This window comes from Hypanus sabinus, chromosome 9 (genome assembly GCF_030144855.1).
Source record: "Hypanus sabinus isolate sHypSab1 chromosome 9, sHypSab1.hap1, whole genome shotgun sequence".
Lineage (NCBI taxonomy): Eukaryota > Metazoa > Chordata > Chondrichthyes > Myliobatiformes > Dasyatidae > Hypanus > Hypanus sabinus.
Genome location: NC_082714.1, coordinates 70,857,347 through 71,001,525, shown reverse-complemented (window position 1 = coordinate 71,001,525; position 144,179 = coordinate 70,857,347). Strand labels below are relative to the sequence as shown.

Below are 144,179 nucleotides of genomic sequence, written 5' to 3'. Positions count from 1 at the left end.
TTTAGATGTTTCAGAAAGGACAGGGAGGGAGGCAAAAGAGGTGGGGGCGTGGCACTGTTGATCAGAGATAGTGTCACGGCTGCAGAAAAGGAGGAAGTCTACGGAGTCTCTGTAGATTAAAGTTATGAATAGGAAGGGGTCAATAACTCTAGTGGGTATTTTTTTACAGACCACCCAATAGTAACAGGGACATCAAGGAGCAGATAGGGAGACAGATTCTGGATAGGAGTAATAATAACAGGGTTGATATGGTGGGAGTTTAAAATTCCCAAATATTGATTGGCATCTTCCTAGAGCGAGCGGTTTAGATGGGGTAGAGTTTCTTAGGTGTGTTCAGGAAGGTTTCTTGACACAATATGGAGATAAGCCTATAAGAGGAGAGGCTGTACTTGATCTGGCATTGGGAAATGAACCTGGTCAGGTGTCAGGTATCTCAGTGGTCGAGCATTTTGGAGATAGTGATCACAATTCTATCTCAATTCTATCATTGGAGAAGGATAGGAACAGACAAGTTAGGGAAGCGTTTAATTGGAGTAAGGGGAAATATGAGTCTATCAGGCAGGAACTTGGAAGCGTAGATTAGGAACAGATGTTCTCTGGGAAACATACAGAAGAAATCTGGTGAATGTTCAGGGGATATTTGCATGGGGTTCTGAGTAGGTACATTCCAATGAGACATGGAAAGGATGGTAGGGTACAAGATCCATTGTGTACAAAGGCTGTTGTAAATCTAGTCAAGAAGAAAAGAAGAGCTTACGAAAGGTTCAAATAACTAGATAATGATAGGAATCTAGAAGATTATAAGGCTAACAGGATGGAGCTTGAGAAGGAAACTAGGAGAGCCAGAAGGGGCCATGAGAAGGTATTGGCGGACAGGATTTAGAAAACACCAAGGCATTCTACAAGTATGTGAAGAGCAAGGGGATAAGACGTAAGAGAGTAGGACCAATCAAGTGTGGCAGTGGAAGAGTGTGTATGGAACCGGAGGAAATAGCAGAGGTACTTAATGAATATTTTGCTTCAGTATTCATTATGGACAAGGATATGGCAATTGTAGGAATAAATTACAGAGGGCTGAGAAGTTTGAGAATGTGGATATTAAATAAGAGGATGTGCTGGAGCTTTTGGAAAGCTTCAAGCTGGAGAAGTCACCGGGACCGGATGAGAAGTACCCCAGGCTACAGTGGGAAGTGAGGGAGGAGATTGCTGAGCCTCTGGCAATGACCTTTGCATCATCAGTGAGGATGGGAGAGGTTCCAGAAGATTGGAGGGTTGCAGATGTTGTTCCTTTATTCAAGAGTGGGAACAGGGATAGCCTAGGAAGTTATAGACCAGTGAATTTTACTTCAGTGCTTGTTAAGTTGATGGAGAAGATCCTGAGAGGCAGGATTTATGAACATTTGGAGAAATATAATATGATTAGGAATAGTCAGCATGGCTTTGTCAAAGGAGGGTCATGCCTTACGAGCCAGAATGAATTTTTTGAGAATGTAACTAAACACATTGATGAAGGTAGAGCCATAGATGTAATGTATATGGATTTTAGCAAGGCTGTTGATAAGGTACTCCAGGCAAGGCTTATTGAGAAAGTAAAGAGACACGAGATCCAAGGGGACATTGCTTTGTGGATCCAGAACTGGCTTGCCAGTAGAAGGCAAAGAGTGGTTGTAGATAGGTCATATTCTGCTTGGAGGTCGGTCACCAGTGGGGTGCCTCAAGGATCTGTTCTGGGACCTCTACCCTTTTTGATTTTTATAAATGACCTGGATGAGGAAGTGGAGGGATGGGTTAGTAAATTTGCTGATGACACAAAGGTTGGGGGTGTTGTGTGGAGGGCTGTCAGAGGTTACAACAGGACATTGGTAAGATGCAAAACTGGGCTGAGAAGTGGCAGATGGCGTTCAACCCAGGTAAGTGTGTGATGGTTCAAATATGATGGCAGAATATAGCATTAATGGTAAGACTCTTGGCAGTGTGGAGGACCAGAAGGATCTTAGGGTCCGAGTCCATAGGACACTTAAAGGTGCTATACAGGTTGACTCTGTGGTTAAGAAGGCATACAGTGTATTGGCCTTCATCAATTGTGGATTTGAGTTTAAGAGCCGAGAGGTAATATAGGACCCTGGTCAGACCCCACTTGGATTACTGTGCTCAATTCTGGCCGCCTCACTACAGGAAGGATGTGGAAACCATAGAAAGGGTGCAGAGGAGATTTACAAGGATGTTCCCTGGATTGGGAAGCATGCCTTATGAGAATAGATTGACTGAACTCGGCCTTTTCTCCTTGGAATGACGGAGGATGAGAGGTGACCTGCCTTATGTGTGATTAAAAAACCATGGGGAGATGGGGTCCAGAGTTCACCCCCCCCCCATGAACTATGCTGCTAATGAGAGAGAGAGATAAAGAGGGGGAGAGGCACCATGATGCACATGCTGATAATGAGAGAGACACAAGGATTTAAGATTATGGCTTCTTCGCTGATTGTTGACTTTACTCTTAAGGACTTTTGCCACTTTGCCTGCTTGTGTGAATCCCTGATGACACAGCATAGTGGGTGCCAGGTGCCTGCTGAGACAGGAGGGAGTGGCCCAGTTTGATGGACATGGACAGTTGATGGATGGCTGGTACCCCGGCAGGGGAGATAAAAGACGAGTCTGCTGAGACACAGGCAGACACGCCACTGGACACTGAAAGAGTGTTGTGCACCCACAGGAAGGTGGGGGCTTGGAGGATTGATTCGGGGAATCGGTCAGAGGCTCACAGTGTGGGAAACTAGGCTGGTGGGGGCTTGTGTGTGTGTCCACCCTCGCCTAAGTGACGAGCCCACTACTTAAGAACGGTCTGGCTTGGAATGGAGGTGTCATAATCGGTGACCACAACAGTACAATGGAACAAGAAGACAACGGAAGGTTTGCCTGCTGCAGCTGCTCATCTCTCGCTCTCTCTCTCTCCAATGTCACAACAGCAACTACCTCAACCCAAACTGAACTGAACTCAGCATTATCTTAAGACTATTCATTTACCTCTAGACTATGATAGAGCTTGGTTTTGATTCTTATTCCTACACTTCTGTATTTATCATTGCTAACCTGTTTTATATGTATATTTGTATTTTTGATACTGTATTACTTAGTTTACTAATAAACACCTTTAGTTGGAGCCACCAGACTCCAACGTATCATTCCATTTCTGCTGGTTTGGAAACCCGGTCAAGGGGTACATGACACCTGATAGAGGTGTACAAGATAATGAGAGGCATTGATCGTATGGATAGTCAGAAGATTTTCCCCAGGGCTGAAATGGCTAACACGAGAGGGCACAGTTTTAAGGTGCTTGGAAGTAGGTACAGAGGACATGTCAGGGATAAGTTCTTTTTTCACAGAGAGTGGTGAGTGCATGGAATAGGCTGCCGGCAGCTGTGGTGGAGACGGAAATGATAGGGTCTTTTAAGAGACTCCTGGATGGCTACATGGAGCTCAGAAAAATAGAGGGCTATGGTTAAAGCCTCGGTAGTTCTAAGGCAGGGACAAGTTAAGCACAATTTTTATGAATTGTCTCGGCCCGAAATGTCAACTGTACTTTTTCCTATAGATGCTGCCTGGCCTGCTGCGTTCCACCAGCATTTTGTGTGTGTTGCTGTATTGTGCCTTTCTGTTTCTATGTATGGCTGGAAATTCGAGATAGCAGGTATACGGATGGAGCTAGGGAGACTGGCCACATGGAGGCTCTTCTGATTTAAAGAAAATTTGTTACTGGAAAGGTGAGACTAAAGAGGGGACGGGGACTCAGACCCGGACTGGGCATTAGAATCATGATGTGGTGTTTTAATAAACTGGAGGAAGTGGTCAAAAGGCAGCCTCCACCAAAACCTAAACCTGAGGTGGAGGAGGAAAAATAATAAAAATGGAAGTAGATCGTTCCCCCCTCCCCCTCTTCTCTTATGTCCTAGGTCATGTGCTGCCGGGAAACCCTGATAAGGAAATAGCAATATTCGCCACGGTTGCTTATTTGGCCTACATTCTGTAGCAACGCACTTGCAGACTTGGTCATGAACGTGTGTCCCCATTTGCACAATCTCCTAGAGCAGAATTTTTTTTTAAAATCTTGCATTCCTTGGAATGACAAATACTGTCCACATTGGTTTCCTGAATACAGGGTGCACCATCTCAAATCCATTGGAGCCCTGAAATGGAACAGGCATATGAGGCCCTAAAGAAGAAAATGCTCCATGCACCAGCCTTGGGCATTCCTGACTACACTGAATCCTTCCAGTTATATGCTACCAAAAAGGAGGGATTTGTTAGCGCCTTGTTGACTCAGGAACATGGTGAATTGAAAAGACTGATGGCATATTCCTCCACAGCAGGGGTGTCAAACTTCACAGCAGGATGATTTGGGAGGGGGGTGGAAGTATATTTATGACGATTTATTATGTATCTGTATGGCAGCCGTACAATAGGTGGCAGTTAACCACCCGCTGTGCATAAGAACCTACCACCCTGCACTGAAGACCAGCAGGGCCCCACTTACATCATCAGACACAGTATAAACACAGAGTACTCAGGTAAGTAACACCTGTAGCAAGGCTAAGACCGTTTGCTGCTGTGGTTCAAAATGCTTTCCAAGAAAAAAAAAGTTGACATATTGACAAAGTCGGATATTCAACGATAATTGGAAAGGTCGTTTTTTCTTCTGTGAGGTCAACAGCAAACCTGTGTGTCTGATATGCTTGCAACAAATGGTTGTGGCAAAAGAGTACAATATCAAACAACACTGATGTCACACAGAGAAAAATATGACAAGTACACAGGACAACTCAGAACACAAAAGGTAAACAAGCTTGAAGCAGCTCTGAAAAAACAGCATTCAGTGTTCACCAGAAGTTGAGAGACTCATTATAGAGCTGTCAATGTCAGCTATATTATTGCCAACAAAACAGCTGCTACGTTGAAGCTACTATACTCAGAGGGGGAATTCATCAACGCAGGCATGCTGACGGTGGCTGAGCTGGTGTGCTTTTGGTAATACCAGCTTGTCAAGAAGTACTGTGGCAGAGAGAATCGGGGACCTTGCAGGAGATTTGAACAGACAAAGTGAAGTCATTTATTGCCTTCTCTATTGCAATTGACGAGAGCACCGACGTGATTGATGTAGCTCAATTGAGAATATTTATTCGTGGTGTTGGTGTATCTTTGACCGTCATCGAGGAGTTTGTGGAGATGGTGCCCATGACAAACACCACAATGGCGAATGACGTTTTTTCCAGCCTTGTCGAGGCCTTGGACAGACTGGGGGTTGACTGGAGTCACGCTGTCAGCATGGCAACAGATGGCACACCGTCCATGGTCGGGAAAAAGGCAGGTGTTCTTGCGAAACTCAGAGAGAAAGTACAGAGAATCCACAGCAGGAATTCTGGAATTTTCATTGTATTATACTCCAAGAGGCTTTATGTAGCAGGACCCTGAAAATGGACAATGTCATGGATGTAGTAATCAAAATGGTTAATTTTATTAGAGCCAAGAGAATCAACCATCGGCAATTTGACACTCTTTTTCTCCTACCCTACCACACTGAAGTCCGCTGGTTGAGCAGAGGGATTGTGCTCAAACTTTCTTTTCAATTACGTGCGGAAATTGGACTATTCATGAACGAGAAAGGGAAGCCAGTGGCAGAGTTGGATGACCCAGACTGGCTTCATGATCTTGCATTTTTGGTGGATATAACAGAGCACTTAAATGTGCTTAATGTTAACATACAAGGCCGCAACAAACTTGTTACGGAATACGACGACAGCATTTGAGCCTTTCAAATTAAATTAGGCCTGTGGGAGATGCAACTATCCCGGAGCAACCCGGCTCATTTCCCCTCTTTGCGGTCTGTGCGTGTCGCTTATGGGAATAATGACAACATGGACAGGTACAAGGACAAAATATCACAGCTGAAAAGTGAGTTTCAGAATCGTTTCCAAGTCTTCACTCAGCTCGAGAAGGAATTCTCACTATTTTGCTCGCCATTTGCCATCAGATGTGCCAGAAGTACTCCAAATGGAACTAATTGAAATTCGGCTTTGAAATATACATTTGAGACTGTGGGTCTGGACTCATTCTATCAATACCTGGGACCGATGTACCCCAAGATGACAGACATCGCCTCAAAAATCCTTTGCATGTTCAGGACAACATACCTCTGTGAACAGGCGTTCTCCATAATGAACATTAACAAATCCAAACTGTGCTTGCAGCTGACACACAGACATCTAAATGACATTATGAAAATCACAACTGCCCAGAAACTGGTCCCTGATGTTGATAGGCTGGTTAAAACCAAGAGTTGCCAGGTGTCTGGAAGCAGCAAGTGAAAAATGAGTGACACTGTTTAATGCACTGTGATATGTAAGCAAAATGCATTATGAAATATTGAGTGTCATAATATTGTGATGCATTCATTTTCTGACTCTTCTATTATTGTAAATGTGATCACTTCAATAAAAATTAGAGGCTAACTGTGTTCATTGTCTGAGTTTGATTGCTGGAAGCAGGCTAATAAAAATTAGATGCAGCTGTTTAGCCTACATTTACAATTTGTTTCGTTAGGTCTACATTTGTGTCTGCTAATATTTGATTTCAAATGGTTTATTAATGGAAATGGTGTGGCTCCCAAAACAATCTTAACCAAAATAGCATTGTTTCTTTTCTCTCACCACAACTTCCTTGTAGCCTATGACTGTAAGTTAATACCAATCATAAAAATAATGCTTGTTAGGCAATCTTCTTCATAAGAAACGAAATTCGTAAAGTGAAACACTTTGTAGTTATAGCAGAGACTGAGACACGAGAGCAGGTTGAAAAAAAATGAAGGCAATGAAAAATGTGGGAGTACGCGTGTGTGCACAACTGATCCGGCCCGCATGAAGTCACATTTTGCCCAATCCGGCCCGTGACCTAAAATGAGTTTGACACCCCTGCTCCACAATGACTACCCATGGTGCAAGGCCTGTCTGGCTGCCTACGAGCTGTAGTGGTGACAGCAGTGACAGTCAAAAAAGGCAACGCCTATAATATTGAAACACTCCTGCACAGTACTGTCTCCCCGCGCAATATTGCTACCCCACTATCCAGCGGCTACACAAAACTTCACAGCAGAAAGGCAAGCAGAGTTTGCTATTTTCAAAGTCAAATTAAATTTTTAAAAGAGCACCAACCGTTAATGCAGTCACCCTTGTTCCCATTCATGGTGATGCCGAATGACATGATTGTGTGATAACTGTAGAAGCCACTACCTCTGAGTTCTAACCTTTACGTAACCCAGATTTAACTAATTTTACTGATGGCTGATCGTGTAAACTTGGTGATTTTGAGTAACTGGTTTGGTGTCTGCTCATGAGGTACTTACTGGAACATCACACAAACCGCTGAGCTACATGCAATCACGAGGGCTTGCATTTTAGCTAAGGGTGTGAACTATATTGATTCATGGTATGCTCTTGGGGTAGTACGAGATTTTGGTAGCCTGTGGTAGCATGGAGAATTTATTACTTCCTCTGATAAATCTATACAGCATGCTCAACTTATTGAGAATTTGCTACAGACTGTTCTACTGTCCCAGCAGATCGCTGTAATAAAATGTGAAGCTCATATGCGTAGCTCCTGTGGCACAAGGTAATATTGCGACAGAGCAACCGCTAAATCTGCCATCCTTTCCGTTTCAATGAATTTACAACAGTCTCTTACGCCAGTGCAGAGGAACGACAGCTTTAGAAAAATAAACGCTGCACGCATGATGGCGGTGGATTATGGTCGCACCCCGATGGCTGCGCCGCATGTCCCCATAATCTCCTCTTTGTCTTTGATAGAGTGGCACATGGCCAGGGACATGTAGTGACACACCAAATATGACACCAGGACTAACAGTAAATTACTGATGAAGATTATTCCCCAATTTGGGATTCTGGCCAAGCTTAACAGTGACAGGGGAATGCACTTTGTGGGGAAATTTACTAAAGCATTGGGCAAGCTCTGGGATCCTCCTGGGACTCGATGGGACAGGTTCTGAGATTCTCCTGGGACTAGCAGGTGCCCTACCAATGATAATCACGAAAAAGAGTAGAGAGTAGAAAGGATGAAAATATTGGAAGGATGAAAGACACTCTGGCCAAAGTATGCAAAGAGGTGGGATTGAAAGGACTGAGGTATTACCCATTGCTCTATACACCTTGAGAAATCATGTCAACAGGACCACCAAACTGGTCCCTTTTGAAGTATTGATGTGAAGACCTATGCCTGTGGATTTTAGTCAACATGGATTTGTGCGTGGAAGGTCATGTTTGACAAATCTTATTGAATTTTTTGAAGCAGTTACGAGGAAAGTTGACGAGGGTAAAGCAGTGGATGTTGTCTATATGGACTTCAGTAAGGCCTTTGACAAGGTTCCGCACAGAAGGTTAGTTAGGAAGGTTCAATCGTTAGGTATTAATATTGAAGTAGTAAAATGGATTCAACAGTGGCTGGATGGCAGATGCCAGAGAGTAGTGGTAGGTAACTGTTTGTCAGGTTGGAGGCCGGTGACTAGTGGTGTGCCTCAGAGATCTGTACAGGGTCCAATGTTGTTTGTCATATACATTAATGATCTGGATGATGGGGTGGTATATTGAATTAGTAAGTATGCAGATGATTCTAAGGTAGGTGGCGTTGTGGATAATGAAGTACGTTTTCAAAGTTTGCAGAGAGATTTAGGCCAGTTAGAAGAGTGGGCTGAAAGATGGCAGATGGAGTTTAATGCTGATAAGTGTGAGGTGCTACATTTTGGTAGGAATGATCCAAATAGGACATACATGGTAAATGGTGGGGCATTGAAGAATGCAGTAGAACACAGTGATCTAGGAATAATGGTGCATAGTTCCTTGAAGGTGGAATCTCATGTAGTAAAGAAAGCTTTTGGTATGTTGGTCTTTATAAATCAGAGCATTGAGTATAGGAGTTGGGATGTAATGTTAAAATTGTACAAGGCATTGGTAAGGCCAAATTTAGAGAATTGTGTACAGTTCTGGTCACCAAATTATAGGAAAGATGTCAACAAAACAGAGAGAGTACAGAGAAGATTTATTAAAATGTTACCTGGGTTTCAGCAACTAAGTTACAGAGAAAGGTTGAACAAGTTAGGTCTTTATTCTTTGGAGCGTAGAAGGTTGAGGGGAGACTTGATAGAGTTATTTAAAATTATGAGGGGGATAGATAGAGTTGATGTGGATAGGCTTTTTCCATTGAGAGTAGGAAAGATTTAAACAAGAGGACATGAGTTGAGAGTTAGGGGGCAAATGTTTAAGGGTAACACGAGGGGGATTTCTTTACTTAGAGAGTGGTAGCTGTGTGGAACGAGCTTCCAGTAGTAGTGGTAGAGGCAGGTTCGGTATTGTCATTTAGAGTAAAATTGGATAGGTATATGGACAGGAACGGAATGGAGGGTTATGGGCTGAGTGTGGGTCATTGGGACTAGGTGAGAGTAAGCATTCAGCATGGACTAGAAGGGCTGAGATGGCCTGTTTCTGTGCTGTAATTGTTATATGGTTATATAGGATGTGGAAATGTAGGGTGACCTCCAGTGTCCCTGACCACTACAACTGTGAGAAATGCATCCAGCTGCAGCTTCTAACAATCAGCATTAAGGAGTTGGAGCTGGAACTGGATGAACTCTATATCATTTAGGAAGCTGAAAGGGTGATAGATAGTTACACTCAATATGCAGGACAAAGGAAACTGGATGACAGTCAGGAAGTGGAAAAGGGGTTAAGGAGCCAGTGTAGAGTACCCCTATGGCCACCCCTCAACAACAGGTATATCACTTTGGATACTGTCGGGGGCAGGGGATGAATGAGCTTACTGAAGAAAATCACAGTGGTTATGTGTCTGGCCCTGAGCCTGCCTCTGTGACTCAGAAGGGAAGGGGGGAGGAAATTTGTTAATGCCACATCATGGGATTTGAACTAGAGTTGCAGGGGCATGGGAACCAGAGTGCTGGAACAGTTTGTGGAGAGGTTGTGGAGGCAGATGTTGGTAAGACCTCAGGCAAAGTTAATGATCAAAAGGTTGAGTACAGTGCGACAAAATAGAAAAGGGTGATACAGTTCAGAAGGAGTTGTATCTGAATGCATGCAGTATACGGAATAAGGTAGATGAACTTGCAGCACAGTTGCATACTGGCAGGTATGATGTTGTAGATATCACTGAATCATGGCTGAAAGATGATAGCTGGGAGCTTAATGTCCAAGGGTACACATTGTATTGAAAGGACAGGTGGGAAGGCAAAGGGTGTGGTGTTGCTCTGTTGGTAAAAAAAATGAAATCAATCAATACAAAGAGGTGTCGAATCATTGTGGATAGAACTAAGGATCTACAAAGTAAAATGACCCAGTTAAGAGTTGTATACAGCCCCAAATGCATACCTTAAGAGCAATGTTACAATAGTCATGGGGGAATTCAATATGTAGATAGATTGGGGAATTCAATATGTGGATAGATTGGGAAAATCAGGTTGGTGTTGAATTACAAGAGGGGGAATATCTTAAGTGCCCATGAGATGGTCTTTAGAGCCAGCTCGAGGTTGAGCCCCCTAGGGGATCAGCTATTCTGTACTGGGTGGTGTGCAATAAACCAGTATTGATTAGAGAGCTGAAGGTAAAAGAACCCTTTGAAATTTGAGAAGGCGAAGCTGATGTCAGATGTATCAGAATTACAGAGGAGTAAAGGGAATTACAGAGGCATGAGAGAGGAGTTGGAGGGAATTGGTTGTTTGCCAATGACAGCCTACTGTGTAGTGGCTCAGTAGTGGGGAGGGCCCTACCCATGATGAACTTGGGGTCTCCACTCATTTTTGTAAGCTTTTCTATACCAAGGGTATTGGTGTTTCCATACTAGGCTGTGATGCAGTCAATATACTTTACACTACACATCTATAGAAGTTTGTCAAAGTCTTAGATGTCATGCTGAATCTTTGCAAATATCTAAAGAAATAGAGGCTTTCTTCATAGTGCTCCTCTGAAATGATAACACCGAGGAATTTAAAGTTGCTGGCCCCCTCCATCTCTGATTCCCCCAATGAGGACTGGCCTGTGGACCTCTGGTTTCCCCCTCCTGAAGTCAATACTCAGTTCTTTGGTCTTGCTGACATTGAGTGAGAGGTTGTTGTTGTGGTACCACTCAGCCAGATTTTCAATCTCCTTCCTAAATACTAATTTGTTACTACCAATTCGGCCAATGAATGACATCATCAGCAAACTTATGGCTCTGGAGCTGTGCCTAGCTTCACAGTCATAACTATAAAGTGAGTAGAGCATGAGTCTGAGCACACAGCCTTGTGGTGCATCTGTGCTCATGGAGACTGTGGAAATACTTTTGGCAAAATGACTGGAGTCTGTAAGTGAGGAAATAGAGGATCCAATTGCACAATGAGGTATTGAGGCCAAGGTCTTGAAGGTTACTGATTAGTTTCACTCAACACTGGTAAGACCACAGAAAATAGAACATTATAGCACAATACAGGCCTTTTGGCCCATGATACTGTACTGATCTTTTAACTGACTTAAAGATCAATCTAACACTTCCCTTCAACATAACCCTCTATTTTTTTAATCATCCATAGTAGCTTCTTTAATGCCCCTAATATGCCTGGCTCTACCACTAACTCTGACAGGGTGTTTGACACAAGTCACCACACCCTGTGAAAATAACTTAGCTCTGACATCCATTCCTTCTTTCCTCCAATCATCTTAAAGCTATACCCCCTTGTATTAGCCATTTCCACACTGGGAGAGAGCCAAAGCTGTCCACTCTATGTATGCCTCTTAACATCTTGTACTCTTCTGTCAAGTCATACTTCATTGTCCTTCACTCCAGGGAGCTAAGTCCTATCATGCTCAATTTATCTACATAAGACATGCTTCCTAGTCCAGGAAGCAATCTCCTTTATACCATTTCTAAAACTTTCACATCCTTCCCATCATAAGACCATAAGATATTGGAGCAGAAAGTCAAGTCGTCAAGTCAAGAATTAGGTCATTTGAATCATCAAGCTTGTTCTGTCATTTCATCATGGCTGATCCATTTACCTCTCAGCCCCAGTCTCTTGCCTTCTCCGCATATCTTTTGATACCTTGACAAATGAAGAATCTATCAACCTCTGCCTTAAATATACATAAGACTTGGCCTCCACAGCCATCTGTGACAATGAATTCCACAGATTCACCATACTCTGGCTGAAGAAATTCCTCCTCATCTCTGTTCTAAATGGACATCCCTCTATTCTGAGGCTGTGACCTCTGGTATTAGACCTCTCCCCCCCCCCACCATAGGAAATATCCTTCCCACACTCTATTGAGGCCTTTCAGCATTTGATAGGTTTTGATGAGATCACCCTCATTGTTCTGAATTCCAGTGAGCACAGGCCCAGAGCCAACAAATGCTCCTCATATGATACCTTTCAATCCCAGAGTCATTTTCTTGAAACACACACAAAATGCTGGTGGTGTAGCGGTGTGCTACACGCAGCGCTAAAATTACGACACGGAGTCGGTAACTGCAGTTGAAGGAAAAAACTTTATTCGAAATCTTCAGCCTCACTTTTAAGCCTCCCTCAACCTGCCCCCCATGGCGCAGAGGCTCCAAAGCTCTGTGCTCGCAAACCCCCGTAGGCTATCTAATTGTGAGTCGGTTCGGATGTGCCAGGAAATGGGTCGCCACAGTGGAACACAGCAGGCCAGGCAGCATCTATAGGGAGAAGTGCTGTCAACGTTTCCGGCCGAGACCCTTCGTCCCTATAGATGTTGCCTGGCCTGCTGCATTCCACCAGCATTTTGTGTGTGTTGTTTGAATTTCCACCATCTGCAGATTTCCTCGTGTTTGTCATTTTCTTCAACCTCCTTTAAGCCCTCTCTATTGTCAGCACATCCTTTCTTAGATAAGGGGTCAAAACTGCTCCCAATACTCGTGAGGCCTCACCAGTGCCTTATAAAGCCTTAACATTACATCCTTGCCTTAAAATTTTAGCCCTCTCAAAATGAATGCAACCCTTTGCTTCCTCACCAACCTGCAAGTTAACCTTTAGGGAATCCTGCATGAAGTTCTTTTGCATCTCAGATTATTGAATTTTCTCTCCATTTAGAAAATCGCTTTTATTTCTTCTAGCAAAGTGTATGACACGATTCCATCTGCCATTCCACTGCTCATGCTCTTAATCCATCTTCAGATCATCTGCAAACTTGGCCACAAAGCCACCAAGTCATTCATCCAATCACAAACAAGAGAACATCTGCAGATGGTGGAAATCCAAGCAACACACACAAAATTCTGGAGGAACTCAATAGGCCAGGCAGCATTTAAGAAAAAAGTACAGTTGATGTTTCGGACTGAGACGTGTCCCATCCTGCCAAAAGGTCTCTAGCTTTTTCCATAGGTGCTGCCTGGTCTGCTGAGTTCCTCCAGCATTTTGTATCTGTCCCTTTATCCAATCATTGACATATAATGTAAAAAGAATCGATCCCATCACAGACCCTTGTGGAACACCATTAGTCACTGACAGCCAAACAGAAAAGGCTCCCTTTATTCCCACTCTTTGCCTCCTGCCAATCATGTCAATCATGCTAATCTTTCCTTTAATACCATTGGCTCTTAATTTGTTAAGCAGCTTCATGTGTGGCATCTTGTGAAAGGCCTTCTAAAAATCCAAGTACTCAACATCAACCAATTCTCCTGTTTATTCTGCGTGTTATTTCTCCTAAGAATTCCAACAGATTTGTCAGACAAGATTTTCCATGGATTTTTCCATGCTGATTTCAGCTTATTTTTATCATATGCCTCCAAGTACCCCACATCCTTAACAATCAACTCCAACATCTTCCCAAACAATGAGGTCAGACTAACTGGCCTATAATTTCTTTTCTCTGCCTCTCTCGTTTCTTTAACAGTGGAGTGACATTTACGATTTCCAGTCCTGTGGAACCATGCTAGAATCATTGATTCTTGAAGGATCATTACTAATACCGGAACAATCTCTTCAGTTACCTCTTTCAGAACCCTGTAATCCATCAGCTGCAGCTTCTCCCTGGTAATGGCAACTTTACTCAATTTCCAGCATACAGCTAGTGTGTTCTACAGTGAAGACTGATGCATAATACTTATTCAGTTCCTCTTCCATTTCCTTGTACCTCATTTCTACCTTTCCAGCATCATTATCCAGTAGTCCTACATCTACTCTTGCCTCTCTCTCACACTTCATGTATCTGAAAAAACTTTTGGTATCCTCTTTTACATTATATGCTAGCTTACCTTTGTATTCCATCTTTTGCTTCTTTGTGACATTTTTAGTTGCCTTCTGTTGGTTTTTAAAATTTCCCAGTCCTCTCTTTTGCTTTTCTGTTGGGCTTGACTTCTCTTGTCAGTCACTGTTGCATTCTCCTGCCTTTAGAATACTTCTACTTTGGGATGTATCTATCCTGCACCTTCTGAATTACTCCCAGAAGCTCCAGCCATTGCTGCTTTGCTATCATCCCTGCTAGTGTTTCCTTCCAATCAATTTTGGCCAACTCTTCTCTAATGCCACTCTATTTCCCTTTTCTCCACTGTAACACTGATACATCTGACCTTAGCTTCTCCTTTACTGATCACTATCGGTTCCTCTACCTTGAGCTCTCTAATCAATTCCAGATCACTACATAACTCATCGATCATCGAGGCCTGGTCTGAGGTCCACCACGTTCCCAGAGACCCGCAGCCTGCTACAGTGTCGGAGCACCTGGAGACGTGGCCCATTTCCACCAGCACTTCTCCGAAGCAGACGATCACACAGAAGTGATGACAGAGACCTCAGGATACCCCAGATGCTTCCCCGGAGCGACCACCGTAGAGCCCTGTTGGTGGACATCCACAGCTGCTGGAAGTGAGGCCTCTGCCGCCAACCTCGGAAATGGAGCCCAGGGCTTGGCTGGAGCGGAGGCCTCTGCAACTGTGACACAGTTCACGGACTTGTTTCAGCTGGCAGCCCGGACCTCCAGGATGAGGTGTTGGGCTTCGGGGCCCGACCCGATCGACAGCCAAGGCCACCAACACACTGCATCGATGGAAACCTGGAAAGATGCACAATTTACCAAGGAAGCGTGGGAAAAGAGCTGGGCTGCTGGTCAGATTGAAGGCTTTAGGATCCCTCTGCCCACCATCTTACTAGCTAATGTGCAAGCCATAGAGAACAAGGTGGATGATCTTAAAGGGAGACTCACCTGCTGCAGGGAGATGCAGAACTGCTGTGTATTCTGTTTCACAAAGACCAGGCTCTCCCCTGCCACCCCCGATTGTGCCATCTGACCAGAGGGATTTTCGATCCATCAGATGGACGGCATGGCGTCTTCAGGCAAGACAAAGGGAGGTGGAGTTTGCCTACTGATCAACACTGCGTCCTGCTCGGACACAATGGCACTGACAAGCTCCTGCAGTCCGGACCTGGAACATCTGTGGGCCAAGTGTCGTCCCTATTATCTGCCACGGGAATTCACCTCGGTCATACTGAAAGCAGTCTACATTCCCCCCCAGGTAGACGTGGAATGTGCTGTGAATACACTGTATGCCAACATCAGTGAAATTGAGACCAGGTATCTGCAGGCTTTGCTCATTACAGCCGGGGACTTTAACCAGGCCAACCTCAGAAAAGCGCAGCCAAAGTTATACCAACATGTCTCCTGCTCCACTAGAAGCCCGAATATACTTGACCACTGCTACACAGCAGTCAAGGATGCCTACCTTTGGACTTTGGAAAATCGGACCAGCAAGCTGTATTCCTCCTCCCGGCTTACAAACAGGAACTAAAGCGGGAAGTCACGGTGTCAAAAGTGGTGTCACGTTGGACAGAGGAAATGGATGAGGTCCTCCGTGACTGCTTTGAATCGGTGGACTGGTTAGTATTCAAGGACTCAGCAGCTAACCCCGATGAGTATGCCTCAGCTGTCATGGACTTTGTCTGGAAATGCACAGAGGACTGTGTGTCTCACAAGATGATCCCTAACTGGAAACCTTGGATGAATTATGACGTCTAGTCCCTTTTGAAGGCGAGAGCTGCGGCTTTTAGGTCTGGGGATACCAGTCACTGCATGGAATCCAGGCGTGAACTCTGGAAAGCCATTAAGGGCGCTAAGTGGCAATATCGAGCCAAGTTGGAAGCCCAGGCTAACCAGAGGGATGCCAGTAGACTATGGCAGGATCTAAATGAGATCACTGGGCGCAAAGGCTGGGAATATCAATAACTGTAACGCTTCTCTTCCTGACGAACTTAACGTATTCTACGCAAGATTTGAACAGAAGAGGTGTGTCCTGCCCCCTCTGGATGAACCGGACCTGGTGGCATCAAGATTCTTCGTCACTGAGGAAGACGTTAAAAGAGCCTTCCTGAAGATAAATCCAAGCAAGGCAACAGGCCCAGATGGTGTCCTGGTGTCCCGGGATGGGTTCTCTGGGCCTGTGCAAGCGAGCTAGCTGGAGTGTTTGCTGACATCTTCAACTGCTCCCTGCTTCAGTCTCAGATCCCCTCATGTTTTAAGAAGGCAACGACAATCCCGGTGCCAAAGAAAAGCAAGGTGGCATGCCTGAATGACTACCAACCTGTGGCTCTAAAGTGCTACGACGTGCTTCAAGCAATTGGTTATAGCACGCATCAACTATAACCTCGACGCTTTGCAATTCGCCTACTGGAGTAACAGGTCAACTGCAGATGCCATCTCTCTGGCACTACATTCCTCCTTAGAATACCTGGAGTATAAAGATGCATATGTAAGGCTCCTTTTCATTGACTACAGCTCTTCCTTTAATACCATCATTCCAAATAAACCGATTCCTCAGCTCGGGAACCTGGGTCTTAGCACTCAGATCTGCAGCTGGATCTTCAACTTCCTCACAGACAGGACCCAGGCTGTGAAAATAGGGGACAAGCTCTCCTCTACAATCACTCTGAGCACCGGTGCCCCACAAAGCTGTGTACTCAGCCCCCTGCTGTACTCACTGTACACCCATGCTTGTGTAGCCAAGTTTCCATCGAACTCAATATATAAGTTTGCTGATGACACAATTGTAGGCCGTATCTTGGGTAACGATGAGTCTGAGTACAGAGAGGAAATTAAGAACCTAGTGGCATGGTGCGAAGACAATAACCTATCGCTCAACATCAGCAAGACAAAATAATTGGTTGTTGACTTCAGAAGGAGTAGCGGACCGCACGACCCCATCTACATTGGTGGTGCACAGGTGGAACAGGTCAAAAGTTTTAAGTTCCTCAGGGTGAATATTATAAATGACCTGACTTGGTCTAACCAAGCAGAGTCCACTGCCAAGAAGGCCCACCAGCGCCTTTACTTCCTGAGAAAGCTGAAGAAATTTGGCCTGTCACCTAAAACCCTCACTAATTTTTATAGGTGCACCATAGAAAGCATCCTTCTAGGGTGCATCACAACCTGGTATGGAAGTTGTCCTGTCCAAGACCGGAAGAAGCTGCAGAAGATCGTGAACATAGCCCAGCACATCACAGAAACCAATCTTCCATCCTTGGACTCACTTTACACTGCACACTGTCGGAGCAGTGCTGCCAGGATAATCGAGGACACGACCCACCCAGCCAACACACTTTTTGTCCCTCTTCCCTCTGGGAGAAGTTTCAGGAGCTTGAAGATTTATACGACCAGATTTGGGAACAGCTTCTTTCCAACTGTGGTAAGACTGCTGAACAGATCCTGATCCAGATCTGGGCCGTACCTTCCAAATATCCGGACCTGACTTGCACTACCTTACTTTCCCTTTTCTATTTTCTAAATAAGATTTATAATTTAAATTTTTATTATATTTAATTCAATTTGTATTTTAGGGATCGCGAAGCGCAGAATCAAATATCACTGTGATGATTGTATGCTCTGGTATCAACTGTTTGGTGACAATAAAGTAAGTAACTCCCAATCCAGTATAGCTGACCCCCTAATGGGCTCAACTACAAGCTGCTCTAAAAAGCTATCTCATAGGCATTCAACAAAATCCATTTCTTGGGATGCAGCACCAAGTTGATTTTCCCAGTCTACCTGTGTATTGAAATCCCCCACAACTACACATAACATTGCCTCTTTGACATGCATTTTATATCTTCCATTGCAATTTGTAGACCACATCTTTGCTACTATTTGGAGGTCTGTATCTAACTCCCATAAGTGTCTTTTTAACTTTGCTGTTTCTTAGCTCGACCCTCAACAGTTCTACACCTTCCAATCCTAGGTCACCTTTCTCTAATGATTTGATTTTTTTTATAACCAACATACCTCTGCCTGCCTGTGTATCCTTGGATGTGAAGTTCCCAGCTATAAACTTCTTTTAGCAACCATTCAGTGATGCCTTCAACATCATACCTGTCAATCTGTAGCTGTGCTACTAGTTCATCTACCTTATTCCATATATTGTGTGCATTTATATATAAAACCTTCAGTCCTGTGTACATCGCCCTTTTTTGATTTTGTCCCTCTTTTACACTGCAGCTCATCCTGTTGACTGCAATTTTGCCCTATCAACAGCCTTCCTTCCCTAGAGGTCTCATTACACACTGTCTCAGTTTGTAAACCAACTACACCATCTTCAGCCCTGTCGCTGATTTTCATCCCCTTGCCAAATTAGGCTAAGTCCTACTGAACAGCTCCATCAAACCTGCCCACAAGGATATAGATCCCCCTTGTGTTCAGATGCAACCCGTCCCTTTGTACAGGTCATAACTTCCCTAGAAGATTTCCCAATGTTCCAGAAATCTGAACCCCTGCCTCTTGCCCTAGTTCTTCAGCCATTCACCTGCAAAATCATCCTGAAATAACCCTCTTTGGCACGTGGTACAAGCAACAATCCAGAGATTTCTTACCTCGAGGTCCTGCTTTTCAGCTTTCTATCTAATTCCCTATACCTCCTCACCTTTCCTACCTATGTCATTGTTGCCAATATGTACCCAGACCTCTGTCTGCTCACCCTCCCCCTTTAGAATGCTGTGGACTCAATCCAAGACATCCCTATCCCTGATCCTAGTACCTAGGAAGCAACATACCATCTAGGTGTCTCTATTGTACCCCCAGAATCTTGTGAATTTGTGGAATTTATTACCACAGACAGCTGTGGAGGCCAGGCTGTTGGGTGTATTTAAGGCAGATCTAGATAGGTTCTTGAATGGACAGTATCAGTTTATGGGCAAGAGGCTAGGGAGTGGGGCTGAGGAGGGGAAAAAGAATCAGCCATGATTGAATGGCAGAGCAGACTCAATGGGCCAATGGCCTAATTCTGCTTCTATGTCTTATGGTGCTGCAACCTAGGAGTGACAACCTTCCTGTAGCTTTTATCTATCACAATCCTCAGTCTCCAGTATGAGCCAAAGATCATTGAGCTGCAGTTTCAGTTCCTTAATACGTTCTCTGAGGAGCTGCAGCTCCTGGTGCAGATGTGGAGGCCACCCAGAATTCCCACATTTCACACACAAAACAAAACACTGTCCCTGGAGCCATTCTCATTGCACTAACAGACAAGGAATAAAGGGAATGAAGAGTAAACAGGATGAAAAAACTTACCAGATACTTTCCTCGCCTCAGCATGATCTTGCAAAGCCTATTGTGCCAAAACCACTCCAACACTGCCCCACTCACACAATACCTCTCTTATTTTTTTAATCATGAAATAATCCAAACTGTACACAATATTCCAAGAGGTCTAACAAGGGTTTTATAAAGACAATAAGAGCACAAGACATAGGAGTAGGAGTAAGCTATTCGGCCCAGCAAGTCTCCTTGGCATTTCCATTACACCTGATTAATTATCCCTCACAATCCCATTCTCCTACCTTCTCTCCACAGTCCTTGACACCCGGACTAATAAGACCATAAGATATTGGAGCAGTATAGACATAGAGATGTGACATTACCTTGCGGCTCTTGAATGCAGTCCCTGACTAATGAAGGCCAACACATCGTATACCTTAACAACCCTATCAACTGTGTAGCAAATTTTAGCAACTTAGGGACATGGCGTCAAGATCCTCTGTTTCTCCACACTACCAAAATACTTGTCATTAACTCTATTCTGCTTACAAATCCAACCTTACAAAATGAATTACTTCACACTTTTCAGTTTGAACTACATCTGCCCTAAGGGTCTCGGCCCAAAATGTCGACTGTACTCAACTTGCTTTACGCTGTCTTCACAATAGTCAGGGTCCCTCTCACTAGTGACTGCTGAAGCAAAGTATTCACTAAGCACTCCCCTACCTCCTGTGACCCCAAGCTTATGTTCTCTCTACTATTATTGGTCCTATCCTCACTTTGATCATTCTCCTGTTCCTCACAGACCCCTTGGGGTTTTTTCATAATCCTATTCACAAAGACCCTCTCATGTCCCCTTCTTGCTCACCTGTCCATTCTTCAGCTGTCCTGGCTACCCTGTAATTCTCTAGAGCCCTGTCTGATCCTTGTTTCCTAAACCTTAACTAAGTTACTTTCTTCCTCTTGAGTAAGTGTTCCATTTCTCTTATCAACTATGGCCCTTCACCCTGCCATCCTTTTCCTGCCTCAATGGGACAAACCTATCGAAACCTAAACAAGCTCCACATTTCAGTTGTGGATTTCCCTGAGTACATGCTCCCAATTTATGCTCCCCAGTTCTTGCCTTAGCATTATAATTCCACTTCCCCAATTAAATACCTATCACTCTGTAAGTTAAACCCTCCCCAACAGCTCTTGCAAATCTGCTCTCAAGGATATTAGCCTGCCTCAAGTTCAGGTGTAACACATCCTTTTTCTACAGCAAATACCTTTCCCAAAAGATATCCCAATGATCCATAAATCTCCAACCCTCCCCCCGAATCAGTTCCTCATCAATGCATTCATCCATCAAATAATATTTTTACCCTCACTGGCATGTAGCACAGGCAGTAATCCAGAGATTACTATCTTTGAAGTCCTGTTTTTCAGCTTTCTACCTAATTCCCTATATTTTCTCTTTAAGATCTCCACCCTTTTCCTGGCTAGGTCATTGGTAACAATATATTCTGCCAATTCTGGCTGCTCACTCATAATGCTGTGGAACCAGTCCAAGATGTCCCTGACTCTGGCACCTGGGAGGCAACATTCCATCTAGGTGTCTCTTTCATGTCCACAGATCCTCCTGTCTGCTCCCCTAACTATCGAATCGCTATCACCACTGCACTCCTCTTTCCCTCCCCCCCCCAACTTCCCTCTGACCCACAGAGCTAGATGGTGCCAGAGTCGTGGCTGCTGAGACCTTCCCCTGTAGGTCCACCTCCCCCAATAGTATACTTACTGAGAAGGGAAATGGTCACAGAGGTGCTCTGCACTGTTTGCATATTCCCTTTAAACCAGCATGTTGTACTTATACCAAACGCTGGTTACTAGCACACAATATGAAGTGCTGACACCCGGCATTAAGGAGTAACACCCAGCTTTAAGGAGTGACACCCAGCGATACTTGATGTTAATACTCGACTTTTGATGTTAATACCCAACACTAAGAACTTATACCCAACCTACACAAGAGGGATGAGTTGCACTTGTATCCTTTCAAACTACTGGTCTTGCTCTTGTTGGCTAATGCTCTATCTGATGAATTGCTCCTGCTCGAGTCCCAGCCCTGCGAATCTGAAAGGATATTTATTAGGATAGCTAAGCAGGGAAAGGAATACTCAAACTGTATTTATTTCAGTTCTCAATTCAGAGTTTCAGTTTGAATTGCCATTCAAGATAAGGCAGATGGACTCAGAAAAAGGATTTGTTAAGAGGACTGTAATGCTTACAGAAACAAGTCAGGGAGAAGAACAAGAGTATGGGGTACAGATGCTACCTGTGTGACAGAGGTACGATAAATGAGGGAGTGTAGCATTCTTGATAAGGGAGCAAACAACTGCTGTATTTAGAAATGACATTCTTGGGGACCATCCAGTGAAGCCATATGGGTAAAACGTAGAAACAAAAAAGGGAGAGGGTCATTCAAGTGGACCTGTATTATGGAATAACTGTGGCACACATTTCAGCCCTGGGAAAAAGCCTCTATCTACATGATCAATGCCTCTCATCATATTGTACACCTCTATCAGGTCACCTCTCATCCTCCTTCGCTCCAAGGAGAAAAGGCCAAGTTCACTCAACCTATTCTCATAAGGCATGCTCCTCAATCCAGGCAACATCCTTGTAAATCTCCTCTGCATCCTTTCTATGGCTTCCATATCTTTCCTGCAGTGAGGCGACTAGGACTGAGCACAGTACGCCAAGTGGGGTCTGACCAGGGTCCTATAAAGCTGCAACATTACCTCTGGGCTCCTAAATACAATTTCACAGTTGATGAAGGCCAATACACTATATGCCTTCTTAACCACAGAGTCAACCTGCACAGCAGCTTTGAGCATCCTATGGACTCGGACCCCAAGATCCCTCTGATCCGTCACACTGCCAAGAGTCTTACCATTAATACTATATTCTGTCATCATATTTGACCTACCAAAATGAACCTCTTCACACTTATCTGCACTGAACTCCATCTGCCACTTCTCAGCCCAGTTTTGCATCCTATCAATGTCCTGCTGTAACCTCTGGTAGCCCTCCACACTATCCACAATACCTCCAAACTTTGTGTCATCAGCAAACTTACTAACCCATCCCTCCACTTCCTCATCCAGGTCATTTATAAAAATCACGAAGGGTAAGGGTCCCTGAAGAGATCCCTGAGGCACTCCACTGGTGACCGACCTCCATGCAGAATATGACCCATCTACAACCACTCTTTGCCTTCTGTGGGAAAGCCAGTTCTGGATCAACAAAGCAATGTTCCCTTGGATCTGATGCCTTCTTACGTTCTCAATAAGCCTTGCATGGGGTACCTTATCAAATGTCTTGCTGAAATCCATATACACTACATCTACTGCTCTTACTTCATCAATGTGTTTAGTCACATCCTCAAAAAATTCAATCAGGCTCATAAGGCACGACCTGCCTTTGACAAAGCCATGCTGACTACTCCTAATCATATTATACCTCTCCAAACGTTCATAAATCCTGCCTCTCAGGATTTTCTCCATCAACTTATCAATCACTGAGGTAAGACTCACTGGTCTATAATTTCCTGGGTTATCTCTATTCCCTTTCTTGAATAAAGAAACAACATCCACAACCCTCCAATCCTCCAGAACCTTTCCTGTCCCTATTGATGATGCAAAGATCATTGCCAGAGGCTCAGCAATCTCCTTCCTTGCCTCCCACAGTAGCCTGGGATACATCTCATCCGGTCCCGGCGACTTATCCAACTTGATGCTTTCCAAAAACTCCAGCACATCCTTTTCCATAGTGAATCCTGAAGTAAAGTATTCATTAAGTACCTCTGCTATTTCCTCTGGTTCCATACACACTTTCCCACTGTCAAACTTGATAGGTCTTATTTTTTCACATCTTATCCTCTTGCTCTTCACATACTTGTAGAATGCCTTGGGGTTTTCCTTAATTCTGCCCACCAAAACCTTCTGATGGCCCCTTCTGACTCTCCTAATTTCCTTCTTAAGCTCCTTCCTAGTAGCCTTATAGTCTTCTAGATCTCTAACATTACCTAGCTCTTTGACCCTTTTGTAAGCTTTTCTTTTGTTCTTAACTAGATTTATAACAGCCTTTGTACACCATGGTTCCTGTACCCTACCATAACATCCCCAACTCATTCGAAAGTACCTATACAGAACTCTACACAAATATCCCCTGAATATTTGCCACATTTCTTCTGTACTTTTCCCTGAGAACATATGTTTCCAATTTAAGCCTCTAATTTCCTGCCTGATAGCCTCATAATTCCCCTTACTCCAATTAAACACTTTTCTAACTTGTCTGTTCCTAACTCTCTCCAATGCTGTTGTAAAGGAGACAGAATTATGATCACTATCTCCAAAATGCTCTCTCACTGAGAAATTTGACACCTGACCAGGTTCATTTCTCAATACCAAATCAAATACAGCTTCTTCTCTTGTAGGCTTGTCTATATACTGTGTCAAGAAACTTTCCTGAACACACCTAACAAACTCCACCCCATCTAAATTCCGTGCTCTAGGAAGATGCCATTCGATATTTGGGAAAGTAAAATCTCCCATCAAAGTACAGAGGAGATGTCAGGAGTAAGTTTTTACTCAGAGAGTGGTGAGTGAGTGGAATGGGTTGCCAGCAACGGTGGTGGAGGCGGATACAATAGGGTCTTCTAAGAAACTTTTAGATAGGTACATGGAGCTTAGTAAAATAGACGGCTATATGTAAGCTTAATGATTTCTAAGGTAGGGACATGTTCGGCACAGCTTTGTGGGCCAAAGGGCCTGTATTGTGCTGTAGGTTTTCTATGTTTAGGTCCACAGGTTAGGGTCCTAATTTTGGATGAAATTGGACAGGACTTAGCAGGGGTTAATTTGCTGAGACTTGTTCAGTGGAAAGGAATGAAAAGGTAAGTGGGAAGCCGAATGTGCAGGACGAAGGTAAGGCAAAGGGTAAACTTGGTAATTTCGGAGATCCTTATTGGGCAAGAGATATAGAGTCTTTGGTCAAAAAAAGAAGGAAGCATAGATTGGGCTTAGGAGGTCAGATAGAGTGAACCTTTTGATGACTGAAGAGGAAGATCAGGAAGGCAAAGAGAAGGTATGACCTGGATCTGGCAGGTAACGTTAAGGAAAATCCCAAGAACTTCTAAGGTAATATTAAAAGGGTGGAAAGGGAGAGAGTAGGATCTTTTAGGGATGCCTATATCTTGAGCCACAGGAGATGGGTGTTCACTGAGAAGAAAATCATGTTTGCTCAGGGTATATGGTAAACAAGTTGAGATATTTTGGAGGGCATTCACATTAACAGGGAGGAGGTATTTGCAGCCTGAGAGTGCATCATCTGGCTTTCTGGGAGGTTAGAGGGGAAAATGTGGGGGCCCTTCCAGGGATAGCCATTGGTGAAGTTCCTTTAAGACTGGAAAGTGGCTCATGCTACTCTGTTGTTTAAAAGGTGTAACAAGGCAAATACATGGCTGGTCAGACTGATATCAGTAATGGGGAATGTACTGGAGGTACTCTGAGAGGCAGGATCGATTACCATTTAGATAGAAAAAAATCCACCTGTCTTTATACGTGGGAAGTTGTGCTTGACAAACCTTTCAGAGCTTTTTGAAGAAGTAATCCTAAAAGTAGATTAGGCTAGGACAGTGGATGCTGTCTATCTAGTTTCTACTAACACCTTCAACAATGTCCTACATGGTAGGCTGGTCTGAAATGTGAGGTCTCATGGAACCCAGCGAGAGTTAATTAGGTGGATTGAAAATTCACTCAGAGTTGGGAGGCAAAGGGTTACAATTGAAAGTTGTTTCTCCAAGTGTAATCTGGTGACTAATGATGTGCCACAGGGGTTGTTGTTGGGACCCTTATTATTCAATTTCTATGAACAAGATTTGGATGCAAATACAGGGTTATTGATGACACAAAATTAGGAGCTGTTATTGATAGTGAAGTAGTTTATCATAGATTACAAGGGTTTCTTGATCAGTTAGGGAAGTGACAAATGGATTTCAATCCAGACAAGTGTGAGGTAATGCAATCTGGAAAATCAGACCAGAGAAGAACTTATGCTCTGAACAATAGGGCATTAGGCAGTGATATTAAACAGAGGGTACTTTGAAGGACAATACAAAATTCATTGAAACCAGTGTCACAGATACACTGTGTGGTGAAAATGGCTTCTATCACATTGGCCTTCATCAGTCAGAGCATTAAATATAGGAGCTGGGACACTATGTTGCAGTTGTACAAGTCATTAGTGAGGCCACACTTGGGAGTACTGCATACAGTTTTGGCCACCCTGCTATAAGAAAGACATGGTTAAACTAGAAAGTACAAAAAGATTTACAAGGATGTTGCCAGGAAAAATGTTCCTGAGTTATAGGAAGAGCCAGGCTCGGTCTTTATTCATTGAAACTTGGGAGAATGACAGGTGACCTTATGGAAATGTTTAAAATTACGAGAGGCATAGATAAGGCATATGGTAAGTCTTTTCCCCTGGTTAAGGGAGACCAACACTAGAGGGCATACATGTAAAATGAGAGGGAATCGATTTAAAATGACCTGAGAGGCAGCTTCTTCATGTGCAGAGGGTGGTGACTATAAGTTGCGAGAGGAAATCTTTGAGGCAGATACAACAGTATCTTCCAGGAAACATTTGAATAGGTACAGGGAGGGGCAGGGCTGAGAGGAATTACTAGCTGTGGTCAGCACTGGGCCAAAGGGCCTGTATCCATTCTGTATTGAGCTGCTGACATTTAACACTAGGTGCTGGCATCATCAACAGCTGCCAACGTACAGTACAAGGGGCTGAAATCCAGCAGTAGGTGCTGACACCCAACACGAGGAGTGTAATCAGTGCTATGTTCTGATACCCGACATTAGGTGCAGGTCCTCAGTACATAAAGTTCAATGCACTGATATCCATACCTGTGCAATAATAAACTACAATAGACACTGATACAACACAGAAGAGGATCTTCAGCCCACAGTCTGTATGCTAGCCATGGAATCTCTAACATTCTAAGTCCCAATTACCCTTCCATGAATTAGCAATTCATATGTGATTATACCGAACATTGATATCCAGGCTGAGCACCAATAATCAACACATTTAACATAGACAGCACTACCCAGCAATGGGTTCTAATAAATAAAACTAAAACACTGAAATACAAAATCTTTTGCAGTGGTAATAAGTTCTGACACCTTACACTGGGCACTTACACCCAACAAAGAGAAACGATACCCAGAAATGGGTGCTAATATCTACCATTTGGCACTGAAGTCCAACACTGAGCAGTAATGTCAAGTGCTACAGCACAGGAACAGTCCCTTTGCCCCATCTAGTGTATGTTGAGCTATTATTCTGCCTACTCCCATGACCCACACCTGGACCACAGTCCTCTATATCCCTACCATCTATGTACTTAAATTTTGTTTGTTACCCTTAAATGTCAATATTAAACCTGCATCCACTACTTTTGTCTGTTCTATATTCTCACCACCCTCTGAGTGAAGAAGTTCCCCTTCATGTTTTCCTTAAATATTTCACCTTTCACCTTTAATCTTTGTCCTCCAGTCTTACCCAAACTCAGTGGAAAAAGTCTTGTTTGCATCTACCCTATCTATATTTCCCATAATTTTGTATACCACTATCAAATTGTGGTTCAATTTTTCTATACCTTAGGGAATAAGGTTCTAAATTATTCAACCTTCCCCTCAAACTCATGCCCTCAATTACCTGCACAAACTTAGATAGGTACGTTGATGGGAAGGGCGTGGTGGATTATAGTCCAGGTGCAAATCGATTGGACTAAGCAGAATAATAATTCGGCATGGACTAGATGGGCTGAAGGACCTGTTTCTGTACTGCAGTGTTCCATGACTCTATATTAAACACTGTGCACTGATATCTAATGACAGGTGCTCTCAATCTGCACAAAATAACACATGGGGGTTCATTGCTTTCTGTGCTGGTAGGTTAACAGTATCCATACCAAATGGCTGACAAATAACAAGTGATGACAAAGACTGAATGACCGGTATATTTATTCCTGTTATTCAATTTTTACATAAATCACCAACGTGTGTCATCAAATTCAGTGCTCCTAGCAACTAAACTATTTGATTTCAACTGTGCTCTTATTTTCAAAATTTAATAAAATTAAGCATTTAAATGGTAAGAATATATCAATCCATCTCATTAGAATTATTTACTGCTCTGTAGGGGAGGTCAGTCCGTGAAACCGGGTGTTCAGTTGGGACATGCAGAAGTGGAGCCATTGTATCTCCTGTGGCTTTGCTGGAAACTTTTTCAACCTGTCTTCAGTCTTTGACTCTAAACTTGGTGGGAGGGAGCCAAGGCTTGTGATGAAGTCTGTACCGTCATGGCACACTTCCCCCTTAGACAGGAGTGGTTCGCCGGTTGGCAGCGTTTGAGTGGAGACTTCCTTTCCATTCCTTCGAAACACAGTTGTGAACCTGCAGGAATTTAGCATTCCTTTCAGAAGTTGAGTTTGTTGAAACAACTGCTTTTGAAGAGTCTCTGGAGAGCGCATACATTGATATCTGAGTGGAGGGTGGTGTGTTGTAGCATTTACCTCCAATGGGGGAAGAGTCCCTTGATCGAGGCTCAGTAGAACGGGAGCTTGACCTGCGCCGGAACCGGTACCTGTAGCTAGGAATTCGGGCAAGTGTGGACTTCTTCAGTTCATGGTTCGAAGACTTTACTCTCAGCAGTCGGTGTTTTTCAATATACATGTGCACTGCTAACACTCCCATTGTTTCTGCAATGATGAACGAGAGTGCCCCAAAGTAGAACGACCATCCATAGGAGTAATTGTTTTTCTTGGTATCGCTCTGTGCGGGATCTCCTGCATTTGCTGATATGTATACTATAATTCCTATTATGTTGCTTAAACCTAAAGGAGTGGAGATGACAGGGTTATAATTACAGGCTGTGATATAACAGAGAAGGAAGCAAAACATGTCACAGAATCATAACTTTGTAAAAACTTCTGTAATTTTGTAAATCAAAGAGGATTCAGAGGATCCAGCCAATTAATTACTTCACTGGCAAGTCCCAGCTGTAATATTGGATCCCACTTAAAGGATTCGGGAACTGGAAAAAAACCTGTGAGCAACAATTGAATATGGCTAGATGATTTTGTTGAAGGGGCATGCCAAAAATATTTTGCTCACTCAGAGACAGCCACTAAGAATCCCAGCACAGTACAAGTGAGCCCTAGCTGCAGCTTTAACCCATTCCTATTCACACATCGCCAGAATGTACTCTAGAAGGTGATTGGTTTAGAAAATCTGATTGCAGTGGGGCAGAAGCTGTTTTTAAATCTAAACAACTGGGTAAACAAGTTCCAGCATCTTCTCCTAGAAAGTAGGAGAGAGAAAAGGGCATGGCCAAGGTGGCATCTCTGATGATACTGTTAGCTTTAAAATTCAAAAGGAGGAAGAATGCAGGACTGAAGGTGCTGTATTCAAATGTGCGCAGCATTCAGAATAAGGTTGAAAAACTCATGGCACAATTGATCAGTATGATGTTGTGGGCATCACTGAGTCATGGCTGAAAGAAGGCCATAGTTGGGAGCTTAAGGATATACTTTGTATCAATAGGACAGGCAAGAAGGAATAGGTGGTGGTGTGGCTCTATTGTTAAGAGATGGAATTACATCTTTAGAAAGAGGTGACATAGTGTCAGAGAATGTTGAATCTTTGTGGGTGGAGTTAAAGAAACTGCAAGGGTGAAAACTCATTGTGAAAATCATATACAGTATGGTCCTCCAAACAGTAGCCAAGATGTGGGGTTGGGATTGCAAAGGGAGCTGGAAAAGGCATGTAATGCCCATGTACAAAATTAAGGGAAGGAAGTTTAGGGGAGACATCGGGGTAATTTTTTTTACACAGAGGGTTGTGAGTGCCTGGAATGATTTGCCAGGGATGGTGGTGGAGGCTAAAGCATTAGGGGTATTTAAGAGCCTCTTGGACAGGCACATGGATGAAAGAAAAATAGAGGTTTATGGGGTTGTGTGGGTTTAGTACTTTTTTTTAAGGATTATATGAACCTGGAGGGCTGAAAGGCCTGTACTGTGCTGTAGTGTTCTATGGTAATAAGGGTAATGTCATTAATGGGGGACTTCAATATGCAGGGGATTTGAGAAAATCAGGTTGGTCAGATTACAACACAGGGAATTTGTTGAATGCCTACAAGATGGATACTTAGAGCATCTTTGTGCTTGAGCCTACTCGGGGAAAGGCTACCTTACACTGGGTGTTGTGTAATAACCCAGATCTTATTAGGGAGCTTAATGTAAAGGAACCCTTAGGAGACTGTTCAGAATATGATTGAATTCATACTGCAAGTTGAAAGGGAGCAGCTTAAGTTTCACAGTGGAATAAAGGGAATTACAGAGGCATGAGAGAGGAGCTTGGCCAGGTGGATTGGAGGGGGATACTGGCTGGGATGACAGCAGAGCAGAGATGACTGATGTTTTTGGGAATAGTTCACAAAGTGCAAGATGGATATGTCCCAGAGAAGTAGTTTTTGAATGGCAGGGGTAGGCAACTGTGGCTGGCAAGGGAAGTTAAGGACCACATGAAAGACAAGCAAAGGGCATATAATGCATCAAAAGTGAGTGGGAAGTTGGATGATCGGGAAGCTTTTAAAATCGAACAAAAGGCAACTGAAAAAGCTATAAGATGGGAAAAGATGTAATACGAGCACAAACTAGACAATAATATAAAGCAGGATACTAGAAGCCTCTAGTTAAATAGAGTGAAAAGGAGGTAAGAGCTGATAATAGACCTCTGGAAAATGATGCTGGTGAGGAAGTAATGGAGGACAAAGTAATGGCAGATGAACTTAATGAGTACTTTGCATCTGTCTTTACTATGGAAGACACTAGCAGTGTGCCAGAGATCCATGAAGTGTCAGAGAACAGGAGTGAGTGTCATTGCTATTACAAAGGAAAAAGTGCTAGGCAAACTCAAAGGTCTTAAGATGGGCCAGGTGGACAACATCCCAGAGGACTGAGATAAGTTGCTGAAGAGATAATGGATGCACTGGTCATGATCTTTCAAGGATCACTTGACTCTGTCATGGCCCACTCTTTAAGGGAAGAAGACAAAAGAAAGGAAATGGCCAGATAGCCTAACCACAGTGGCTGGTAAAGTGTTGCAGTCTATTATTAAGGATGAGGTTTCAGGGTACTTGGATACTAATGATGTAATAAGTCAGTCAAGCACGGTTTCTGTAAAAAGAAATTTTGCCTGACAAATCTGTTAGTGTTCTTCAAGGAAGTAACAAGCAGGGTGGACAAAGGAGAGGCAATGGATATAGGATGTTATTCCTGCCCGTGACCATCAAACTTTACAACTCCTCCCTTGGCGTGTCAGACACCTTGAGCCAATAGGCTGGTCCCGTACTTATTTCCACTTGGCATGATTAACTTATTTTTATTTAATTATTTATGGTTTTATATTGCTATATTTCTACACTATTTTTGGTTGGTGTGGCTGTAACAAAACCCAATTTCCCTCGGGATCAATAAAGTATGCCTGTCCGTCTGGATATCATTTACTTGGATTTTCAGAAGGCATTTGTTTAGGTGCCACACATGAAGCTGCTTAACAAGATAAAATCTTAAAGCTTTACAGGAATGATACTGGCATGGATAAAGGTATGACTGACAAGCAGTGAGTTGGAATAAAGGGGGCCTTTTCTGGTTGGCTGCCAGGGACTAGTGTGTTCTTCAGGGGTCAGTATGGGGACTGCTACTTTTCACATTGTTTGTCAATAGTTTGAATAATGGAATTGATGGCTTTGTGGCAAATTTTGCGGATAATAAAAATATAGCTGGAGGGGTAGGCAGTGCTGAGGCAGCAATGCAATTTGCAGTAGGACTTAGACAAATTGGAAAAATGAGCAAAAAAGTGGCAAATGGAATCCAGTATTGGGAAATATACAATAATGCATTTTGGTAAAAGGAACAATAGTGTGGATGATTATCAAAATGGAGAGAAGGTTCATACATCAGACATGCAAAGGGACTTAGGAGTCCTCATGCAAGATTCCCAGAAGGTTAATTTACAGGTTGAGTCTGTGGTAAAGAAGGCAAATGCAATGCTGGCATTTATTTCTGGGAGAATAGAATATAAAAGCAAGGAAATAATACTGAGCCTTTATAACACACCAGGTAAGCTGCACGTGGGAGTTTTGTGAACAGTTTTGGGCCCCTTATCTCAGAAAGGATGTGTTGTCTTTGGAGAGATTGATTCCGGTAATGAAGGGTTTAACATATGAGAAGCATTTGACATCTTTGGGCCTGTACTCACTGGAACTTAAAAGAATGCAGAGGGCTCTTACTGAAACCTACTCAATGGTGAAAGGATTAGATAGGTTGGATGTGGAGAGGATGTTTCCTATGGTGGGGGTATCCAGAACTAGAGGACAGTGCCTCAAAATTGAGGGGCAACCTTTTAAAACAGAGGCAAGGAGGAATTATTTTTGCCAGAGAGTGGTGGATTTGTGGAATGTTCTACCGTGACTGCAGTGGAAGCCAAATTCACGGCTATATTTAAAGCAGGTTGATAATTTCCTGGTTGTTCAGGGCATCAAAGGATATAACAAGGCAGGTATATGGGGTTGAGTGGGATCTGGGATCAGCTATGATAGAAAGGTGGAGAAGGCTCGATGGGTTGAATGACCTAATTCTGCTCCAATGTCTTAAGGCCTTATGATTTTTACTGAACCAACACAGCATGAAGTGGGACTTGATGAATGCACATTTTAAGCTTGTGATGGACTGGTCACAGTTTCCTGTTACTTACAGATTCTGACAGTTCAGAACAGAACAGTTGCCATACCAGACCAAGATAAAACCTGGCAGGATACTTTCTCTCATGCAATGCGTTGACTATATAATAATGCATTCTGTGCATATCCTGGGCAATTGGGCATGTGACTGTGATGTGTACTGCCCACATTCCAGAGATCAGTACATTTATTTACTGTGGGATGTGGGCAGTATCTCTAAACTCAAGGATCATGTTGGAGGTGGTCAGACTCCCTGTGTGAGGATGGCACTTGGAGCCAGACATTCATACAGTACATTATTAATTGGCCCTTTGAACCAATGAGCTCATGCCAAACAGGCTGCATTCCCAGTGGCCACTTCATTAGATATACCTGTGTGCTTGCTTGTTAATAAATAAATATATAAACAGCCAATAATGTGGTAAGAACTCAATGCATAAAGGCATGCAAATATGGAAATATGGTCAGGAAGTTCAGTTGTTGTTCAGACCAAACTTCAGAATGGGGAGGAAATGTGATGTGGTGCCAGATGGGGTGATTTATGTACCTTAAAAACTCCTGATCTCCTGGGATTTTCATGTACAAACAGTCTCTAGAATTTACAGAGAATGGTGCGAAAACAAAAAAAACATCCAGCGAGCAGCAGTCCTGTGGGCAAAAATGCCTTGTTGAGATAAGTCAAAGAATTGCGAGACTGCTTCAAGGGGACAGTAACTCAAATAAACATGAGTTACAACAGTGGTGTGCAGATTATCACCTTGAAGTCAATGGGCTACAGCAGTAATAGACTATGAACATACACTTAAGTGGCACTGTTGATCAGGGATAATATCACGGCTGCAGAAAAGGAGGAAGTCATGGAGGGGTTGTCTATGGAATCTCTGTGGGTGGAAGTTAGGAATAGGAAGGGGTCAATAACCCTACTGGATGTTTTTTATAGACCAGCCAATAGTAACAGGGACATCGAAGAGCAGATAGGGAGACAATTTCTGCAAAGGTGTAATAATAAAAGAGTTGTTGTGGTGGGAGATTTTAATTTCCCAAATATTGGTTGGCATCTGCCTAGAGTGAGGGATTTAGATGGGGTGGAGTTTGTTAGGTGTGTTTAGGAAGGTTTCTTGACACAGTATGTAGACAAGCCTACAAGAGGAGAGGCAGTACTTGATCTGGTATTGGGAAATGAACCTGGTCAGGTGTCAGGTCTCTCAGTGGGAAAGCATTTTGGAGATAGTGATCACAATTCTATATCCTTTACCATAGCAATGAAGATGGATAGGAACAGAAAAGTTAGGGAAATATGGAAATAATTGGAGTAAGAGGAAATATGAGGCTATTAGGCAGGAACTTGGAATCATAAATTGGAAACAGATGTTCTCAGGGAAACATACAGAAGAAATGTATGTTTCACTGAGACAGGGAAAGAATAGTAGGGTACAGGAACCGTGGTGTACAAAGGCTGTTGTAAATTTAGTCAAGAAGAAGAGCTTACAAAAGGTTCAAAAAACTAGGTAATGATAAAGATCTAGAAGATTATAAGGCTAGCAGGAAGGAGCTTAAGAACGAAATTAGGAGAGCCAGAAGGCCTTGGTGGACAGGATTAAGGAAAACCACAAGGCATTCTACAAGTATGTGAAGAGCAAGAGGATAAGGCATGAGAGAATCAAGTATGACAGTGTATGGAATCGGAGGTGACAGCAGAGGTACTTAATGAATAGTTGGCCTCAGTATTCACTATTGAAAAGGAGCTTGGCGATTGTAGGAATGACTTGCAGTAGACTGAAAAGCTTGAGCATGTAGATATTAAGTCTTACTTCAGTGGTTGGTAAGTTGATAGAGAAGATCCTGAAAGGCAAGATTTATGAACATTTGGAGAGACATAATATGATAGGAATAGTCAAATGCCTGATTGAATTTTTTGAGGATGTGACTAAACACATCGATGAAGGAAGAGCAGTAGATGTAGTGTATATGGATTTCAGCAAGGCATTTGATAAGGTACCCCATGCAAAGCTTATTGAGAAAGCAAGGAGACATGGGATCCAAGGGTACCTTGCTTTATGGATCCAGAACTGGCTTGCCAACAGAAGGCAAAGAGTGGTTGTAGATGGGTTATATTTTAAATGGAGGTTGGTGACCAGTGGTACACCTCAGGTATCTGTTCTGGGACCCCTACTCTTTGTGAGTTTTATAAATGACCTGGATGAGGAAGTGGAGGGATGGGTTAGTAAATTTGCTGATGACACAAAGGTTAGGGGTGTTGTGGATAGTGTGGAGGGCTGTCAGAGGTTACAGCAGGACATTGATAGAATGCAAAAACTGGGCTGAGAAGTGGCAGATGGAGTTCAACCCAGATATGTGTGAGATAGTTCATTTTGGTAGGTCAAATATGTTGACAGAATATAGTACTAATGGCAGCGTGGAGGATCAGAGGGATCTTGGTGTCCCAAGTCCATAGAACACTCAAAGCTGCTGTGCAGGTTGATTGTGGTTAAGAAGGCATACAGTGTACTGGGCTTCATCAATCGTGGGATTGAATTTAGGAGCCAAGCAGTAATGTTGCAACTATAGAGGACCCTGGTCAGCCCCCAGTTAGAGTACTGTGCTCAGTTCTGATCCCCTCACTACAGGAAGGACATGGAAACCATAGAAAGGGTGCAGAACAGATTTACAAGGACGTTCCCTGGAATGGGGAGCATGCATTACAAGAAAAGGTTGAGTGAACCTGGCCTTTTCTCCTTGGAGTGACAGAGGATGAGAGGTGACCTACTAGAGATGTACAAGATAATGAGAGGCACTGATCGTATGGGTAGTCAGAGGCTTATTCCAAGAGATGAAATGGCTGGCATGAGAGGGAACAGTTTTAATGTGTTTGGAAGTAGGTATAGAGGAGACATCAGGGATAAGTTTTTTTGGTTGTTTTTTTTTTACACAGAGAGTGGTAAGTGCGTGGGATGTGCTGCCAGCGGCGGTGGTGGAGGCAGAAACGAATAGGATTTTTTTTAAAGGGACTCCTGGATAGGTACATAGAGCTAAGAAAAATAGAGGGCTATGGGTAAGCCTAGGTAGTTCTAAGGTAAGTTCATGTTCGGCAGAGCTTTGTGAGCTGAAGGGCCTGTATTGTGCTGTATGTAGGTTTTCTGTGTCCTCAAATCTGCAGTGATGGTCTCCTGTATCAATGCTGTGCCCTTTCTTCACTTACAAACATCATGGATAGATTGTTGAAGTGCCAGTCCTGCACGTCTTTCTATCATGTCACTGTGATTGCAACATTTTCATCAAAACTCTCAGTTTATCCAGGCTCCTTGCATTCAAATCAATGTGATATAAACCTAATTCTCACATATTCTTCACCATTAAGATGGTGGCGCGATGCAGTTTGCAGCAGCCTCTCCAGAGTTGATCTCTGTTATTTGTCAAGTGGGGTGCCGTGCGCAATCCTAATCTGATGAAGACCGGACATGGGAGCACGAAAGAACAACTGGAAATCTTCTTTGTTGCTGCTGCTGTTGTGAGGTCCAGGTCTCTGCTGGGAAGAACAGGCCCCCAGTCCTCAGGGTCACGTTGCCAGTGGTGGGGGCATCATAGTACACTCGGCAGAGGATGGTGCTCAGAGAGGCTGTGCTGGAGAAGGGATGGTCGGAGGCTCAGAGGTTTGATGGACTCGGAGTCCACTGCGGTCGGGGTGCTTTCACTGTGCGAGGCTGGGTCCGACAGCACTTACATTGTGTGCTGCGCCTGCAAGGCTGAGTCCAATGGTGCCGTGGAAGTCCTTAGCGGAGGTATTCCCTTCTGCTGGCTGCGTGGGATGAGGAGTCTATCGGGACCCTGAGGACTTGTGGAAACTGTGTGGTGGTTTCTTTTGAACTTATAGTCTTTTAACATCTTTGGACTATTTTTAACGTGCCCATGGTCTTTTTTTTTAATCAATTATGGTATTGTTTGCACTGTTGTAATTATGTGGTTTTGTGTAGGTCTTGTAGCTTTAGTTTTTGGTTTGTTGGGTGGTAGAGTTGGTCTCCTGACTTGGCGCTAAGATGATAGCGCAATATTAAATATGCAACAGTCTCTCCAGACTCTGGATTTGGGGATTGCCAAATGTTATGTGGATTTTCTGGTGTAGTCTGTTTTGTTGTGTGCTTTTGTGATATCATTCTGGAGGAACCATATAACCATATAACAATTACAAGGGCAATCTTGGCCCTTCTAGTCCATGCCAACGCTTACACTCACCTAGTCCCACTGGCCTGCACTCACCCCATAACCCTCCATTCCTTTCCTGTCCATATACCTATCCAATTTTACTTTAAATGACAATACCGAACCTGCCTCTACCACTTCTACTGGAAGCTCATTCCACACAGCTACCACTCTCTGAGTAAAGAAATTCCCCGTGTTACCCTTAAACTTTTGCCCCCCTAACTCTCAAATCATGTCCTCTTGTTTGAATCTCCCCTACTCTCAATGGAAAAAGCCTATCCCCATCAACTCGATCTATTCCCCCTCATAATTTTAAATACCTCTATCAAGTCCCCCCTTAACCTCCTACGCTCCAAAGAATAAAGACCTAACTTGTTCAACCTTTCTCTGTAACTTAGATGCTGAAACCCAGGCAACATTCTAGTAAATCTTCTCTGTACTCTCTCTATTTTGTTGACATCTTTCCTATAATTCAGTGACCAGAACTGCACATAATACTCCAAATTCAGCCTTACCAATGCCACGTACAATCTTAACATTACATCCCAACTCCTATACTCAATGCTCTGATTTATAAAGGCCAGCATACCGAATGCTTTCTTCATCACCCTATCCACATGAGATTCCACCTTCGGGGAACCATGCACCATTATTCCTAGATCACTCAGTTCAACTGCATTCTTCAATGCCCTACCATTTACGATGTATGTCCTATTTGGATTATTCCTACCAAAATGCAGCACCTCACACTTATCAGCATTAAACTCCATCTGTCATTGTTCAGCCCACTCTTCTAACTGGCCTAAATCTCTCTGCAAGCTTTGAAAACCTACTTAATTATCCACAACACCACCTACCTTAGTATCATCAGCATACTTACTAATCCAATTTACCACCCCATCATCCAGATCATTAATGTACATGACAAACAACATTGGACCCAATACAGATCCCTGAGGCACACCACTAGTCACCGGCCTCCAACCTGACAAACAGTTGTCCACCACTACTCTCTGGCATCTCCCATCCAGCCACTGTTGAATCCATTTTACTACTTCAGTATTAATACCTAACGATTGAACCTTCCTCACTAACCTTCCATGTGGAACCTTGTCAAAGGCCTTACTGAAGTCCATATAGACAACATCCACTGCTTTACCCTCGTCAACTTTCCTCATAACCTCTTCAAAAAATTCAATAAGATTTGTCAAACATGACCGTCCATGCACAAATCCATGTTGACTGTTCCTAATCAGACCCTGTCTATCCAGATAATTATATATACCATCTCTAAGAATACTTTCCATTAATTTACCGCCACTGATGTCAAACTGACAGGCCTATAATTGCTAAGTTTACTCTTAGAATCCTTTTTAAACAATGGAACCACATGAGCAATACGCCAATCCTCCATTTCTAATGACATTTGAAATATTTCTGTCAGAGCCCCAGCTATTTCTACACCAACTTCCCTCAAGGCCCTAGGGAATATCCTGTCAGGACCCAGACATTTATCCACTCTTACATTCCTTAAAAGTGCCAGTACTTCCTCCTCTTTAATTGTCATACTTTCCATAACTTCCCTACTTGTTTCCCTTACCTTACACAATTCAATATCCTCCTCCTTAGTGAATACCAAAGAAAAGAAATTGTTCAAAATCTCCCCCATCTCTTTCAGCTACACATAGCTGTCCACTCTGATTCTCTAAAGGGGCAATTTTATCCCTCACTATCCTTTTGCTATTAATATAACTGTAGAAATACTTCGGATTTATTTTCACCTTACTTGCCAAAGCAACTTCGTATCTTCTTTTAGCTTTTCTGATTTCTTTAAGATTCTTTTTACATTCTTTATATTCCTTGAGTACCTCACTTACTCCATGCTGCCTATATTTATTACAGATCTCCCTCTCTTTCCCAACCAAGTTTCCAATATCCCTTGAAAACCCTTGGGACGTTGTTTCATTTTTAAACTGCATTGCAGTCGTGGTTTCTAAATGACAATAAACCGAAATTCAATTCAATATGAGTCATTCTGCCAATTGGATTGAGCTACATTTTTTTGTTATATTTGACTGAAACTTCGTTGAAAGTCCATGGTTCCCTGAAAGTGGCAACACAAGTAGATAGGGTGCTAAAGAAGGTGCACAGCGTACTTGCAAAATGCTGGAAAAACTTAATGTCAGCCAGGATGTATGGTGGGAAAATCGATGATTCAGGCTATGACCCTTTGTCAGAAATCCTGATGGGCATATGATTTTTGTATCATTGGTCTTTCTTCCAGTTAAGTGGGACCTGTGTAGTTTTCTCTTGAACTGGAGGACAAACAGCCTAACAGGAAGGTTTGTTCATGCTGCATGGTAGGGGTTTAAAGTAGAGTTGCAGGGGGATGGGAATCAGATCATCAAAACACTGGCAGAGAAGCTTGCAAAGCATAAACGACTGGAATTTCTGAAAGCAATTTGGAAGGCACAGGATATATACATCCCAATGTGGAAGAATTATTCTAAAGGAAAGATGACATAACTGTGGATAACAAGGGAACTCAAAGCCAACATAAAAGCCAGAGAGGGTATATAATCAAGCAAAATTTAGTGGGAACTTAGAGGACCATTAAGCTTTTAAAAACCAACAGAAGGCAACTGAAAAGTCATTAAGCAGGAAAAGATGGAATACAAAAATAAGCTAGTATAACACGCTGTAAGGGTTCAATGCTGAAGTAATGGTTTCTCTGTAGCAGTAATGCTTGGATTATGGCTGGAGATAACAGGACTGTGGATGCTTGTTAGCCAATCAGGATTTTGTTGCCCTGTCTTGTGATTCTGGAAGCAGTTGATTTTGCGGGTTTTTGCCAGAGGGAGAGAGAGAGATGAAGAGAGAAGATGTGAATGGAGAGATTTGGTAGATTGCCAGGCGGGGTGAACTTGGAGCTGGGGTCCAAAGGTCATTGACGCTCGGAGGAGACCGATTGTGGAAGAAGGACTACTGTGTGAGCTCCAACTTTGTGCACAGACTGTTTAATAAGATTTGGGGCCCTTTTTCTTTTATATTTTGTTTCTCAACTAACCATATAGTCAAAGTAAGAGTTATAAAGCTTAATTGCATATTGTGTACTGTTTGTTATTTTGGGGTACTGATTTGTAACAGGACACACATCATGCAGCATCCACCCAAATGAGATTTCTTAAGTTTGGCCGGGCAGGGGTTTATCACCTATTAAATTAAGCTGCCATGCAAAGCAAGTGTTACAACTGTTGGGGCTACATTTGGGATTGATTCCGTTGGATGCTGTGTGATTACCCTGAGCAATGAACCAGTGGGGCAGATATTTGTACTCTGGATGAATTGTTAATTCCACTGTTAAAGTTGTGACTGTGAACGGAGGTTTGATAAAATAGCAGGCGCAGCTCTCGTTTTAATGCAGACCAGTGCTGAGGTAGCTGGGTGCGGAGATTTCAAAGACAGTGTTCTATCATTTCTGAGAAGTGAGGGGGAAGAGTGGTTAGATTTGAAATGTCTAATTAGTTCACGTCCCCCAGTGAAGAGTAAGAATTCTGAGGTATTATCCGCCCTTACTTCTCTGGTGAATAAAAGGAAGCATCAGATTCAAAGTCCCAGCTATGGCAGGCTCCGCCTATTCTCTGGAATAACGCCCACCCCTAAAGGGGAGGAGGAGTATGAGATGAAAGTGGAATGGACCTCAGTTGTTAGATGAGTGGCAGTGCTCAGATGATGAAAAGCTACAGAGATTTATTGAAAGTTTGAATGGGCGGTCTGCTGATGTCAGAACTGTCAGGTTAAATGATCCTGTGGCAACAGCTATTAACTATCTGCAAGCTCTGGACAATGCTTTTGGTCCCAATGGAGCTCCTAGAGAGGCAGCTGTATTGCTTGCAGCGCAGGGGTGGGGACGTGTCATTCAGGTGGCTGAGGTGAATCAGTGAAGAATGGACCAGATAGCCAGGGGTGTCCATGACTGGATTGTGTGGGGCCTCCGACAGTCTCATAAGATGTGCCCCCCTCCATCTTTTATTGAGCTGATCAGAGAGATATGGGAAGAGGAGAATGCGGCAGAGGCGTGGGAGGACTCAGTCAGCAGGGTACAGTCCTCGGTAGTAGTCCCCTGTGCTGAAGTGACCACAGATAGCCTACCCGGGGAGTGGTAGAGGAGATTGAGGCAGAGTTGAGAACGGAGATACGTTGGCTGTTATTAACAGGTGTGACCCCCCCCCCCCCCCCCGCATACGATGGAGCTGATGGGGGGAAGGGCGGATTCCGCAAGGGGACAAACAATGCGGAGGGCTGCTGGTAGCAGGAGTCATGTCCAGAAGGAGAGTGAACCCCCAGGTACCTCAGCAGGGAGAGTCGTTGGGAAAACTTGGAGGGGACCCAGTGAGGGAACGGTCTGGTGACTCTGAGGGAACACGTTCCCAGCAATGTACCAAGGAACTCTCGAAAGCCGAAGTCCCTATTCCTGAAGGCTTAGTAGGTCCATGGTCCAGTGTGTCACTATGGATAGAGGGTATTTATGCTAAAGCCATACTTGACACCAGGTCGCAGGTCACGTTACTCTACCATTCGTCTTACAACTGGTATCTGAAGCACTTACCCTTGACACCATTCAGTGCACTGGAGATTCGGGGTCTCAGTGCTGGTGATTATCCATACGACAGTTATTTGTCAGTGAAACTGGAGTTCTCTGAGGCCAACGTGGGAGTGTCTGAGGTTCTTGATACAAAGGTGCTGGTTTGTCCAGACCCTGTTGAGATGGGCAGCATTTCAACTCTGGTGGGGACCAACACCCCTCTTGTGAGGAGGCTTATGGGGGCCTGCAAGGAGAAGGTTGGTGAGAGCTTTTTGGGGACATTGTCCGTGCACCTGGTGTTTTGAGCTGTTTTTGAGGAAGTGTGTAGCAGCATTGGGCCGGATACTGAATTTAAACGAGGGACTGTGTGGTTCACCTAGTCGAAGTCAATGGTGATACAGCCCAGGGAAGTAGTGACAGTGATGGGGATACCCAAATTTCCTGGAGTGCCTGAGGGCGAGGCTCTCTTAGTGGGCTCTCCGGAAGACCATGAGAGGGAGTCAGGATTTCCTGCTGGGCTACAGGTGATCATCAGGAACACTACGAAGAGCATGGTCACCTTCAAGCGGGGGATGCCCCTGGTGCATTTGTTCCCGGTGACAGTAATGTCTAGTGCCCCCGTGAGGCATGCCGGGGAGAAACTATTGGAAGAGGGGGGAAAGTTGACCACTGAGTCATTCAACTTCGGGGACTCCTCGGTGCAACCAGGTTGGAAAAGGAGGCTGGTAGAAAAGATGTTTAAGCTGGAAGGTGTCTTTTCCATCAGCGAGTTTGATGTGGGTTGTTCCAAGAGCACTCATCGCACTATCCAGGTGACCGAGGACACCCTGTTTAGAGAGAGGTCGCAGCGACTGGCCCCCGAAGACATGGAAGAAGTGCAGCAGCATGTGTAAGTTGAAGGAAGCTGGGATCGTCACTGAGTCGCGAAGCCCCTATGCGTTCCCAATAATAGTGGCCCAGAAGGATGGGAAGGTGCGTGTGGACTATAGGACCTTGAACCAGTATATGGTCCCGAGGGTCAAAGACGCGCTGGCCTGTCTGAGTGCTGTGAAGTGGTTTAGTGTGTTGGACTTGAGAAGTGGATATTACCAGGTCCCAATGAGTGAGGCCGACAAAGACAGCATTTATATGTCCTCTGGGATTCTTCCAGTTTGAAAAGATGCCTCAGAGCATGTTGGGAGCCCCTGCTACCTTCCAGCGGGTCATGAAGAAGACAGTGGGGGATATGAACTTGCTTGAGGTGTTGCTGTATTTGGATGATCTCATAGCATTTGGATCCACCTTGGAAGAACATGAAGTGAGGCTACTGAAGGTGCTCAGCCACCTGAAAGCTGAAGGGTTAAAACTTTCCCTGGACAAGTGCCAGTTCTGCCAAACGTCTGTTAGCTATGTCGGACACATAATCACACGGAATGGAGTAGCTACAGACCTGGCCAAGATAGAAGGATGACCACTTTGCCAAGGCCCCAGACTGTGAGCGCTCTGCACTCATTCCTTGGGTTCTGGGATTATTATTCAGAGATTTGTGAAGGGCTACACCAAAGTGAGTCACCCCTTGAATCAGCTTCTGTGTGGTTACCCTCCCTTGGGGAAGAAAGGGAAGAAGAAAAAAGGGACAGGAGGGTGGAGAATATCTAAATCTGTCAGAGTCCTCTGGACAGAGGTGGGATGTAAAATGTGAGGAGGCTTTTCAGTCACTGAAAGAGTTGCTGACCCAGGCGCCGGTGCTGCCTTTTGCCCCGATTGCCGTATGTACTGCACACAGATGCCAGATGAGAGGGTTTAGGTGGCGTCCTGTATCAGGATCAGGGTACTGGGTTGAGACCTGTGGCATATGTCAGCTAGAGTTTGTCAGCTTCCAAGAGAAACTATCTCATGGTCAAGTTGAATTTCCTGGTGTTGAAATGGGCAGTGGTGGATAAGCTGAGTGATTATTTCTACAGGGCCAAGTTTGAGGTGAGGATGGACAACAATCCTGACCTCGGCAAAACTGGATGACTTTGTCCGGCTATGATTTCAGCCTGAAGTACCGGCTGGGGAGCCGGAACATTGATGCGGATGCTTTGTCCTGACGGATGCATGAGGGCTGGACAGGGATGAGGAGTGGGAGAGCGTTCCTGCCCTGAGGGTGAAGGCCCTGTGTCAGTTTGCCATCACCGTGAAGGCAGAGGAAAAGGACAGGCTGGATCGAGCAGTGGATCAATCAGGGGCTTCTGATGACGCCATACCCCAAATTTACTGTAACCTGACTGCTCTGAAGACCAATCAGCTGCTGGAATTGAGTTCTGGCGAAGTGGCAGCTGCTCCGTGAGATGACCCGGACATTGGCACTATTTGGTCCGTGGTTGAAAATGGAGACATGGCTCAGGTGGAGAAGACGAAACACGCTTCAGCGCCACCATTACTGAAAGAATGGCGGTTAGAGTTGAAGAACCAGATCTTATACCAGCTCACGTCACCCCTGGACCGACCTCGGCGTTGCCAGCTGGTTCTGCCCGAGAAGTATCTGAGGATGGCGTTGAAGTCACTTCATGATGATTCTGGACATTTAGGGGTGGAGACCTACGGATTGCTCAGAGTTTTACTGGCCCCGAATGAGGTCAAAGTTTGAAGAATACTGCAAGTCGTGCATTTGCTGCATACGGCGGAAGACACTGCCTATGCGGGCACCTCTCTTGTCCCGCTTGCAGAGTGCAGGGCCCCTGGACCTGGTGTGTATGAATTTCCTGTCAATAGAACCCGATGCCAGCCACACGGTGAATGTCTTAGTCATCACGGACCACAACACCAGATATGCTCAGGCTTTTCCTACCAAGGACTAGAGGGTGACTACGATGACAAAAGTGTTATGGGAGAAATATTTTGTCTATTATGTCCTTCCCAGGTGGATACACAGTGACCAGGGACAGGACTTTGAGAGCAGACTCATCTATGAGTTACTGGGCATGCTTGGAGTTGAGAAATCGAGGACCACGCTCTATCACCCGCAGGGCGATCCCCAGCCTGAGAGGTTTAATCGGACCTTGCTAGACATGCTCAGGACCCTGGAGATCAGCAAGAAGAGCAGATGGAGTCAACATATTGGGCATCTGGTTCACTGCTACAACTGTACACGAAATTAAGTTACTGGATACCCGCCATATTATCTGATGTATGGGTGTGAGGCGAGGTTGCCCATTGACCTTTGTTTCGGAACTGACGAGGATGACTTACCACTGAAGCCTTATCTGAAGTATATGTCTGATATGTGGAGAGAGCTGAAAAGGGCTTATGAACTGGCTGGAGATGTGGCCGCCAAGCAGAATCGAGGAAATAAGAGAAGGTATGATCAAAGTGAGGTTCTCCCAACTCCTGCCGGGAGACCGAGTCCTCATAAGGAATTTGGGGCTACCAGTTTTCCTGGTGAAACCAGAGGAGGGAAATGGGCCTGTCAGGATTCTCCATCAGACCCACCTGTCGCCCTGGGATAAGAGGTGTAGGTAGAACCAGAGCCTGACTTGGAGCCTACACCAAGTAAGAGGACTGTGAAAATGCAGGGCGACCTCAGGGCCCACAGCAGGAGAGACTGGGCCTGGGCCCACCCATGAGAGGGATACTGATTCGGAGGACGATGATTTGGATGTGTGGTACGTGCTGCTGTTCGCTAACTCCCCATTGATTGAGGCAGAGACTCCTGGCCTTCTCCCAGTGAGTCAGGTGAAGTGGGTGGGGGGCTATCTGTGGGCAGCCTGGGTTGCAGTAGAACCTTGAAGGAGAGGAAGCAGGGTCTGGACACGAGATAGAGCGCTCTGAGTTGCAGGGGGACATGAGTGATAGATCGGGGGAGGACTCGCCAAGTAGGCCCGAAGTATCCCCAGTAGTATCTGAGCCTGAAGAGTTAGGTGAGGAGGTATGGAGGTCTCAGAGAATTAGGAGACCACCGGATGGGCTGATCTATGTAGCGCCTGGGGAACAGGGCGTGATCTTGACTGCTCTGGGGAGCTACGTCGCTGCCTTTTGCACCTGGATTGGGCTTTGTGTTTTGCAGTAGGGTTGGCAAACACTCTCAACGTCTTGAGGACATGATTAAATTTGGTGGGGGGGAAGAGTGTAACGCTGTCACTGCTGAAGTAACCGTTTCTCTGTAGCAGCAATACTTGGATTATGGCTGGAGATAACAGGACTGTGGATGCATGTTAGCCAATCAGGATTTTGTTGCCCTGTCTTGTGATTCTGGAAGCAGTTGATTTCGCGGGTTTTTGCCAGAGGGAGAGGGAGAGAGAGAGAGAGAGATGAAGAGAGAAGACGTGAATGGAGAGATTTGGTAGAACGCCGGGTGGGGTGAACTTGGAGCAGGGGTCCGAAGGTCGTTGATACTCAGAGGAGACCGATTGTGGAAGAAGGACTACTGAGTGAGCTCCAACTTTGTGAATAGACTGTTTAATAAGATTTGGGACCCTTTAGATTTGGGACGCTTTTTCTTCTATATTTTGTTTCTCAACTAACCATATAGTCAAAGTAAGAGTTATAAAGCTAATTGTTTAATCATATAGTGTGTACTGTTTGTCATGTTGGGGTACTGATTTGTAACGGGACACATTGTGCAGCATCCACCTAAATGAGATTTCTAAGTTCGGCCAGGCAGTGGGTTATTACCCCCTATATTAAGCCGCTAGGCGAAGTGAGTGTTAGACTAGCCAATAATATTAAAATGGATACCAAAAGTTTCTTCAGATACATAAAGTGTAAAATAGAGGTGAGAGTGGATATCGAACCACTGGAAAACAATGCTGAAGAGATAGAAATGGGGGCAAGAAATTGGCGGATACATTAAGTAAGTATTTTATATCAGTCTTCACTGTGGAAGACACCAGTAGTATGGTGGAAGTTCCAGGTGTCAGGGGTCATGAAGTGTATTAAGTTACCATAACTAGAGAGAAGGTTGAAAGGTCAGAAGGTGGATAAGTCACCTGGACCAGATGGTGTGCACCTCAGAGTTCTGGAAGAGGTGACTGAAGCAAGAATAATGATCTTTCAAGAATCACTAGATTCTGGAATGGTTCCAGAAGACTGGAAAATTGCAAATGTCACTCCACTCTTCAAGAAGGGAGAGAGGCAGAAGAAAGGAAACTATAGGCCAGTTAGTTTGATCTAATGGTTGGGACTATGTTGGAGTCAAGTATTAAGGATGTGGTCTCAGTGTACTTGGAAGCAAATGATAAAATAGGCCATAGTCAGCATGGTTTCCTCAAGGGAAAGTCTTGCCTGACAAATCTGTTGAAATTCTTTGAGGATAACAAGCAGGATAGACAAAGGAGAATCAGTGGATGTTATGGACTTGGACTTTCAGAAGGCCTTTGACAAGCTGCCACACGAGGCTATGAGCCCATTGTATTACAGATTCTAGCTGTGGCAGCTTTGGAGGCCAAGTCTTCTTGTATATTTAAGGCAGATGTTGAAAGATTCTTGATGGTCAGGGATATAGGGAGAAGGCAAGAGACTGAGAGGAAAGTTGAAACTGCAATGATGAAATGGTGCAGCAGGCTTGATGAACCAAAATGCGAGAGGGAGGGGAGAGATCAGGAGAGGGGAAAGAGAGAGAGAGAGAGAGAGAGAGAGGTGGAGGGGGGAGAGAGAGAGGGGAAGAGAGGGGGAGAAAAAGAGGGAGGGGGAGAGAGAAGGCAGGGAGGGGGAGGGGGAGAGAGATGCAGGAGAGATGGGGAGAGAGGGAGTAGGAGGGAGAAATGGAAGTGGGGAAGGGGTAAGGACAGCTTGGTGGAGGGGGAAGGAGAAGTAGAGGGATAGGGAGGGTATGGAGTTAGGGTGAGGGAGTAGAGAGGGAGAGGATGGGGTGGGCAGTAAAGGGGTGGGGGTTAGGGGGTAGAGGGTTAGAAGAGTAGGGAGTAGGGGTAGAGGGGTAGGGAGGAGGGTGCACGGGAGTAATAGGGTAGTGGGAGAGGGGTAGGATGGAGGGGGAATGTGCGGGGAGGGATGAGAGCTGGGGGGAGCGTGTAGGTGGTGAGAGGGAGGGGTAGGGGGTGAGGGTAAAGAGGGAAGGAATGAGAGGAAGGAGAGAAAGGGTGAGGGGTTTGAGCGGGGAGGGGTTAGAGGCGGGAGAGTGGGAGAGAGGGGAGAGTGGTGGGGAGTATGGAGGGGGTTGTGGATGGAGTTGTGGAGGGGGTGTGTGTGAGAGTGAGGGGGAGAGGGTTGAGAGGGGGTGGGATGGATGAGAAGGGGTGAGAGGGTGAGTGGGTGAAAGGGGAGAGGGGGATGAAAGTAGGGAGAGAGGAAAATTGGGGGAAAGGGGGGACAGCGTGGTGAAGGGCAGAATAGGAGAAGTATGGGGTAGGGAGGGTAGGGGAAGGGGATAGGTGGTACGGGGTTGGGGAAGGGGATAGGTGGTACGGGGTTGGGGAAGGGGATAGGTGGTACGGGGTTAGGGAAGGGGTAGAAGATGGGGGATGGGCAGTAGAGGGGTGGGGGGGGTTAGAGGGGTAGGGGTAGAGGGAATAGAGGCAGAGGTGTAGAGGAGAGGACTAGGGGGAAACGTAGAAACCCTACAGCACAATACAGGCCCTTTGGCCCATAAAGCTGTGCTAAACATGTCCTTACTTGGAAAAGACCTAGGGTTACCCATAGCCCTCTATTTTACTAAGCTCCATGTACCTATCCGGGAGTCTCTTAAAAGGCCCTATCATATCCGCCTCCACCACCATCGCCGGAAGCCAATTCCACGCACTCACCACTCTCTCGTGTAAAAAACTTACCCCTGACATCTCCTCTGTACCTACTTCCAAGCACCTTAAAACTCTGCCCTCTCGTGCTAGCCAGTTCAGTCCTGGGGAAAAAGCCTCTGCCTATTCAGATGATCAATGCCTCTCATTATCTTGTACACTTCTATTAGGTCACCTCTCATCCTCCGTCGCTCCAAGGAAAAGAGGCTGAGTTCACTCAACCTATTCTCATAAGGCATGCTCCGCAATCCAGGCAACATCCTTGTAAATCTCCTCTGCATCCTTTCTATGGTTTCTACGTCCTTCCTGTAGTGAGGCGACCAGAATTGAGCACAGTACTCCAACTAGGATCTAACCAGGGTCCTATATAGCTGCAACATTACCTCTCAGCTTCCAAACTCAATCCTATGATTGATGAAGGCCAATGCACCGTATGCTTTCTTAACCACAGAGTCAAGCTGCGCAGCAGCTTTGAATGTTCTATGGACTTGGACCCTAAGATGCCTCTGATCCTCCAAATTGCCAAGAGTCTGACCATTAGTACTATATTCTGTCATCATAGTTGACCTAACAAAATTAACCACCTCATACTTATCTGGGTTAAGTTCTATCTGCCACTTCTCAGCCCAGTTTTGCATCCTATCAATGTCCTGCTGTGACTTCTGACGTCCCTCCACACTATCCACAACACCCCCAACCTTTGTGTCATCAGCAAATTTACAAACCCCAGTTCATCATCCAGGTCATTTATAAAAATCACAAAGAGTAATGGTCCCAGAACAGATCACTAAGGCACACCACTGGTCACCAATCTCCTTGCAGAATATGACTCACCTACAAGCACTCTTTGTCTTCTGTGGGAAAGCCAGTTCTGGATCCACAAAGCAATGTCCCCTTGGAGCTCATGCATCCTTACTTTCTCAATAAGCCTTGCATGGGGTACCTTATCAAATGCCTTGTTGAAATCCATATACACTACATCTACTGCTCTACCTTCATCAATGTCTTTAGTCACATCTTCAAAAAATTCAATCAGGCTCATAAGGCACAACCTGCCATTGACAAAGCCATGCTGACTATTCCTAATCATATTATGCCTCTCCAAATGTTCATAAATCCTGCCTCTCAGGATCTTCTCCATCAATTTAACAAACACTGAAATAACACTCACTGGTCTATAATTTCCTGGGCTATCTCTACTCCCTTTCTTGAATAAAGGAACAACATCCGCAACCCTCCAATCCCCTAGAACCTCTCCTGTCCCCATTGATGATGCAAAGATCATCGCTAGAGGCTCAGCAATCTCCTCCCTCGCTTCCCACAGTAGCCTGGGGTACATCTCATCCGGTCCTGGTGTCTTATCCAACTTGATGCTTTCCAAAAGTTCCTTTTCTGTAGTGAACACTGAAGCAAAATATTCATTAAGTACCTCAGTTCTCTCCTCCGGTTTCATACACACTTTCCCACTGTCACACTTGATTGGTCCTATTCTCTCATGTCTTATCCTCTTGCTCTTCACATACTTGTCGAATGCCTTGGGGTTTTCTTTAATCCTGTCCACCAAGGCTTTCTCATGGCCCCTTCTCGCTCTCCTAATTTCATTCTTACGCTCCTTCCTGCTCGCCTTATATTCTAATAGATCTCTATCATTACCTAGCTCTTGGAATCTTTCGTAAGCTCTTCTTTTCTTCTTGACTAGATTTACAACAGCTTTTGTACACCACGGTTCCTGTACTCTACCGTTCTTTCTCTGTCTCATTGGAATGCACCTATGCAGAACCCAATGCAAATATCCCCGATCAATATTTGGGAAATTAAAATCTCCTACCACAACAACCCTGTTATTATTACACCTTTCCAGAATCTATCTCCCTATCTGGTCCTCGATGTCCCCGTTTCTATTGGGTGGTCTATAAAAAGCACGCAGTAGAGTTATTGACCCCTTCTTGTTCCTAACTTCCACCCACAAAGACTCTGTAGACAATCCCTCCATAATTTTCCTTGTTTTCTGCAGCCGTGACACTATCTCTGATTAACAGTGCCACGCCCCCACATCTTTTGCCTCCCCCCCCCCCCCCCCGCGTTCTTTCTGAAACATCTAAAGCCTGGGAAAGTGGTGGGGGAGAGGGTAGTGGGAGAGGGGTAGGGTGGAGGGGGAATGTAAGCAGGGAGAGGTGAGGGGTAAGGATGAGGATGGGTGGGGGAGTGTTTAGGGGCAAGGGGAGGGGTGGTGGGGTGGGGTTTGAGAGCAGAAGGCGATGAGGGGGAAGTGGGGAGGGCTTTGAGTGAAGATGGGTGAGCGGGAAGGGGTGGAGGGTGGAGGGTATAGGGGTGGGGGGGTGCAGGAGGGGAAGTGTGGAGGAGGAACAAGAGGGGAAGGGAAGAGAAGAGGAGGGGGAGAGGTGGGAGAGCTGTGGATAGTGATAGGAATAGTGAGGGGTGCGAGTGGGGGATAGGGAGGGGGAAAAGGGGTGAGTGATGGGGAGGGCAGGGGTGCAGGGAAGGGGGAGAGTGAGGGAGAGGGAGAGCACATCTACAGTGTCCAAATGTGTGAAATGATCGAGTCCGACACAATACCTCAGGGTCCAATCTTCTGTCCCAGTGTGCAAATGAACAGGGCTGCTGAACAAAACATTGCTACAGTGTTTCAGAGTCTGTCCCAGTACCCAAGGGTGCATGTGAAGGGATGCAATAATGGAGTTAAGGGAGGAATCCCATAATGCCAATGTACTGCCTTCATCACCTGATGTTGAAACTGGAACCACTGTAGTACGCAGCCCTCCTGAACTCATCAGCTTTGTTCTAAAAGTGCTTCTATTTGCTCAGCAGGAGCAACCTAGTATTGCAGACCAGAAGGGAGTTCAAAAATTATTTCAGTAAATTATTTTAGTTAAAAAACAACGAACCTGCAGCAACGAAAAAAATCCCAGAGCTGAGGACAATGTCATGTCTGCTTTTGTAGAATTCACTAGCTGCTATGCAGATCCCACCCAGGAACAGTAATCCCACACTGAGTATCGGGAACAGGCTGGAAGCTCGAACAATTCCTGCAGAGAAAACAGGAGTCAACACATAGTTCATGTGAGTCACAAAGTAATATATGTCACATACTCTAAAAGTTGGAAATTTCCTTCTCGTTAGTGTCTGCTTTACATATAGCATGATGGCAAAACAAAGTTGAGGAAATGGGCTGTGGGTAGAAAGGCAATAGGTTTGCCTTCTGATTGGGTGATTTCAGTTAATTAAGTTCCCCATCGTTCATGCCTTCCTCCACAATGACCATCTCTGCCCACACCTTGTTCAATTTCTCCAAAAACTTAAATTCACGAGATATTGAGGCCCTGGTTAAGAAAAATAAGAAAATTAAGAAAAATAAGAATGCATAGCAATATTGGTAGGTAGGAACAAATGAGGTGCTATAGAGTACAGGAAATGCAAGAGAACACTAAAGAAAGAAATCAAGAGGGCTAAAAGAAGCATGAAGTTGCCATAGCAAGACAAAGCGAAGGAGAATCCTGAGGCATTTTACAGACAAGTTCAAAGAAACGGATTGTCAGGGATAAATTGTCCTCAGGAAGATCAGAATAGTAATCTATGTGTGGAACCAAAAGAGATGGGGGAGATCTTAAATGAAATGTTGCATCTGTATTTACTCAGAAGACAGACAGATTCTTATAGCGGTGAAGGAAAGTAGCAGTGAGGTCGTGACCCCTATTCAGATTACAGAGGAGAAGGTGTTTGCTGCCTTGAGGCAAATTAGGGCTGACAAATCCCCAGGGGCTGACAAGGTGCCCCTTCAGACCCTGTGAAAGACTGGTACAGAAATTGCAGGGGAAATATAATGCAGACTGTTATCTAAATGGGGAGAAGGTTCAAATATCAGAGGTGCAGAGGGACTTAGGAGTCCTTGTGCAAGACTCCCAGAAGGTTAATTTACAGATTGAGTCTGTGGTAAAAAAAAGTTAAATGCAATGTTGGCATTTATTTCAAGGGGAAAAGAATATGAAAGCAAGGAGATAAGGCTGAGGCTTTATAAGACACTAGTCAAGCCATGATTGGAGTATTGTCAACAATTTTGGACCCATATCTCAGAAAGGATGTGCTAACATTGGGAGAGTCCAGAGGAGTTTCACAAGGATGATTCCAGGAATGAAGGGGTGAAGAGTGTTTGGCAGCTTTGGGCCTGTACTCATTGGAACTTAGAAGAATGTGTGGTGGATCTCATTGAAACTGACCGAATGTTCAAAGGAATAGATAAGGTGGATGTGGAGAGGATGCTTCCTGTGGTGGGGGTATCCAGAGCTAGAGGGCACAACCTCAATACTGAGGGGTGACCCTTTTAGAATAAAGGTAAGAAGGATTTTTTTTTAGCCAGAGAGTACTGAATCTATGGAATGCTCTGCCACAGACTGCGGTGGAGGCCAAGACCGTGGGTATACTTAAGGTGGAAGTTGATGGTCAGGGTATCAAAATATATGGCAAGAAGGCAAGTGTATGGGTTTGAGTGTGATCCAGTATCAGCCATGCTAGAAGAGCAGAGCAAACTCAATGGTCTGAATGGCCTAATTCTGCTCCTGTCTTATGGTCTTAGAGATGGCAGGGGTTTGGATGACTATGGTCCAGTTGCAGGTTGTTGGGACTAGACTGTTTAAATGTTTCAGCACGGACTAGGTGGGCCAAAGGGCCTGTTTCTAGGCAGTACTCTTCTATGACAGGCACTTAATTGGGCCAAAACATACTGGTTCCTATGTGTCCTAATTAAACAGAATTGGGGCCTGGAGGCAGGCCATTATCTGAATTTTGTTTGTCATTCTATGCCACTTACCCAGTGGTGATCCAGACCCATTGTAATCCTCGTTAACAATCTTCAATGTCAATCACAACTACTTTACTATCACCTATTTTCATGTCATCTGCAAATTTACTAATGATGTGTTATACGTTTTTATTTAAATTATTGTTATAAATAACAAATAACATTAGACCAAATGTCGACCCGAGGCACACCATTAGTGAAGGATGAAGTGCTCTGAGAGGTTGCTGATGAAACACATAAACTCGTGCTTGAGAAGCAACTTGGATCCACTCCAATTTGCCTTTTGGCACAACAGCAGATGACATTTCATTGGCTCTCAACTCAACCCTGAAACATCTGGACAGCAAAGATGCATACATCAGCATGTTCTTTTTTGCAACAGCTCAACATTCAATGCTATCACCCCCTCAAAACTAATCAATAAGCTTCAATACTTTGGCCTCTAAACCTCTTTGTGCAATTGGATCCTCAATTTCCTCACTTGTAGATTCTAGTCAGTTTGGATTGGCACAAAGAGCAAAGAGAGAACAAAGAACAATACAGCACAGTACAGGCCATTCAGCCCACAATGTTGTGCTGACCCTTAAACCCTGCCCCCCCCCCCCATATAACCTTCCACCTTGAATTCCTCCATATACCTGTCTTGTGGTCTCTTAAATTTCATTAGAGTATCTGCCTCCACCACTGACTCAGGTTCCACGCACCAACCACTCTGAGTAAAAAACCTTCCTCTAATATCCCCGTTGAACTTTCCTCCCCTTACCTTAAATCTATGTCCTCTTGTACTGAGTAGTGGTGCCCTGGGGAAGAGGCGCTGGCTGTCCACTCTGTCTATTCCTCTTAATATCTTGTATATCTCTATCATGTCTCCTCTCATCCTCCTTCTCTCCAGAGAGTAAAGCCCTAGCTCCCTTAATCTCTGATCATAATACATACTCTCAAAACCAGGCAGTATCCTGGTAAATCTCCTCTGTACCCTTTCCAGTGCTTCCACATCCTTCCTATAGCGAGGCGACCAGAACTGGACACTACTCCAAGTGTGGACTAACCAGAGTTTTATAGAGCTGCATCATTACCCCACGACTCTTAAACTCTATCCCTCGACTAATGAAAGCTAACACTCTAGAAGCTTTCTTAACTACCCTATCTACCTGTGAGGCAACTTTCAGGGATCTATGAACACGTACCCCCAGATTCCTCTGTTCCTCCATACTACTAAGTATCCTGCCATTTACTTTGTACTCTGCTTTGGAGTTTGTCCTTCCAAAGTGTACCACCTCACACTCCGGGTTGAACTCCATCTGCCACTTCTGCATCCTATCAATATCTCTCTGCAATCTTCAACAATCCTAAACACTATCCACAACACCACCAACCTTTGTGTTGTCTGCAAACTTGCCAACCCACCCTCTACCCCCACATCCAGGTCGTTGTGGGACATCACTAGTCACAACCCTTCAATCCGAATGTACTCCCTCATCCACGACTCTCTGCTTTCTGCAGGCAAGCCAATTCTGAATCCACCCGGCTAAACTTCCCTGGATCCCATGCCTTCTGACTTCCTGAGTAAGCCTACCGTGTGGTACCTTGTCAAATGCCTTACTGTTGTTGTTGTTCGTCCTTCGGACTTGAAGACGACCACGACTTCTGTCAGGTGGAGGGTTTGTGACTGTGGGTCCGGAGGTGACTGGTGAGGCCAATCCGGCCCCTGAAAGCTCGCCCACATGTGGGACACAAAGGTAGGTGCTGCAGTGGAAGTGGAGGTAGTTCAAGCCTTGTGCACGGTGCGTTTCCTCTGAGCCTCTGCGGTGTGAGTTATTTCTGCTGCATACGCACCTTTAGAGGTCCTGCTCCACCAGCTTGGGCAAGCGATTCCCAGCTACTGGGATTGATGTTGAGGTCTTTGAGGGACACTTTGAGGCAGTCTTTGAAATGTTTCTTCTGCCCTCCAACTGAGCCAGATGTTTTGGTAGTCGACTGTCAGACATCCTGACGACATGACCAACCCATCTGGCTTGGGCTTTCTGTAGGAGGGTGTAGACGCTGTGGGTGCTAGCCCGCTCTAGGACCTCCATGTCTGGGACTTTGTCCTGCCATCGTACATGGAGAAGTCTGCAGAGGCAGCACAAGTGGAAGTGGTTGAGCTGTTTAGCGTGTCTGCTGTAGACAGTCCAGGTCTCGCTGGCTTAGAGGAGGGTGGTGACAACTACTGCTCGGTAAACCTTCAGCTTGGTGGTAAGGCGGAGTCCTCTCTGCTCCCATACATTCTCACGGAGTCTTTGGCAATTCTGTTGCTGATCTCTGCATCTATGTTCATCGCTTGTGATAGAGTACTGCCCAGATAAGTAAAGGTGTCGACTGCCAGTAGCTTCTGCCCCTTTACTGTGATGTGTGGTTCCTGGTAGGGCTTTCCGGGTGCGGGCTGGTACATATCTTCGGTCTTTTTGGTGCTGATTGTAAGTCCAAAGTTGTCACAGGCTCGTGAGAGGCAGTCCATTTCTCTGCATCTTCTGCTCTGTGCTGGCGTTGAGGGCGCAATCATCAGTGAATAAGAGGTCTCTGACGACGGTCTCCTTTACCTTTGTAACAGTCTGTAGACACCGGAGGTTGAACAGCCCACCACCAGTCCTGCATCTGACGTGTATACCATCCTGACAATCACATAAGGCACCATTCAGCATAGCAGAGAAGACCATGCTAAAGAGTGTAGGGGCGAAGACGCATCCTTGCTTCACAACATTCGTCACTAGGAAGGTTTCTGACTCATCACTATCATCCAAAACTTTCACCATCATGCCATTGTGTAACTGCCGAACAATTGTGATGAACCTGCTAGGGCAGCCAAACTTCTCCATTATCTTCCACAAGCCATCTCTGCTGACCGTATCAAATGCCTTGGTCAGATCAACAAAGGTCATAAAGAGGTCGCTGTGCTGCACTTGACATTTTTCCTGGAGTTGGTGTTCAGCAAATATCATGTCGACAGTTCCACTCTCTGCACGGAAGCCACACTGGCTTTCTGGGAGGAGACCTTGCTCAAGGTGTTGGAGAAAGCGATTAAACAGGACGCAAGTCAAAATCTTCCCAGCTATGGACAGGAAGGAAATGCCTCGGTGATTGTCACAAGACTGGTGGTTGCCTTTCCTCTTGTAGTTGTGGACTATGCTGGCATCTTTCAACTGTTGCGGGACCTTTCCTTCATTCCACATAGACTGGAAGAGCTCAATCAGCTTCTGCATCATGAATGGGCCTCCTGCTTTGTAGACTTCAACAGGGATTGCATCTGATCCTGGTGCTTTGCTACAAGAAAGTTGCCTGATGGGTTTTCTGACTTCTTCTTCTGTGGGGAGGTTGTCAAGGTCCAGGTTGATCTCCACCTGAGGTAGGCGAGCAATAGCCTCATCATTGATTTCAGCAGGGCGGTTGAGGACCCGGTTGAAGTGTTTAGCCCATCTCTCCAAAATTTGCTTTTTCTGTCAGCAGCCGAGCCCCATCTGCACTGAGGAGGGGAAGGAGCCAGAGGACTGAGGTCCATACATAGCCTTCAAAGCGTCGTAGAAACGCTTGGTGTTGTGACTGTCTGTGTAGCCCTGGATCTCACTGGCCTTATTGCTGAACCAGACATCCTGCATCTCACGGAATTTCTTCTGCACTTTCTGTCTTGCAGTGGCAAAGGCATCTATCTTTGCTTGTGATGTGGGACCGTTCTGGTGCGCTCTGAACAGTTGGTGTTTCTCTGACAACAGTGCCTGTATCTCCTCGTCGTTCTCATCGAACCAGTCTTGATGTCTACGGATTGCTGGTCCGAGGTGTTCGAGAGCGGTAGAGTAGACTGCATCTCTGAAAGCTGTCCACTGCTCTTCAATGCTGGTGTGGTCATCCTGGGGTGTGTCAAGCAGCCTGCTATCTAGGTCTTCACGAAATTCTTCTGCAACTATGCTGCTCTTCAGCTTGGAGACATTGAGCCTCTTTGCAGTCTTCTGACCTTGAAGTCTTCTCACAGGCAGGATGGGAAGTTTAAACTTGGACACTATGAGTCGATGATCCGTCCAGCAGTCGGCACCACACGTGGCCTTTGTCACTGTCACGTCTTGCCAGTCCCTCTTTCTGGTGATGACATAGTCGATCAGATGCCAGTGCCTAGAGCGTGGATGCATCCAAGATGTCTTGTTACGGGTAGGGAGGCGGAATAGGGTGTTGGTGATGACAAGGTCATGCGTAGCGCATGTCTTGAGGAGCAGCAGGCCATTGCTGTTAGACTTGCCAAAACCATGTCTTCCAAGAATCCCTTCCCAGTTCTGGTAATCTGTCCCCACTCTGGCGTTAAAGTCCCCGAGGACAATAAGCTTCTCTGACTGCGGGACTGCTGCTATGAGGGCGTCAAGTTCTTCATAGAACTTATCTTTGATGTCATCTGGGTTGGTCATCGTTGGGGCATATGCGCTGATCAGCGTTGCACTCCTCTTATTGCCAAGTGGAAGCCGAAGCGTCATCAGGCAATCATTGATGCTCTCTGGAAGCTTGGCAAGTTTACAAGGGAGGTGGGATCGGATGGCAAATCCAACGCCAGCCTCTCGTTGTTCAGTGCTGCTGCGACCGCTCCAGAAGAAAGTGTACCCACCACCACATTCTGTAAGCTGGCCCTTGTCCGCTAGGCGTGTTTCGCTGAGTGCTGCAATGTCCACGTTATAGCAGGCTAGTTCTTTGGTGACCAGGGCTGTTCTTCTTTCTGGTCTGATAGCCTTGGTGATGTCAAGCAGAGTTCGCACGTTCCACATGCTAAGGTTGAGCACCTTCACTTTTGTCTTCTTTGTAGTTCGACTGCTAAGTGGGATCCCCCGCAAGCCATGGTGTGCTGGCCAGGGTAAGATGAAGCAGGCTATGTTTGAGGCACCTTTTCTAGCCCCTTCCTCCATGGAGGTGAGCAGAGCGATTCCTAAAGAGGACTGCTCAGACACTCAGGAGGCTGCCAAGCTCCACTGCTGCTTCATTCCAGCAGAGAATGACCCAATGCCCTGGGCCGCCTGTGTGCAGGTTTGTGACTACAGCTTCCAGTGTATCCACACCTGCTGCTTCGTCACTTGCCCATCTTGGAGTTTTTTCTGGCAGAATGGGTTTGGAGTCATGACTTGCACTTGACTTGGAGGGAGAATTGCACAAATTGTCAGCCTCACTCTCTCGTTCCGACCTATCTGTATCCAGTTGCAAGATGGAGTCGAGACGGCTGGAGATAAGTCCGGATGTGTCATGGTTTCTTGAAATAACCAGGAGACGCAGAAGATTCTTTGAGAAATTTAAGCCTTTATTTGCAAACAAAAGCTGAGACAATTAATGAACGTGTCACTAATTGCCTGCCGAGCCTAGTTCACAGTATTCTTTATAGTAATTTCTTATCTTAGTCGCATTAGCATACCCTCGTCTCCTATCTCAGTTCCATTAGCATACCCTATCCGCTTGCAACGCTTATCACCAGCACATTAGCTTCTCGATTCGCCACGAATATTTCTGCTCAGTAGTCCATACTTGCTCTAGTCTACTCCCTGGAACACGTGTCCCCCTTCCCGGCCTTGACTGGTCCCCATACCATCACACCACTCCACGATCCCATCTACCACCGTTATCTCTAAATGCTTACTTTCACTGTTAGCTACATTCTCAAGGCAATGATGTGTTCAATAGTACACAGAGAATACAGAGATTTCATTCTGGCTAATAAGTTGGATACATAGTAAATGTAAGGCTGGTTACATAGTTTTGGTTACACAGCAAACAATGCAACTTTATTCTCCAACAGATGCAGTGGATGGCCAGCAGTGTCCTATGTGTCTCACTGTGCCCTGATTGCGCTCCACAATGCTTTGCTGGGTTCACCTTTCTACTCGTTGGACCGCAAAGTGGTGGTCTCCTCCGCATAGTCCGCCGAATTCAGTCTTCGCATGTGTAGGTAGACAAGCCCTAACTCACCGAGGGTTTGAGGCTCATCGGTTACCCTCACCAGGTTTTGCCGGCCAGTCGAAGCCGTTGCCCGGGGTGTGGCCGCTGTTGCATGCAAACAGCTACGAGGAACCACTGGTGAGAGCTGAGTGTCAGGTGAGGACCAATGCGGACAAACTACTCAGAAGAGTACGACGTGTTCCCCGTCAGAGGTACTACCTCTCCCTGACACCCCATACACCCCCACTTACTAAAATCCATGTAAATCACATCCACTGCACCACCCTCATCTATATGCTTAGTCACCTCCTCAGAGAACTCTATCAGGCTTGTGAGACACGATCTGCCCTTCACAAAGCCATGCTGACTGTCCCTAATCAGACCATGGTTTTCTAAATGCCCATAGATTCTATCTCTAAGAATCTTTTCCAACCACAGATGTAAGGCTCACTGGTCTATAATTATCTGGACTATCCCTACTACCTTTTTTGAACAAGGGGACAATATTTGCCTCCCTCCAATCCTCTGGTACCATTCCCATGAACAACGAGGACATAAAGATCCTAGCCAGAGGCTCAGCAATCTCTTCTCTCGCCTCATGGAGCTGCCTGGGGAATATTCCATCAGGCCCTGGCGGACTTAATCATCCTAATGTATTTATCCATAATGTATGTAACAACATCTCCACAATCTCCATAAGCACAGGTGTACCACAAGGCTGTGTGCCTAGAACCCGGCTTAGTGATGAATGGTGAGTAAGAAAATCTCAGCCTGGCACATGCAGAGACTTGGCCCAGCACAGCATGTTTAAAAAAATGCAGAGTGGTATGTATTCTTCAGAAGGGAAGACATGAATGAGTATTAAAAACAAGTCAGAACCCAGAAGAACTCATGGGTTCCTAAAGAGTACCAGATGATAATAATCATAAAAAAAGCAGAAATGGCTGACTGCGTTTTCAAAATTGATATATTTGATTACACAAAGGATAACTGGAATATTTACACTGAGCTAATTGAACAGTATTTTAAAGCAAATTAAACAGCCAATGAGAATATGGCTAACACGAGAGGGCACAGTTTTAAGCTGCTTGGAAATAGGTACAGAAGGGGTGTAAGGCGCAAGTCTTTTGCACTGAGAGTGGTGGGAGCGTGGAATGAGCTGCTGACGACTGTGGTGGAGGCGGATACAATAGGGTCTTTTAAGGGGCTTCTGAATAGGTACATGGAGCTGAAAAAAATAGAGGGTTATGAGTAAAAATAAGTACATGTTCGGCACATCATTGTGGACTGAAGAGCTTGTATTGTGCAGTAGGTTTCCTATGTTTCTGTGAGTTATCTTTTCTCCAAAATAAGTTCTTAGTTGGTATCTTTGAAATGCCATTCAAACTCATTTTGTGGAATGACTGGAAAGGCTGAGCCACTTTAATTTCCCATTTACTTCTGGCATAAGCTGTATTGCTTGTCTATTGTTAGCTTTCACATTGTAAATCTCAAGGCTACACATCACTCTAATCACTATCAGATTTTTCATCAACAGCACGCAGATTAGTTCTCTTTTTGAAACTGTTACTTGGCATTTTAGCATTTTCTCTTCTCTAAGCAGACCATTTATTTTTGCCTACCCATCATGCTCTTTGTCTGTATCCAACTTTGCAGCATTTCCTGCAAGTTTTCCCTTTAAATGTGAATTTGGTGTATGTGAGCCCCTGCCACAATGGTAACATAATTTGTTCAGCCAGGCCGGTTTCAGTTTAGATGCTGCAACTCAATTGCGTTTTTACCTGAAGTTTCCTTTGAAACAGAAATTTCCTCAGCTCGTTTGAAAGTGAACTGTGCTTCAGTCAGGAGCCATTTTTGAATGCTTTCTTGTAAGATTCCACAAGCTAAATAATCTCTCAGTCCTTCATTAAGCCCATTACCAAACTGACAATGCTCAGACAATCTCTTTAATTCAGCCACATTCGCTGAAATAGACTCCCCTTCCCATTGATTCTGTTTATGAAACCTAAAGCGTCCTGTGCTGAACAATGGCTTTGGTTCTAAATATTCCTGCGTCACTTTTACAATAGTTGCAAGGTTTATTTCTGATGGCTTCTCATGGTAATGAAAGAAATTGATGAGGGTAGGGCAGTGGATGTGGTCTACATGGACTTTAGCAAAGCATTTGACAAGGTCCCTCATGACAGACTCATCCAGAAAGTCATGAGGCATGGGATAAGTGGAACTTTGGCTGTTTGGATAAAAAATTAGCTTAAAGGAAGAAAGCAGAAGGAAAGTATTCTGCCTGGAGGTCGGTGACTAGTGGAGTGCCACAGGGATGTGTCCTGGGAGCCCTGCTATTTGTGATTTTTATAAATGACAAGGATGCAAAGGCGGAAGGATGGGAGGGTAAGTTTGCGGATGACGTGAAGATTGGAGGAGTTGTGGATGGAGCTGTAGGTTGTCGAAGGTTACAAGAGGCTATAGACAGGCTGCAGAGTTGGGCAGAAAAATGGCAGATGGAATTCAATCCAGACAAGCTTGAGGTGATGCATTTTGGAAGAACAAACCAGAAGACTGAGTACAGGATTAATGGTCAGTTACTTAAGAGTGTGGATGAACAAAGAGACCTTGGGGTGCAAATCCATACATCCCTCAGGTCGCTGCACAGGTTGATAGGGTAGTTAAGAAGGCCTACGGGATGCTAGGCTTCATTAACAGAGGGATTGAGTTCAAGAGTAGAGAGGTCATGTTGCAACTCTACAAATCTCTGGTGAGACCGCACTTAAGAATATTGTGTTCAATTCTGGTCACCTTATTATAGGAAAGATGTGGAAGCTATGGAGAGGGTGCAGAGGAGATTTATCAGGATATTGCCTGGTTTGGAGAACAAGTCATATGAAGCAAGGTTAGCAGAGCTGGGACTTTTCTCTTTGGAGAGTATAAGAATGAGAGGGGACTTGATAGAGGTCTACAAGATTATGAGAGGCATAGATAGGGTGGATAGTCAGTACCTGTTTCCCAGGGCACCAACAGCAAACACCAGAGGGCATCTGTACAAAATTAAGGGAGGCAAGTTTAGGGGAGACCTCAGGGCTAAGCTTTTTTTTTACATAGAGGGTTGTGAGTGCCTGGAATGATTTGCCAGGGATGGTGGAGGAGGCTAAAACATTAGGGGTATTTAAGAACCTCTTGGACAGGCACATGGATGAAAGAAAAATGGAGGGTTATGGGGTAGTGTGGGTTTAGTACTTTTTTTAAGGATTGTATGGGTCAGCACAACATGGAAGGCTGAAGGGCATGTATTGTGCTGTAGTGTTCTATGGTTCTATGGTTTGGTTGGAGCACACAAACTTTGAACCAAACTGTATGCCTTTAACCCTAATGCACTTGGCAAACTGGCATTTATTTCTCATTGGCTATTTCATTTACTTCAGAATGCTGTTCGAAATGCTCAGTATACATGAGCCAATTACCCATTGTGTAATCAAACTCATCAATTTTTCAGGTATAACCAGTCATTTCTGCTTATTTTGTCAATAATTAGTATTACCTGGTACTCTTATGAATCCGGAATGCTATTTACTGCTTTAAAAAACACTTGATATGTGTTCCCTTGCAAAGAACATGTGCTGACTGCTTTTTTTTAAACTCAACCGTCTCACCACATGCCGGGCTGCCTTTTTTACTCACTGTTGCTCCCACTGTGTTTTATTTTATTTTGAACATCTCACTCCATTTAACAGATCCGTTTCCATCTCGGGTTCGTTTTAAAATACCTCAGCACCAATACTATGTTTTGTAGATTCAAAACATTAAATTAATTTGAAGAAACTTGTGGGAGCCTGAAAATACGAGTGTAACTTTGCCTTTACTTTAAGCTATGCATACGTATGCAACATGACATATGCAATTCACTTATTTTTAATTATAACCTATAATTAATTATTTAAATGAACAAGAATGTTTAATCAAACAATATATACACAAGATTAGTAAAATATTATTGAAATATTAAATACACAACAACTAACACAGTCCAATGATATACTAGAGGAAGCTCACAAATGTCACCATGTTTACAGCAGCAACATGCCATGTCTACATCTCACTAACCCTAAAGAAACCCATACAATTTTGGAATGTGTGAGGAAACTGGAGCACCTAGAGGAAGTCTATGCAGTCACAGGGAACTTTCAAACTCCTTACAAACAGCAGTGGGAATTGAAATCCAATTGGTGATGGGTGGTGTGGTAATGAATTGTACTAACTGCTACTCTGCCTTAGTTTACCAGATCCTGTTTAATGATCCTGAACTTGAACTTCTGCTAATAAAGAATTATTTTCCCATACCATGCTTATCTTTATCTCAAAGCTCAATCTAAATGTTATTATCAAAGTACACATGCGTCAACGTAGACAACCCTGAAATTCAATTTCCTGCAGCCATACTCAGCAAATCTATAGAAAAGTAACTATAGTAGTATCACTAAAAAATGAACTAGAATGCAGAAGACAACAAATTGCAAAGTCAAACAGAAATAAATAACAAGAACATGTAACAATGAGATTAAAAAGTCCATTAAAGTGAGATTATTGGTTGTGGGAACATCTCAATGGATGGTCAAGAAGCCGATGGTTGTGGGGTACTAACTGTTCTTGAAACTGGTAGTGTGAGTCCTGAAGCTCCTGTACCTTCTACTTGATGGCAGCAGTGGGAAAAGAGCATAGCCTGTGTGGTGAAGATCTCTGATGATGAATGCTGCTTTTCTACAGCAACGTCCATGTAGATGTGCTCAATGTTTGGGAGGGTTTTACCTCCGATGTACTGGACCAAATGTACTATCTTTTGTAGGATTTTCCATTCAAAGCCATTGCTATTCCCATACCAAGCTGCGATGCAGCCAGTCAATATACTCTCCACTGCACATCATAGAAACAGCACAATACAGGCACTTTGACCCACAAAGTTGTGCCGAACATGTCCCTACCTTAGAAATTACTAGGCTTACTCAAAGCCCTCTATTTTTCTAAGCCCCATGTACCTATCCAAAGGTTTCTTAAAAGACCCTATCATATCTGCCTCCACTACCTTTGCTGGCAGCCCATTCCATGCACTCATCACTCCGGGTTAAAAAAACTTACCCCTGACATCTCCTCTGTCCCTACTCCCTAGCACTTAAATGTGTGTCCTCTTGTGGCAACCATTTCAGCCCTGGGAAAAAAGCCTCTGACTATCCACACGATCAATGCCTCTTATCATCTTATACACCTCTATCAGGTCACCTCTCATCCTTCGTCGCTCCAAGGAGAAAAGGCTAAGTTCACTCAACCTATTCTCATAAGGCATGCTCCCCAATCCAGGCAACATCCTTGTAAATCTCCTCTGCACCCTTTCTATTGCTTCCACATCCTTCCTGTAGTGAGGCGACCAGAAATGAGCACAGTAATCCAAGTGGGGTCTGACCAGGTTCCTATATAACTGCAACATTAACTCTCAGCTCCTAAATACTATTCCACAATTGATGAAGGCCAATACACCATACACCTTCTTAACCGCAGAGTCAACCTGCGCAGCTGCTTTGAGTGTCCTATGGACTCGGAGCCCAAGATCCCTTTGTTCCTCTACACTGCCAAAAGTCTTAGCAGTAATACCATATTCTGCCATTTGACCTACCAAAATGAACCACTTCACACTTATCTGGGTTGAACTCCATCTACCACTTCTCAGCCCAGTTTTGCATCCTATCAACATCCCGCTGTAACTTCTGACAGCTCTCCACACTATCCAAAACGCCTCCAACCTGTGATTCATCAGCAAACTTACTAACCCATCCCTCCACTTCTTCATCTAGGTCATTTATAAAAATCACAAACGGTAAGGGTCCCAGAAGAGATCACTCCACTCCACTGGTGACCAACCTCCATGCAGAATATGACCCATCTACAACCACTCTTTGCCTTCTGTTTGCAAGCCAGTTCTGGATCCACAAAGCAACATCCCCTTGGATCTGATGCCTTCTTACTTTCTCAATAAGCCTTACATGGGGTACCTTATCAAATGCCTTGCTGAAATCCATATACATTTACTGCTCTTCCTTCATCAATGTGTTTAGTCACATCCTCAAAAAATTCAATCAGGCCCATAAGGCATGACCTGCCCATACTGACTATTCCTAATCATATTATACCTCTCCAAATGTTCATAAATCCTGCCTATCAGGATCTTCCCCATCAACTTAATAACCACTGAGGTAAGACTCACTGGTCTATAGTTTCCTGGGCTATCTCTACTCCCTTTCTTGAATAAAGGAACAATATCCACAACCCTCTAATCCTCTGGAACCTCTCCTGTCCCCATTGATGATGCAAAGATCATCGCCAGAGGCTCAGCAATCTCCTCCCTCACCTCCCATGGTAGCCTGGGGTACATCTCATCCAGTCCCAATGATTTATCCAACTCGATGCTTTCCAAAAGCACCAGCACACCTTCTTTCTTAATATCATGCTCAAGCTTTTCAGTCTGCTGCAAGTCATCACTATAATCACCAAGATCCTTTTCAATAGTGAATACTGAAGTATTCATTAAGCACCTCCGCTATTTCCTCTGGTTGCATACACACTTTCCCACTGTCACACTTGATAGGTCCTATTCTTTCACACCTTATCCTCTTGTTCTTCACATGCTTGTAGAATGCCTTGGGGCTTTCTTTAATCCTGCCCGCCAAGGCCTTCTCATGGCCCCTTCTGGCTCTCCTAATTTCCTTCTTAAGCTCCTTCCTGTTAGCCTTATAATCTTCTAGATATCTAACATTTCCTTGCTCTCTGTTCCTTTTGTAAGTTTTTCTTTTCTTCTTGACTAGATTTATTACAGCCTTTGTACACCACGGTTCCTGTTCCATGTCTCATTGGAATGTACCTATGCAGAACTTCACACAAATTTCCCCTGAACATTTGCCACATTTCTTCCATACCTTTCCCTGAAAACAGCTGTTTCCAATTTAAGCTTCCAATTTCCTGCTTGATAGCATCATAATTCCCCTTACTCCAATTAAATGCTTTTCTAACTTGTCTGTTCCTATCTCTCTCCAATGCTATTGTAAAGGAGATAGAACTATCTCCAAAATGCTCTCCCACTGAGAGATCTGACACCTGACCAGGTTCATTTCCCAATACCAAATTAAGTACAGCCTCTCCTCTTGTAGGCTTACCTACATATTGTGTCAAGAAACCTTCCTGTACACACCTAACAAACTCCACCCCATCGAAATCCGTTGCTCTAGGGAGATGCCAATCAATATTTGGGAAATTAAAATCTCCCATCACGACAACTCTGTTATTATTACATCTTTCCAGGATCTGTTTCCCTATCTGCTCCTCAATAGCCCTGTTACTATAAAAACACCCAGTACAGTTATTGACCCTTCCTGTTCCTAACCTCCACCCATAGAGACTCTGTAGACATTCCCTCCATGGCGTCCACCTTTTCTGCAGCCGTGACTCTCTGATCAACAGTGCCCCCACCTCTTCTGTCTCCTTCCCTGTCCTTTCTGAAACATCTAAAAGCCGGCACTTGAAATAACCATTCCTGTTCCTGAGCCATCCAAGTCTCTGCAATGGCCACCACATCATCTCTCCAAGTACTGATCCACACTCTAAGCTCATCTGCTTTGTTCACAACACTCCTTGCATTAAAATAGATGCATCTCAAGCCTTTGGTCTGAGCGCATCCCTTCTCTATCACCTGCCTATCTTCCCTCACACACTCACTGTCTACAAGCTTCCTCTATTTGTAAGCTAACCTCCTCTTCCCCAGTCTCTTCAGTTCGTTTCCCATCCCCCAAAAATTCTAGTTTAAACTCTCCCCAGTAGCCTTAGCAAACCTCCCCACCAGGATATTGGTCTCCCTGGGATTCAAGTGCAACCCGTCTTTTTTGTACATCTGCCTGCTAATATCCTCTAAACATATCCATCAATGTCTTTCACACCTTGTAACACCATTCCTGTTGGCTGCACCTTCTTACCTTCTAATCTTTACTCGTGCAACTTCCTGTGACAGTGCTTCATGTAGAAGTGCTCAGTGGCTTTACCCGTGATGGACTGGGCTGTAACCACTTCCTTTTGTAGGTTTCCCTTCATAAGTGTATTGGTATTTCCATACCAGCCCATGATGCAAATAGTCCACCATGATAAAGTTGTTGACCCCCTTCACCTCTGATCCCCCAATGAGGACCTCTGATTTTCTCCTCCTGAAGTTACTAATCTGAGTCATAGAGAAGTAAAGCACAAAAATAGGCCCATTAGCTCATCTAGTTCATGCTGAGCCATTTAAGCTGCCTACTCCCATTGACCAGCACGGGGACCATAGGTCTCCATACTCTTTCCTATCCAAACTTCTCTTAAACATTGAAATCGAGCATGCATTTTTGATTTGGCAGTTCATTCCACACTCTTTGAGTGAAGAAGTTTCCACTCATGTTCCCCTGAACTTTTCACCTTTCACCCTTAACTCATCTCCTTAGTCTTGCTGGCATTGAGTCAGATGTTGTTGTGGTACCACTCAGCCAAATTTCCAATCTCCTTCCTGATTTATCACCACCTTTGATTTGGCCATTGGCATCACAGTCATAAGTATACTTTATTCCTTGGAGCACAGAAGAATGAGGGGGGATTTGATACAGGTTTAAAAAATTATGAGGGGTAGAGACAGAGTAAATGTGAGTAGGCTCTTTCCACAGATTAGGAGAGAAAAATACGAGAGGACACGGCTTTAGGGTGAAAGGGGAAAGCTTTAGGGGGAACTTCTTCACTCAGAGTGGTGGGAGTGTGGAACAAGCTGCCATCTGACATGGAAAATGCGTGCTCACTCTTAAGTTTTAAGTATAAATTGGATAGATACATGGATGGGAGAGGTCTGGAGGGTTATGGACTGGGTGCAGGTCAATGGGACTAGCGGAATACAGTTTTGGCACAGACTAGAAGGGCTGAATGGCCTGTTTTCTGTGCTGTAGTGTTCTATGGTTCTATAAAGCAAATAGAGTTGGGGGCGAAGCTCAGCCTTGCATTGTGCCTGTGCTGTGGAGACTGTGGGACAGATGTTGTTGCCAATCCAAACTGACTGGGGACTTCAAGTGAGGAAATTAAGGATCCAGTTTCACAAGGAGGTACTGAGGTCCAGGACTTGAAGCTTAATGATTACACTTGAGGGGATGATAGTATTGGATGCTGAACATTCAATGAAGAGCAGCAATGGAGACACCTTCACTGTCCAGTTGTTCCAGGATTGTGTGAAGAGCCAATGATGGTGGTTCCAAGCCACCCTTCAGGCGGTAGTTAGTTCATCACCAACCTCTCAAAGCACTTCATCATCGTGGATGTGAGTGCTACTGGCATTTGCCATTGAGGCACTTCTTCTTTGCAGCAGGTGGGTCCCTCAGACTTCAGTGAGAGGTTAATGATATTGGTGAACACTTCAGCCAGTTGGTCACCACAGGTCTTTGGTACACAGCCAGATCGTCTATGTCCATGGGCTCACCCTCCTTCAGGATGCTCTTGCATTTGCCTCAGAGACTGAAATCACAGTGTCATTGAGGACTGTGGAGGTACCTCTATGTTTTGATGGTCAAAGCAAACAAAAAAGAGATTGAGCTCATCTGGGTTCAAAGTCTTGTTGACACCTCATCTCTGGTTTTACCTTGTAGGAGATGATACCATTCCAGTCCTGCCACAGCTGTCAATCACATCTTCAGTGATTCAGGTTTGGTCCAGAATGACCATATTGCACATGAGACGGCTTTCCGGAGTTCCTACCTGGACCTTATGCATTTCAGTTAGTCGCAGACTTGAATGCCGCTCCTCATTCAAGCTGGTCCTCAGCAGTTTGCGGATGTGATGGTCCATCCAGGGCTTCTGATTAGGGAAGACTCAATGATGGGGACACACTCATCTACAACCTTTTTATAAAGCCCATGAAAACTGTGCTATATCCGTTCAGATCGTCTATTGAGGTATTCAGGATGAGGTACTAAATTGGATTAGATATTGGCTTCATGGGAGAAGCCAGAGAGTGGTAGTAGATAGTTACTTCTCTGACTGCAGGCCTGTGACTAGTGGAAGGAACCATGTTCCTTTGTTATTTGTCATCTGTATCAATGATCTGGATGATAATGTAGTAAACTGGATCAGCAAATTTGTGTGTGACACCAAGATTGGGGGTGTAATAGACAACAAGGAAAGCTTGCAGAGCTTTCAGCGGGATCTGGACCAGATGGAAAAGTGACCTGAAAGATGACAGGTGGAATTTAGTCAGTAATAATGGATCACAGTTTGTGGCAGAACAGTTTCAATTATTCCTAAAAATAACTAGAAAAAGACATTGCATCTGCACTGTACCACCCAGCTTGGCAGAAAGGTTTGTCTCCAAAGAACACACAATGAGCACTGTCAGTAGAACACACTACAGTAGCACTGAACCAGAAACTCGTCAATTTCCTCCTTGCATATCACAATGCAGCACACTCCACGAACAACAACTCAACAGCTATGCTGTTCATTCTTGGATCTCCTCAAACCCAATCTCAGAAGGAGTATGCAGGACAAACAGCTGAGTCAAACTGAGGGCACCTCAAACAAGGACATTCAATGTTTCACTCCTGACAAACACTCCTGGCGAGGGACTACAGTAGTGGTCACCAATATTTTTAAGCCCAAGATCCCCTAACTCGGCCTAAGCGAAAGGCAAGATCGACCTACTAAATTGGTTAGTTTCATGCATGCGCACCGGGCAGAAAGGACCAGAAGTAAAACCCTGCAACCCGGAAGTAGAAATAATGTATGAACACCAGGGGTCACCACGCTTTTTTGCACCGCGGACTGATTTAATATTGACAATATTCTTGTGGACCGGCCGATGGTGGGGGTGGGGGTTAAACATGACCGGAATGCAGCGATACTCAAAGCAGGTTCCTTATATCCAGTCTACTCCACGATTTAGTTTACGTGGCTCTCAGCACTTAGCTTCTGTCCCGTTTGCTCACGTTTTTTTCCACTGAAAAAACTCAGTGGGTTTGTCTTTAAGTGCAGGGTGCTTGGACTCAAGGTGCCGAAGCAGTTTTGAGGGCTTCATTGCCTCATTAGACGGCCTCTGGGCCCGAACTCCAGCCTCACGTACGCCCGCCGCCAGATGCCTTGGCCAGGTGCAGCTGGTCGTGGGTGGGGTGAGAGGACAAGGTCAGGACCAGAGGTCCCCATGGCAGTTGCAGTCTGGAGAGAGCGACCAAGTGAGCGAGGAGTGCCACAGGACGCGCGCCAGCCGCCCCCCCCCCCCCCCCCCACCCCGTAGGATCTATCCCCGTAGCTGCTCTGCTACTTACGAAACCCTGAGCCAGAATTAGATCGTCTACGAATATTTTAGCACCGGGTTCCCCACGAACGTTCAGTGTGCTTAACAGTTTTAGAGCCGGCGCCCATCTGTACGCGCTCCAGGCCAGTAGCAATGGCACTTCTCGCCTGCCGTGCTTTAGGTGACTGATGACTTTGCCTGCGTTCAAGTTCAATAGTGGGCGTGACAGGGAATGAGGAAAGATGCAGCTGACTCATATAATTTCATATCGCCAAATCATATCGTTTCCTCATGGTTGGGGACCACTGAAGTACACTGTGTAGTGCGTGGCGGGGGAGCTGCGCACTGGGCAGAAAGAACGGAACTAAAACCCCGCAACCTGGAAACAATCTCTCAACAGTATTTGTGTATTTATTTTTCATTTTTTTCGGGATCTACTGGGGAAGTCTCAAAGATTGAGCAGTTGATTGCGATCGACAGGTTGGCGACCACTAGACTACAGAGTGATGAAAAGTGGGTACTCAAAACGATTAGGACAAAACCAGTCCACTCTCCTCTACAGTGGAAATTTAGTCTGATATCATTTGGAGACGACATATCGATCGGTTAAGGGGAGCAGAGTCAACTGATAGAGAAGAAAGGTGGCTACTGCTATCAAAGCAACTTCCTGCAGTCTCAGTCAACTCTGACTACACCAAGGAGACCCGAGAACCTGAGATTGTTTCACAACTGCAAGTCTCACCCACCAAACAGTGATCCCCCAAGTCAGGTTATCTCTCATGTTACCCCACAAGAGTAAAAGCACCTCCACAGTGATGAAATCTTTAAGCCTGAATGGAGCAATTTTAAAATTATATAGCGTACTGTGTATATGGTTGATACATTCTCTGTTAAGTTTATAGCCAAGCAGGGAGGAGTGTTGTGTATTTAACATTCCAATATTTGAGTGATCTTGTGTATATTATAAATATATTCATTGCATATGTCATTACTCTACCACATGATGTGTGCGCACCTTGTTTAATGGAAACTCGGTAACACCTGAATTTGCAGATTACAGTGAGTTTACTTGAGTTAATTTAATGCTTTGAAGTTACAAAACAGAAAATTGGTCATTGACATAAAAGACACATTTCACTGTATGTTTATGCTTCAATGTTCATGTGACAAATAAAGCAAAAATAGTGATTTGTAAGATGACTTACATTTGGGAAGTGGAATTCTTCTAAAGGTGAAATAAGGACAATTTAGGTTCAAGGTGTTCCTGTAGGGATAAAAGGAAAGGACAGAAGTTCAGGGTACCCTAGCTGACAAGTTTGATCAAAAAAGGGCAGCATCTTGTAAGTATGTAAGGATTACTGAAATCAACCGAGTACCTTGCAACTTGACCTCGTTAAAAAAAAACACTACCACCTCAAGTTTAAATTCCCACGTGGAATATTGTGGAGGATCAAATACAGTACCCAAACCCAGCACAGCCCCCACTTGTCCCACTTAACCTGTCTCAGTGCGGTGGACTTTCAGACCCAGGGAATTCAGTGCGATGGTCCTTAGAACCCAGTGGACCTCAGGAGCCGACGGAGGTTCTGTTCTGTTGTTGGGAAGCCATCGCGATTGAAAATAAAGTAGAAATAATAAAGTGTCTGGAAAGAGTTGAAATCCATCGGTCATTGGAAAAACGTTAGGCTACAGTCGGTCAACGATCGGAACAATTTTAAAGGATAAAGTGAGAATAACGGAGTATATGAAAGGCCCTGCCCTGATGAAAGCTACAATTATTACTAAGCAATGCAGTGGTTTAATTATTGGAATACATACGTTTCTTAAGTGTTTTATATGCATAGAAAGGTAAAGTATATACTATATACTAAGACAAACATTTGACTAACTGATGCTAAATAATACTGATGTACTTGTTCCGATTTATGTACAAATCCGACTTAAAGAGGGACTCAGGAACGGAACTCGTACGTAACCTGGGGACTGCCTGTACTCTAAATTTGGCCTCACCAGCTCTTATGGAACTTCATCAGAATACCCCAACTCTTTTGATTTATCAAGATCAATGTTTCAAAAGTGCTCTTTACAATCCTGTGATGCCACTTACAAGAATAATGAATCTGTATTCCCCTATTCTTCCACATTCCTCTGCGCCATACCACTCACCATGTAAGCCTGATCTTGGATTGTTCTCCCAAAGTGCAACACCTCACGTTTGTCCGCATTAAATTCCACCTGCCATTTTGCAGCCCATTTTTCCAACGGGTTCAGAACCCATTGCAGGCTTTCATAGACTTCCTCCCCATCCACCACACCCCCAATCTTGGTGTCATCCACAAGATTACAGAGGACCCACATTTAAATAAGAACAATGTAGCAAAAAAGCCACTTTTTTAAACAGATATTGTTGATGAATACTTAGAATAATCTGAAAAGATGGGTGATAGATCATACTGGTGCTAAAATGCAGTGAACTGACTCAGGAAAATCAGAGCAACACATACAAAATGCTGGAGGAACTCAGCAGACCAGGAAAAGAGTACAGTCGACGTTTCGGGCCAAGACCCTTCGGGGGTAGTCTTTGCATAATGTGACTTTTCTGACCCTATTCTTAAACAATGCGTTATGTACAAAGGTTAGATACACTGTATAGTCAGTTCAGAGGAATACGTTATGCCTTTAAAGTTCACATTCCTTTTGCAATATAACTGTTCAAACTGTGTGAAACACTCTCAGTACACTTACTCAGCAAATACTCCGCTGTATCCTGTTCATAGTCTGCATCCTCAGGGAAATGATCAATTATTTTGCAGACTCCTTTGAAGGTACCTAATGGAACACACATTTTAGAACAAGAATGTACTGAAAAAAACGTGTTACACAGAGTTTACACAAGTGTAAAAGTGTTACACAAGAACAAAGTTGGTTTCACTTTTAAAAACTACTGTTGTACATTAGCCTGGAGAAAGAGTGATCTTGGAAATAAATTTGATCTGCTGCTGTTTTTCACATCCAGAGCTCGGATGCAAAGAGAACCTGTTGGGGAGAGTTCTTGGATCCACTAATGCCAGAAGGGGTATGTAGAGTGAAGCTTACAATCCAATCAGCTATCAGAAATTGAACATTGGAGCCAGTTGACAGTTCGTATGTTTTATGCCGACCTGAAAAACATGAGGAGATTTCATTGACCACATGCAAAATATACAATTTTCCTGACAGCAATCGATAGTGCCACTGTCTGTATTTTTTTAAACAGTGACAGGAAGGAAAGAAAAAAACTACCAGGGATTGCCTGGAAGATTATCAGTGTGAAATGCAATGAATAATTATAATGAACCACTTGTATATTAAGGTCAACTAACTGTAAGTGGGAAGGAATTGTATATAAGATTCACAGGGACCTGATGCAGAGAGAATCTGTTCGGAGGGGGTCTTGGATCCACCAATCCCAGGAGTAGAATACACAGTGCAGGTTACAATTCAATCAGCTGTCAGCTAAAGCCAACACAATAAATAGCTGCTCTAAAAAGCATCTAAAACACGTAGTCTTGCAATGTTAAAATAGTACATTTAGTTTGATGTAAACTGACAGTTAGTCCCTCTAACAGGGTCTATGCAGAGACACTGTTTGTTACACGCAGCTAGTAATGAGGCACAATACATCTTCTTACACACAGTCCCTGCAGTACACACATTTGTTGCGACGCACATGTAGCCTGGGAAAAATACATTCAGGATCACAAATAATTTTGAGTCTGTTGAGATGTTTTAAAGCAGAAAGAGGATATCAAAATACAAACAAAAAATGAGCTTGATTAAAAAAAAGTTCTTGCTGTTACAATCTCAGCTGAATTTTGATCCACACACTTGTGTATAAACTAGTTATGTATGCAGTAAACTCAAATATAAACCAATACGGTAGTGGCAATTCTAAAAAACAATACAGCAACATTCAAATTCCACCAAACTTATACATTATACACAACATGAAAATATCAACAAATACACCTCATCTTCACTATCAACACACACAAAATGCTGGTGGAACACAGCAGGTCAGGCAGCATTTATAGGGAGAAGCGCTGTCGACGTTTCAGGCCGAGACCCTTCGTCAGGGCTAACTGAAAGGAAAGATAGTAAGAGAGTTGAAAGTAGGCAGGGGAGGGGAAAATGCAAAATGATAGGAGAAGACCGGAGGGGTGGGCTGAAGCTGAGAGCCAGAAAGGTGATTGGCTAAAGGGATACAGAGCTAGAGAAGGGAAAGGATCATGGGACGGGGAGGCCTAGGGAGAAAGAAAGGGGGAGGGGAGCACCAGAGGGAGATGAAGAACAGGCAGAGTGATGGGCAGAGAGAGAAAGAAAAAAAGGGAGGGGGGAAAAACTAAACATATCAGGGATGGGGTAAGAAGGGGAGGGGGGCATTAACGGAAGTTAGAGAAGTCAATGTTTGTGCCATCAGGTTGGAGGCTACCCAGCCGGTATATAAGGTGTTGTTCCTCCAACCTGAGTGTGGCTTCATCTTGACAGTAGAGGAGGCCATGGATAGACATATCAGAATGAGAATGGGATGTGGAATTAAAATGTGTGGCCACTGGGAGATCCTGCTTTCCTCTTTTTTGTAATTTTTTTTTGAAGTTCATCATCAAACATTTCAAACAAGCTGTATTTCAAACACTGTACATATATATCATATAATCATATATATCACAAATCTCCACAAAGTATCTTATAGAAAAGAGTGGAAAGAAAAAACAAGCAAAAGGAAAGAACTATGTACAAGTAGGGAGTGATCTTTTTTTTACAACATATTCATTGATTTGTGAGAATAACATCAGGCCTATGAGGCATTATGCAGTTAAACCATTTTTCCTAGTATGAATCAAATTGTTCCAGCTTATGATTAACTGATGCTGTTATCTTCTCCATTTTGTAAATGTCCAGTAAATTTCCATCCATGCATTTAAAGTTGGGCTCTCCTGTGATAACCACTTCCGAGTAAGAGTCTTTTTACCAGCCACCAACAGTATATTCATTAAATATTTATCTCTTTTCACCCATTCTTGAAGTATATATCCAAAATATATGGTCTTACTCTCTAAGGGTATTTCACATTTAAAGGTGTCTTGTAGGGCATTGTGTATCCCCATCCAATAGTTTTTGATAACAGGGCAGTCCCAAACAATATGATAATGATTTGCATTTTGATTTCCACAATTTCTCCAGCAAATAGGAAGGTTACTATCATAATGGGATTTCTGAAAGGGTGTAATAAAATATCTTATCAAGTTTTTCCATCCAAACTCCCTCCATTTCTGTGAACAGGTACATTTCCATTGATACCTCCATATTGTTGTCCATTCTTCCTCAGATATAATTATCCTTTTACCCTAGGCCTAGGTCTTTTACCCTGCCAAATATACCTTGATAACATCTTGTTCCATTCATTGAATTGATTTTAATTACTCTCTATTGGTAGGGTCTGAAAAAGATTTAACAGTCTGGGCAGTATATTCACTTTAATAGACTCAATCCTTGAACTAAGACTGAAAAAAGGAATCAGGTTCCATCTTGACATATCTTCCTTAATGTTTTTATATAAAGGCTGATAATTACATTCTGATAATTTTGCCAAATCTTTTGGCATAATGATGCCCAAATAGTCATGCCCAGGGATGGATATCTACTTTCAGTTTCTCTTGGTGGGCTATAGTAATATGAAAATAATTGGGTTTTATCTATGTTGATCTTGTATCCTGATAATTGACCATACTGTTCAAAGGATTGCATCAATTTTGGTAAAGAGTATGTTGGTTGCCCAAGATAGATCAAATTGTCATCCGCATAACAAGCCAATTCATGCTCTGTCCCTCTAATAGTAATTCCCCTGATATCTTCATTTTGTCTGATGTATTGAGCTAATGGTTCCAGATATAATGCGAAGAGTTGCGGTGACCATGCACAACCCTGTCTCATGCCCCTTTCTAGGGTTAGTGTATTTGATAAATATCCATTGATTTTAATCCTAGCATTAGGATTGTCATATAGTGTCTGTATAGTTTTAATAATTGTGTCTTGGAAACCAAATCTATGTAAAACTCTGTAAAGAAAATTCCAATTAACCGAATCAAATGCTTTTTCAGTGTCCACACTTATCACTATTGCTTCGATTTTATTTTTTTGTATATGATCCATAATGTGAAGTGTCCTTCGTATATTGTCTTGTGTCTGGCGTTGTGATATAAAACCTGTCTGATCGTTACGTATCAGTATGGGTAGAAACTCCTCTAATCATTTGGCCATGATGGAGGTAAATCATGTTTAATCTACATTAAGAATGGATATTGGTCTAAATGACCCGCACTCCATTTTATCCTTGCCTTCTTTTGGTATAGCTGAGATTATCGCTTCCTTCCAACTGGGTAGCATTTGCGCCTTTTTTTTAGAGCCCAGTTCAGTGTGAGGAGTAAAACAGGAATTAACACATTTTTAAATTCTTTGTACCACTCTGCCGTATACCCATCTGATCCTGGTGACTTGCTTCATTTAAGCCGACTAATTGCAGCTTTTAATTCAATTTCAGTTACGTCAGCAGTCATCGTTCTATTTTGTTCTTCGCTTAACATGGGTAACTCTAGAGAATTCAAGAAGGTGTCAATTTGGGTTATGCTTCCCCCTGGAACTTTGGAATATAGAGTTTTGTAAAACATTTCAAAAGCTTCTTGAATTTCACTTAGCTTATTTTTTTTTATCATTTTCGTTCTTGGGTCCCTAATTCTATGAATTGTATTTTCTGCTATCCTTTTTTTCCAGTTTCCATGCCAGTATTTTTATAGATTTTGATCCACTTTCATAATGTCTCTGTTTCAGAAACATTAAATTTTTCCTGATTTCTTGCGTAGCCAAACTATTAATTTCATTCCTAATTCTTTTAATTTCCCCTAATGTATCCTGTGCTAAATTCAATTTGTGTTTTTTCTCTAGTTCCTTCAGCCTATTTTGTAATTCCTCTAATGTTTTATTCCTTATTTTTTTCTTATATGAAGATATCACTATAATTTTCCCTCTTAAGCCCGCCATCACAGTATCCCATAAAATGGGAGGTGAAACCTCTCCATTATCATTATATTCTAAGTAGAGACCAATTTCTTTTTTAATTTGTTCCTTAAAGTACAGATCATTGAGTAGACTTGATTTAGTTTCCAAATAGTATTCTTTGGTTGTAGGTCAAAATCAACAGATTTTGTGATAATATCAACAGATATAGGTGCATGGTCACTTACATCTATTGTCCCAATTCCACAGGTGTTTATTTTGTCTTTGTCTTTTCTAAATGTTATGAAATAGTCCATTCTTGTATATACAGAATGGGGAGCAGAATAATGTGTTTAATCCCTCCATATATCAATTAAACCAACATCCTCAAAAAGTGTATTAACTTTATTATGTAAAGATTTTGCTTCATAGGTTTTTCTATTGGAAGAGTCTAAGTTTGGTTGTAATTGTAAATTTAAGTCTCCCCCACATATCAGGAGACCTTCTGTTTCCGCTATCATAATATCAGTAATTTTCTGAAAGAAACCAATATCATTTCCCAGGGGTGCATATATATTCAATAGAGTAACTGAATTTCCATCTATATTCCCCCTTACCAGAATATATCTGCCCTCTTTATCTCCCATTTTGAATACTTTTTCAAAACTTAACTTACTTGAGATAAGAATAGCAACTCCTCTCCTATGTCCTGATTTATATGAGGAGAAAAACAAATTAGTGAAGCCTATTCTCTTTAGTTTTCTATGCTCATTATCACTTAAATGAGTTTCCTATAAATATACTACATGGGCTTGTTCTTTTTTCATTTTGGATAAAATTCTATTACATTTGATTGGATTTAACAGCCCACTGACATTAAAAGAAATGTATTTTACCTTGTCCTTAGCCATCTGTATTTATCTGTCAATGTATCATTGAAATTAGAATAAAACTTAACTGATCTACTCCCTGAACAAATAAGAACCAAGAAACGCAAATAACACAAATGGCAACGAATGTGTGATACCAAGGCTGAGTTCTCTAGTAGATGACCCTACGTTGAGCGAGAGGAAATGTCCAGCTATGGGGGATAACCCCCTCCTACTTGTGAGTTGAGGGCCCCCATGGCAGTATTCATAAAAGTCAGTAAACAGATCCATTACACAGAAAAGATTTCCCTGTATACTCCTCCTCCTTCTCTCTCTCTCTCTCTCTACATATATATATATATACATACGCACACACACATACATACACATATATGCACACACATATATATATTCTCATTTTGGTGGGGTAAACGGAGTAAGTGAGCAAATAAAGAATAACAACTGTTACGTACTCGTGACACATGACAGTGGTTCCCTTGTCACGTGACTGGGGTTGAAGCTATACTGGACTTGAGGTAATGGTCTTGTGATGGTGGAATGACGTCATTTTCTCGCCAGTAGAGATCATGTGACAGGTTTTTTTTTACAGGTTATAAAAGGTAGACCCCACCCTGTGAGGAGGGGCAGTTCGTGGCTGGATTTGCCAGGTTGACTTCATGCCACTGAGTGTTTTAAATGATGACGCAGTTTAGTTGAAAGATTAAGTTTTATTTAATGCCTAAAGTTTAAGAGGTCATTGCCAGCAGGTTCTTTACGATTCTGCTAGTTCAAGAAATTTGTGGAGAGTGAAGATCGAAGTTCTGAAGTTAAAGATCGAGGAGAATTGCTTTCTACGGTGAAACGGGGGCGACCTTTGTTTGATCCTTATTTGGAAGGATTTCGTTGACTATCTTCATGTTAATCCCTGGGTTTAACCAGAAAGGATTGAAGGTAGTGAAGAAGGAAAGGTCAGTGCCTTTAAGCCATTCTGTTTCGTGAATTCTTCGTAGGAAGTTCGACATCGGGGATCGAAGCCAAGCAACGTGAAAGAGAATTTAAATCGTCTTAAGTCTCTCCTTTTAAATGGACTGTGAGCATATCCAACTTTTGGCAATATCACTTTAAAGAACTGTTTTGCAATATCACTTTAAGAACTGTTTGGGCTGCCGCACCGCAGCTGTTTCCAGTTGCGTTAGTGTTTGTTTACTTTTGGGGGGTTTGTTTTCTGTGTTTAATAAACGTGTTGTTTGTTACAAGAAACCCTTGCCGAACTCATATATTTATTGTTGCCTGAATACGTAGCATTAATTATGGGGGCTGCGTCTGGATTGAATCATTTGAGTTTAAATGCTTGCTAACTTTTGATTCAGTGTTTTGGAAATGGGGATTACTCGGTTCTTTTGATTGGCTTGTTGTGGTATTCGGCAGCAATAAATATTGATGAGTTTCTGGCTTCGCCAGCTGCGGAGTTGTTGGCGAAGGCAGAAAAAACTGATGTGTTTGAGATAGCTAGTAGATTGCAACTTAAATGAATTTTGCAGACTACATCTAAGGCTGTGATACAGAGAAAAATCGCGTCACACTATGTGGTCTCGGGTGTTTTTGATGATTCGGTTTTAGAGTCGTTTTCAATAAGTAATCTGGAGATGCAATTGCAAATCGAACAAATGAAATTGGAACAAAGTAAAGCTGATTTGGAGAGGTGTAAATTGGAGGCGGATCAGAAAAAGGGATTTTGACTATGCAATGGAGGAATTAAAGTCTGGGAATCAGTCTTCTGGTTCTAAAAAACCGTTTGTTGCTAGTCAAGAAATTAAATTGGTCCCTCCATTTAGTGAAACAGAAGTGGAAAGGTATTTTCAACATTTTGAAACTATTGCTCGGATGTCAGAGTGGCCGAAAGATAAATGGTCAGTGTTGTTACAGAGTGTAATTAAAGGCAAAGCACAACAAGTTTACACAGCTTTAACAGCTGCGCAAGCACTTGATTATGATATTGTAAAGAGGCATATCTTAAACACATATGAGTTGGTCCCAGAAGCTTATAGGGAAAGATTCAGAAGTTTGAAAAAGTCTGTGGAAAAAACTTATGTGGAATTTGCCTATGATAAAGCTATGTGTTTTGAGAGATGGGTTTCTTCTAAAAATGTAAATGGGGACTATGATACATTGAGAGAGCTGATTTTAATGGAGGAATTTAAAAGAAGCATTCCTGTTGAAGTAAGGACCTACTTAAATGAGAGGGATACTGATAAATTGCAGGACTGTGCTAGATTAGCTGACGAGTATGTTTTAATCCATAAGAATAAATTTCCTCAGGGCAGAATTTTTAAGAGGAAAAATAACATGGAGACTCCAGGTAAATCTGAAATTAAATCAGAGGTTAATGAGAGAGTTGATGAGAAAGGAAAGTCTGTGAAGGAAAGACAGTTTGGTCTTATTTGTAACTATTGTAAGAAGCCTGGACATGTAATAGCTAACTGTTTCAAATTGAAAAATAAAGAGAAGGAAGCAGTTCCAGATGCTTGTGTGCAACATACTGAAGCACCTGTAAAGTTACAGGGTTTGATAAACGCAAATGAGGCTTTGTTAGAGTCTGACCAAGTTAAAAAGGGATATGATCATTTTATAACTGAAGGGTTTGTATCCTTGAAAGAAGGATCTACTCTGGTGCCAATAAGAATCCTTAGGGATACTGGTGCTTCTCAATCACTGATGTTAGACAGTGTGTTGAAGTTTAATGAAGAGTCTGATACTGGTGAGGTAAATTACATAAGAGGTGTTGGCAGTGATTTTATGCCTGTACATTTACATAAAGTAAATTTAAAGTCAGGGTTAGTTACAGGATTTGTTAAAGTAGGATTACAGCATAGCTTACCTGTGAAGGGTATTTCTTTATTGTTAGGTAATGACTTGGCAGGTGGACAAGTTTTTCCTGAAGTGCATTTGACAATGGAGTCAGAGGAACCAGAGTTGAATTCTAACACAGATTCTTCCTGTGTTGTGACTAGAGCTATGGCTAAAAAGATTGATGCGCAGAATGAGGTTGTTACTCAGGACTGTTCAACTCAGGATTCGAGTTTTGAGGATGTGTCAGAGACTTCCTTATCTTCGTTGTTTGAACAAGATTCTTGGAGTAAGTCTGACTATAAAGATTTATCTCTGTCTCGGAAGGAGATGATAGCAGAGCAGAATAGAGACCCTGAAATTATAAAATTAAGAGAGCAGGTTTTACTAGATAGTGAAATTGATAAGGTGCTAGTAGGATATTACTTGGAAAAAGGAGTGTTGATGAGGAAGTGGAGATCGCCTACAATTCCTGCAAGTGAGGATTGGAATGTTGTTTACCAGGTAGTTGTTCCGAAAGTTTATCGAAATGAGATTTTGACTTTAGCTCATAGTGCGCCTTTAGGTGGACATCAAGGGGTAAGGAAAACTGTGGACAAGATTTTAAAACATTTTTACTGGCCTGGTCTAAGAAAAGATGTGGCAATGTTTTGTAAAACGTGCCATACTTGTCAAATTGTGGGTAAACCAAATCAGGTTACACCAGTAACTCCATTACAACCTATCCCAGCATTTGGTGAACCATTTTCTAAAGTTATTGTAGATTGTGTTGGTCCATTACCAAAGACAAAAACTGGTAATCAGTATTTGTTGACTATCATGTGTACTTCGTCTAGATTTCCAGAGGCAGTACCAGTTAGGAATATAAAAGCTAGAACTGTGACAAAGGCCCTTATAAATTCTTTTACTTATTTTGGATTACCTAAGGAGATACAAACTGATCAAGGCAGTAATTTTATGTCTGGATTGTTTCAACAGATAGTTTATAAATTGGAAGCTAAGCAAATCACTTCGTCTGCATACCATCCAGAATCGCAGGGTGCCTTGGAGAGGTTTCATTCTACCCTCAAGAATATGATTAGGATATTTTGTGTGGAAAATGAAAGTGACTGGAATGAGGGTATAAACTTACTTTTATTTGCAGTAAGGGAATCGGTACAGGAATCTTTAGGTTTTAGTCCATTTGAACTTGTGTTTGGGCATAGAGTTAGAGGACCTTTAGCTTTATTGAAAAAACAGTGGATTAGTAAGGAAGTACACACTAATTTGTTGGACTATGTTTTGAAATTTAAGGACAGGTTACATAAAGCTTGTAGCTTAGCTAAGGAAAATTTAAAGTTGACTCAGGAGAAAATGAAGACTTGGTATGATAAAGAAGCTAGGGTGAGGATGTTTAAGCCTGGAGATAATAGACAATAGACAATAGGTGCAGAAGTAGACCATTCGGCCCCTCGAGTCTGCACCGCCATTCTGAGATCATGGCTGATCATTCACTATCAATACCCAGTCCCTGCCTTGTCCTCATATCCCTTGATTCCCCTATCCATCAGATATCTATCTAGCTCCTTCTTGAAAGCATCCAGAGAATTGGCCTCCACCGTCTTCCGAGGCAGTGCATTCCACACCTCCACAACTCTCTGGGAGAAGAAGCTCTTCCTCAACTCTGTTTTAAATAACTGACCTCTTATTCTCAATCCATGCCCCCTGGTACTGGACTCTCCCAACACCTGGAACATATTTCCTGCCTCAATCCTATCAAATCCTTTAATTATCTTAAACGTTTCAATCAGATCCCCTCTCAATCTCCTCAATTCTAGTGTGTACAAGCCCAATCTCTCCAATCTCTCTGTGTAAGACAGCCCTGCCATCCCAGGAATCAACCTAGTGAACCTACGCTGCACTTCCTCAATTGCCAGAATGTCCTTCCTTAAACCTGGAGACCAAAACTGTACACAATATTCCAGGTGTGGTCTCACCAGGGCCCTGTACAAATGCAAAAGGACATCCTTGCTCTTGTACTCAATTCCCCTTGTAACAAGGGCCAACATTCCATTTGCCTTCTTCACTGCCCGTTGCACTTGCTCATTCACCTTCATTGACTGGTGAACTAGGACTCCTAGGTCTCTTTGCATTTCTCCCTTACCTAACTCTACACCGTTCAGACAATACTCTGCCCTCTTGTTCCTGCTTCCAAAGTGGATAACTTCACATTTATTCACATTGAATGACATCTGCCAAGTATCTGCCCACTCACCCAGCCTATCCAAGTCTCCCTGTATTCTCCTAACGTCCTCTTCGCATGTCACACTGCCACCCTGTTTAGTGTCGTCAGCAAACTTGCTGATATAGTTTTCAATGCCCTCATCTAAATCGTTGACATAAATCGTAAAGAGCTGTAGTCCCAATACAGAGCCCGGTGGTACACCACTAGTCACCTCCAGCCAGTCTGAGAAACACCCATTCACTGCTACCCTTTGCTTTCTATCTGCCAACCAGTTTTCTATCCATGTTGAAACCCTGCCCCCAATGCCATGAGCTCTGATTTTACTCACCAATCTCCTATGTGGCACCTTATCGAATGCCTTCTGAAAATCTAGGTACACAACATCCACTGGCTTACCCTCGTCTAACATCCTTGTTACACCCTCAAAAAACTCCAACAGATTAGTCAAGCATGATTTGCCCTTGGTAAATCCATGCTGGCTCGGCCTAATCCTATTACTGCCATCAAGACGTGCCACTATTTCGTCCTTAATAATGGACTCAAGCATCTTCCCCACGACGACTGATAGTTCTCCGTTTTCTCCTTCCCTCCCTTCTTGAAAAGTGGGATAACATTAGCCACTCTCCAATCTTCAGGAACTGATCCTGTATCTAAGGAACATTGGAAAATGATAACCAATGCATCCGCAATTTCCTGAGCTACCTCTTTTAGAACCCTCGGATGCAGACCATCTGGACCCGGGGATTTATTAGCCTTCAGTCCTACCAGTCTACTCATCACAGTTTCTTTCCTAATGTCAATCTGTCTTAATTCCTCTGATATCTTATGATCCTGGCCCATCCATACATCTGGGAGATTTCTTGTGTCCTCCCTGGTGAAGACAGATCTAAAGTACGCATTAAATTCTGTTGCCATTTCCCTGTTTCCCATAACAATTTCTCCCAATTCATTCTTCAAGGGGCCAACATTGTTCTTAACTATCTTCTTTCTCTTCACATAGCTAAAAAAGCTTTTGCTATCCCCTTTTATATTCCTGGCTAGACCGAGCTCATACCCGATTTTTTCTCTCTGTATTGCTTTTTTAGTTAAGATCTGCTATTCCTTAAAACTTTCCCAATCATCTGTATTCCCACTCATCTTAGCCCTTAGTTCTTTTTCTTTAATGCTATACAATCTCTGACTTCCTTTGTCAACCACTGTGGCTTATGTCACACTTATGTCAACAACATAAGGTGTTGGTTCTTTTCCCAGTGCAGATAAATCCTTTACAAGCTAGATTTCATGGTCCTTATGAAATTGTGTCTAAAATCAATGATGTGGATTACGTGATAAAAACTCCAGATCGTAGAAGGTCAACACAACTTTGCCATATAAATATGATAAAACCATATTTTGAGAAACAATCTGATACTGTGACTGTTGTGGTTAGTGAGAGTGAGTTTGATTTAACTAGGAACATGATAGATGATTCATCTGACTTTCATTCTAAATCCAACATTGTTTCTGTTAAGTTACCAAATTCAACCATTCTGGAAAATATTGATGAAAAATTAGCACATTTACAGTTACAGCAGAGACACAGATGAAAGAGTTAATTTTTAAATATAAGGAGTTGTTTCCAGATGTTCCGAGAAGGACTACTATAGCTTCACATGATGTAGATGTTGGAGATGCCAAACCTATTAAACAACATCCATATAGGATGAACATGGAAAGATGTGAACTTGCTGAGAAAGAAATTGAATATATGTTAGAGAATAATATCATTAGACATTCTAATTCGAATTGGAGTTCGCCATGTGTTATGGTGCCAAAACCAGAAGGTGGTATTAGGTTTTGTACGAATTATAGGAAGGTGAATGCTGTAACGAAAACAGATGCATATCCAATTCCTAGAGTAGATGATTGTGTAGATAAAGTTGGAAAAGCAAAGTTCCTTTCAAAGATTGATTTATTGAAAGGGTATTGGTGTGTTCCATTAACGGACAGAGGTAGAGAGATTTCTGCACTTGTAACTCCATCTGGGTTATATGAGTATAATGTTCTTCCATTTGGGATGAAGAATGCCCCAGGTACTTTCCAGAGGATGATTAACTCTGTGATTCAGGGATTGAAAGATACTGATGCTTATATTGATGATTTAGTGACAGGGATTGATACTTGGGAAGCACACATTATTGCGATGGAGAAATTGTTTGAAAGGCTTTCAAAAGCTAACTTAACTATTAATTTAGCTAAGAGTGAATTTGGACATGCCACTGTGACTTACCTTGGTTATGTTGTGGGTCAAGGTAAGGTAGCTCCTGTTCAGGCAAAAGTTCAGGCAATTTTAGAGATTCCCACTCCAACGGGGAAAAAGAATCTCAGAAGGTTTTTGGGAATGGTAGGATATTATCGGAAATTTTGTAAGAATTTTGCTAATGTTGCCCTTCCATTAACTAACCTTCTGCAGAAGAATGAGAAGTTTGTATGGACGGTGCCTTGTCAAGAAGCATTTGAAAAATTGAAAACAATGATATGTCAATAACCTGTGCTTAAGGCACCTGACTTTGGAAAACCTTTTTCATTGGCTGTGGATGCTAGTGATGAGGCTGTAGGAGCAGTATTAATGCAAAGGAATGAGGGTGATGAGTTTGATCATCCAGTAGCTTACTTTTCTAAGAAATTTAATAAGCATCAAAGAAACTATTCGACAATAGAGAAAGAATTGTTATCTCTTGTTTTAGCTTTGGAATATTTTGAGGTATATGTTGGTACAACTCAAAAACCACTTATTGTTTACACTGATCATAATCCGTTAGTTTTTCTGAGTAAGATGAAAAACAAAAACAGAAGATTATTAAATTGGAGTTTGATGTTACAAGAGTACAATATTGTGATAACTCATATTAAAGGTAAAAATAATGTGGTTGCTGATTGTCTATCTCGATGTTGAATGGACACTAATTTTTTTATGGAGTGGTTTTTTTTTCAATTGTAACACTCCTACTGTATTGTGAGTTATAAGCTGTTATATGATGGTGTTGTGTATTGTATATGTTATAAAATTTATACCTTTGTTTTTCTTGTAAGCAATTGTTAAAAATTTTTGTTCTTGTCAGACCAAAAATGTTTTTTTGGAGGGAGGTGTTGGTGCCCTTGTCACGTGACTGGGGTTGAAGCTATGCTGGACTTGAGGTAATGGTCTTGTGATGGTGGAATGACGTCATTTTCCCGCCAGTAGAGATCATGTGACAGGTTTTTTTTTAAACAGGTTATAAAAGGTAGACCCCACCCTGTGAGGAGGGGCAGTTCGTGGCTGGATTTGCCAGGTTGACTTCATGCCACTGCGTGTTTTAAATGATGACGCAGTTTAGTTGAAAGATTAAGTTTTATTTAATGCCTAAAGTTTAAGAGGTCATTGCCAGCAGGTTCTTTACGATTCTGCTAGTTCAAGAAATTTGTGGAGAGTGAAGATCGAAGTTCTGAAGTTAAAGATCGAGGAGAATTGCTTTCTACGGTGAAACGGGGGCGACCTTTGTTTGATCCTTATTTGGAAGGATTTCGTTGACTATCTTTGTGTTAATCCCTGGGTTTAACCAGAAAGGATTGAAGGTAGTGAAGAAGGAAAGGTCAGTGCCTTTAAGCCGTTCTGTTTCGTGAATTCTTCGTGGGAAGTTCGACGTCGGGGATCGAAGCCAAGCGACGTGAAAGAGAATTTAAATCGTCTTATAAAGTCTCTCCTTTTAAATGGACTGTGAGCATATCGAACTTTTGGCAATACCACTTTAAAGAACTGTTTTTGCAATATCACTTTAAAGAACTGTTTTTGCAATATCACTTTAAAGAACTGTTTTTGCAATATCACTTTAAAGAACTGTTTTTGCAATATCACTTTAAGAACTGTTTTTGCAATATCACTTTAAGAACTGTTTTTGCAATATCGCTTTAAGAACTGTTTGGGCTGCTGCACCGCAGCTGCTTCCGGTTGCGTTAGTGTTTGTTTACTTTTGGGGGGTTTATTTTCTGTGTTTAATAAATGTGTTGTTTGTTATAAGAAACCCTTGCCGAACTCATATATTTATTGTTGCCTGAATATGTAACACAACTAAGTAATATAAAATCCACATTATAATAAGTATTTCCTGAGATAGGTATATCACTGTCTACTTTTGCTTTCGTTTAGCTTCTCAACATTTTTAAAGTTAGCCAAACCTTATGGCTCTTCTGAAGGGGGTGAGGACTGTCTTTGGGAAACTCCCAGTCTCTTCCTGATATACTTCTCTTGGGCTTCTCCCATCTCCTGCCTTCTCGATTCTTGCACTATTTCCCATGCGGAGCGGGATAATTCCTCTGCCAGGCTTTCCCTTGGTTTGGTCACGCTGACGGGCAACCCTCCAGCCTTCATGTCTGTAGTCGCCTCTTCCACTGTCTGGTACAACTGTGTCCCGTCGTCATAAAACACTCGAAATTTAACAGGGTACGGAGTTTGAAATCTAATCTTTTTAGCTTTAGTATTCGCTTTACTTCCAGGACCGTGGCGGGGGGGGGGGGGTAATCTTGATCGAAATGTATTACTTTATTGTCTAAAAACACTCTTCTTACCCCAGGCCCTTCGTAGAATCTCCACCTTGGTGCTGTACCGAACGAATTTAATTATTATTGAAAGTGGCTTATCTTGGATAGACTTCGGGACTAACACGCGATGCATTCTCTCGATTTCCAGCTCCATAGTTGAGGGAAGCTTCAGCGCGTCCTGCAGCAACTTTCCAACAAACTCCGTCGTAGATGAGCCCTCCGCTCCTTTGGGAACGTTGTAGATTCTGATATTTTTCTGCCGTGATCTTCCTCCAGGTCAAGCAGTTTACCTTCTTGGTGATTTAATATTTTTATCGTCTTACTCGGTATTCGTTCAACGTTTTGAACACGATCTTCCACGTTCTCAATTCGAGTCTCTGCCACCGCTATTTTTTGATTGACATTGGCGAGCTCTGATTTAATATCATGTAGCTGCTGCTTTATATCTTTCTGGAACTCCCTTATCCCTTGCAGAATTTCGATCATATTCGCCGCTTCGCCTGAATGAGGCCCAACATCCGCCTCGCTAGCACGTGGTCTGTTAGGAAAGCCGCTCGCTGCACTCCTCTCGGCCACAGGCTCCACAGTGTCGCTTTTTTAATTTCCATTCTTTTTCCCCATTCTTGCCCCTCTTTTCAGTTCAAATATTTTTCGAAAAATACTATATTTGACGGGTTAATGGGGCTTAATACATGTTTTTCCAGAGGAGCTAGTGACTTAAGCTGCCATTCTCGACAATGACATCACCAGAAACCAAGATCCTGCTTTCTCTGCCAGACGGAGTGTAGGTGTTCAGCGAAATGGTCTCACAGTCTGCGTCAGGTCTCAGTAATATATAAAAGGGCACACTGGGAGCACTGGATGCGGTATATCACACCAGCCGACTCACAGGTGAAGTGTCGCCTCACCTGGAAGGACTGTCTGGGGCCCTGAATGGTGGTAAGGGAGGAAGTGTAAGGACAGGTGTAGCATTTGTTCCACTTGCAAGGATAAGTGCCAGGAAGGAGATCGGTGGGAAGGGATGGGGATGGGGGGGATGAATGGACAAAGGAGTCGCATAGGGAGCGATCCCTGCGGAAAGCAGAAAGATGGGGGGAGGGAAAGTTGTGCTTGGTAGTGGGATCCTGTTGGAGGTGGCAGAAGTTACGGAGAATAATACATTGGATCCAGAGGCTGGTGGGGTGGTAGGTGAGGACAAGGGGGACCCTATCCCGAGTGGGGTGGTGGGCAGATGGGGTGAGGGCAGATGTGCAGGAAATAGGAGAGATGTGTTTGAGAGCAGAGTTGATGGTGGAAGAAGGGAAGCCCCTTTGTTTAAAAAAAGACATCTCCTTCGTCCTGGAATGAAAAGCCTCATCCCGAGAGCAGATGCGGCGGAGAAGGAGGAATTGTGAGAAGGGGATAGCCTTTTTGCAAGAGACAGGGTGGGAAGAGGAATAATCCAGGTAGCTGTGAGAGTCTGTAGGCTTATAGTAGATATCAGTAGATAAGCTGTCTCCAGAGATGGAGACAGAAAGATCAAGAAAGGGGAGGGAGGTGTCAGCAATAGACCAGGTAAATTTGAGGGCAGGGTGAAAGTTGGAGGCAAAGTTAATGAAGTCAACAAGCTCAGCATGCGTGCAGGAGGCAGTGCCAATGCAGTCATCGATGTAGCAAAGGAAAAGGGGACAGATACCCGTATAGACTTGGAACAGGGACTGTTCCACAAAGGCAACAAAAAGGCAAACATAACTGGGAACCATACAGGTGCCCATGACTACACCTTTGGTTTGGAGGAAGTGGGAGGAGCCAAAGGAAAAATTATTGAGTGTAAGAACTAATTCCGCTAGACGGAGGAGAGTGGTGGTAGAGGGGAATTGGGTAGGTCTGGAATCCAAAAAGAAGTGGAGAGTTTTGAGATCTACTGGTGGGGGATGGAGGCAGATAGGGACTGGATGTCCAAGGTGAAAATAAGGTGGTGGGGGCCAGGGAACTTAAAATCATTGAAAAAATTCAAAGTGTGAGAAGTGTCACGAACATAGGTGGGAAGGGATTGAACAAGGGGGGATAAAACAGTGTCAAGGTATGCAGAAATGAGTTCGGTGGGGCAGGAGCAAGCTGAGACAATGGGTCTACCTGGACAGGCAGGTTTGTGGATCTTGGGTAGGAGGTAGAAACGGGAAGTGCAGGGTGTGGGAACTATGAGCTTGGTGTCAGTGGATGGGAGATCCCCAGAGCTGATAAGGTTGGTGATGGTATAGGAGACAGTGGCCTGGTGCTCCTTAGTGGGGTCATGATCAAGGGGTAAATAAGAGGAGGTATCAGAGAGTTGTCGCTGTGCCTCAGCCAGGTCAGTACGCCAGACAACAACAGCTCCCCCCTTATCAGCAGGTTTTATAGTGAGGTTGGGATTGGTGCAGAGGGAGCGGGGAGCAGAGCGTTCGGAAGGAGTGAGGTTGGAATTGGAACAGGGTGTGGTGAAGTCGAGACAGTTGATGTCCCATTGGCAATTAGCAATAAAGAGATCCAGAGCAGGCAGAAGACAAGAGCGGGGTGTCCATGAAGAGGAGGAGGGTTGAAGACAGGAGAAGGGGTCATCGGTGGGGGTGGGAGAGTCCTTGCCGAAGAAGTAATCTCGGAGACGGAGCCAGCGGAAAGAGAGTTCGGCATCATGGCGCACGTGGAACTCGCTGAGGTGTGGGCGAAGGGGGACAAAGGTGAGGCCCTTACTGAGGACAGAGCACTCTGCCTCAGAGAGTTGAAGGTCGGAGGGAATGGGAAAGACCCGGCACAGATAAGAGATGGGAGGGAGGCTGGTGGTATCGGTGGCGAGGGGAGGGTTGGGGTGAGAGGAAGATGGAGCCTCTGAGGGCCCAGGAGCTGACGATGGGATCTGAGGGAGAGGGGATGGCAGAGTGGTGGTGGGGGAAGGAGAGACGGGAGACACAATCGCAGCATATGAAGACCTGGCCTGGAGTTCAAGGCTGGAGTCGCAGTCAGTGGTTGTGCAATCGCATTGAAACTGTCCACGGTCGTTGGAACATGCGTTGATGGTGCTGGAGTCCGGTTTGTGAATATGCCCTGGGTCGCTGTGGCAGCCTAGATCGACGGCCGAGGCCAATCCATGGTCGTTGGAACCCGCGTTGATGGTGCTGGAGTCCGGGTTCTGAACACGCCCTGGGTGACTGGGACAGCCGAGATCGACAGCCAGGCCCAGGGCCGCGATACGAAGTCCATGCTCTGGGGTCTGCAGATGGAAGTTCTTGTGATCCTTGCAGGACGTGATAAAGTCAAAGAAACTGTGATTGCACGCATGGATCCAACAAAGGATGAAATAACGGACAGGGCCATTGCAAACAGAGAAAAAGGTGTCCCGGAGGCGTGGAAGGGATTGTGATAGGGATACCTTCTCATGGCGGAGAGTGTCACCCTCAGAGCTCACCGGGAGAAACAACGGGAGGCAGAGTCAATTAAATGTGAGTACCTGGCATCCTCAGAAGGTCCAAATTGAGAGATTGAAAATGGATTCTGAAGCCAACTGGAGTCAGTTGGCGGCAGAGACACGTTCCAAGGAAAGATATATGGCTGTAATAGCAGGTCTGGGTCAAAATATGATCAAAAAGTTGAAGGGCCGAAGAAATTATAGATGGGGAGCAGCGAGGGAGGGTTTCACTGAACTCCCATTAAAGAGAAGATTTAAACTTCTTCAGTGTAGGCATCACTAGTGAATTTAAAAGGCAAACACGAGGAAACCTGCAAATGCTGGAAACTCAAGCAACACACAAAAATGCTGGTGGAACGCAGCAGACCAGGCAGCATCTATAGGGAGAAGCGCTGTCGGCGTTTCGGGCCGAGACTCTTCGTCAGGACTAACTGAAAGGAAAGATAGTAAGAGATTTGAAAGTAGGAGGGGGAGGGGAAAATGCAAAATGATAGCAGAAGACTGGAGGGGGTGGGGTGAAGCTGAGAGCCAGAAAGGTGATTGGCAAAAGGGATACAGAGCTAAAAGAAGGGAAAGGATCATGGAATGGGAGGCATAGGGAGAAAGAAAGGGGGAGGGGAGCACCAGAGGGAGATGGAGAATAGGCAGAGTGATGGGCAGAGAAAGAAAAAAAAGGAGGATGAAAAAAAGCTAAATATATCAGGGATGGGGTTAGAAAGGGAGGAGGGGCATTAACGGAAGTTAGGGAAGTCGATGTTCATGCCATCAGGTTGGAGGCTACCCAGCCGGTGTACAAGGTTCCTCCAACCTGAGTGAGGCTTCATCTTCACTATGATGCATACTCACTTTGGCACATGACTGACCCTGAAACAAATTCTTCTCATTCACACCACATGAACAGAGATGAACAAATGCACATTACTCACATTTAGTCATGAAACAAGGAAGAATGACAAAAATAAAGCTTTATAATATATTTCCCTGTAGTTAAATGACTAAGAAAACTAACACTTTTTATCCCACTTCCCTCCGGGAGAAGGGTCAGGAGCATGAAGATTCGTACGGCCAGATTTGGGAACAGCTTCTTTCCAACTGTGATAAGATCCTGACCCGGATCTGGGCTGTACCTTACAAATATCTGGACCTGATTTGCACTACCTTACTTTCCCATTTCTATTTTCTAATTATGATTTATAATTTAAATTTTTATTATATTTACTTTGATTTGTACTTAAGCATGAAGCACAGAAACAAATATCACTGTGATGATTGTACACTCTAGTATCAATTGTTTGGTGACAATAAAGTATAAAGTATAACCTAATAGGCCAATATCTTTACTCGCGAAGATCTAAAGCATCCAGAAGTAAAACATGGCAAATCAGCATTATACTAGATTCACAAACAAATATAAATGAATTTACATGGATTATTCACCTTCCTCAGCATACAACCAACATCCCTGTGGAAAACAGCTCCCTGCACTCAATGTTAGTCCACCTCGAACATCTAACTATTATTTTCTACCCCAGGCCGACTAGGGGGAAATGCCATACTAGATCTAGTATTAGGCAACAAACCGGGTCAGGTCACAGATCTCTCAGTGGGTAAGCATCTGGGGGACAGTGACCACTGCTCCCTGGCCTTTAGCATTATCATGGAAAAGGATAGAATCAGAGAGGACAGGAAAATTTTTAATCGGGCAAGGGCAAATTATGAGGCTATAAGGTTAGAACTTGCGGGTGTGAATTGGGATGATGTTTTTGCAAGGAAATGTACAATGGACATGTGGTCGATGTTTAGGGATCTCTTGCAGAATGTTAGGGATAAATTTGTCCTAGTGAGGAAGATGAAGAATGGTAGGGTGAAGGAACCATAGGTGACAAGTGAGGTGGAAAATCTAGTCAGGTGGAAGAAGGCAGCATACATGAGGTTTAGGAAGCAAGGGTCAGATGGGTCTATTGAAGGATATAGGGTAGCAAGAAAGGAGTTTAAGAAAGGGCTAAGGAGAGCAAGAAGGGGGCATGAGAAGGCCTTGGTGAGTAGGGTAAAGGAAAACCCCAAGGCATTCTTCAATTATGTGAAGAACAAAAGGTTGACAGGAGTGAAGTTAGGACCGATTAGAGATAAAAGTGTGAACATGTGCCTGGAGGCTGCGGAAGTGAGCGAGGTCCTCAATGAATACTTCTCCGGTACACACCAATGAGAGGGAACTTGATGACAGTGAGGACAATATGAGTGAAGTTGATGTTCTGGAACATATTGATATTAAGGGAGAGGAGGTGTTGGACTTGTTAAAATATATTAGGACGGATAAGTCCCCGGGGCCTGACGGAATACTCCCCAGGCTGCTCCACGAGGTGAGGGAAGAGATTGCTGAGCCTCTGGCTAGGATCTCTATGTCCTCGTTGTCCACAGGAATGGTACCGAAGCATTAGAGGGAGGCGAATGTTGTCCCCTTGTTCAAAAAAGGTAGTAGGGATAATCCAGGTAATTATAGACCAGTGAGCCTTACATCTGTGGTGGGAAAGCTGTTGGAAAAGATACTTAGAGATAGGATCTATGGGAATTTAGAGAATCATGGTCTGATCAGGGACAGTCAGCATGGTTTTGTGAAGGGCAGATCGTGTCTAACAAGTCTGATAGAGTTCTTTGAGGAGGTGACCAGGCATATAGATGAGGGTAGAGCAGTGGATGTGATCTACATGGATTTTAGTAAGGCATTTGACAAGGTTCCACATGATAAGCTTATTCAGAAAGTCAGAAGGCATGGGATCCAGGGAAATTTGACCAGGTGGATTCAGAATTGGCTTGCCTGCAGAAAGCAGAGGGTCGTGGTGGAGGGCGTACATTCGGATTGGAGGGTTGTGACTAGTGGTGCCCCACAAGGATAGCTTCTGGGACCCCTACTTTACATGATTTTTATTAACAACCTGGATGTGGGGGTAGAAGGGTGAGTTGGTAAGTTTGCAGACGACACAAAGGTTGATGGTGTTGTGGATAGTGTAGAGGATTGTCAAAGATTGCAGAGACATTGATAGGATGGAGAAGTGGGCTGAGAAGTGGCAGATGGAGTTCAACCCGGAGAAGTGTGAGGTGGTACACTTTGGAAGGACAAACTCCAAGGCAGAGTACAAAGTAAATGGCAGGATACTTGGTAGTGTGGAGGAGCAGAGGGATCTGGGGGTACATGTCCACAGATCCCTGAAAGTTGCCTCACAGGTAGATAGGGTAGTTAAGAAAGCTTTTGAGGTGTTAGCTTTCATAGTTGAGGGATAGAGTTTAAGAGTCGTGAGGTAATGATGCAGCTCTGTAAAACTCTGCAGTACTGTGTCCAGTTCTGGTCGCCTCACTATAGGAAGGATGTGGAAGCATTGGAAAGGGTACAGAGGAGATTTACCAGGATGCTGCCTGGTTTAGAGAGTATGCATTATGATCAGAGATTAAGGGAGCTAGGGCTTTAATCTCTGGCGAGAAGGAGGATGAGAGGAGACATGATAGAGGTATACAAGATATTAAGAGGAATGGACAGAGTGGACAGCCAGTGCCTCTTCCCCAGGGCACCACTGCTCAGTACAATAGAACATGGCCTTAAGGTAAGGGGAGGGAAGTTCAAGGGGGATATTAGAGGAAGGTTTTTGACTCAGAGAGTGGTTGTTGTGTGGAATGCACTGCCTGAGTCGGTGATGGAGGCAGATACACTAGTGAAGTTTAAGAGACTACTAGACAGGTATATGGAGGAATTTAAGGTGGGGGGTTATATGGGAGGCAGGGTTTAAGGGTTGGCACAATATTGTGGGCTGAAGGGCCTGTACTGTGCTGTACTGTTCTATGTACACATTCATAATGCCAACAGTTTTCTCTTAAAGGCATAGCCAATTATTTTAGCGTAAAAAGAGTGCAGTTTTAAAAATAAAAAATAATATTCAGCAGTCGTCTGGTTACACATACACAGTCAGGACTGGAACACAGTTCCTGTTACACACACATTCAGTACTGGGACACAATCCCTGTTACCCATACATAGCCATTACTGGGACACAATCACTTTTTTTTTTACACAGTCAGTAGTGTGACACACAGGCCCTGTTGCATGTACACAATCAGTGCTGGGACAGAACCCCTATTACATATGCACAGTCAGTACTGGATCACAGTCCCTGTTATACATACACAGTCAGTACTGGGAAACAGCCCCTGTTATACATACACAGTCAGTGACACACAGTCCCTGTTACATATACACAGTCATTACTGGGACACAATCTCTGTTACACATACAATACACAGTCAGTGACAGGACAAAATCCTTGTTACATGTACATAGTCAGCACTGGGACACACAGTCCCTGTTACACAAACACAATCAGTGCTGGGATACAGATCTTGTTACACATACACAGTCAGTAGTGGGACACACAGTCCCTGTTATATGTACATCACTGGGACACAATCCCTGTTAAAAATACACAGTCCGGTTATGCAATCACTTGAGAACTGCAACACAGTCCCTGTTGCACTAAAATGTCACAACTGCAACACAGAGCTTGTTACACTTACGCTGTCAGAACCGGAACACACTGTCCCTGTTACACATACACAGACAGTACTGGGACACAATCCCGGTTAAACATACACAGTGCAGTTATACAATCACAGTTAGAACTGCAACACAGTCCCTGTGACACTAAAATGTCATAACTGTGACACACAGCCTGTTACACTTACACTTTCAGACATGGGACATACTGTTTCTGTTGCAAATACACAGTCACTACCGGGACACGGTGTCTGGAAACTTTACTGAACACACATGACAAACTATCTGATCTAGTCCTTCTACAGTATGGGATTCCCAGTCAATATGTGGAAAGTTAAAAATCACCTATATAATAATCTTATGCTTCCTGCAACAATATGCGATCTCTTTACAAATTTGTTCCTCTAAATCCCTAGGACTGTTGGGTGGTCTATAATACAGCCCCATTAACATGGCCATACCTTTCTTATTGCTCAGTTCCACCAATAACGTCTCACTAGTTGATTTCTCCAGTCTGTCCTGACTGAGCACTGCCATGACATTTTCCTGACTATTAACACCATCCCTCCTCCTTTAATCGTTCCTGCTCTGTCGTGTCTAAAACAATGGACCCTGGAATACTGAGCTGCAAGTCCTGCCCTCTCCTGCAGCCAAGCTTCACTAAAGGCTACAATATCATAATTCCAGGTGTTAATCCAGGCGCTGAGCTCATCAACCTTTTCTATGATACTTCTTGCGTTGAAATATATGCAGCTCAGGATACTAGTCTCATCATGCTCAACCTTTTGATTCCTAACTTTGTCTGAGGTCTTATCAGCATCTGTCTCCACAACCTCTCCACTAACTGTTCTGGCACTCTGGTTCTACTCTCTCTGGAACTCTAGTTTAAATCCCTTGTGCAGCATTGACAAACACAAAGATAGCAGTTCAGGTGCAAACTGTACCTTCTGCACAGGTCTCACCTTTGCTGGAAATGACCCCAATGATCTAAAAATCACGTCTTCCCTCCTCCACCAACTTCTTAACCACGTGTTAAACTGAATCTTCCTAGTTCTAGCCACACTAGCACGTGGCATGGTAGTGATCCCGAGATCAAAACCTTGGAGGTCCTGCCCTTTAACTTAGCACCAAGACCCTGAACTCCCTAGTAGAACCTCGACACTCATCCTACCCATGTCATTAGATCACAAACTCTCACTTAAGAATGCTGAGAAATTCATCTGAGATAACCCAGACTCTGGCACCCAGGAGGCTACATACCATTCAGGAATCTCGTTCTCACTCACAGAACCTGCTGTCCATTCCCCTAATTAATGAATCCCCTATCACCACAGCATGCCTCTTCTCCTCACTTCCGTTTTGAGTCAGTCAGACTCAGTGCCACAGACCCAACTGCAGTGACTTTCCTCTGTTAGGTCACCCCCCTACCCCCCAACAGTATGCAAAGTGATATACCTGTTGTTGAGGGGGACGGCCACAGAGTTACTCTACGCTGGCTGTTTAACCCCTTTCCCCTTCCTGACTGTCATCTAGATTCCTGCGTCCTGCACATCAGGTATAACTACCTCTCTGTATGTCCTATCTATCATCCCTTCAGCCTCCTGAATAATCTGGAGTTCATCCAGTTCCAGCTCCTTGATGGGATTGTTAGAAGCTGCAAATGAATGCACTTCTCACAGTTGTAGCCATCAGAGACACTGGAAATCTCCCTGCCTTCCCCCATCCCACAATAGGAACATTCAACTATGCTACCTGGCATCTCTACTGTCTGAGTGGAACAGAAGGGAAAGAAAAAAAAACTTTACCTGGAGCTTCCCTTTTTTTGCTTTTTTTGACTGAAGCCTCTCTTCGCTGAAGCATCGAAGAGCTAAAGCCTCAGGATCACCACTCTGACTCTGTCCACTCAGATGATTACTCTGGAGCTTGCCCCTGCCTTCCCTTAATTTGTTCTTGCTAATCAATCCCAAATGCTGATTGGTCATGATCCACTGCTGTTTTCTTCTACTCAGTTAGTAGACCTGAATGAAATCCCCTCCTCTCAGACTTCTGATGTCCAAATCGGTAATTGGTCCACCAGATCATAAGACACAGGCACAGAATCAGGCCATTCAATTCAGCCCATCGAGTCCTGCTCTGTCATATACTCAACCCCACTCAACCCCATATACCTGTCTTCTTGCAATATACTTTGATGCCCTGACCTGAAACAATCAACATCCACGAGGCTGATTAATAAAGGTGGAATAAAGATATTGGGAATATGTGGGAAGAAAGGCAGCTGGTGACTAGTAGTTGGCCTCCACCACTGTCTGTGGGAGAGCATTCCACAGATTCACTACTCTTTGGCTAGAAAAAAATCCTCTTATCTCTGTTCCAAAGGATCGCCCCTCAATTTTGAAGCTGTGCCCTCCAGTTCTGGATACTCCCAGTAAATCTAGTCCTTTCAACATTCACAAAATGCTGGTGGAACATAGCAGGCTAGGCAGCATCTACAGGGAGAAGCGCTGAAGATGTTTCAGGCCGAGTCCCTTCGTCAGGACATCTGCATCTGCAGATTTCCTCGTGTTTGCCCTTTCAACATTTGATAGGTTTCAATGGGATCCCCCACATTCTTCTAAATTCTAGTGATTACAGACCCAAAGCTGTCAAACGCTCCTGATATATTAACCCCTTCATTCCCGGAATCATCCTTGTGAACCTCCTCTGGACTCTCTCCAATGACAACACATCCTTTCTGAGATATGGGGCCCAAAACTGTTGACAATATTCCAAGTGTCTTATAAAGGCTAAGCATTATCTCCTATCTTTTATATTCTATATTTTTTTAATTGAATTTTCAAATAGGTTACAGAAAGAAAAAATTATCAACCCCTCCCCCCTAACATATCCCTATAGAAAAAAAAGAAGAAAAAAGAAAGAAAGAAAGGATGCCTGGGTATCGGAAGATCTCCACATGCTCCATGGAGTTCATAATAGCTTTAATATGTATATTTATTTCTTTCCCCAGATAACCAATAATTTTATCTTCAGAGCACCTATATATTTAATCCTATTTTTTGTAAATAAGGGCGCCAATTTTTCAGAAATATTTCATACTTATCTCTTAAATTATAAGTAATTTTTTCAAGTGGAATGCAGCTAAAAATTTCATTTTTCCAACTTAGGTATGAATCCGATTTCCAAGTAACTGCAATAGCCTTTTTGGCTACTGCCAATGCAATTTTTATGAATTCTTTCTGATATTTATTCAATTTGGATTTCAATTTTATCCCTTCAATATCGCCTAGTAAAAATAATGTTGGATTATGTGGAAGTTGTATTCCAATAATTTGTTCCAGTAAAACTCTTAAATTTGTCCAAAAAGGTTGAATTTTAAAACAAGACCAAGTAGAGTGTAAAAAAGTACCAATTTCTTGATTACATCGAAAACATTGATCAGATAAATTTGAGTTTAATCTATTTAGTTTTTGTGGTGTAATATATATTTGATGTAAAAAGTTATATTGTACTAATCTTAGTTGAACATTTATTGTATTTGTCATACTGTCAAGACATAATCTTGACCAACTTGTTTCATCAATTTTAATATTCCTTTGGAAGCTCCTTTGGAAAGGTAAGATGTCAAGAATATCGTTGGAAAAATTGACATGGGAATTTGACCTAGGAGGGTTACAATTACCAAATTTTAAGAATTATTACAAAGCAAATCAACTTAGATTTATTGCATCTTTTTTTGATGAAGATAAACCGGAATGGATTAGAACAGAATTAGACAAAATATACCAGAAGATTTTATATATAAATGGGAATCTAAATGGATACGGGAAAAGAAAGAATCCCCTATACTAAAACATTTGATTGATTTATGGAATAAGATAAATGTTGATGATGAGATAAAGAAATCTTTATTAGCAAAGAGACCTTTAATTCAAAATAAACTTATCCCTTTTACAATGGATAATCAACTTTTATATAACTGGTTTCACAAAGGGATTAGATATATAGGAGACTGTTTTGAAGGAAGTATATTAATGTCATTTGACCAATTAAAGAATAAATATAAAATATCAAATAACACTCTTTTCTGTTATTTCCAATTAAGGGCTTATTTAAGAGATAAACTGGGTCAAACAATGTTATTGCCGAACCCTAATGAAATAGAAACTTTAATTCATAAAGGAAAAATTTTAAAAATTATTTCTGGTATGTATAATTTGATTCAAAAACAGGCAATTAAACAAGGAATTCATAAGTCAAGACAAAAATGGGAAACTGATTTGAATATTATATTCTATATTCTAAAACTGAACTGAACTAATCCCCTCGAAATAAATGCCAACATCATATTTGCCTTCTTTACGATACATGATTTACCTGTAAATTAACCTTCTGTGAGTCTTGCACAAGGATTCCTAAGTTGCTCTGCACCTCTGATGTTTGAACCTTCTCCCCACTTAGATAATAGTCTGCACTATTGCTCTTATTACCAAATTGCATTATCATACATCTCCAAACACCGTATTCCTTCTGCCACTTTTTTGCCCATTCTTCTAATCTGTCTAAGTCCTGCTGCAATCATATTGCTTCCTCAGCACTACCTACCCCTCCACCTATCTTCGCATCATCTGCAAACTTTGCCACAAAGCCATCAATTCCCTTATCCAAATAATTGAAAAAAAAGTTAAAAGCAGCAATCCCAATACTAACCGCAGAAGAACACCACTAGCCACTGGCACCCAACCAGAAAAGGCCCCTTTTATTCCCACTCACTGCCTCCTGCCTGTCAGCCATTCCCCTTTCCATGCCAGTATCTTTCCTATACCACCAGAAAAGCAGATTCATGTGTGGCACCTCATCAAATGCCTTCTGAAAATCGAAGTAAATAACATCCACTGCCTCTCCTTTGTCTACCGTGTTTGTTACTTTCTCAAAGAACTCTAACAGTTTTGTCAGGCAAGATTTCCCTTGACAGAAACCAAAGTCAAAAACTTTGACTTTTTTTATCATTAGTCTCCAAGTACCTTGAAACCTCATCCTTAATAATAGACTCCAACTATTGGTCAAAGCTCTTACTTAAGTGGTGGGCAAATTTCTGAAGTAGATTCTTAGAGGTACAGTTCATGAGCATTTGGAGAAGCAAAGTCTGATTAGGAATAGTGAGCACAGCTTTGTGAGAGTCAGGTTATGCCTTTTGAGCTGAACAAGGTACCTTGATGAAGGTAGAGCAGTGAATATCGATTTTAGTAAGATGTTGGATAAGGTTTCCTATGGTAGGTGCACTCAGAAAGTCCAGAGGCATAGAAATATCAAGCTGGATAGACAATGGATAATCAGTTGATGTTTTGTACTTAGATTTTCAGAAGGCCTTTGACAAAGTACCGCACGAGGCTGCTTAACAAGCTGTGAGAGTATTAGAGGAAAGATTCCAGCATGGATTGGCAGGAGGCAAAGCGTGGGAATAAAGGGAGCCTTTTCTGACTGGCAGCCGGTGACTAGTGGTGCTCCACAGGAGTCCATGTTGGGATCAATTCTATGTTAATGATTTGGATGATGAAATTGATGGCTTTAATGTAAAGCTTGCAGACGATATGAAGATAGATAATTCTGAGGAAGTAGAGAGGCTACAGAGGATTAGGTGAATGGGTAAAGAAATGGCAGATGGAAGTGTATGGTCATGGACTTAGGTAGAAGAAATTAAAAGGTTGACTATTTTCTAAATAGAGAGAAAATGCAAAAAACTGAGGTGCAAAGGGACTTGGGAGTTCTTGTGCAGGATTCCCTAAAGGTTAATTTGCAGGTTGAGTCTGGTGAAGAAGACAAATGCAATGTTAGCGTTACTTTCAATAGGACTAGAATATTAAAACAAGGATGTAATGTTGAGACTTTAATAAACCACTGGTGAGACCTCACTTGCAGAACAGGTTTGGGCCCCTTATCTAAGAAAGGATGTGCTGACATTGTGAAGGGTTCAAAGGAGGTTCACAAAAGTTATTCTGGGATTAAAGGGCTTGTCATATGATGAGCGAATGATGGCTCTGGATCTCTGCTCACTGGAACTTAGAACAATGAGGGGTGACCTCATTGAAACCTATCGAATGGTGAAAGGCCTTGATAAAGTAGATGTGGAGATGATGTTTCCTATGATGGGGAAGTCTAAGACCAGAGGACACAGCCTCTGAATAGAGGGCATCATTTTAGAATGGAGATGAGGAGGAATTTCTTTAGCCAGAGAATGGAGAATCTGTGGAAATTTTCTGCCACAAGCAGCTGCGGAGGCCAAGTCTTCATGTATATTTAGAAACACAGAAAACGTACAGCACAATACAGGCCCTTCCGTCCACAAAGTTGTGCCAAACATGGCCCCACCTTAGAAATTACTAGGCTTACCTATAGCCCTCTATTTTACTAAGCTCCATGTACCTATCTAAAAGCCTCTTAAAGACCCTATCGTATTCGCCTCCACCACTGTTGCTGGCAACCCATTCCACGCACTCACCACTCTCTGAGTAAAAAACTTACCCCTGACTTCTACTCTGTACCTACTCCCCAGCACCCTAAACTTGTGTCCTCTTGTGGCAACCATTTCAGCCCTGGGAAAAAGCCTCTGACTATCCACACGATCAATGCCTCTCATCTTGTACACCTCTATTAGGTCACCTCTCATCCTCCGTCGCTCCAAGGAGAAAAGGCCGAGTTCAGTCAACCTATTCTCATAAGGTATGCTCCCTAATCCAGGCAACATCCTTGTAAATCTCCTCTACACCCTTTCTATGGTTTCCACATCCTTCCTGCAGTGAGGCGAACAGAACTGAGCATCTGACCAGGGTCCTATAAAGCAGCAAAACTACCTCTAAGTTCCTAAACTCAGTTCTACCATTGATGAAGGCCAATACACCATACACCTTCTTAACCACAAAGTCAACCAGCGTAGCAACTTCAAGTGTCCTAAGCACTCGGACCCCAAGATCCCTCTGATCCTCCACACTGCCAAGAGTCTACCATTAATGCTATATTCTGTCATCATATTTGACCTATCAAACTGAACCACTTCACAATTATTTGGGTTGTACTCCATCTGCCACTTCTCAGCCCAGTTTTGCATTCTATCAATGTCCCGCTGTAACCTCTGACAGCCCTCCACACTATCCACAACTCCTCCAGCCTTTGTGTCATCAGCAAACTTACAAACCTATCCCTCCACTTCCTTATCCAGGTCACTTATAAAAATCATGAAAAGTAAGGGTCCCAGAACAGATCCCTGTGGCACTCCATTGGTGACTGAGCTCCAGGCAGAATATGACCCCTCTACAACCACTCTTTGCCTTCTGTGGGCAAGCCAGTTCTGGATCCACAAAGCAATGTCCTCCTGGATCCCATGCCTCCTTACTTTCTCAATAGCCTTGCATGGGGTACTTTATCAAATGCCTTGCTGAAATCCATAAACACTACATCTACTGCTCTTCCTTCATCAATGTATTTAGTCACATCCTCAAAAAATTCAATCAGGCTCGTAAGGCACAACCTGCCCTTGACAAAGTCATGCTGACTACTAATCATATTATACCTCTCCAAATGTTCATAAATCCTGCCTCTGAGGATCTTCTCCATCAACTTACCAACCACAGAGGTAAGAGTCACTGGTCTGTAATTTCCTGGGTTATTTCTACTCCCTTTCTTGAATAAAGGAACAACATCCGCAACCCTCCAATCCTCTGGAACTTCTCCTGTCCCCACTGATCATTGCCAAAGGCTCAGCAATCTCCTCCCTCACCTCCCACAGTAGCCTGGGGTACATTTCGTCTGGTCCCAGCGACTTATCCAACTTGATGCTTTCCAAATGCTCCAGCACATCCTCATTCTTAATATCTACATGCTCAAGCTTTTCAGTCTGCTGCAAGTCATCACTACAATGATTGATTCCTGATTAGTCAGGGCATGAAGGATACGCGGAGCAGGCAGGAGACTGAGGCTGAGAGGAAAAGTGGATCAGCCATGATGAAATGGCAAAGCAGACTCGATGGGAGAAATCGCCTAATTCTGCTCCTATATCTTATGGTGTAAAATGTCGTTGTTGGCTACAAAGGATGCAGATCTAGGCTGCGATGCGGCAGATGGTGTTCAACTAGAAAAGTGCGAAATGATTCACTCTGGAAGGTCAAATTTAAAGGTAGAATACAGGGTTAATAGCAAGGTTTTTAGCAGTATGGTGGAACAGAAGGATTGTGGGGTCCACAGCCATAGATTCCTCAAAGTTGGCGCTCAAGTGGATTTGGTTGTTCAGAAGATGAATGATGTGTTGACCTTTAGTTGGAGGATTGAGTTCAAAAGCCACAAGGTAATGTTGCAGCTGTATAAACGCCTGGTTGTACTACATTTGCAAAACTGTGTTTAGTTTAGAAAGGCTTTGGAAGCTCTAGAGAAGATGCAGAGGAGAGTTAGTAGGATGCTGCCTAGATTAGAGAGCATGTTTTACTCTATGGGGATAGGCTGGGGAAGTTGGGGCGTTTCTCTGTGAAGTGAAGGAGGATGAGGGGTGACGTGATAGAGGTGTACAATATAGTCAGAGATATAGATAGCCAGAGACTTTTTCCCAGGATGGAAGTGGCAAGCACAATAGGAGCAAGCATAATTTTAAGGTGACCAGAGGAAAGCATAGGAAGGAGGTAAGAGGTAAGTTTATTTGTTTTTTTTACACTGTGTATGGTGAGTGCATTGTACACCTTGCTGGAGAGAGTCAGATACATTAGGAGCATTTAAGAAACACTTAAATAAGCTCATGGATGATAGAAAATGGAGGGCATTATAGGAGGGAAGGCTAGACTGATTTTAGAGTTGTTTAAAAGGTTGGTATAACATAGTGGGCCAAAGAGCCTGTACTATTCTGTAATGTCCTATGTTGTATTTTCAAAGGGAATTAGGAGAGCCAGAAGCGGCCAAGAGTAGTCCTTTATGTCCCCTCCTGGTTCTCATAGTATTAAAGATAATCCCAGGCATACTACTCCTACATAGGGAATAAAAGGATATCTAGTGAGGGGGTAAGTCTACTCAAGAATAAAGAAGGAAACATATGGTTGGGGTGGAGGATGTGGGTGAGACCCTAAATGACTACCGTATTGATGTTTACCGAGGAAAAAGAATTAGATGGTAGTGTGAAAATTGTGAACTGTGCTAATATGCTGGGTCATTTTGAGATGAAGGAAGAGGTAGCTTTTAGTCTTTTGAAGAACATTAAGGTGTGTAAGTCCTGTGGCCTGATGGCATATATTCCAGGTTATTGAGAGGCATAAGTTGAGATTCCTGGGCCCTTAGCCAAGATCTTCAAGTCCGCATAAGCCACAGGCAAGGGCCTGGAATTCTGGCAAAAAGCTAATGTTGTTCCAATATTTAAGTGAAATAAGGATAATCTTGTAAACTATAATGTGAGAATGGCGAGTCTCGCACCAGTTGTAGGGAAGTTGGAAAAGATTCTTGAGCATTTATGAGTATTTGGAGAACCATGATTTAAATAGGGGCAGGCAGCATAGCTTTGTGTAGGGCAAGTTGACTGACTAACTTAATGAGTTTTTTGAGAAGATGATTAAGGTGATTCGTAAGGCTGGAGCTGCAGATATTTTCTACATAGATTTTAGGAGGGTGTTTGATAAAGTGCCACATGGTAGGTCCATCTAGAAGATGAACGTACATGGCATAAATGGTATCTTTCCTGTTTGGGTTTAGACTTGGCTTCCCCATAGAAGACATAATGAATCATGTTGATGAATCTTAGTCTACTGGAGTTCTGTGACTAGTGATATTCCACAGATCTCCATCCTGGGACCTCTGCCATCTGTAATATACATAAATGAATGGTGAGTGTTAGTAAGTTTGCAGATGATACAAAGTTTGGTGGTACTATGGATAGTGTAGAAGATTACCAAAGTTTATAGTGGGGTAGAGATCAGCTGCAGATGTGAATGGACAAACGACAGAGAGCATTTAACTTGGCCGTATGTGAGCTCTTGTACTTAGGAGTTGAAAATTAAAGGGAAAGAACACAGTTAATGGTGGGATCCTTAACTCTGGCTAGCAGTATCTGGAGTATTGCTTTTACTTCAGGTTGCCGATCATCGGAAGGATGTGGAGGCTTTGGAATGGGGTGTTGAAGAGTTTTAGACCATAAAACATAGGAGCAGAGTTAGGCCATTTGGCTCATTGAGTCTGCTCCATTCAATCATGGCTGATACTTTTTTTAATCCGTCCTCAGCCCCAATACCCAGACTTCTCCCTGTAACCTTTGATGCCATGACCAATCAAGAACCTACCAAGCTCTGCCTTAAATACACCCAACAACCTGGCCTCCACAGGTGCCTGTGGTAATAAATTCCACAAATTCACCACCCTCTGGCTAAAGAAATCTTTCTGCAACTCTGTTTTAAATGGACTCCCTTCTATCCTGAGGCTGTGCCCTCTTGTCCCAGAATCCCCACCATGGGAAACTTTCCACATCTACTCTGTCTAGGCCTTTCAACATTTAAAAGCTTTCAGTGAGATATCCCCTCATCCTTCTAACCTCCTGCAAGTATAGTCCCACAGCTATCAAATGTTCCTCGTATGATAATGCTTTTCATTCCCGGAATCACCCTTCTGAACCTCCTCTGACCCCTCTCCAATGCCAGCACATCTTTTGTTAGATGAAGAGCCCAAACCTGTTCACAATACTCAAGGTGAGCCCTCACCAGTGCCTTATAAAACCTCAGCATCACATCCCTGCTCTTGTATTCTAGACCTCTTGAAATGAATGCTAACATTGTATTTGCCTTCCTCACTACCACCTCTACCTGCAAGTTAACCATTTGGGTGTTCTGCACAAGGACTTCCTAAGTACCTTTGCATCTCAGATTTTTGGATTTTCTCCCCATTTAGAAAATAGTGTGCACATTTATTTCATGACCTTGCATTTCCAACATTGTATTTCTTTTAGCACTTCATTGCCCATTCTCCTATCTGTCTAACTCCTTCTGCAGCCTACCCATTTCCTCAACACTACTTTCATATGTTCCACAAAACTGGCAACAAATCTTCGTATCATCCACAAAAGTGGCAACGAACCCATCTATTCCATCATCTAAATCTTTTACATACAAGATAAAAAAAACCTGCCCCACCACTGACCTCTGCAGAACACCACTAGCCAGTGGCAGCCAACCAGAAAAGGATCCTTTCATTCCTGCTCGCTGCGTCCTACCAATCAGCCAATGCTCTAGCCATGCCAGTTTAGCAGAATGCTGCCTGAAAGCATGTGGTGTGAAGAGAGGTTGGACAAACTCAGGTTGTTTTTTCTGGAGCAGAGGCTGAGTGCAAACCTGACAGAAGTTTATAAAATTATGAGGGGCAAAGATAGTATAGGCAACTGGTATGTTTTCCCAAGGATTGAGATGTCAAACACTAAAGGACATAGTTAAGCTAAAATGGTTTCAGCTCAAAGGAGATTTGCAGGCAAGTTTTTTTAAAACACAGAGTATGGTGGGTTTCTGGAATACACTGCCAGGGAGGGGGCTTTTAGCAGGCTCTCAGATTGGTACATGAACATGCACACAATAGACAGATAAGCTTGTGTAGGCAGAAGGGACTAGTTTAGTCCATTTTTAATTAGCTTAAACAGTTTGAAGTAAATAATGAGCCAAGGATCTTATATCCGCTGTTCTATGTTAGACATACTGCCAGCACTGGGAACACAGTTCTTTGTTACATGCAAAGTCAGTATCAGCACACAGTAGCCATTAAACACAAGGTTTGTGTTGTGATACTCACTCCTATTTGCCACTTAGCCCTGTCTGGCCTGACTTTATCGGATGACATCCTGGTGAATGGAGCCTTCTTGTTGAAGGAATGGCTGTGTAAGTGTGTTGTGCATGTCATTGCATCTCAGGCTAACAGTGCTTTGTGAACTGGGTTGTACGTGGGCCCTTTTTTCAGTTTTACGTGTGACACAGTAGCCAACAATAATACTGCGTTCAATAATAATTACATTAATCGACCAACTTCAGTGGCAAGTTCAGTTCACTAACTTTGTGACTTCCATTAAAAGTAATCTCTTCTGCCAACTGTGATGGGGTATTCAATAATGGACCTCATCCAGTGGTCAAGGGGGAGGGGTACAGCTGTTTCACATATCCTGGTGCCCTGATCTGCAAGACACAAAATCCTATGAATCCAGTCAGATATATATGACCTTTCAAAGTCCCCTGCTTCTGAGAAAGGGCACACACTGGCGGAGATGAGGTGGCAAGCATTTTCCATTCAGAAACAGCCAAATTGTCCGAAGTATTTACACAGATTTATATCAAAAACAATCAAAGAAAATAACAGTAAGCACCAAGGTAATCTCTCTGGTATGTAATCTCTCCCACACCTCTATCTCTCTGGAACAGAGTACATGCATTTTATCAAGTGTCTGGGTTGGAACAAGAAGTCATAACCTTTTGCCGAGGCTAACACAAGCAACAGAGGGGTACCATTCCCTCACGTGGCATCTGATTCAAAGTCTCCAAAGCTGTGATGTGAATCCCAGGAACACGCCTGCACAATGCAAATTCTTGTTATTTTGTACCTTCTTCAGTAACTACCTGAACCTGTCACAATGTGTGAAGTGAGAGCAGATCAGGAGCACGTACTTATGTAGAAAGAAAGAGTCCGCTTGATGACTTCATCAAAATAGCTTCTGAAGAAAGATGGTCAAGTGAAACATACCCTCCTTCTCCCGAGTTGTTGCCTAACTTGCATTAATTTTAGAGCTCTTGTATTGTTCTTACAAAGTAGGAAGCACAATGTAGCAGCTATCTATTTCCTTGCTTGAGAATCTAGGGTCTTCTCCCTTGTGAGCCAGTTGTTCAGAAACTAGCAGTAAACTCAGGAGATGCTCAGTAGGTCAGGCAGCAAGAATGCAAAGAGAAATAGATTCAAAGACCCTTTATCAGGACTCTAGAAAATTAACTGTGTTTCTCTCTCAGAACATGCTGCCTGTCCAAGAACACTATGGGAAGCTTCATAAGAAATTGCAGGACCCTGGCTGAGATATATGCATCATTGTCAGGGCTGGAAGTCTGGAGACTGGCTAATGTTCATTTATTTAAGAAGAGCTACAAAGAAAATCCCTGGAACTATAGACCAGCAAACCTAAAATCTGTAGTAGATAGGTTACTAATGGGGATTCTGAGGGATAACAATTGCAAGCATTTGGAAAGACAGGGCTGATTATGGATAGTCAGCATGTCTTTGTGCATGGGAGATCATGTCTCATGAAACTGAGTTTTTTTTAAAGAAGTAACTAAGAAGGTCATTGAGGGTAGGAATGTAAAATGTAGTCTAAATGGATATCATCCCCTCAAAGCTAACCAACAAGCTCCAAGACTTTGCTCCCAATACTGGATCCACAACCAATGGACTAGTTTTCAAGGACTCTTTACCTCATGTTTTTGGTATTTATCATACTACTTTCTTTCTTTATATGCACAGTTTCTTGTTTCTGCACTCTCACTGAATGCCCGAGTTGGACGGTCTTCAGTGATTTTATTATGGTTCTTACTCTACAGATTTATTGAGATTGCCCACAAGGCAATGAATCTCAGGGTTATATATGGTGACATATATGAATTTTGCTAATAAAGTTATTTTGAACTTTAAGGACTTCATTACAGACATTCACATCATATGCTGCTATTTAAAGTAAGATTGCATGGGATCCAGGGGCAGAGGATAATGGTAGAAGGATGTTTTTCAGACTGAAGATCTGTAACTAATGGTATTCCCCAAGGGTCAGTGTTAGGCATGTTGTTATTTGTCACCTACATCAATGACTTCAGTTCAGTTCAGTTCCAGTTTATTCTCATTTAGAAACCATAAATGCAATGCAGTTAAAAAATGAGACAACATTCCTCCAGAATGATATCACAAAAGCACATGACAAAACAGACACCACCAGAAAATCCACATAACGTTTGGCAATCCCCAAACCAGAGTCCGGAGAGGCTGCTGCGTATAAATATAGCACTACCATCTTATCGCGTTCCATGGAAAGGAGCTCCAAACCCACCAGACAAAACAAGACTACCCAGACACACCAAGTCAGGAGACCAACTCTAGCACCCAATAAACCAAAAACTAAAGCTACAAGATCTGCACAATACCACATAGTTACAACAGTGCAAACAATAGCATAATTGATTAAAAAAAACAGACCATGGGCATGGTAAAAATAGTCCAAAGATGTTAAAAGACTATAAGTTTGAAAGAAACCACCACACAGTTTCCACAAGTCCTCAGGGTCCTGATAGATTCGTCATCCCACACAGGCGACAGAAGGGAATACCCCCACTATGGACTTGCATGGCACCGCCGGACTCAGCCTCGCAGACACAGCACACAGTGAAAGTGCCCTGACCACAGTAGACTCCGAGTCCGTCGAACCTCTGAGCCTCTGACCATCCCCTCCGGCACACCCTCTCTGAGCACTATCCTCTGCTGAGCGCACTACGACACCCTTGCCACCGGCCACTGGCAACGCGACCCTGAGGACTGGGGGCCCTGTTCTTCTCAGCAGAGACCCCAACCTCACAGCAGCAGCAGCAATGAAGAAGGCCTTCCTGGAGATTTCCAAATGTTCCTCCGTGCTCCCACATCCGTTTTTCATCAGATTAGGATTGTGAACTGCACCCCACTTAACAAGCAACAGATATCAGCTCCGGAGTGGCCACTGCAAGCTGCATCCCACCTTGATGGGATGACTTGATCTTGACTTGGATGGGAATGTACAAGGCATAGTAAGTAAGTTTGCTGATGACGTTGAAGTAGGTGGTACTGCTGACAGTAAAGATTGTTTAGGTCAAAGGGTTCTTGATCAGCTGGACAAGCAGGCTGAGAAAAGGCAAATGGAGTTTAATTTGGTGGAGTAAAGTGTTGCATTTTGGGAAGACAAATGAGGGTAGGGCTCTAAGTGTTGTAGGACAGAGAGACCTAAGAGCACAAGTAAATGTAGTGGTGAAGAAAGCTTTTGGTATGCTGGCCTTCATCAGATAGGGTACTAAACTCTCCTCTACATTGGCAAGACCCGACACAGCTTGGGGGACCGCTTCGTCAAGCACCTCCGCTCTGTCTGCCACAACAGACAGGATCTTCCGGTTGCCACCCACTTCAACTCTGCTTCACATTCGCATTCGGATATATCCATACATGGCCTCCTCTACTGCCATGATGAGGCCAAACTCAGGTTGGAGGAACAACACCTCATATACCGTCTGGGTAGTCTCCAGCCCCTTGGCATGAACATGGAATTCTCCAACTTCCGTTAATTCCCTCCCTCTCCCTTCCCCCATCCCACTTTCACTCTGCCTCCTCTTCCAGCTGCCTATCACCTCTCTCATGATTTTGTCTTCTTCTACTACCCATAGTGCTTTCCCCTTACATTCCTTCTTCACCTTTCCTGCCTATCCTTTCTTGCTTCCCCTCCCCCACCCCTTGATCTTTCCTCTGATTGGTTTTTCACCTGGCACCTACCAGCCTTCTCCTTCCCTCCATCCCCCCACTTTCTTTATAGGGCCCCTGCCCCCTCCCTCTTCAGTCCTGATGAAGGGTTTCAGCCCGAAATGTTGACTGCTCATTTCCACGGATGTTGCCCAACCTGCTGAGTTCCTCCAGCATGTTGTACAGGGCACTAAATATACAAGCTGGGATGTTACGTTGCAGTTGTACAAGACTGCACTCAGTTTTAATCACCCTGCTACACAAAAGGTGCAATTAAGCAGGAAAGAGTCCAGAGAAAATTTATAAGGATGTTGCTGGGACATGAGGTCATGAGGACATGAGGATAAACATGCATCATCTTTTTTCCCCAGAGTCGGGGATTGCATAGATTTAGTTTGAGAGGGGAAAGATTTAATAAGAACCTGGAGTAACTTTATTACCTTGAGAGTAAGTATATGGAATCAGTTGCCAGAAAAGTGGCTAAGACAGGTGCACTTAATGTTGGCCAGCTGCTTGGATTGGAAGTGTTTTGAGGGATAAATCAAACTCGGGCAAATGGAACTAGCTTAGTTGGCATGAACCAAGTGACTGAAGGTCTGTTTCTGTTCTGTATGACTATGACTTCCTAAGTGTTTTCAGCATTTTCTGCTTTAATTTCTGTTTTCCAGCACCTGTTTGACTTTTGGTTAATAAGGAAACTTGTCTGAGACCCAGCACAATGACTGTAAATTAATCTGAGTCATAGTCAGTTTTTATTGGAAAAAGTTATATACCGAAGGCTGATTTCTGTTAATAACAGGTAAACTGAAGAACTTACTGAACTGAAAAGCTGCATGTACTTTCCCCCAATACCACACAATTTCCCCAAATCTAGGGCTAAAGCCTGTGGTGGACCATCTAGGAGATATACTGCTCTGAGACTATTAAGTCATGGCAGAGAGTCATGAAGTAGCGAGAGAGCATGGTTCTCAACAAAAAACTCTGGCCTGCCATGGCTGTGATCTTGAGGTGTTGTAGCAAAGATTCACTTTCATTCTGGAATTCACTTATGGTTGGTAAACATGATCCATTCTGTGGGATTAGACCCACTAGCAAAGATATATACATTTTACTAACACTAAACTTTATAAAATCACTAAAATTACTTAAAATAATTGACTAGACCCAATAAGGGTTGGGGAATCAGAAACGAGCGGGCCTAGATCTAAAGTGAAAAGGGAAAGGGGAATGGTTCAATAGGAACCCTAGTGGCAACCCTTTCACCCATAGGGAGCAAGCTGCCGGAGAAGTGGTTGAAGCAGACACAACAACATTTAAAAGGTATTTGGACAGGTACATGGACAGGAGTTTTTTAGAGGAATATGGTGAAACACAGGCAAATGGGACTAACTTGGATGGGCATCTTTGTTGATCTGATAGAGGTATAAGATGATGAGAGGCATTGATCATGTGGATAGTCAGAGGCTTTTTCCCAGAGCTGAAATGGTTGCCGAAAGAGGACACAGGTTTAAGGTGCAGGGGGGTAGGTACAGAGATGTCAGGGGTGTTTTTTTATGCAGAGAGTGGTGAGTGCATGGAATGGGCTGCCAGCAATGGTGGTGGAGGCAGATACAATAGAGTCTTTTAAGAGACTTTTGGATAGGTACATGGAGCTTAGAAAAATAGAGGGCTATGGATAAGCCTAGTAATTTCTAAGGTAGGTGCATGTTTGGCACAACTTTGGGCTGAAGGGCCTGTATTGTGCTGTAGGTTTTCTATGTTTCTATGTTTGGTGTTGTTGGACTGATGGGTTTTTCCGTGTTGTATTATTCTATTATTCTTAGGTTTACAACTTGTAACTCAAGATGAGAACTGATACATTTCCTGAAGGCCAAGTTTACACAACATGTTGACATTGACTGCATCACAGGGACAAGTGAATTCTATATCTCAACAGCAATGGAATCAGCTGGAAGTATTATGAAATGTCTTGTTAGCCATGGTGGGAATGTGAAGTCTCCCTTCCCAAGCTATGACTCAAATGGAACCTCACTTCCTCACTTTCTCCTCATGTCATTACATTGTTAACACAATAGTTTTCATTTCCACTGTGGACACTGGGTCTGCATTGTGTGAGCTCGTCCTGTGTTGCACACACCAGATCTGTGTTATGCAGGCTGGATCTATACTAAGAGGCCAGTTCTGATTTGTGTTGACCAGATCTGTACTGAGGAGGTCAGTTCTACTTTGCTGAGGCTCAACCTGTACTGGGAATCATCTAACCTCATCATTTAGTTTGCTTGATCAATTATTTGTGGTGCTACAGCAGTGTAAGGGGGCAGCATGGTGTTGAACAGGTAGCGTACTGTTATTACGACGCCAGCAGCCTGGATTCAGTTCTACCACTATCTTTAAGGAGTTTGTTCGTCCTCCCCATGGTCACATGGGTTTCCTCCGGGTGCTCCAGTTTCCTCCCACAGTCCAAAGACGTACGGGTTATATGGGTGTAATTGAGTGGTGCAGGCTCATTGGGCTGTTAACTTGCTGTATTTTCAAATAAAAATATTTTAATTTCCAAGGAAGTTCAGAAATAGGGCAATAAATATGAATCAACAGGGAGCTGTGGAGGAACTGATTCTTGGAGCTGTTGAACAACAAAATATTTCGGAAATTTGTAATAAAGCAAAGGCTGCTGGAACACTGATCAGGCACAATCATATTCAACATCATCTTGTCAATTGTCCCAATCCCAAAACATTAATATTTTTTTCACAATCAATCCCTGACCTGCTGAGTGTTCACTGCATTTTACCTTAATAAGCAATAGAAGTTAGTGAGGTGTAGGTGGAGACAAGTCCGGAATATGAAGATTGATATGAACTATTTTCGTGACTGGTCAGTTGAAAGTTGACTGTAATTTCCCTTTGAGAGTGGTACTTCTTAAGTGTCTGTACAACCTGATGTTTTTGTGGTACCCTGAAGGATTCCATGTACTGGACTCTCAAGAATCAGTTCCTCCACAGCTCCCTGTTGATTCATATTTATTGCCCTATTTCTGAACTTCCTTGGAAATTAAAATATTTTTATTTGGAAATACAGCAAGTTAACAGCCACGGCAAAAGTTGCTGGAGTGGACCTGAGGCTGGATTGAAGTGGTGGGCCCCGAGCATGAGCCCGATAGCAGAAAACAAACTGCTGTTTAGCTGAATTAAGCACGAGCCAGATTAAAAAGATCAAGGTGTTGAGGCCAAGGGTGAAGGAGGAAGCTGTAACCAGTTCACTATTTTACTCAGCTCAGCAGTGAACTGGTCCCATGGCTGTGGCATGCAGCTATCAGGCTCCCGGAATAGTTACAGTGCTGAAATGGCTCTGTGGATGTGGACCCTGCAGATCATGATCTGCGTTTCATTTGTTTACATAACCATAAGATGTAAGAGCAGATTAGGTCACTCGGCTTGTTGGAGTCTACTCCTCCCTTCCATTTTGGCTGATTCATTACCAACCCCATTTATTATCAACCCCATCATAGCTAATTTATTATCAACCTCATTCTTCTGCCTTCTCGCCGTAACCTTTGACACCCTGACTAACCAAGAACCCATCAACCTCCACTTTAAACATTCCCAAAGATTTGGCCTCCATAGCTGTCTGTGGCAATGAATTCCACAGATTCGCCACCCTCTGGCTAAAGAAATCCCTTCTTGTTTCTGTTTTAAATAAGCATCCCTCTATTCTGAGGCTGTGCCTGCTGGTCCGAGACTGACCCATCATAGAAAACATGCTCTCCACATCCATTCAATTCAGGCCTTTCAATCTTCAATAAGTTTCATGGAGACTTCTCCCTCCCCCCTCATTTTTCTAAGCCCCAGCGTGTTAAAGCCCTGGGACCATCAAACACTCCACATACATTAACCGTTCATACTGGAATATTTCTCGTGAACCTTCTCTGAACTGTCTCCAATGCCAACACATTTTTTCTGAGATAAGGGGCCTAAATCAGCTCACAATACTCTTAAGTGTGGTCTGACCAATGCCTTATCACATGATCTTATGTAAAAAGGTCCCTATGCCTCAGTATCACATCCTTGCTCTTATATTCTCATCCTCTTGAAATGACTGCCAACATTGCCTTTGGCTTACTTATCACTGATTCATCTGCAAGTTAACCTTCAGGAAATCCTGCACAAGAATTCCTAAGACCTTTTGTACCTCTGATTTTTAATATTTTCTCCCAGTTTTGAAAATAGTTTAATCCCTTTTTTCCTTTCACCAAAGTGCTCTTCCTTACACGAAATTTCATCTGTCATTTCTTTCCCCATTCCCCCAAAACTGTCCAACTCCTCCTGCAACACCCTGCTTCCTCAACAATATCTGCCCCTCCACCTACCTTGTATCATCTGAAAACATGGCCACAAAGCCATCAATTCTGTCGTCCAAATTGTTGACATATCAGATTCAGATGCAGTTTATTGTCATTTAAAAAACACAAATGCAATGCAGTTAAAAAATGAGACAACCTTCCTCCAGAATGATACCACAAAAGCATATGACAAAATAGGCTACACCAGAAAATCCACATAACGTTTGGCAATCCCCAATCCAGAGTCCGGAGAGGGGGCTGCGTATTAATATCGTGCTACCATCTTAACGCGTTCCCCAGAAAGGAGTTCCAAATCCACCAAACAAGACCAAAAACTAAAGCTACAAGATCTGCACAAAACCACATGGTTACAACAGTACAAACAATACCATAATTTGATAAAAAAAAAACAGACCATGGGCACGGAAAAAATAGTTCAAAGATGTTAAAAGACTAAGTTCGAAAGAAACCACCACACAGTTTCCACAAGTCCTCAGGGTCCCAACAGACCCGTCATCCCATGCTGGCGGCAGAAGGGAATACCCCCACTGCGGACTTCCACGGCGCCGCCCGACTCAGCCTCACAGACACAGCACACAATGAAAGCTCCGTTGAACCCAGCCTCACAGACACAGCACACACTGAAAGTGACCTGACCGCAGCGGACTCCAAATCTGTCGAACCTCCGCGCCTCCGACCATTCCCTCCGGCACAGCTTCTTCGAGCACCATCCTCTGCCGAGTGCATTAAGACGCCCTCGCCAATGGCCACTGGCAACGCAACCCCAAGGACTGGGGGCCTGTCCTTCTCAGCAGAGACCTGGACCTCACAGCAGCAGCAGCAATAAAGAAGGCCTTCCCGGAGATTTCCAGATGTTCCTCCGTGCTCCGTGCTCCCACGTCCATTTTTCATTAGATTAGGACTGCGCGCGGAATCCTATGATGTGATCCTATGATATGATATGGAAGGCAGCAGTCCAAATACCAACACCTGTGGAACACAACTTCCCACGAGTAGCCTAACAGAACAGGCCCTCTTTGCTTCCAGTCTGCCTCCTGCCAATCAGCCAATCTTCTATTCATGCAAGTATCATTCCTGTAATACCATGGGCTCTTACCTTGTTTTTTTTTTGTTTTTTTTTACTTTTTCTTATTGAGTTTTCAAATAATTACAGAAAGAAAAAGAAAATACATAAAAAATATATACCCTTCCCCCCTCCCCCCTAACATCCCTATAGAAAAAAAAAGAAAGAAAGAAAGAAAGATTGCCTGGATATCGGAAGATCCCTACATGCTCCATGGAGTTCGTAATAACTTTAGTATATATATTTATTTCTTTCCCCAAATAACCAATTATTTTATCTTCGGAGCACCTATATATTTAATCCTGTCTTTTGTAAATAAGGGTGCCAAATTTTCAAAAATGTTTCATATTTATCTCTTAAATTATAAGTAATTTTTTCAAGTGGAATACAGCTGGAAATTTCATTCTTCCAACGATCTATACTTAAGTATGCATCCGATTTCCAAGTAACTGCAATAGCCTTTTTGGCTACTGCCAGTGCAATTTTTATAAATTCTTTCTGATATTTATTCAATTTGGGTTTCGATTTTATCCCTTCAATATCAACTAATAAAAATAACATTGGATTATGTGGAAGTTGTGTTCCAATAAAACTCTTAAATTTGTCCAAAAAGGTTGGATTTTAGAACAAGACCAAGTAGAATGTAAAAAAGTACCGATTTCTTGGTTACATTGGAAACACTGATCGGATAAATTTGGATTTAATTTATTTATTTTTTGTGGTGTAATATATAATTGATGTAAAAAATTATATTGCACTAATCTTAACCGGACATTTATTGTATTTGTCATACTATCAAGACATAGTCTTGACCAATTTGTTTCTTCAATTTTAATATTCAAGTTACTTTCCCATTTTTGTCTTGACTTACGGACTCCTTGTTTAATTACCTGTCTTTGAATCAAGCTATACATACAAGAAATAAATTTTTTAGTTTTTCCTTTTTGAATTAAAGTTTCTACTTCATTAGATTTCGGCAATAACATTGTTTGATCTAATTTTTCTCTTAAATAAGCCCTTAATTGGAAGTAACAAAAAAGAGTGTTATTTGATACTTTATATTTATTCTTTAATTGATCAAATGACATTAATATACCCCTTCAAAACAATCTCCTATATATCTAATCCCTTTTTGAAACCAATTATATAAAAGTTGATTATCCATTGTATAAGGAATAAGTCTATTTTGAATTAAAGATCTCTTTGCTAATAAAGATTTCTTTGTCTCATCATCAACATTTATCTTATTCCATAAGTCAATCAAATGTTTTAATGTAGGAGATTCTTTCTTTTCCTGTATCCATTTAGATTCCCATTTATATATAAAATCTTCTGGTGTATTTTCTCCTATTTTATCTAGTTCTATTCTAATCCATGCTGGTCTACCTCTAAAAACGATGCAATAAATCTAAGTTGATTTGCTTTATAATAATTCTTAAAATTTGGAAGTTGTAACCCTCCTAGATCAAATTTCCATGTCAATTTTTCTAACGATATTCTTGACATCTTACCTTTCCAAAGAAACTTCCTCACATATTTATTTAACTCTTGAAAAAACTTCTGGGGTAGTTGTATTGGTAGTGATTGAACTAAGGATTGTAGTCTAGGGAATATATTCATTTTTATGGTATTTACTCTACCTACTAATGTTATTGGTAATACCATCCATTTATCAAGATCTTCTTGAATTTTTTTCAATAATGGTAAGTAATTTAATTTATATAAGTTCTTTGTATCATTATCAACTCTTATACCTAAATATTTTATACCATTTGCCGGCCATCTAAATTGAGTTATTAATCGACATTGACTATAATCTCCTTTAGTAAGAGGTAAAATTTCACTTTTATCCCAATTTATTTTATAACCTTGTGGCGACCCATTTCCTGGCACATCCGAACCGGCTCACAATTAGCCAGCGTTCCGGCTAAGGGAGATAGCCTACGGGGGTTTGCGAGCACAGAGCTTTGGAGCCTCTGCGCCACGGGGGGCAGGTTGAGGGAGGCTTAAAAGCAAGGCTGGGTATTTTGAATAAAGTTTTTTCTTCGACTGCAGTTACCAACTCCGTGTTGTAATTTTAGTGCTGCGTGTAGCACACCGCTACAATTGGTGACCCCGACGGTCCAAACGATTTTTGGACCAGAAATGACCGACGCCACCTCTGTTCATGCGGTTTCGTTAAAACTGCCGGGTTTCTGGACACAACGACCTCACCTATGGTTTCAGCAAGCTGAAGCCCAATTCCATGTTTGGCAGATCACCTCAGAGGACACCCGCTACTACTACGAGGTGAGCTCCCTCGACCAGGACACAGCGGCTGCCCGTTTACTGCACCTGGATGGCTTGGGAGACAGACCTCCATCGGCTTTAATGAATGAGATGTTGTCTCTGGCCGACGGACACACACCCTGCAGGCATTCCTGGAGCAGCTGCCCGAGGACATACGCCTGCTGCTGTCCGACATGGATTTCAGTGACCCCCGGAAGGTGGCAGCCCAGGCGGACTTGCTTTGGAACGCCAAAAAGGTGTCCATCGCACAGATCACCCAGCCACGCTCCCAGCAGCAAACCAATCCAGGCCCGGCCGCAGAGCCAGCCTACCCCAGGGGCAGGGGTGGGGGGCCCAACGAACAATGGTGCTTCTACCACCAGCGGTGGGGCACAGAAGCCCGCCGTTGTCGCCCGCCCTGCAAGTTCCTGGGAAACGCCAGGGCCAGCCGCCGCTGATGGCTACGGCGGCTGGCCATTGGGATAGCCTCCTGTATGTGTGGGACAAGCGGTCAGGACGCCGTTTTTTGGTTGACACCGGTGCTGAGGTTAGCGTCTTACCTCCGACGAGTTACCACACCCGCAGCAGGGCACCGGGTTCCCCCCTGAGGGCCACAAACGGCAGCACAGTAAGGACCTATGGCACCCGTCAGGTGCAGCTACAGTTCGGCTCCAGCCAGTTCACGTGGGACTTCACACTGGCCGCCTTAGCCCAACCGCTTATGGGTGCGGATTTTTTGCGGGCTCACAGCCTACTGGTCGACCTGCCCAGGAAGAGACTGGTCCAAGCCGAGACCTTTCAGACGTTCTCCCTGGGCGCAGCCCAGTTGCCAGCCCCTCACCTCGGCTGCATCACGCTGTCCGACGACTTCACCAGGGTCCTGGCGGATTTTCCTTTGGTTCTGGCACCGCAGTTCACAACGGCCATGCCCCGACACGGCGTACAGCACCACATCCCGACCCAGGGACCGCCCCGACACGGCGTACAGCACCACATCCCGACCCAGGGACCACCCCTCCACGCCCGCACTCGGCGGCTTCCCCCGGACAAGCTCCGACTGGCGAAGGAGGAGTTCAAGAGGATGGAGGAATTGGGGATCATCCGGCGGTCCGACAGCCCATGGGCCTCCCCCCTGCACATGGTGCCCAAAGCGACAGGGGGCTGGAGACCATGCGGCAACTACCGCAGGCTGAACGAGGCTACCACACCGGACAGCTACCCTATGCCGCACATTCAGGACTTTGCAGCAAACCTGCACGGTGCACGGATCTTCTCCAAGGTAGACCTTGTCCGAGGGTACCATCAAATCCCGATGCATCCAGACGACATCCCCAAAATGGCTCTCATCACCCCGTTTGGCCTTTTCGAGTTCCTTCACATGCCGTTCAGCCTGAAGAATGCCGCACAGACGTTCCAGCGGTTAATGGACGCGGTGGGACGGGACCTGGACTTCGCGTTCATCTATTTGGACAACATCCTCATAGCCAGCAGCAGTCGTCAGGAGCATCTGTCCCACCTTCGTCAACTCTGCGCCCGACTGAGTGAGTACGGTCTAACAATCAACCCCGCCAAATGCCAGTTCGGGCTCGATACCATTGACTTCCTGGGCCACAGGATTACTAAAGATGGGCCAACCCCTCTGCCCGCTAAGGTAGATGCGGTCCGCCACTTCCCCCGACCCACCACGATCAAAGGCCTTCAGGAATTCGTAGGTATGGTGAATTTCTACCACCGCTTCCTCCCTTCAGCTGCCCGGATCATGCGCCCCCTGTTCGCCCTGATGTCGGGTCCGAGCAAGGACATTACCTGGGATGAGGAGTCCGCTGCCGCTTTTGTTCAAACGAAGGAAGCTTTGGCTGACGCCGCAATGCTAGTACATCCCAGAATGGACACCCCTACCGCCCTCACAGTGGACGCATCAAACACGGCAGTTGGTACTGGAGCAACTCATTGCAGGTCGATGACAACCCCTGGCGTTTTTCAGCAAACACCTGCGGCCACCCGAGCTCAAGTACAGTGCTTTCGACCGGGAACTGTTGGCGTTCTACCTGGCAATCCGGCACTTCAGGTACTTCCTAGAAGGTCGGCCCTTCACTGCGTTCACGGACCACAAACCGCTTACCTTTGTGTTCACGAAAGCGTCCGACCCCTGGTCGTCCCGCCAGCAACGCCACCTGTCCTACATCTCTGAATACACGACGGATGTCCGGCACGTCTCGGGTAAGGACAATGTCGTGGCGGATGCGCTCTCTCGCCCTACCATTCATGCCCTTACCCAAGGGGTAGACTTTGAGGCACTGGCAGAGGCACAGCAGGCAGATGAGGAGATTCCGGGTTACAGAACCGCAGTCTCCGGTTTGCAGCTCCAGGACCTCCCCATAGGCCCTGGTGAGAGGACCCTACTCTGTGACGTCGCCACCGGTCCGCCCTGTCCCGTCGTCCCGACAGCCTGGCGGCGACACGTTTTCAACTCCATTCATAACTTGGCGCATCCCTCCATCCAGACAACTGTCCGGATGGTTTCCAGCAGGTTCGTTTGGCATGGACTCCACAAGCAGATCAGTGAATGGGCCAAAACGTGCATGCACTGCCAGACGGCCAAGGTGCAGCGGCACACCAAAGCCCCACCGCAGCAGTTCCATCCCGCCCACCGGCCTTTCGACCACATTCATGTGGATACCATGGGACCCCTGCCAGTGTTGCGAGGAACGCGGCACCTCCTGACTATCGTGGACCGGTTCACAAGATGGCCAGAGGCGATCCCGCTCACCAACACCACCTCCGAATCTTGCACCCGGGCACTGATCACCACCTGGATATCTCGCTTTAGTGTGCCGGCCCACATTACCTCCGACAGAGGCGTCCAGTTCACCTCCAGCCTGTGGTCAGCTATGGCCAGGCTTTTGGGGACTCAGCTGCACCACACCACTGCCTACCACCCGCAGTCGAACGGGCTAGTGGAGCGTTTCCACCATCACCTGAAGTCGGCCCTCATGGCTCGCCTGCGAGGAGCTAACCGGGCGGACGAGCTTCCCTGGGTCCTACTCGGCATCCGCACAGCGCCCAAAGACGATCTGCATGCCTCGTCAGCCGAGTTGGTGTACGGCGCGCTCCTGGTCGTTCCCGGGGAGTTCATACCAGCCCCAAGGGGGCAAGAGGAAGAACCCGCAGCAGTCCTGGGCAGACTACGCGAGAAGCTCGGTAACCTGGCCCCCATACCCACTTCGCAGCATGGGCAGAACCCGACCTGCGTACCCAAAGACCTGCAAAACCGTAAGTTTGTGTTTGTACGAAGGGGCGGGCATCGGCCACCGCTGCAACGGCCCTACGAGGGGCCATTTACAGTGCTCCGGAACAACGGGTCCTCGTTCGTGCTGGACATTGGGGGGAGAGAGGAGGTTTTCACGGTGAACCGACTCAAACCGGCCCATGTGGACCTGGCGCAACCGGTCGAGTTTCCGACACCGCGGCGCAGAGGCCAACCACCCAAACAGGTTTCGGCCCAGACTGTGGACATTGGGGGGGTGTATCGCCGGTTCTGGGGGGGGGGTTATGTGGCGACCCATTTCCTGGCATATCCGAACCGGCTCACAATTAGCCAGCGTTCCGGCTAAGGGAGATAGCCTACGGGGGTTTGCGAGCACAGGGCTTTGGAGCCTCTGCGCCACGGGGGGCAGGTTGAGGGAGGCTTAAAAGCAAGGCTGGGTATTTCGAATAAAGTTTTTTCTTCGACTGCAGTTACCGACTCCGTGTCCTAATTTTAGCGCTGCGTGTAGCACACCGCTACAACCTGATATTTTCCCATATTCTTCTAATCCATAGGATAATTTACGCAACGAGTGCAATGGGTTTGTTAAATAAAGCAGAACATCAGCAGCAAATAAGTTAATCTTGTATTCTTCCTGATTAACTCTGAAACCCTTAATATCTGGGTCCATTCTAATTAATTCAGCTAATGGCTCTATTGCCAACACAAATGAAGCAGGTGATAATGGACAACCTTGCCTAGTTGACCTTGTAACTGAAATGGTGTTGAAATTTGACCATTTGTCACTACTTTAGCTTTGGGATTAGTATTTAAGGTTTTAATCCATTTTATAAAAGATACTCCTAATCCATATTTTTCCAATACCTTAAATAAAAAATCCTATTACAATCTATCAAATGTTTTTTCTACATCTAAAGCAACCGCCACACTCATTTCCTCCCTCTTTTGCGCCATATGAATTATACTAAATAACCGAGTTACATTATCTGCCGATTGTCCATTTTTAATAAATCCTGTTTGATCCATTTGTATTAATTTTGGTAAGTATTTAGATTATCTGTTAGATAAGATTTTTGCTATTATTTTATAATCAGTGGTTAATAAAGAAATAGGTCTATATGATGCTGGCTTTAAAAGATCTGCATCTTTTTTTGGCAATACTATTAAAATAGCTGTCGAAAAAGATTCTGGAAGTTAATGTGTTCTTTCCCCTTGATGTATTAACTCCATAAAAGGAGGAATAAATAAATCTTTAAACTTTTTATAAAATTCAGGCGGAAAACTATCTTCTCCTGGAGATTTATTACTTTGAAATGATCCTAGGGCTTCTTCAACCTCTTTCAATGTAAAAGGCACATCTAATCCCTTCTGTTCTTCCGTATGTAATTTTGGAAGAGTTATTTGTGATAAAAACCTTTCTATCTTGACATTATCATTTTGTGATTCTGATTTATACAACTCAGAATAAAAATTCTTAAAAATTTCATTCATTTCTAAAGGTTTATAAGTAATTTTATTTACTCTTGTTCGAATTGCATTTATTGTTTTAGAAGTCTGGTCTGTTTTTAACTGCCATGCAAGGACCTTATGTGATCTTTCACCTAGTTCATAATATCTCTGTTTAGTTCTCATAATTGCTTTTTCTGTTTGATATGTCTGAAGTGTATTATATTGTAACTTCTTATTAATAAGTTGTCTTTGCTTTTCTTCTGTCATATTTCTTTGAGATTCTTTTTCTAATTTTGTAATCTCTTTTTCCAATTGATCTATTTCTATCATATATTCCTTCTTAATTTTAGAAGTATAACTTATTATCTGACCTTTCAAATATGCCTTCATTGCTTCCCACAATATAAATTTATCATCAACTGAATGTGAATTTGTATCTAAAAAGAACTGAATCTGCTTTTTCATAAAATCACAAAAATCTTGACGTTTTAGTAATATTGAATTAAATCTCCATCTAGAAATTGATTCCTCTTTATCTATCATTATCATTGTCATTATCAAAGGAGAATGATCTGACAATATTCTCGCTTTATAGTCCATATTTTTCACTCTATCTTGAATATTCTTTGATAATAGGAAAAAATCTATCCTTGAATATGTTTTATGTCTATTTGAATAAAATGAATAATCTCTTTCTTTTGGATTAATTCTTCTCCATATATCAATCAAATTTAAGACTTTCATCAATGATAGAGTTAATTTTGCTACTTTTGATTTTGTGACAACCTTTGTTGATCTATCTAAAACTGGATCTAGACAAAAGTTAAAATCTCTACCTATTAATGTCATGAGCGTTAGCCAAATTCAAAAAGACCACTTGTATAAATTTTACATCATTTTCATTTGGTGCATAAATAAAGAGTCCATAGTTCTGAAAAAATTTGACAATGTATAATTACATATCTCCCCGCCGAATCAATTAATACGTTTTGTATTTTAATTGGTAAATTTTTATTAACCAAAATTGCAACTCCTCTCGCCTTTGAATTAAATGAAGCTGCAATAACATTTCCAACCCAGTCTCTTTTTAATTTCTGATGTTCTATGTCTGTTAAATGTGTTTCTTGTAAAAAAAGCTATATCTGTTTTCATTTTTTTTTCTTTTTAATTTAAAAAAAATGTAAAATATAAGAAAAAATGTATATTTTAAGAAATAATAAAAAAAATAAACCTAAACTAACATGGGCAATAATAATAGTTTATAAGTATATGATAGTGTCAAAAAACTCCGGAACTCCATACCAGAACAAGAATAATAAGAATAAAGGTCTGGAAGAAGTCAAATTAATTCATATGAAAGTGTCGAATGAACGGTCCCCAAGTTTCTTCAAATTTAATTGATGAATCAAAAATAATACTTCTAATTTTTTCTAAACTTAAGCAAGAAATAGTTTGAGAAAACCATTGAAATGTGGTAGGAGGATTTACTTCTTTCCAATTTTGTAATATAGATCTCCTGGCCATTAATGTTACAAAGGCAATCATTCATCTAATTGAAGGAGAGAATCGACTATCATCTTCATTTGGAATACCAAAAATTGCAGTGATAAAATGCGGTTGTAAATCAATATTCCAAATTGAGGAAATGGTAGCAAATATGTCCTTCCAATAATTATGTAAAGTAGGTCATGACCAAAACATGTGGGTCAATGAAGCCACATCTAAATGACATCTGTCACATTGAGGATTAACATGAGAATAAAACTGAGCAAGTTTATCTTTAGACATATGAGCTCTATGTACAACCTTAAATTGTATGTTTAGCATGTTTAGCACATATAGAAGAAGAATTAACCATTTGTAAAATTTTTTCCCATTTTTCCGTTGAAATATTGTATTGAAGTTCTTTTTCCCATTCCTGTTTAATTCTACCTGATATCTCTGGTTGTATCTTCATAATCATATTATAAATAAGAGCCACTAATCTCTTCTGACAGGGATTTAAAGTAAAAATCATATCTGAAAAATCTATCAAAGTTGAATTAGGGAAGGATGGTAAAACTTTATACAAAAAGTTTCTAATTTGTAAGTATCTAAAAAAATTAGATTTAGGTAATTTAAATTTGTTACAAAGTTGATCAAAAGACATCAAACTACCTTCAGAAAAAAGATCGCAAAAACATATTATACCTTTCCTTTTCCATATACTAAAAGCTTGATCTGTTAAAGAGGGTTTAAAGAAAAAATTAAGTAAGATAGGGCTATCAAGAATGAAGTTTTTTAAGAGTAAAAAATTTACGAAATTGAAACCAAATTTGTAATGTATGTTTGACAATAGGGTTAGATATCTGTTTATTAAGTTTAGCTAAATCAACAGGGAGAGAAGAGCCAAGAACAGAGAATAAAGAATATCCTTGTGTACCGTTACATTCTAAATTTACCCACTGTGGGCACAATGGTAAATCTAAATCTAATTTCCAGTATAATAAATTCCGAATATTATTCGCCCAATAGTAAAATCTAAAATTGGGTAAAGCTAAACCACCATCTTTTTTAGATTTCTGTAACTGTCTTTTACTTAATCTGGGGTTTTTATTTTGCCACACAAATGAGGAAATTTTTGAATCAATGCTATCAAAAAAAGACTTAGGAATAAAAATTGGTAAGGCTTGAAATAAATATAAAAATTTCGGTAAAATCATCATTTTAACAGCATTGATCCGACCAACCAATGATAAGGATAAAGGAGACTATCTAGTAGTAAGTTGTTGAATTTGATGAAGCATAGGTAAAAAATTCAATCTGAATAAATCTTTATATTTTTTGGTAATTTTTATACCTAAATAAATAAAATTATCAGTAACAATTTTAAATGGTATCCTGTCATTCAGTAAAGTTTGTGCATTTAAAGGGAAAAGTTCACTCTTATCCAAATTTAATTTGTAACCAGAAAAACTACCAAATTGAACCAACAAGGATAGAATAGCGGGAATAGAATTATCAGGATCAGAAATATATAACAGCAAGTCATCAGCATAGAGCGATAACTTGTATAATTTCTCATTACGGGTAATACCAGAAATATTAGGGGATTCACGAATAGCAATGGCTAAAGGTTCTAATGCAATATTAAATAATAAAGGACTTAAGGGACAACCTTGTCTCGTACCACGAGATAATTGAAAAAAAGAGGATCTATAATTATTCGTAAGAACAGAAGCAACAGGTTTATAATATATTAATTTAATCCATGATATAAAATTAGAACTAAAATTAAAATTCTTCAAGGCATTAAATAAGTATGTCCATTCAACTCTATCAAAAGCTTTTTCAGCATCTAATGAAATAACACATTCTGGGGTTGTGGGTGAGGAAGTGTAAATTATATTAATTAATTAATTTTCTAACATTAAAAAAGGAGTATCGGTTCCTAATGAAACCAGTTTGATCTCCTGAAATAATCTGTGATAGTACCTTTTCTAACCTAATAGCTAAAATTTTTGTAAGAATCTTACCGAGTCTACATTTAATAACGATATAGGGCGATAAGATGCACATAAAGTAGGGTCTTTATCTTTTTTAAGAATTAAAGAGATAGTAGCTTCATAAAAGGACTGGGGTAGTCTCTTCTTAATAAATGCATCATTAAAGATTTCACATAACCAAGGGGAAAGCAAAGAAGAAAAAGTTTTTAAAAATTCTATAATATAATCATCAGGGCCAGGAGCTTTCCCTGAATTCATCGATGAAATAGCCTCTCCTACCTCAGCCATAGAAATAGGAGCATCAAATAAACTTCGATCTTCATCTGTCAATTTGGGAATATTCAAATTGTTAAAAAAATTATCCATCATAGACAGATCACCATCAAATTCTGATTGATATAAAGATTTATAAAAATCTTGGAAAGTATTATTAATTTCTTTATGATCCGTAGTCAGATTACCATCTTGTTTACAAATTTTAATAATTTGTCGCTTAGTCGAAATAGCTTTTAATTGATTAGCTAACAATTTACCAGTTCGATCACTATGGATATAAAATTGAGCCCTAGTCTTAATTAATTGATTCTCAATTGAAGAAGATAACAGTAAGCTATGTTCCATTTGCAGTTCAACTCTCTTCTTATAAAGTTCCTTGGTAGGAGTAACGGAATAAATCTTATCAATTTCTTTAATTTTATCCACCAATAAAGCTATATCTAAATATCTTTGTTTTCTTTTACCAGCAGAATCTGAGATAATTTGTCCACGAATAAAAGCCTTAAAAGAGTCCCAAAGTATTCCTCTGTCAATTTCTTCAGCATAGTTTGTTGAAAAAAATAAGTCAATTTGCTGTTTTATGAAGGTAATAAACTCTGGATCTTGAAACAAAGTAGCGTTGAGTCTCCAAGATCTAGTATTAATGAAAGAGTCCAAAATCTTGATAGATAACTTCAAAGGTGCATGATCCGAAATAGCAATAGAATCATAATTACAGTCAATAACATCTGCTAATAAACAATGATCAATAAGAAACTAATCAATTCTAGAATAACTATGATATACATGTGAAAAAAATGAAAATTCTTTACCTTTAGGGTTCAAAAACCACCATATTTCAGTAATTCCTGAATCGACCATAAAAGAGTTAATAAGTAAAGCTGATCTATTCGGAAGAGTTTGAATAGGTTTAGATCTATCCATCAAAGGATTCAAACAACAATTGAAATCTCCACCCATTATCAACATATATTCATTTAGATTAGGAAGGGTAGTAAATAAACGTTTAAAAAATTCAGGGCAGTCAAAATTTGGAGCGTAAATATTAACTAAAGCCACTTTTCGGTTAAAAAGTGAACCAGTAATCAACAAAAATCTGCCCTGTGGATCAGATATAATTTCATGATGTATAAACGAGATTGAGGGGTCTATAAAAATAGACACACCCCTAATTTTACTGGGACTCACTGCGAATCTTAAAGCTTGTTTAAGTCCAATTCGAATGAAATTGTTGACCCTTCCAGAACCTAAAAAAGCGTTGATTATCCTCCCTCCTAATATGGGTCTCCTGTACAAAGATAATATTAGCATTTAGTCTATGGAATACTTTAAATATTTTTTTACGTTTAATCGGATGATTTAAACCATTAGTATTCCAAGAAATAAAATTAATAGACTTATCCATCATGCTAATATTAATTGTATATACCAGGGGTCAGCAACCTTTACCACTGAAAGAGCCACTTGGACCCGTTTCCCACAGAAAAGAAAACACTGGGAGCCGCAAAACCCGTTTGACATTTAAAATGAAATAACACTGCATACGTTTTGTTTTGCCTTTATGCTATGTATAAACAAACTATAATGTGTTGCATTTATGAAATTGATGAACTCCTGCAGAGAAAACGAAATTACATTTCTGCATGCAACAAAAACATTTTGAACTCCGAAAAAAAGACGTTGGGTTGAAGGTTACTTTTAAGTAAAATACTCAACGTCTATTTGAGTCCTTCTTGTATTTATGAAAAACGCCAAACTTAAATTTGCCGCCAGCAGCAAACCAAAAATAACGTCAGCCAGCTGTCAACCTGAAAAATAAAAGGACTATTTCACTGAACAATGAAAACATATGAATATACGTAAAATAATAGGCAATTAAAATATTTATCATACTTGGTCACACCTGACAATGCAGTCGTATTCAGTAGGGATGGATCGATGCTTAGGGGAGTGACCGGGAAGGATAATGTGTTTTTTTCCTCTCTGAACTCACAGAAGCATTTCCCAAACGATGTTTGCATTGCGATGATTGCAGAATGTAAATACTCCGAATTTATCATGTCGTGACCTTGTTTGAACTCTCTCAAATTGGGGAAGTGAGACAATGTGCCTTTCTGTAAATCTCTGGCAAGCACTGTCAACTTGCGCTCGAATGCCAAAACATCCTCCAACATGTGTAGGGCTGTACGTCCTTACCCCTGAAGAGTTGTGTTCAGCGTGTTCAGGTGCGCTGTCATGTCTACCATGAAGTGTAGCTTTTCCAGCCACTCTGGCTGTTCCAGCTCAGGAAAGGTGAGCCCTTTGCTGCCCAGGAAAGTTTTCACTTCTTCCAGACACGCGACAAAGCGTTTCAGCACCTCCCCTCTGGACAGCCAGCGATAAAAACACGTTGTAGCAGTGTGCTACACGCAGTCAGTAAACTGCAGTCAAAGATAGCTTTATTCGAACTAAACAGCCTTGCTTTTAAGCCTCCCTCAACCCGCCCCCCATGGGCGCGGATGCTGCAAAAGACACGTACTCACAAACCCCCGTAGGCTATCTCCCTTAGCCTGAACGCTGGCTAATTGTGAGCCGGTTCGGATGTGTCAGGAAATGGGTCGCCACAACGTCTTATTTAGATTGTACAAGATCACCATAATCTTCAAATTTAGAATTACATTTCAAAAACTAACAAACTAACATAAAATACATTTTAATTAAATACTGACCAATTATTTCCCAAAGCAACAGGGAGCCGCAGCACAGACGTAAAAGAGCCACATGTGGCTCCGGAGCCGCGGGTTGCCGACCCCCGGTATATACCATGAAAGGTTGAAAAAAACACATAACCCATAATTCAGGAAGAAGGAAAAATGGTACAGGAGCAACCGGAGAACATGACACCTCACCAATATTAATAATTTAAAGTCGGCCTATGAACTAAAAGCAAAAAAATAAAAAGCAAAAGCGTGAAAAAAGATCCCTACCCCTCCCCCCACCCCTCAAAAGAAAGCCAAGCGGCAGGCGCATAAACTAACACTAATATTAACCCCATTTCAAGATGGCAGCTCCATGAAAAGATTTTAAAAAAACTATATAACACCCAGATTTAAATATAGGGTTGCAAAGAGAAAATGTATATCAATCAGAATGAAAAAATAATATAATAAAACAAATGATCATTAATAAAAAAAAGTATAAACATTAAAATTTGAAAGTGTAATATACCTTTAAAAAAAAATTCCATGTTCAAATACAAGAAAAATGACGTTTCAAAAGCAAAGACTTATGGGAAGAATAAACAACATCTTAAAAAAAGTAAATCCTTATTACAAAATATAAACGTGTATATCCGAAACAGAAAAAAGAGTAATAAAAAAAAGAGATATTATAAAAAATTAAAAGAGCATCTATAAACGATGGTGATAGTAAAAAAAAGAAACCAGACCCGTAGATCAGGATAAGAAGTTATAACCCACCTTCATAGGTTAAAACTTAAAATGAAATGGCATATTCTCTCCAAAAAATTTTCAGCATAACACATAGTTCAACTTGCACTAGAAGATCGATATTCTTCAACGAATTTCTTCGCTTCTTCCGGAGTATTAAAAAATTGCTGACTGTTGTCGTTCAACGTAATTCTAAGACTCGCTGGGAATCTTAAAGCTTGTTTAAGTCCAATCGAATGAATCTCTGCCATCACTGGCTTAAAAGCGATTCTCGCTCTCATTACTTCGAATGAATAATCCTCAACAATTCAAAATGTGTTGTTATTGTGAGAAATCATACCTTTTTTACAAGCTAATCGAATTAAAAGCTCTTTCTCCCGAGGATAATGAAGGCGAACAATCACAGCTCGTGGTTTACCACTCGCAGCCGAAAACCTTGCAACTCTGTGAGCGCGGTCGATAACAGGTTTAGTATGCAAACCTTCAGCACCGAAAATTTCCCACAATAATTTAGAGAAAAATTCAGTTAAATCACCGGACTCAACTTTTTCGGGGAACCCGATAATTCGCAAATTCTGTCTGTGAGATCGATTTTCAAGATCAGTAATTTTAAACTTATACTGATCTAATGTTTTAACAGTCGAGTGTACCTTCTTCTCCAGCGCATCAATTGTACGTACTTTTTCGCAAATTAATTTTTCAAGAGTCGTGATCTTATCTTCGTGCCGCTGAATATCTGATGCCTGCGATTGAAGCTTAGTATCAAGCGATCTAACAACTCCTTCGAGTTCAGATATTTTCGTGGTAAGCTTATTTTCCAAACTTGCCAGTTTACTTTCCAATTTACTTTCTAGCCTGCTTTCCAGAGTTGCAAGTTTAGCATCCAGAAGATGAGAAATAGCGTCGATGGATAAAGGATCCTTAGACAATTTCTTGCTTGTAGCTATTTTAAGTTTGACAAGATTAAATCAAATATTGTTTTAGAAAAAAAAAGTTAATCAAAAGTATCAACTCATATGATAAGGTTCGAAAAGATTTGATTAAAGGGTGATTATAGTTGAAGAAGTGAAGAGCGCCTAAAAGGCAGATGCTTACGTCGCCATCTTGAAACTCCACCCCTCATTTTTTTAATGTATGTTAAAATTCTTTTTCTTTTCACCAGTCCATTAAGCCCATTAACATTAAAACTTTAAAAATACAGTAAATTAGTCATTATTTTTAATTATGTTACTCCAATCTATAATATTACCTAATCTTTCAACTTTCATGGCATCTTGGGAAATCTTTTTAAAATTCTCCATGTTGCTATGTGTGTCCTCACCGATCATCCAGGCAGAAAGATAGAAGAAAAATAGAATATAAAGAAAAAAACAAAATACTCCCCTACTAATGTTGTGAAAAAAAAACACAACATTACCCCCCTCTGTTGTATGGGTCATGGTAATTGCCATGATTACACATGTGAATCCCGTAGTAATCGATCCAAAGCTCCCCGGCCCCCCCCCCGCAACATAGAAAAGTATATATATATATATATATAAATAAGAAGAAAAAAATACTACTTTCAATTAGTATTTCTGAAATTTTGCTTTTCTCCCCTGTATCATCCTTAAATGTCCAACACTTCCATTCACTGTCTCTGTCTTCATCTTTAATCCATTACTCTTGGAAATCTCTATGTGTAATTAGTGAGTAGTTGGAAGTTTTTGTGCGAACTCCTCCGCTTCTCGATAATCGGTAAAAAAATCTTCTTTTTCCCTCCTCCAAAAAAATTATCAGTGTTGCTTGGTGACGCATTATAAATTTATAACCCTTTTCCCATAAAACTTTTTTCGCTGGGTTAAATTCCTTCTTTCTCTTCAAAAGGTTATAACTTATATCAGGATAAAAAAGAACTGCCTTCCCTGTTATCATCAATGGCCCGTTGCTCTTTTTGGCACGTTGGGCAGCCGCCTTCAGGATCTTTTCTTTATCTTGGTATCTTAAGTATTTTTATCAAAATTGATCGTGGATTTTGATCAGCTTGAGGTCTTGACCTTAAGGCTCTATGAGCCCTTTCAATTTCAATTAGAGTTTCTCCTTCCATTTCCAATTTTTCAGGGATCCATTTTTGAAAAAAAATTATTGGATCTTCTCCTTCTATATTTTCTTTAAGTCCTTGTGTGCTTTTTTGACTGTCTTTGTTGTGTGAGTGTTTTGTCTGTGTTGTGTGGTATTTTTCACTGTTGTATGGGTAATTTTTGATGGTGTGTGGGGAATACTTTGTGTCTGTGGGGCTTTTTGACTGTGTTGTGTCGGTTACTATGACTGTCTTTGCTGTGTGGGATTTTATGACTGCCACAGTGTGGGGTTTTGGACTGTGTTGTGTGAGGGTGTTTTGACTGTGTTGTGTGAGGGTTTTTTTGACTGCCTTTGTTGTGTGGGTGTTTTTGACTGTGTTGTGTAAGGGTTTTCTGACTGTGTTGTGTGGGTTATTATTACTTTCTTTGCTGTGTGGGATTTTTTGACTGCCTTTGTTGTGTGGGTTTTTTTGTATATGTTGTGTGGGGGGGTTTTGACTGTCTTTGTTGTGGGGTTTTTTGACTGTTTTGTGTGTGATTTCTTTAACTGTCTTTGTTGTGCAGTGTTTTTTGACTGTGTTGTGTCGGTTCTTATGACTGTCTTTGTTGTGTGGGTTTATTTTGACTGTCTTTGTTGCGTGAGTTTTTTGACTGTGTTGTGTGGGAGTTTTCACCCTGTTGTGTGGGTATTTTTTCACTGATGTGTGGGGAATACTTTGACTGTTTTATGTGGTGTTTTTTGACTGTGGGTAATTTGACTGTGTTCTGTGGGTTATTATGACTGTCTTTGCTGTGTGGGGTTTTATGACCGCCTTTGTTGTGTGTGGTTTTTCGACTGTGTTGCATGAGGGGTTTTTTTTGACTATGTTGTGTGGGGTTTTTCCGAATATGTTGTGTGTGGGTATTTTTGACTGTCTTTGTTGCATGGGGTTTTTTGGCCATTTTGTGAGTGGTTTCTTTAACTGTCTTTGTTGTATTGTTTTTTGACTGTGCTGTGTGGTTTTTTTCACTCTGTTGTGTGTAATTTTTTGACTGTGTTGTGTGGGTTCTTATGACTGTCTTTGTAGTGTGGGGTTTTTTGACTGTTGAGTGGGGAATTCTTTGACTGTGTTATGTATTGTTTTTTTGACTATCTTTCTTGTGTGGGGTTTTTTTTGACTGACTGGGTTGTGTGGGTTTATTTGGACTGTCCAAATTGTGTGGTTTTTTTGACTGTCTTTGCTGTATGGGATCTTACGCCTGTCTGTGTTGTCTATGTTGTGTGGGGCTTTTGACTGTCTCGTGTAGGGTTTTTTGGACTGTCTTCGTTGTGTGAGTTTTTTTGAGTCACTGTATTGTGTGGGGTTGTGTGGGACTGTGTTATGTGAGCATTTTTTGACTGTTGTGTGGTTTTTTAATTGTCTTTGTTGAATAGGTTTTTTGATTCTGTTGTGTGGGTTTTTTGACTATCTTTTTAGCGTGGGTTTTTTGACTGTTGTGTGGGGTTTTTTAAACTGTCTTTGTTATGTAGATTTTTGACTGTGTTGTGTGGACAATTTTTTGATCGAATGTATTGTGTGGTGTTTTTTGACTGTGTTCTGTGGGGTTTTTTTTTACTGTCTGTGCTGTATGGGATTTTTTTGACTGGTGTGTAGGGTTTTTTGCTATCTTTTTTGTGTGGGGTATTTTGACTATCTGTGTTGTGTGGGGTTTTTTGGACTATGTGCTGTGTCGGGGGTTTTGACTGGATATTGTGTGGGGGTTTTGACTGTATGTTGTGTGGGGGGTCTTCAATGTGCTGTGGTGTTTTTTGACTGTGGTGTGTAGATTTTTTGGACTGCCATCTGGGTTTTTTCACTGTGTTGTGATTTTTGACTGTGCTGTGGGTTTTTTATGACTGTCTTTGTTGTGTTTGTTTTTGAATGTCTGTGTTGTGTGTGTTTTTATTGACAGTGTTGTCTGTTTTTTTTTTCACCGGGCTATGTGGGGATTTCTTTGACTGCGTTCTGGGGTTTTTTCCGACTGTCTTTGTTGTGTGGGTTTTTTTGACTGTCTGTTATGGTTTTTCTTTTTACTGGGTTGTGTGGTGTCTTTTTGACTGTCTTTGTTGTGTTGGGTTTTGGACTGCCTGTCCTGTGTGGGTTTTTTTTTACTGTGTTGTGTGGGGTTTTTAAACTGTCTTTGTTGTGTGGGTTGTTTCACTCTCCATTGTCTGGGATTTTTTGACTATGTTGCATGACTATGACTGTCTTTGTTGCATGTGGTTTTTTTAACTGTCTTTGTTGTGTGGGTTTTTTTATGACTGACATTGGGGTTTTTTGACTGTGTCATGTGGTGTCTTTGACTGTCTTTGTTGTGTGGGGTTTTTTGACTGTCTATCTTAGAACCATAGAACACTACAGCACAGTACAATCCTTTCAGCCCCCCATGTTGTGCCGACCCATATAATCCTTAAAAAAAAGTACTAAACCCACACTACCCCATAACCCTCCATTTTTCTTTCATCCATGTGCCTGTCTAAGAGGCCTTAAATACCCCTAATGTTTTAGCCTCCACGACCATCCCTGGCAAGTCATTCCAGGCACTCACAACCCTCTGTGTAAAAAACTTACCCCTGATGTCTCCCCTAAACTTCCCTCCCTTAATTTTGTACATATGCCCTAAGGATGTTTGTTATTGGTGCCCTGGGAAACAAGTACTGACTATCCACCCTATCTAAGCCTCTCATAATCTTGTAGACCTCTATCAAGTCCCCTCTCATTCTTCTACACTCCAAAGAGAAAAGTCCCAGCTCTGCTAACCTTACTTCATATGACTTGTTCTCCAATCCAGGCAACATCCTGGTAAATCTCCTCTGCACCCTCTCCATGCTTCCACATCCTTTCTACAATGAGGTGACCAGAATTGAACACAATCCCCCTGTTAATGAAGCCCAGCATCCCATAGGCCTTCTTAACTACCCTATCAACCTGTGCAGCAACCTGAGGGATGTATGGATTTGAACCCCAATGTCCCTTTGTTCATTCACAGTCTTAAGTAACTGACCATTAATCCTGTATTCGGTCTTCTGGTTTGTCCTTCCAAAATGCATCACCTCACACTTATCCGGATTGAACTGCATCTGCCATTTTTCTGCCCAACTCTGCAGCCTGTCTATATCCTCTTGTAACCTTCAACAATCTGCAGCTCCATCCACAACTCCTCCAGTCTTAGTGTCACCTGCAAACTTACTCACCCATCCTTCCGCCTCTACATCCAGGTTATTTATAAAAATCCACAAATAGCAGGGGTCCCAGGACAGATCCCTGCTGCACTCCACTAGTCACTGATCTCCAGGAAGAATACTTTCCTTCCACAACTACCCTCTGCTTTCTTCCTTTAAGCTAATTTTTTATCCAAACAGCCAAGGTTCCACTTATCCCATGCCTCGTGACTTTCTGGATGAGTCTCTCATGAGGGACCTTGTCAAATGCCTTGCTAAAGTCAATGTAGACCACATCCACTGCCCTACCCTCATCAATTTCTTTTGTTACCTCTTCAAAAAACTCAATCAGGCTCGTGAGGCACAATCTTCCCTTCACAAAGCCATGTTGAGTATCGATGAGTAGACTGTACTTCTCCAAATGCTCAGAGATCCTATCCTTAAGAATCCTTTCTAGTAGTTTGCATACCACCGAAGTAAGACTCACCAGTCTATAGTTCCCAGGTTTATCCCTATTACCTTTTTTAAACAAGAGAACTACATATACCATTCTCCAGTCCTCTGGCATTTAATGTTTTTAAGAAGATCCAGCACTTCTTCCTCAATCTCCACATTGTCCAGCACACAGGCCTGCTCTACTTCGACCTCGTCCTGATGAAGATCCTTTTCACTTGTGAATACTGAAGCAAAGTGTTCAATCAGGACCTCCTCAACCTCCTCCGCTTCCGGGCACATGTGGCCCTCTTTATCCTTTAGTGGTCCCACCTTCGTTCTCATCATCCTCCTATTCTTCACATACGCATAGAACGCCTTGGGATTCTCCTTAATCCTACATGCCAAGGCCTTCTCATGCCCCTTTTGAGCTCTCCTAAGCCCTTTCTTTAGCTCCTTCCAGGCTACCCCATATTTCTCATAAGCCCCTCCTACTTCCTATATCTAACATATGCTTCCTTTTTCCTCTTGACAAGTTGCCTCACATATTTCGTCAGCCACGGTTCCCTTTTCCTACCATTTTTTTCCTTGCCTCAGTTGGACAAACCTATCCTGAAACCAGCTCAGGTGGTCCCTAAACTTCTCCCACATTACTTCTGTACTTTCCCCTTTGAACATCTGTTTCCAATTTACTCTCGCTAGTTCCTGCCTCATCCCTTCACAGTTAGCCCTTCCCCAGTTAAGCACTTTACCATTTCGTCTGATTTTATCCCTTTCCATAGCTACACTGAAGTTAAGGGAGTTGTGGTCTTGTGTGGGGTTTTTAAACTGTGCTGTGGGTGTTTTTGACAGTCTTTGTTGTGCTTTTTTTATTGACAGCCTTGTCTGGGTTTTTTGACTGTGCTGTGTGTGTTGTGTGGGGATTTCTTTGACTGTTTTCTGGGGGTTTTTTTCGACTGCCTTTGTCTTTGCTGAGTGTGTTTTTTTTAAATATCTGTTGTATGGGGTTTTTTGACTGGGTTGTGGGTTTTTTTTACTGTGTCGTGTGGTGTCTTTGACTGTCTTTTTTGTGTGGGGTGTTTGTCTGTGTTGTTTGGGGGTTTTTGAGTATCGGTGCTGTGTGGGGTTGTTTAGTGGTTTCTAATGTGTTTCTTTGTTTTGTGCCTACCTGGAAGAGGATGAATCTGAGTGTTGCGTATGGAATATGTACTTTGGTAACAAATTTTCAGCACTTTGAACGTTGAAATATAATATATATATATATATATATATATATTAATAATATAATATATAATAATATATATATATTACTAAACCTCTCACAAGAGAACAACAGCTTGGGTCTCCTTGACATAGAATTGTCATTGGAAAAGACTCTGTCTCTCTGTTCACTAAAAGCCCTTTGCCCTTGGAAAAGAATACAATGTTACAAACAATATTTGTATAAGTTTGGCAAAATGTGCAGCCTTTGAGCACCCTGCCTCCCAAGGTCCACATGACACCTTTATTACAGATATTATCAATATTAAACAAAGCTTTTGTTTCCCAGGAGCTCAGAATGAACACAGGGTGAAGCCACTGGCTCAGTGTCCACGCTTCAATTCAATCATGAGACCGACAACCATATGGGGATCTATGTGTCCATAAGGACATGTAGACCATCATCAACCTCTCCCTTATTCCCACATCTACTTCAGAAACAATGTTTATCTGCTGGTAGAGCATTTCAGATAGTTGGAAGAGGCTATAAAATGACCTCATACTAAGCTTTCACTATGGCAACAGGTAGAAAATGGGCAGCAGTGTTCTGATCACCACCTCTGCTACATCTGTTCGTTGTCTCATTCCATTTCATCAAAGTAATTACTACCAGCCCAGAGCAGAATTAGTACAAGGGCAGGCAATATACTGGGTGCTGGGAACAGACCAAAACTCAACAGGAAAATACATTTAAATTCTCTTTGATCAGCTGCCTCAATTTCATTCCACAGAAAGCACTCATTTGTTCAGTCCAACTCAGAGGTGTTTGGGACAACTGGTGGCTGGGTTCAGATGGTAGTTTAAATTAACACCCAAAGCCAGGCCTGGAATCCAGTCCTCCCTCCGCCCCATAGGACGTAACAATCTGCCTTTGGAACACTAGTGAAATAGCTTCACAAAAAAAAACACTAGCCTATGACAAGTAACACATACAAAATGCTGGAAGAACTCAGCAGGTTAGGCAGTATCTATGGAAAAGAGTACAGTCGACATTTCACACCAAGACACTTCAACAGGACTGCTCTGGGCTGGTAGTAATTACTTTGATCGTGATGGTGATCGGAAAACTGCTGCCTATTTTGTACCTGTCGCCATAATGAAAGCTCAGTATGAGGTAATTTTACAGCCTCTTCCAACTATCTGAAATGCTCTACCAGCAGATAAACATTGTCACTCTAGTAGATGTGGGAATAAGCAGTCCTACTGAAGGGTCTTGGCCTGAAATGTCAAGTGTACTCTTTTCCTTAGATGCTGCTTGTTCTGCTGAGTTCCTCCAGCATTTTGCGTGTATTGCTTGCATTTCCAGCATCTGCAGATTTTCTCTCGTCTATGACAAGCAAGTGACATTGGGAAAGAGGGAGGAGTAACTGCAACATGCATCTTAAATGAATTTGTCCCTTTTGCAGAAACACTCATTCACACAAACTCTGGAACAGGTGGCATGTAAGGGGTCATAAAGTTTACACCATGAAAGAAGCTTCTTGGCCTCCCCTATCCAGGCTGGATAAAGGAAGGAACTACACAGGATAACTACCCCCTCTTCTCAGTTCTGAGAAGTTAACAACTTCAGTTAACAACTCTTCAGTGGCAATCTTTACTCAGTCTCAAAATGGAGAATCTCAGAGTGGTATTGTTGCCTGTCTGCTGAGATATTCAGTTAAGGCTCAGATGCTCTCTGGTGGATACAGAAGATTCCATTTACAGAAATGTTTTGCACAGTGTTCATAGCTATTCTTCAGTCAACAACTAACCAGAATGTAATACTGAATCTATTTTAACAAATGTTTAGCCTCGTTTTGAAGACCATGTCCAATTTCAAGCACTGCACTCAGCTTTAAAGGGGATACAGATGACATTTACAGTACTCCATGGTTAAAATGGAGAAGCTGGGATTCTCCAGGTTAAGAAAAGGTTAAGAAACTTGATGAAGACATTTAAATTCTGAAATAAAAGCAGAACATGAGATATTCAGCAGGTCAAGCATCATCTATAGAGAGAGAAACATAATTAATATTTCAAGTCAAAGACTATTCCTTGGATTCTCTCTGATCCTGTTTCTCTCCACTGATGCTCCATTGTGCTCTGCTTTTATTTCAGCATTGTCTGTCTTCCAGTATTTTCAGATTTTGACTTTTTTGTAAAACTTTGTTATTTAAAGAAAATTGTTTCAGTTGTTGGGGAGTTAATAGCTAAGGAATGCGATTAAAGTCAGCATAAGAAAAACCATTTCACCCACTGAATGGTTAACATTACAATGTGTTGTCTGACAGAGCATAGGGCACAGTAGGTTCTCAATTATACTAACAAGTTAGAGAGAATGTGAGCTCGAACTAAAATGCCCATCAAGAGAGGTGATAAGGACTTTGTGCTGACTGGTCTGCTGTGTTGACCCTTTCCCTGAGTGATATAGATAGATCGCAGAGACAGGGGAGCCAGGGACTGGAGGGCACAGATTTAAGGTGAGACAGGAAAGACTGAAGTAGAACCTGAGGTGCAACAGGGGTTGGTAGGTATACGGAATGAGTTGCCAGAGGAAATGCTAGAGTGTTACAATTGCAACATTTAAAATGTACTTGGCTGGATACATGGATAGGAACGTTTAGGGGAGACTGGCCAAATGCAGCTAAGTGGAAATAGCTCAGGAAGGCACCTTGGTCAGTGTGGATGAGTTGGGCCAAAGTACCAGCTCCCATGTTCTATGACTATGACTGAAACACAATTTAGAGTCACAGAGGCAGACTGTCATAGAGCACTGCAGCACAGAAACAGAGCCTTCAGCCCATTTGGTCCATGTCAAACTGTTATTCTGCCCCATCACATTGACCCAAACTTGACCACAGCCCTCCATACTCCTCCTATCCATGTACCTTTCCAAACTTCTATTCAACCTTTCCTTATAACTCAGGTCCTCAAGTCCCAGCAACATACTTGTAAATTTTCTCTGCATTCTTTAAATCTTACTGATATTTTTCCTGTGGTAGGTGACCAGAACTGCACACAATATTCCAAATTAGGCCTTGACAAAGTCAGTGTAATATCTCAACTGTTATACTCAGTACTTTGATTTATGAAAGTCAATATGCCAAAAGCTCTCTTTATGACCCTATCTACCTATGCCACCATGTTCAAGGAATTTATGGATCTATATTCCCAGATCCCTGTCCCTACTATGCAAGCTGTACCCTGATTTATTGGACAAGGGATTTCGGTAGAATGGTTAGCTGGCAGAGTCATTTTCCTCAGAGCAAAGTATGGTGAGTCGGTGTACTGCTTGGACAAGGTATACATGGGAGGTTTCTCCCATTTGCACAGACCAAGAGACACATATTTAAAACACTGACTGTAGATACATGCTGAGAAACATTTTTACTCAGGTACTAGTTAGGAGCAGGAGTATCATGTGAGAAGGAGCAGAGTCAGTGCTTTCAAAATGGGAGGAAATCACACATTACTATGGTAATAGAACAGGGATTGGGACAGAGGAGGTGACATCCCACATACCCTGTTACCTTATGTGAAATATTTCAGCATTTATTACATCAGTTCCCTCAATTTCTACCTTGCAACAATTAATTGCTGTGAAACACATTGCGATATGTTTATTGCAGAACACGGGTGACTGCTAATTGTTTTCAGTAATCAAGGCAACACTGCCTTATTTACCTAAGGTCATTCTTTTCATGGAACCTGATAGAAAATTACTACAATTACTGACAAACGCTTTTCTGACTTAGCACCTTACATCCCCAGGCATGAGATCAATTCACATCACCAATTTTTCTAGACTGCATCAAAAAATCCAGTTGCATCGACAGGTAACTTGTAATATTAACTGTTTTCCCACTGTACTGGTGCTGATGATCCACAGTATTTCCAGCATTTTCTATTTTTTCATACTTCTAGTAACTAGTATTTTGAATCTCTCAATTCCAGTAACGTTTTACACCCTCTCAAGAACAAGGGAGCACAGGTTTAAGGCAAGAGGGCAACTTGAGAGACAACAAAGGGTGGTATTTATGTGGAATGAGCTGCCAGTGGAAGTGGTTGAAACTGATACAACAACTTGTAAAGGGTGTTTGGAAGAGAGACACGGATTGTATAAAAATTATGTTATAAGCCAAATGCTGGCCAATGGGACTAGACCAGGTGGCATGAACCAGTTGGGCAGAATGGTTTGCTGTAAACTCTATGAAAATCCTCTTCTTTATCTCCTTCTATTTCCATCTCCCCCAGACAAATCAGCTGCAATTAACAGAAAAACAAACTGCTGGAAGTTTTCAGCAGATCTAGCAGCATCTGTGGAGGCAGAGCAATGGTTGATGTTCTAGGTCAAAACTCCAGATTGCAGCATCTCCAGTCTCTTGTGTCTCTCTCCCAACTAAATTCTGTCATCCACACTTTGTTACATTCATTCTCTCCACCCTTTCCTTTTCTGCACCACAAAATGTCTTTTCTCTCTAACTTCCTCAGTTCTATATGAACTAAAACATAAATTATATTTCTCTCTGCACAGATGTGGCCTGATCTCCCAGGAAATTTCAACATTGTGCTTGATTTTACATTTCCAGCACATACATCTTTTTGATTTTTTTATTATAGTTATTTTCCTTTTAACCAAGTGAATCGTTCCCTTTGCTGGTAGAAGTGATACATTTCAAAATGATTAATTTAATGACAGCACAGACAAAAAAGAATTTCCCTAATTTGGAAGTCTTTTAAACATTTAACCTCACTGACAAAAATTGCTTTGGGCCTCTTCTTTTTAGTTATATTACACTGAAGAATCTATCCTTTCCTGGAATTCAGATGAATAACATCTATCGGCGTTGAGACAAAAATTATGCTCCCTGCAACTGGGCTGCCTAGAACAATGGGACACTTCCTCCAAATCAGATTGGTCATGAAAAGAAGTTTTGATTTCTGACCGGTAGTGAATCTCAGGAAATTCTATCTCAAAGTGAGAATGAAGACTCAGGTTCTGAATATATCAAGACAACGTTCCTCCCTGGGTTATGGACACACTGGACTAATGGAGACCAAACCTCTGCTTGCTCTCAGTTGCATCTATTTCTGTGATCCTCTCCACACACATTTGTTCCAATATTTGAACCAATAGGTTTATTAAATATCAAAGTATACAACTCTGAAATTCTTATTCTCCAGATAGCCATGAAACCAAGAAAGAAAAGAGTGGCAGTATGATCACCTCAGGATCCCTGTCAACCTGGGGTGTTTACTGTGGCTATTGACCACGTGAAAGGAAGTAGGCTCATGTAGGAAAACGTTGCTTTCATCGTGACCCCATCGTAAGCCTCAGCCATCCTCCTGTTGGGGTATTCAGGTCTAATGTTTAAAACCTGTTTCCCATGCTGTGGTGTTCTGATTTGACTGTGACAAGAAACCCCGTGTTTAATGTACTTTTCAGCCGAATAGGTTAAAAGAATGAGAGAATTGTGTCCAAGAGCACGGGTTATCCCTACAGCTGGGGGGTATTTCCCGTGTCGATCCCGCTCGCAGTGACTATGAGCTGTGCTTTAACGCGAGCTGGGTTTCCGGGGTTGCTTTACACGGGCAGCCATGTATTTCTCGTGTTACATGTGGCAGCGATTTCGCTCCTGGGGCAGTTACAGCATTCTAACTCGGATAAATCTGGTTAGGGACTGTAAACCCTGTCACTTCGGTAGAATTACTTTGTTTCAAGATTTATCTCCCGTTACCCTTTTTATACAAACAACTACATTTTGAAGTTCAAGTCCCGACGAACCGATCCCGACACGGAAAGTGCGGGGCTGCCCTTCCCTCAACCCCACTTCACCCTTGGACCCACGCCCGAGACCGGGACCAGCACCCGGCAAGGGGCGGAAGGTTACTGAGGGTTTAGGGATTCGGGGAGCGGTGGGTAGGGAGGAAGCCCCAGAGAGAGTGGTCTCAGGATCTTGGGAGAAGGATGAAGTGGGTTCGGGGAGGGAGGTCTCGGAGTCTTTAATCCGCCACCTACCTTCTAAGCAGCAGGTCCTCCAGAGGCCGGAGTGGGTCATCACCTCCTCGTTCTTGCGGACTGTGTCGTTGTCGTCGTCGCCGCCGCCCTTGCTACGACACACACCCCGGGAGTACAGCCAGTAGTCGGTGCCCACGGCGATTGTCATCAGGGTGAAGGCTGCGAACGCCCCCGCTGTGGTCAGTAGCATCTGCAGCCCCCGCTCACAGCCGCCCCCCATCTCGGACCGGGACGCCGGCCCAGCCCACCCGAGTAATGCGAGCCTGAGCCCAAGCCTTGGCGCCGTTGGGACGGACCGAGGGAGGGAGACGTGTGTGTATGTAGGTGGTGGTGGGGGTTGTTCCATTCTCATCCCGCCCCGTAACGTGACTCCCGCTCACGGCCAGCGAGGTCTCAAAGAGACGGGAAGGAGGTCCTTTACCCGCTCCAAAACCCTCTCTCACTCCAAGCCCCTCCCCATCGCTCATCCCCAACACCTTTTTCACTTCCCCACCACAATCGTTAACTCCTATCCCCAAACTGCCTTCCCATCGCCCACTCCCAACATCCCCTCCCATTCCTCAGCCTAACCTTATTAGGAGAGGGTACAGTTTTAAGGTGCTTGGGAGTAGGTACAGAGATGTCAGGGGTAAGTTTTTTTACGCAGAGGGTGGTGAGTGCGTGGAG

General features: G+C 42.9%; 1 protein-coding gene across 1 annotated transcript; it reads right to left on the bottom strand.

Moving 5' to 3' along the window:
- Window positions 1–27,635: 27,635 nt before the first annotated feature.
- On the bottom strand, window positions 27,636–143,865 carry LOC132399480 (voltage-dependent calcium channel gamma-3 subunit-like). Its single transcript, XM_059979898.1, has 4 exons — window positions 143,514–143,865; window positions 72,743–72,826; window positions 50,834–50,974; window positions 27,636–28,524 (listed from the first exon to the last, which is right to left on the bottom strand). The coding sequence occupies exons 1-4, from the start codon at window positions 143,863–143,865 to the stop codon at window positions 28,007–28,009; spliced, it is 1,095 nt and encodes a 364-aa protein (XP_059835881.1). The 3' UTR covers window positions 27,636–28,006.
- Between the last annotated feature and the right edge of the window lie 314 nt (window positions 143,866–144,179).

Coding starts and splice junctions, on each gene's coding strand:
- LOC132399480 (XM_059979898.1), bottom strand. CDS start 143,865: ATGAGAATGGAACAACCCCCACCACCACCTACATACACACACGTCTCC. Junction 50,975..72,742: donor TACAGCGGAGTATTTGCTGA/GTAAGTGTACTG, acceptor TTTTCTCTGCAG/GAATTGTTCGAGCTTCCAGC. Junction 28,525..50,833: donor GATTTTTTTCGTTGCTGCAG/GTTCGTTGTTTT, acceptor CCACTCCTTTAG/GTTTAAGCAACATAATAGGA.